The sequence below is a fragment of the Protopterus annectens genome, chromosome 3.part0 (genome assembly GCF_019279795.1).
Source record: "Protopterus annectens isolate FY-2018-M chromosome 3.part0, PAN1.0, whole genome shotgun sequence".
Classification (NCBI taxonomy): domain Eukaryota; kingdom Metazoa; phylum Chordata; order Ceratodontiformes; family Protopteridae; genus Protopterus; species Protopterus annectens.
In genome coordinates, this window is record NC_056731.1 from 490,141,534 (window position 1) to 490,285,712 (window position 144,179).

A 144,179-nucleotide genomic window follows, 5' to 3' on the forward strand; every position below is an offset into this window, starting at 1 on the left:
AGACTCATATGGTGCTTAGCTCCACTAAGAAACAAATACTGTCCTGTAACATAAAATCATACAACTGCACCTAAAGGTATAAAAAATGGGCACAGCTGCACTCATAAAAAATAAAATAAAATAAATCAAACCATTACAGTGGATCAAAAGCCAGCTACAGATATGTACCAATCACTGAGTGTACCTGGCCCGATAAATCATCTGTGCATGTCTAAAGTGTGTATGTGTGTGTGTGTGTGTGTGTGTGTGAGTACATGTGTGAAAAAACTGTACCACTCCAAACAGCGTCTGACTTGTAAATGGAAGGCACCACACCATGTACTATCAACATTGACCCTCAACCCACCATTAAATAATTGTAAAATAGAACAGTGTATCTAAAAACTGTACTGGACACTTCCTACAAAACATACTATCATCAAAGATATATGGGCTGGAGCCACATCTAAAGAGGACCTTGCAACCTGTTTTCCAAGACTTCCATTTATTTTAGACATTAAACAGATAAAAAGCTGCATTTGTCCAAAATAAGTTATAATGTTGTAATGCTTAGACTACAATAAACTAATCTTGTTTGTCATACTACAATACCAAAATATCCAACCTTGGTTTGTGATTTACTGTGGAGTTGACCGGTAAGAAGATTTATTTGAATTTATACTGTATTTGTTATCACTGTTTTTAACTGTTTGTAGGTAGGAAGGGATAGCTTGTTAACAATATTTACTTTGATTCATATTTTGTTTTACTTTTAATTTCACTGTTGTTTGTTAGAAAGGGAGAGGTTTTAGACAGACAAGCTCTAGCCACCTCAAGGGGCCTAGATACCTATAAATTCACATAGACTGCAAAGAGGAAAATCCTGAGCATATCTAAACAATCCTACTTTGGTTTGTGATTTACTATGGAGTTGACTGGTAAGAGAAGTTTTATTTGAATTTATATTGTATTTGTTCTTACAGTTTTTAACTGTTTGTAAATATGAAAGGATAGCTTGTTAACAAGATTTACTTTGATTCATAGTTTGTTGTTTTACCTTTAATTTCATTGTTGGTTGTTAGAAAGTGAGAGGTTTTAGGCAAGCAAGCTCTAGCCACCCCAAGGGGCCTAGACAGCTATAAACTCACTACACAGACTGCAAAGACTAAAATCCTGAGAATATCTAAACAATCCTACCTTGATTTGTAATTTACTGTGGAGTTGACTGGAAAGAGAGGTTTTATTTCAATTTACATTGCACATTTACATTGTTACATTGCACTCTTGTTAGAAAGGGAGCGGTTTTAGACAGGCAAGCTCTAGCAACCCCAAGTTGTCTAGACAGTGATAAATTCATACAGACTGCAAAGAGGAAGGTTCTGAGCATATCTAAACAATCCTACCTTGGTTTGTGACTTATGCTGGAGTTGACTGGTAAGAGAAGTTTTATTTGAATTTATACTGTATTTGTTATCACTGTTTTTAATTGTTTGTAGGTAGGAAGGGATAGCTTGCTAACATTTACTTTCATAGTATTTTGTTTTACCTTAGACAGGCAAGCTCTAACCACCCAAGGGGCCTAGACAGCTATAAAGTCACACAGACTGCAAAGAGGAAGATCCTGAGCATATCTCAACAATCCTAACTTGGTTTATGATTTACTGTAGAGTTGACTGGTAAGATAAGTTTTATTTGAATGTATACTATATTTGTTATCACTGTTTTTAACTGTTTGCAGGTAGGAAGGGATAGCTTAACAAGATTTACTTTGATTCATATTTTGTAGTTTTACCTGCAATTTCACTGTTGGCTGTTAGAAAGGGAAAGGTTTTAGACAGGCAAGCTCTAGCCTCCCCAAGGCACCTAGACAGCTAGAAATTCACACAGACAGCAAAGAGGAAAATCTTGAGCATATCTAAACAATCCTATCTGGGTTTGTGGTTTACTGTGGAGTTGACTGGTATTGGTAAGAGAAGTTTTATTTGAATTTATATTGTATTTGTTATCACTGTTTAACTGATTGTATGTAGAAAGGGATAGCTTATTAACAAGATTTACTCTTTCAAATTTTGTTGTTTTACCTTTAATTTCACAGTTGTTTGTTAGAAAGTGAGAGGTTTTAGACAGGCAAGCTCTAGCCACCCCAGGGGGCCTAGATAGCTATAAATTCACACAGACTGCAAAGAGGAAAATCCTGAGCATATCTAAATAATCCTACCTTTGTTTGTGAATTAATATGGAGTTGACTGCTAAGAGAAGTTTTATTTGAATTTATATTGTATTTATCATCACTGTTTTTTAACTGTTTGTAGGAAGGAAGGGATAGCTTGTTAACAATATTTACTTTGGTAGTATGTTGTTTTACCTTTAATTTTACTGTTGGTTGTTAGAAAGGGAGAGGTTTTAGACAGGCAAGCTCTAGTCACCCCAAGTGGCCTAGACAGGTATAAATTCACAGACTACAAAGAGGGAAATTCTGAGCATATCTACACAATCCTACCTTGGTTTCTGGTTTACTGTGGAGTTGACTGGTAAGAGAGGTTTTATTTGAATTTATAGTGTATTTGTTAGCACTGTTTGTAGGTAGAAAGGGATAGCCTATTAGCAGGATTACTTTGATTCATGTTGTCTTTGTTTTACCTTTAGTTTCATTGTTGGCTGTTAGAAAGGGACAGATTTTAGTGAGGCAGGCTGTAGCCACCCCAAGGGGCCTAGACAGCTATAAATTCACACAGACTGTAAGGAGGAATATCCTGAGTATATCTAAGCAATCCTACCTTAATTTGTGATTTACTGATATTTAGTGTTAAAAAGAAGTGTGACTGTGAGTGATCGTGAGCAGAAGCTACTGTGCACCATTGCAAGTGATGTAACATAATTACAACTTTTGTCTTGCTTGCAGAACTTGTACAGTCAGAACAACTTTACTTTATTTAGTTTATTATTTAGTTGTTTATTGCTGGTGTGATCTTTTTTCCTAGAAGTTAAGTTCTCTTTGAAGTCTGTGGTTACTGTTTGATTACTCTTTTCTTTTACAATATTTTATTTGTTTGAAGCTGAATATGGATTCCTTAAATGAGTATGCAATTAATGATTTACTAATGCACAAATGTCTTTTACTGTGTAATAAATGGTATGCATATTGAAAGGTAACAGCTGATAACATTGGTGATCTGTGTTCCTTCTGTCAAAAGGGTGATTTGTTTACCATTGTTAGAAGTAAATCTACACTTAATGATAATGATTGCACTTGTGCAATTGGCATAGACTGGAAAACTGTTTCATATATTAATGACTGGACTGGTGAAATAAATAATGTTAAGCCTAGAACACATTTAGGAAATGATGCAGCTATTGTCTGCAAAGATCATTCAACTCCTGTGAAACAAGACGATGTCCCTGACCACTTTGGAATTCTGGATGCAAGTATTCAGCAATCTGAGGATCCAGTTTGTTTAGAAGGAAACAAAAAAAGAAAGAAAGGAAGAAGTTCACAACAAATAACAAGGAAGAAAAAGAAACTGACTAATGACTGTAAAGGAAAGAGAATACGTAGTAAAATGGACACTGGTTTGTTATGTAACACACAGGTTACAGGGAATGATAACATTTTTCTATCAGGAAACCTCCAGTCCAAAGAAAAAGACATTTTTCCAACAGAGAAGGTAGAAAAAAGAGTAAAGGGGCAGGTTAAAAAGAAGAAATCAAAATTGAACGTAGGAGAATTGAACATTATTGTAAGAAAAAAAAACAAGAGAAAGACAGATGTTGACTATATGGCTCAAGCTGTGGATTTACAATACCAGCTGGATAAGAATTTAATATACAATTGAAAACAGTGAGATTAATAAGACTAATGGTGATAAAAAATCTATCCTTCATAACAACTGATAGAGCAGATAGTACTGTATTAGAAGCTCAGGATTCTTCAGAGCTGGCCAGCAAAGATATTCTTGTAATTGGAGATTCAGTCATTAGAGGAACTGACACTTATATTTGCAGAGATGATAATGAACATTGAGTAGTGTTATGCTTACCAGGAGCAAAAATGGATGATGTGAGACAAGCCTTGGAATGCCTTAATGTAAGGAAGTACGGATCTGTTTTTATTCATGTTAGTACGAATTATGTCATCCACAAGGATTCTCTGACTGTTAGTAGAGAACTGACAGCCCTCCTACATAGTATAGCTTTTACTGGTGTTAGGACATATTTTTCACAAATCACCTATAGAAAGGATAGTCAGGTCACTGTGAATGAAAAGATTTTTGGGTAAATACCTACATGGAAAAAATGCCCTGTTTTAAAAAAATGGAAATGTGTAGAGCATCCAAGCCTAGTTTTGAGCATACGTGTTCAAACAGGATGGTGTGCTTTTGTCAAGATCAAGGAAGAGGATTTCTGCAGCAGATATTTTGCAATATTTGACAAACACTAGGCAGGATATTTGCCAGGTCGAAAATTTAACAGTTCACAGATAGCATCATTTGATGAAATCTGATGGTTGTTAATGCTAGGAGCATTAATAAAGTTTTTTTTTTTTATTGGAGAATTTGTTATATTCCCACAAGACTGAAGTTGTTATTGTTTGTGAAACATGGTTATAAAACAAGGACTGAAAACCAGTCCTGTCAGGGTATAAATGTTTTTACTGTAACAGACATTCTAACAAAAGATCAGGTGGAGGTGTTATGATATGGAGTAAAGATAACTGAGATCTGTGATTATTACTTGTTCAATGATAACACCAATACTGTAGATTGTGTAACTGTGACAGTAAAGACAACCCTGGAACATATAACAATTGTTGGAGTGTACAGACCACCAAAGTCAAGTGCAGAGGAGTTCATACACGTCTTACATGAAACACAGGAGGGAAAAATAATATTAGCTGGGGACTTAAATTTACCAGAAACAGAATGGAATAATATTGATTAATAATGTTAGAAAATTTACAACATATACTCAGGAACAATTGCTTCAGATTGTAAAAAAAAAAACTACCAGACCAGGAGAACATACTAGACATTGTTTGTGTTCCTAAAGAAATTACTGTTACTTCAAGTCAAGTTTTACCACCATTGATGTGCAGTGATCATGGGGTTATAAAGGTTAATTTGTTGCTAGATAATTCTGCCAAACTTGAAATCTAAAGCAATGCACAGAAGGTTAATTACAGATTATATGGAAGCAAAAGAGTCACTATGCAAAACTAACTGGAGTGAGGTGTAAAGTGGAAAATCTGCAGATGGAATGTGGAAAGTTTTGAAAAAAATTGTTTGAGTGCAAAAAATCCAAAAATATTTTAACATCAGGATCTAGGCATACAACATCAGAGGGATATATTTCCATAAGAAAAAGATCTGATTAAGGAGAGAGACAAAAAATATAAGACATGGAAGAGAGGTCGAACTACACCTTTGAAAACTGAAATAAACAAGCTCGAAATTTTTGAAGAAAATTTATATAAAGATATTGAGCATAATAGGAAACATATTTATAGATACATACGATGTGGAAGGAGTAAAGACACACAAATTGATAAACTGTGAGCAGATTCTAAAATTTATTCTCAGACACAACAGATTATAGACATATTTTCAAAATCTTATGCAAAACAGTTTGGCTCCACAAAAGGGGTGTTAAGTTGCCCTAGTGACACCCAGGTAACCCTAGATACTGGAATCAAATTAGATTATGTTGAAAAACTGCACAAACTGGATACAAACAAAGCACAGGGAGGAGACGGAATTTGTAACAATGACCTGAGAACACTTCAGCAAGAACTTATGGTACCATTATATCTATTATTCACTAGGTTATATAAATATGGGGCGATTCCTCAAGATTGAAGACATGTATTCAAGGAAAGGAGAGTAGAACACACCCAGAGTCATACAGACCCCTAAGTCTACTTTCATGTTGTGGAAAAATAATGGAGAAGGTAATATTGGATAAGTTATTGTCGGAACTGGGTAAGTTGAGACCTGAAACCATATATCAGCATGTATATGTTGAAAAACGATCTATTAACACCTGTAACATGATGTTCTATAACAATATAATAGCTCTGAATGAAAACTTGTGCTGTGATGTAATTTATATAGATTTAACTTCAGCATTTGACAGGGTCATACACAAAACACTGATCAATAAATTAGTACAACTAGGTATTGATGTACTCTTGATAAGATGGATAACTGAATGGCTTACAAATAGGACATTGCAGGTATACAGCAACTGGACAGGTGAAATCCTTGGTTACAGTCAGGGTATCCCACAGGGCTCTGTCCTAGGCCCTAACTTGTTTCGATTGTATCTTTCAGACCTACCTTTTTCATCTGAGGTGTTCTACTGTCTATATGCAGACTACTTGAAATCGAGTAAACTGATTACATGTGTTACAGATAAGGCATGTCTATAAAATAACTTGACTAAATTGACCATTTGGGCACAGGAGAACAATATGCTGATTAATACATCAAAAATTAAGCATATGTGATTTGGGAGACATAAATTGAAAGGTGAATATTTAATACAGCACACAGTGATTGAAAATGTAGATTCATTTAAGGACCTGGGTATATGGGTAGATTCAGCTATGAGTTTTTCTAATCATACCAACCAATTGGTTAATAACAGTTATAGAACTATAAGTTGTATAAAACAATTTATAAAGTCTAGAAAATCAAAAATGATGAAGTCATTGTTAGTTACATTAGAGCCAAACTTGAGTATGGAATAACAACATGGAAACCCTATAAGAAAACAAGCATGATTAAATTGGAAAGAGTACAGTGGAAATATACCAAGGGCATCCATGGATGTGAACATTTAAGTTATTATGAAAGACTACAATTTTTGAACTTGTAAAGTGTTACTTACAGATATCTAAGAGGAGATCTTATTCAAGTATACAGGACATTTACAGAGAACTACCTCTTGGAATGTTTGGGGTTATGAAAAAGTAGATGTAAAAGAATCATCAGACAACCTATGTAGAAGTTTCTATAGGAATGAGAAGTGCACTAACTGGTTCTCTGACAGAGTTGCTGATGCATGGAACAGACTACCAAATTACATTAAAGCAAGTACTACTTTAGATATTTTTAAGAACGGCCTGGACACTTATTATGGGAACAAGTGTTTTGGTATATTGGCAAGCTAGAAGGCCATAAATGCCCATGCTTGAAATATTTGTATGTATGCATGTATGTAGAATATATCAATATATAGACTGTTCAACATGGCAATAACCTCAAGGTACACAGAACAACTTACTAACTACACTCTACTAAGTTGTCAGACAAAATACGATTACCTCCTCTTCAGATGTAATATTTTAACAGTTTGTTAAAAATCAAATGTGTAAGATAAAAATCATTAATACTTATTACTTATTTACCAGAGAAAGTTTGAAGCCCAATTATTTTAAAACACAGCATCACACTTCTCATTTAATGTACGATTCATACCTCTAAACACTTATGAAATGCTAGCATGTCTCTAACAGTGAAGTCCATAATATACAATTTAAATATAAATAGGAAGCAATGTTTAAACATGGACCGCATTTTATATATTTAATCATAAAATTAAAAAAATGCAAAAGTTGAGCATTTACATTAAAAAGCCACACACTACCTCCAACTGATTATGATTCCCCTGATCCATCAAGCATTAAAATAATTCCCAACATTACTTTTTTAAAAGATTTCACTGCTCCCACACTTTCGAAACTCAACAGATCCTGGGATCTTATTGTCAACAGTATGGGAGTCCCTTTTGTGACAGCTTAGAAGAAGATCCCAGGATAAGATACATAGACATCAAACAACTCGACTGGTGTCTTCACCACAAAGTCTGACAGAAACCAATCAGGCTATGCAACATACACATATTGTGGAAATCTTTTCATTGCCAGCCACCATCTGCACAACAGAGGACATAATAAGTGGGTTAATTTTTAATTTATAATGTAGAAATAAAAATGAAGGAAAGACAAAGCACCCACAGCAAAATAATATGTCAGAGGATATAACGTTAAGAACAGAAGGAATCGCCACAGGAAAAACTCCGTCTTCAGGTCAAAAACTTCTTTATTGGAAACAAGGAATGAGCGCTTTCACGTAGGTTGACTACGCTTCATCAGATACAGAGGATATATTGTGGGTGATATAAAGGTAGAGATTATTGACTTTGTCTGAAATGGCTGTACTTTGAGCTTTTATGTAGCAGAAGTACCTACTGAAAAAATATGAATTACTCAAATTTTTACATGCAATGGATAGGTTTTCTTTGCTTTCTTTTACACATGCACAGATGTGGATTGCACTGACCACATTTGGGCATGTGTAACGTTTTACCATAAAGTACACAATGCACTTAAACATCTAAGTGCACTGTGGAGCTGCAGGTGTGGGACACAGATCTTGTAAAGTTGAAGTGAAGCTGTAAGTGCCAACCAAGGAATCAACCAGGTAGTGTTACAGGTGTGAATGAGTTAAACAGGTGCTGTGTGTGGACAGGCAGCAGTAATCCATTCTGTTCATGACTGGTTCATTCAGTTATACAAGAATGTACTACCTAACAGAATGTGAAAAGTTCACAACACATTATTGATTTTGAATATCAAGAAGCATAAGTCTAACTACATCATTATACGTAGCATGGCAAAAAGTAACTGAAATACTGGAGAATAATGACTGCAGCAGATTATAATCAGGAAACAATTATATAGAAAGTCAATTATATCTCAACAATAGACACCCTTGTAAATACTTTATTTTGGTTTTAATGTTTGATATCTGTTTAGAGGTTTTAGCCTACCTTTTTAAATAATTTGTAAATACTTCATTGTCATAAATAACCTGCATTCATGTTTTCTTGTTTTTGGAAATGAATAAAAATATTAAAAAAAAAAGAAGCATAAGTCTAAAAAACATAAAAAATGCAAACAGTTTTTTAGGGGTAAGCTCCTTGCACACTCAGTGCAGTGGATTTGGCTGCACCACACACCCTAACTATATATTCCAACTCCAGAGCTGCACTGCAGTGAGGAAATGTTAAAAAGAAATTGTAGTGCACACTGGATGATTCCATCCAAATGTGAAATGGTGACCAATAAAATCAAGCAAAAGCCACCCAATGAAAGTAACTTTATCAGTGTAGGTATGCCTAAGGTAACATGCAACTCAAAGCATGCGTAAGGTAATCTACAGATACTGTTGAGAGGTCACAGCAGACAATGTACACAATTTATTACAAAATTAACTAGTATGCAGTTTGAGCAGTGATGGGCATTGAGCACAGCTTGTGTAGTGTAAGAATGTTCAGACACGTCTCATTTTAAAAACAGTTTGTGAATCAAGAAACGACTGCATTACACATGCAGTCAAGTAAGTCATCAAAGAGAAATAAGTTAGTATGCGTACAAGGCAAGCTGCAGTTGTACACAATTATAATGACATGAAAGTATGTATACCACAGACATTTTTCAGATAAGTGCACTGCCTATTTACCCGGGAGCAAGATGCACAGATTTGATATTAGATATTATAGGAAGTTATGAAGGAGATAAGGACCTGATAAAAAGAAGTGACATTTGTGGATGAGAAGAACAATATGATAGAAAACTGATTACTGGCTGGTAGAACATTATCTGTTGTAGCAGGTCTGCTTACTAAAAGATTTGCAGTGCAAAAATAGTTTCCTCTTGAATTCCAAGAAAATATTGCTATATCTAATGTCCTTGAGCAGGTTGTTCCAATGTCACCCTAATAACCAGAGAACAGTGCATCCCCACATTGATTATAATTCTATTTTACTTCATAAATGACTACTGATGGGCAAAGACTCTTAGCTGTGCACTACCACCAAAGGAACAAGTATTGTGGTGATAGTTTTGTCAGACAGAAAAACAGATAACAGAAGTAAAGTGGAAGTTTAGTTTTGTGTAGGCAACACCTACTACAGCTCTTTGAAGAAAATCATAATGATAGGTACTGCATGGGCCTAGAAGAGTGAATCTGGTACACTTGCCATGTACATTTTACAATTTGGTTACTAGTCAAGGAAGAGACAGAGAGGAAGACTTTGCCACTGAAGAGTTTAGAGAACAAGACTGGAGTGATGACTTTAATTCTAGACCTGGGTAACAGGAAGCATTGGGCATGGTACACATACACACTAATGATTAGCTAGACCTTTTATGGAAATATTAGAGTGTTATCCAAAATATGCCCTAAGGATTTGAAGCTGTCACTGTGCACATTCTATTTCCATTCCTCCAGAAACAGAACAGGGGAGGTCCAAAGAATGGGTGTTATAGTACTTACTGCAGAAAAGGAATGAGAAGGAGTGAGCTCGCTGAAATGGGTGCAACTGAATGGATGTCGAAGACTATTAGTATTAAGAAGAGCGGTAGATTAATACCACTGCAGTTGCAAGGCTCTTTGGTTTCAGGCTCAGAAAATAAGTTCCAGAAGAAAGGAACCGAAAGCACAGACTGAAACTTACCCAAACAAGGTTTTGTCAAAGAAATTTTAGTTGGACCTAAGCATAAAGTGTCCTGAGGGTATACAGTTGAGTACAGTAACACTCAACACACATACAAATAAGACATGAGTGGGGTTTTGCCTAATGAATCATAAGGAGAAAAATAGGAATCACATGGAAGTTCACTTACCTTGTTCTATAATATTTCTTCGGCTTCTTGAAGAAATAAGTTACTGGACTAGATCCTTCAATAATGGCAGTTAGCAAGAATTCATCTTATCTTGTAAAGGAGGATTTGTTGTGACAGAATTTAGTGAGATGCCTACAGAAAAAATTCCTTGGTCTTCAGACCCACAGTTGTGTGATATCTGGATCCTCTTCCATCTTATACTTAACGCAATAAAGAGAATCTCACCATTTTTGTGGCAGTGTTTCTTTTCATAATGAAGAGGTACATTGTTATTAAAAGCAATGTAGTGAATAGAGCTCTGAAACGATTCTCAGATATCCAGTAAAATATAAACTTCTGAATAGCTTCTCTAGAGTGAGACCCAATCATATCAATTGTAAACACCCCTTGTTATGACTGGATCTCATGCTAGGGACTAATACAGGACAGTGCCATCTGACAATTGTTTTTCCCTGTGGTCCATGCTTCCTGATTGTTCCTGGGTTTGTCTTACATTTCTTCTTTGTCTCTTATAAATGATTTGATTTTCAAGTTAAATCACTAAGGATTACAAGTCAATAAATAATGGCCTCCATTAGTACTTCACACTTCTTACTGTTCTGAAAACAGTTATTGATAGCAAAAAACATTATTTTATCAACTTCTTAAGTGAATACGAGCAATATTTAACAAATGTCTGCGATTTTAATCATTTATACCGCCATTATTTTTGGATTTTTCTAGAATTCTTTAGCAAATAGCTGAGAGGCATGCTGCTGTCCACTTGACAGCACTAAGTGCTTTACCAGTTTTCATAGCAGGTAAAACACTTTGCGCTTCTGCACTTTTTTTTTATAACCAGTAGTACATGGAGCAAATAAAGCTCAATGCATTACAAAGAGTTATGACTGGGTCACCAGTCCTAACCTTTTACTGTGTGTTCTCATCACAGATGCCTAGATTTACCTCTCAAGCTTTGCTCTCAAGTTAAATTTCTTGTACACGTTTTGAACACATAGTAAGCTTGTTATGATCAAAGACCTGAGTATAATCCTCTCTGATATTTTCCTGAAACCATATTTTCTAGTGGAAGGAAGTAAGAAATACATTGAATGCTGATAGCTACAGATCAGGGGCAATATTAGGACTCTTTATTTAAATAACATGATCTGCACAGTGTGGTGTGCTGCACAGTAATTAATGCATATTCTGCCAATAATATAAATGAACAATAGCATGGGTACATGTTTAAATGCAGGCATATAAAGTACAAGCCTACAAACAATATGAAATTTGTTTAGTTGTATCATGTTTATGGGGCAATGTCTAGTTTTGTTTACTGGGTTTATGTCAGCAACTGTGTTTCCTGCTTGATATGTGTCTTATATTTTTACATGCTTTACACTGTGGTTTGCTGAACTCTGTATATATATTACTTTCGATGCTTAAATTATTTTAAAGGCTTTTTCACATATGCATTTCCCAGCTGATCACTTTCTTCATGGTTGGTCTATGATTTTAATGCTGTAAACTGCACATTTTTGTGCGTAGGCAGGACTGCAAAACAATTACATTTTATAATGATGTCCTTTCTTAGATCACTGTTACAGTATTCTAAACTATTGGGTTACCTCACCAAATAGTCTAGACATCTGTCCAGGGTACCAGAGCCAAAACCTTGCAAAGAAGTCTTAGGTATGACCTAAGCCTGTGGGTATGTAAGGGTACGTAAGTGGATGTATGAGCGTAAATACTCGGACTAAATCATTGCCATTCCAAATGGAGGCCTTGCACCAATCAGTCTGTTCTATGCATTGTCATTGTTCCTATTGGTGTTCACTGGTGCAGATAAGTGCCATGTTGGGGGGGGCCTTCCTTGTTTTTCTCAATTGTATTATGGTTTGCTGTCATTAGATTAGCTGGGGGAGGGGTGCAATTGCAGTAGGCAGATTCCCTACAAGGATCTGCTCTACAAGTGTCTTTTTGGTTTAGGCACAGAATACTACAATAAAAATAGTATGGCCTGTCAGTCCTTTGCTCCCAAGACCTTATGAATGCAGCTTTCATCTCTCAACTCCTACATGGAGACCAGGTGCCTTAAGAGCCTTGCCCAAGTTAAGATGGTGGACCCTTCCACCCTTCATGTCCTGACTAGTTCAAAAGAAAATGTTTAAGAGACCAGGCCTAGGTGTGAAATAATGACTACCCAGATGAACTTGGGCATACCTGTTAAGGTATCAGAATCCACTGTATGATTGATACTTTCAAAAATGCCTGCTACCATGATCTCACCAGAGGCTGGTACGGCACCTGAGGTTTGCACGTCCAAAATAACTGAAGTTACCAACAGTGATGAAAAAGGAGAAGGAAGCAAGGGCATACAGCAGAACCTAATCAGAGATGAAATACCAGGGCCTCTTATTAGGTACATCAGGGGTCATAACCTCAGCATTTAGTAAGAGTGGACTTACATCCATGAAAAAAAAAAGACCAAAAACATTCCTTCACTTCAGACATCAATCTGAATGAGATGCGGACAGTAACTCAGGCCCTGCAGATCTTCACCCACTGCTGGAAACCAGGTCCCTTATGGGTGTTCATGGACAACACTGCAGTAATGTGGTATATAAACTAGCTGGGGGAAGGGCGGCACCAGATCCTAGCAACCATGCAGACTGGCTCTTTTGGCATAAGAGCAGTCCACAAAAGCAAACCTGTCTGTGCAAATGGTATACCTTCCCTCACAGGAAAATGTCCTAGCAGACCTTCTAAGCAGATCAAGGGAAGATTCCCACAAATGGATGCTAAATAGGGAGGTTTTCCTTGATATACTCCACAAATGGTGGGCCCCACAGACAGACCTGTTTGCCACCAGGATGATCTGTCCTCAGGTGTAGAAAATGGATTTAATGTCCTACTCTTTGGAAGGAACAATTCTTTCTGCCTTCCATCCTCTTCCTTTTCTTAGCAGTGTTTTACTAAAAATTCAAAAAGTCAACCCAATAATGCTAGTGGTGACTCACTTTTGGAGGACTATTCACGTGGGAACCCTTTTTTACACCAGACTAAGCATGTGAGGTTTAATAATCCTCCTGCCTCCACTATGAAAAGGAAGAGACCTAGGTCCATTCTACGTAAACATTACACTGATACTACCTCATCATTTGAGGACACATCATCTGGCACTGACAACGAATCCCTGGCAGCATCAGGGTCTCCTTCTCCTAAAAGAACACCTGGGGTTGTCCCTTTAGGATTAAACGTAGACGGGGGGGGGGGCGTAAACACAGAAAAGGTTCAAAATATTCAAGGGTTATTAGAAATGGCCCTGAAAAATTGAATGGTGAAACTAACAACAATGTGTTAAATTTGTCAAATTTTGATCTATCTTCTACACATATTTCTGTCCTAAATAAAGGCCTCAGTTTTATACCTGGTTTCATGATTTCTGAAGATGCACTTGCTCAAGATATAGTGAATTTTTGTAGACTATTGAATCTCAGATTATTTTTTGGTGATTCTGATTGTAACCTTGATCGTGGTAAATTCACATACCACAAATCCAGTTTCTCCCCACCCATGCATGCTACAGTTCATTTGTTTCAAAATAGCGTTCTCAAAGATCTACATTTCTTCAGTTCTGATGTTGCCTTTAAATACAACAACATTACATCTATTGAGAAACAGGCTATTTTTGAGTTACAGAACAATAAAAATATTGTTATTACCACAGCAGACAAGGGAGGTGCTGTTGTTGTACAAAACTGGACAGATTATGATAATGAGGCCCGTAGACAGCTTTTTGACACCAGATACTATTCCCATATGTCTGTCGATCCTACATCAAGACTTATTAAATGTATTAAATGCTTTCTTGTGGATGCTAAAAATCGGGCAATTATTACTAATGATACTTTGTATCAATTGTCCATTAATGATTCAAATGCCCAATACATCTATTTTTTACCTAAAATTCACAAGAATGCTATCCATCCTCCGGGCAGACCTATAGTATCTGGCAAAGGCTATGTCACTGAGCCATTATCTATGTTTTTGACTAAATATCTGAAACCTTTGTTACCATCTATTCGTTCTAGGTTACAAGATACAACCAATTTTCTACAAATAATATCAGATACACAACTTGAGGCTGATTGGCTTTTATGCACACTTGACGTGAGTGCGCTATACACGAACATACCACACCAGGCAGGATTAAAATCTTTGGCATATTGGTTGGACATCACAAAATTGTATAGTTCATCATTTAATTCTTTTTTGGTTGACATGGCTAGGTATGTCCTTACATGTAACGTATTCTATTATAAAGATCTGTGTTTCTGGCAAACTAAAGGAACAGCTATGGGGGCATCCTTTGCCCCTATATATGCTGACCTCTTCATGGCTTATGTCGAAACACAGATTATTTATGATGCCACTAGAAATATATATCTATCTGATATGGATATCTGGAGATGTTACTTAGATGATGTGTGGCTGGTTTGGAGAGGTACTGAATCTGGGCTTGCAGAATTTCTTTCGTATCTTAACAACAATGAATGGGGACTATCCTTTACGGAACATCATGATACTGATAATATAACATTTTTGGATGTCCTTGTACATAAGCTGCCTGATGGCACCTTGGAAACAGAAATGTATAGAAAGTTCCCACAATATAACTCCCTTCTACATGCTTCCAGCTACCATCCTCCACACATAACTAGGAACATTCCCAAATCTCAGTTTATAAGAGCCAAGCGTATTTGTTCGAAACAGTCCACATTTTGTCTCAACCAATGTGATCTAACAAACAGGTTTAAACAAAGGGGCTATAAAGTTGGCAATATAACAGCTGCCAAACATCAGGTGAATAACATGGAGAGATCCGATTTACTTCAATACAGGGATCGTATATGTACAGCATCACCAACATTAAGATTCACTACTACTTATGCTCGGAACACTAATTGTCTTTTAGACAGTGTCCGTAGAAATTGGAATATTTTACAATCTGATCATACAATTGCTAATGTTATTCCAGATAGATGTACCTTCTCATATAGAAATGGCAAAAATCTCAAATCTTATTTCAATCACTATAAATATAGTGATAATAAATATTCTGTATCCAAACAGACTACCATATCAGGGAAGACTATATTTGGATGCTTCCCATGTGGTCATTGTTCTAATTGTAAACATATCAGCACGTCCAAAGTTTTTTCCAGTAGAAATTGCTCCCAGGTATTTGACATAGGCTTTTTTGCTAACTGTAGTAATGATTGGGTTGTTTACCTGGCTACATGCAACTGTGGAGCATTCTATGTAGGGCAGACATCTTGTCCCATCAGATCACGTATTTCTGAACACATGAGTAATATTAAACATAAAAAACTGACAAATGCCTTATATAAACATCAGCTGATGCATCTGACTGCTGAATTTAGGTTTATTGTTATTGATGTAATATATGAAAATCGTATGAATAAAACTGGATGGCATAATATATTAAATAGTAAAGAGAAAAAGTGGATCATTAAGCTTGGGGGTCTATTTCCCCCTGGACTAAATGAATATTTATGAGTATTCAACCAATGGGTAATATTCTCATAGTATTTAAACAGCATGTATTTTGTGACTTGAATCTATACACTGAGGAAGGCTGTGTTGTTGTTCCAGCCGAAACCGGTTTGTTTTTTTGCTGTATGTTTTTTGTATGTATCTCGTTTTGTGAGCCTTGCAATTGCTCTCGCGCAGGGGGACCTTGTTTATTGTCACTTTTGGTCAAGGCATCATTGGTTCCCCCTTCTCTACCATCTAGCCAAGGGCTATCAACACACATTATTGTGGAATTGCTCATGCAACAGAAGAACTCATTGCTTCACCCCAGCCTATCATCCCACAACCTAACTTTATGGATGAGAGGATTCTGATGCCTTTTAGACACCAATTTTCTGAGGACATGCTTTAGGTTCTCCAGGAGGCAAAGAAACCTACTACCAGGAAGTTTTATGAAGCTAAATAGAAAAGATTTACTATCTGGTCACATTTTCATAACCCAGAACTATCAAGCACCCTAATGGTCCTCTTTTACTTGTGTGAGCTTCTGAAAACTAGTCTAGCATACTCCTTCATTAAGGCACACCTTTCAGCCATATCTGCTTGCCTACTTCTAGATCCCATTGTCTATCAATACTAGAGGTAAAATAGTTTCTTAAGACAGTACTCCTCCCAAACCCTCATAAGAAAGGTATTCCACCTACTTGGGACCTTAACTTTGTTCTGGAAAAACTTAACCTCCCTCCTTTTGAACCAGCAGCTTCTGCATCTCTCAAATTCTGCACTTGGAAAACCATTCTTCTGGTGCCCCCACTTCCAGGTGGTGAGTCTCTGCACTAGTGGCTCTTATGGTAGCCCCTCCCTTCCTTGTTTCTCATAAGGACAGTGTGCCTTTGAGGGCCAATCCATACTCCATGCCCAAATTGGTGAATGAGCTGTCTTTTAATCAGTCCATACATTTTCCAACTTTCTTTCCTACTCCATAAAACAAGGGTGAAAGGATCATACATTCCCCTGATGTGCATAGATAACTCAGACTGTACTTGGATAAGACTAAGGGCATCCGCAAGTGTGACCAGTTGTTTATCGTCTTTCAAGAGTCCAACTTAGGGGAGACAGTCTCTAATCAGACTATTACCAAATGGATTTTCTAAATCCATTACTTTTTGCTACACTCAGTATGATAAATCCTTGCCATCTTCAGCAACGACGCATTCTACTATAGCTGTGTCCTCTTCAGGAGCCTTTTACAAGGGGATAGACACTACATCCATTCTCTAACCAGCTACTTGGCCTTCTGTACATACCTTTACAAAACATTACAAAGTGGATGCCTCTTCACAAGATCAGTCCATTCTGGGCTACTGAGCAATTCTCCTATATCTCCATCCAGCGATCCTTCTATCTTCCTATGTTTTGGGAATCACCCAAAAGTTTGGAATATTGCAACAGAGATCTAAGAAAGGATATAGGACAGTTGTGTAAGAAATTACTATAGCAGTAGATGTCCTTCTGATCACCATTGCTGCATTCCTTTTAACCATACCTACCCCCTTTACTTAAACTTCCCTTTCCTTATAGACCAAGGGTGACCACTGTCCTTTTGCCTCTCCCCTCTTAGCTGACCATTTTATTTTGCTACTCAGGACACTTGAGGCTTACTGGCTTGGAGATAGTCTGAGCATTTACAATCATACGTCTTCTTATGTACTCTTATGGCTGTGGGATTAGGTCATACGTTGGATGTATTGCTTTGTGGAAGGTTTTGACTTCTGTACCCCAGCTAAACATCCAGGTTATTTGGCAAGATAACCCAACAGTTTGGAATACTGTAACAATGATCAGTAGGACACCTACTGTTATGGTAAGATTTTAATCAACTGTACTTTATTCCCAATGGATTTCTTTGGGTATCGTGTTAATTCTGTTTTAGCATTTTATATAGATTGTAAAATTTGAGTTTTATTCTAAACACATTTGCATACAGACACAAGCAGCAATGAACTCTTTCATGATTTATCATTTTTCTGGAAAGTCATTTTGAAAAATAAAGCAATCACTTGCTTACTAATAACTCTGTCTTGTACTGCAACTTAGAAATATCGCAGTACCTGCTTTTGTAGCAAAATGAGCTATGCCTTTTACTAGACTGTAGTGTGCATTGGAAATTGTACATTTAGTAGGAAAACATCTGCTGATGTGGTTACATGACTATGGTAGTAGGACAGGCCATGTCTCAGAAATGTAGTATTTATTTTGTTTATTTATTTATTTATTTATTTATTTCCATTTGTTGACTAGTCTGATTGTGCTGGGTAACCCATTTTCAGCAGAGTCCTTGGATGAAAAGCTCCACACATAACAATAAATTTTCAGATAAAAATGGTTACAGTCAAGCACTGAAATTATTATGCAACATTGGTTTAGAGGTACATAGGAGATTACTAGGCTGATGGCTGAAAAACCTTCACAAGACTAGCCAGTTTTACCCCAATTTTACATAATTTTCTATCCCTAGAGGAAAGATAACTAGGGTCAGCAAGAGGGGTTTTGACAATTTTTACAGACTGCCTTTGTCCACAAGGGACATGGGTGCCACCTAGGGAATGAATTTGAGATTTCCCATCCATTGGTCCAGATTGCACTTGAGGATTGTCAGGGAAGGGCTGTGCTTATTGTGAATAGCAAGCCATTCCAGAGGACAGACAATCTTTGGGACACATGTCCATTTCTCCAGCAAGATTTCTTTGTGTAAGAGATCAGGTTTAGATCCTTGGAAATGGTAATCTCCATGCAGTTAGTTCTATGAATATGCAACATTTCCATCAGGGCTGGGTCGGAGACTGCCTTGTAGGTCAGGCATAGATCACCCCTCAATAATTAGTAGGAAACTGAATACAGTGATAGGGCTTTTAATCGGTCCATGTATGACATGTATATTTTTGGTGAGAAACCTGTGAGGACAGTCCAACTGTCGCAGGTGCCTGGTGAGGTACATGCCAAAGGGTGCATTGTATCTGAATATTGGTCTGTTGAGAGCCAAGTACAGTAGTACTATGGCATCCTTAGCTCTGGATGCCATGCCCTTATAAGATGAGCCACATAAAAGAATTTCCTCACCATCGAAGACACATGGTGGTCATAGTTTAGATTATTATATATCCGAGTACCCAGATTTCTCACCACTGGGTCCACTCTTAGGTTGAGTGCTGTTAATGTTGTAATTTGCAGTGGTATTTTATTTCCCAAAGGGTATTATTGTGTATGTCTTCACATTTAGTTTGAGGCCGTGACTCTGACACAAATCATTACTCTGCATCGGCCCTTTCTGTAGAATATCAACATTATTTGTGGAGTCACTGATTGCCTCCGACTTGCAGCCATCTGCAAACTTGGTCAGTCAGAAGCCATCTACATTTGCCTTGACATCTGAGAATTATATCCCAAACAAGAGGGGGCCCAGCACTGAGCCCTGTGGTACTCCACTGGTGACTGGCCTCTTCCTGGATGTAGATTCCACCAATCTAATAGCATGTGTCCTATCAGTGAGCCACTTGGCTATCCATGTGGTGACATAGAGGATTATACCCAATTTTGAGAGTATCTATAATATCAGAGTGGGTTATTGTCTCATATGCCTTGGTCAGGTTTAGGTAGGTGGTATGCACAGTCTTACCCTCATCCATGTCTTGGTGTCCTTCTCAAAGTAGTCCACTAGACTGTGCAGGCAGGAGCTTTACCCTTGATGAAACCAATCTGGGTTGGGTCTAGAGTCTGGAAATGTCCTATGTCATTGTTAATCAGCTCCAAGAATATCCTTTCTAATGTCTTGCATATGAGTCCAGTCACACTTGTGGGTCTGTAGTTTCCTGGGTCCATGAATAGTCCCCCCACATCTGCAGGGGATGACTGTTAATTGTCCTCCACTCTACTGGGACAAAGCCTGTTTGGAAACTGTGGTTAAACAGAGATCTGAGTGGGTCCATTAGGTCATGTTTCAAGCTATTTAATAGGCACCCAGGGATTACATCAGGGCCCACTGATGCTATGTTTCTAGCTTTAAAGAGTGCAGTGATGACCAGCTATTTTGTGGTAACAGGCAAAGAAATGGTAGGGAGTATTTCATGGGGAGTGACCAGAGGTGATGAGGGGTCAAGTCTGAGCTGAATTTATCAGCCAGTAGGTTTGCTGTTTCTTCTGGCTGAGTATAGGTAGCACCGTCTACAGCCAACTCAACACATTGTTGAGTGTTTTCCTTAGGATTTCAAACATGACTAAAAAAATGCTTTGTGATTATCCTTTGTTTTGGGAGGCTATTTTAGTCTATTATATTTTATATTATTTAATTATATTAATTATATTTTAGTCTATTTTAGCTTTTGAGGACTTGATTAGTTCCTTGATTTGCCTGCTGAGACCAATGAAGATTTTTTTTTTCTCAGTGCTCGACCTTCCACTTGTTTCTAGACAGGAATTTCTCCCTTCTGTTGTATAATCTATTTATGCAAGGTGTCCACCAGGGTGACTTGTTTTTCAGGCTAGACCTGGATTAAGTTCCTATTTCTATGCAGGTTAAGTTAAGGGCATTCATGTATACTTCTGCATAGGCATTGGGTTTGGGGGGGTGCTTGAAAATTACTTATGCTATCACTTAATAGAAGGTAATTTGCCTTGGAAAATTCTTTTGGGTTTTAAATTTTGATTGGAATTCTACAATTACATTTATTTCAAAGGAGACCAACTTATGATCTGATCTTACCAATGAGCACATTACACTGGGGGGAGAGGTGCGACACTCTCCCATGTTTGTGAGTACTATGTCAAAGATATTTGAGCCTCTAGTGGAAGTGCAGACCAGCTGTTCCACAGCATTTGCATTGTCAAAGTCCAGGAATTTCTGAGCCTGCATGTTTCTGGCCAATTTACAGAGGGGTAGTTAAAACTGCCCATGAGTAGTGTGTTGGGCTGAATGGTAAATGATTCTAATAACTTTAGGTATGCAGAGTGGTTTTCATGGTTCATGGTTGGGGACCTATAATTAGCGATGGCATGGTGGGGGATTTTGCCTATGGTCAGCTGGATACGATATATCTCAAGGGAGTCACCCTGCTTGACTAATCTTTGGTGTGATTGTTTTTTATGTAAATGGAAATGCTTCCTCCTTTCATTTTTTCTTTAAAGAGGGTGGTCTGAATGTGTGATATCCACTGTAGCCTTCCACTGCTAGGCTGCATTCCGTAGTCTTGAACCATGTCTATGTAACTGCACAGAAGTCAACATTCTGCAGGGTGAGGATAGCTTCCAGGAAGTCCAGTTTCTTAAGATTCTTAGCACTGATCAGGTGTACCTTAAGCTTGGCATTAGAAAAAATTGTTACATTGGTAGGTCTGCTGGTTTGGCACTGCCTTAAAAAGGCACTATGGGGTGGCTAATGCTTTGGCCAGTATTTGAAATCCTAGCATCAACAGGTGCAGACCAACTCTGGCAAAGCAGACTGGTCTGTGGAAAATGCCGTCCCAGGCTGACAAATAATGGATCCCCTTGGAATGACACCAGTAGCTAAGCCAATTATTGAGGTCATTCATTTTCTAAGGTGAGGATAGAATACTGCTCAATGTGAGGCTCATACCCACCTGCAACACATATTCAGAGAAGTCCATCATGCATCTCTTCATATAGTCCAGGGAGGTACATCTCAAGTCATTGACACCCACATGCACTATGACTGAGTCATACTGGTACTTGTGGTTGAGTGACCTGAGTGCCTGCATGATCTAGCGAATCTTGGCCCCAACAGACAACTGATTGTAACCCTCTCTTTATCCAACCTGGTGAGTGGGGCATCCATGTGTCTCATGATGGAATCTCCTATGACCAAGATGTTTGAATGTGTTTCACCTTAAGGGCTTGCTTGTGAAGACACTGATGTGTATTTTTGCATGTAGTGGTTGGTGTTCACTTGGTTTTGTTTGCAAGTGGTTTCTTTGGGCAGTATATGGGAGACCTCTGAGGTTTTGTTAAGTTACTTGTGAGTACTTCTGCATATGGGTTTATTTGTCAAGCCCTTACTTACTCAAGGAAATGATGTGCATGTGCTGACTACCTGCTTGCCCTTTAATTTGTCAGTATGTGAGAGTTGTGTCTCAATTTTCATGGTGTTACTACATCTCTGACATACCGTTTGTTTGTTTCAAGATTAAGTGGTTGTCAGTGTACATGAGACAATTGTTAAATTGCATCACGATACCCATGTCTACCAGGCTGGTCACAGAGATTTCAGGAAAGTGCACATCTATGGTGCCAGTTTTTTTTTTTTTTTTTTTTACTATGGGTTTAACCAAGGAGAAGACTGGGTAGGTTTAACTGGACTGGGATGATAACACATGGACGAAGAATGGGTGCTATACTTGGTGTGAGCTGCAGCTATCCAACAAAGCGATGCTGCTCTGTGTGCTACTCAGATGCTCCAAACTAGTAGGGGGACTGCGGAAGGTTGCAGAGAGAGTTATTCTAAGGTAAATTTTAACTTGAAAGCATTTGCATCTATATAGGGCATTGCTAACTGCCACTGCATGTAAAGCAGTTCGGCACAAACATTGGCCTTATATACAATCAGAAAAAACAAGTTTTACAACAGTAAGCCCTGCAGATCATTCAGGAAAATACAAAATAAGATTTCAGCCAGCAGCTCCTAACTCAGACAGGTTTGCTACAGTTCACTTCTGCCACAAGAGTGCAGTCAGAAAACCCTCTTAATGTACAAATGTTGGTTTTAGAGCTCCCATGCAGGGAAACCACACAGTCTAGATAATACAGTCCTGTAAGGCTAGCAGACACAATGTAATTAAGTACTACATCAGCAGTGGAAACAGTTCACCTTTGAAACTCTACTAAAGTATGAGCAATATAACAACTAATACATGATGCTTATGAAATACAGTAAATATAATCAATAAAAGTGTAAAATGATACTTATTTTCATTCTTTTAGCAGCGAATGGGTTTAGATGCAGCAGATTCTCTAACTCTGCGGCAAAGTAGCCAAATGAGAATGTATGTGGGTGGATTCACTTTACATGCTCGAAATTCTGAAATACTGAATTTCAGAATCTCGAGCCCATAAAGTGGAAATCCTAAAAGATCGAAAACCCAGAAGCGTGAAATTCAAAATCACGACTTCTATACTACACACACACCACACACATACGCATACGCACACCTTCCTCCCCACACACAAACACAACCATATCCTACATATAACAAATGGGCGCAAGCACCCCTACGCACCCCCACTACTTAAATATACTAACTCCTAGGTCACACTACATACACAAACATACGAAATACCACCACAAAAGCTACATTCCTCTCACACACACATCACAGTAACAAAACACACCAACACACACTACAGCCGATACCCAAAACCCTTAAAACATAATCGTTTACCTGAATCCATGAACACTGCGCAACACCAGAACCGCTAATTTAACATCTCCAAAATGTGAGATTTTGAATTTCGTGCTTCTGGGTTTTCAATCTTTTAGGATTTATACTTTATGGGCTCAAGATTCTGAAATTCGATATTTCAGAATTTCGAGCATGTAAAGTGAATCCAGGTGGGTATATCTTGAAACAGTTACCAATATACTGTAGTCACATATACAAATTACACAGAATTAGTCATAGGTTCATAGGTAGGTACTAGGCTATTTGCCTTGGGGCCTATATAAGCCTAGCCAAAAAGGTACCCTGGCTTTCACCACCCAGGAAAATTATTCTCCTGCGCCCCTGTCGAGCAGAGCCACAGAGGTGAATTTCCTATTTCCCATCCAATCAACAAGATTTTTCTTGAAAAGTGCTAATGAGCAGCTTTGTTTGATATGGATAGGTAGTTTGTTTTAAGTGGAGTGCTTTAAGTGCAGCATGTCCAACAGCACTGTGTTTGACATAGCTTTGAATGTTAGGCACAGATTGCCTCTGAGCAGGTGATATGCGATGGAGTAAAGCTGGAGTTTTTTTGAGACGGTCTGTGTAGGACATCTGTTTCAGGCTGGTAATCCTCTTTGTGAGGTGTTTCTGTGGCCTTTCCAGTTGTTGTAGAAGTCTTGTAAGGTACATACCAAAAGGGGCGTTGTACTCTATAATGGGTCTAAAGAGTGACGAGTAGAGGGGAACAATGACCTCTTTTTCAACATCTTTACAAACCTGCTCTATACCTCCTGCCCACTTTCCTCTGTTATCCAATACACGGATGACTCTACAGTCATTACAATAGCTAACTCTCCCTCTGAACTCTCATCAGCTACACAAACATCCTTTAACTCAGTAGAAACATGGCTCTCAAACAACAAACTCATCCTCAACCCCAAGAAAACAAAGCTCCTACTTTTCCTTCCCAAAGCATCCAACCATATAAAGTCCTCATTTACTATCCTGTCACTTAATAACACTCCTATTATAGTTGAATCTAGCTCAAAACTACTGGGAATCACAATCGACGATCAACTAAAATTCGACCTCCACATGAACAACTGTATAAGGAATACTCACTTTAAATTAGGCCTTCTTTATAGAAATAAAACATTTCTCACCCAGGAAGCTAGAATAACCCTCACTCATTCCTACCTTCTTCCCTGCCTAACATATTGTTCACAAATCCTTACTAACCTAAACTCTCTCCTCACTAGACTTGAGATGACATACCATAAAGTAGCTAGATTTGCAACTCAACTTTCCTATAGATCTCACCACTGTCTCTCTCTAGGATATTTAAACTGGCTAGAGTTACCTCACCTGCTCCTTCTCTCCCAGCTTCAAACCATACATGCAATTCTCTACCAACCATCTTTCTGTCCAGCCTTACACACCATCATCTCTCACTATACTCCCACAAGAAGCCTCCGAAGCTCCTCCCAAGACCGCTTAAAAATCTATAAGCCAAAATCTAAAGCAGAGTATAACCTATACAGCTATTATACCTCTATCAAATGGAACAAACTTCCCTTCGAAATTCAAACACTCACAAATCCCAAACAGTTTAAACTAACTCTAAAAGAATATTTAAACAGGAAATGGATCTGCCAATGCTCAAATCCACCCTGAAAACCCTCTGTCTCTCGCCACTAATCAATAGCTTTTTCCCCTCTCTCTGTAACTTTTATTCCTTCCTGATTGTTTAATTGTAAAATTTAACATTCAACTCCTATGTTGCTCTTCTATTCTAACTACTACTTTAAAAAAGTGTTCTTTTATCTACCTGTTTTCTCCATTACATAATTCTATGCATTATACTAGTATTTATGACAAAATGTAATCTGTATATTCTCAAAAATTCTCCTGTAGCCTGCTAACTGATTTGCCTTATTCCATCTGTATAATACCTGTTAATAATGACAAACTGTTATATCCATTTACTGGACATTTTCTCCCCGGGTCTCTGCTGAAAAAGGGCTTCGGCTCAGTCAGACATTCCCAGTCAACAAATGTAAAATAAATAATAAATAAATAAATAAATAAAAATTTTCCTGGATAAGAAACCTTTTGTGATGAGGTGTGCCACACAAAAGGATTTCTTGACTACTGTGGCGATGTGATTATCAAAGTAGAGACTACTGTCCACCTGTGTCCCAAGGTCTCTTATCACACTTTCATTGTTAAGTAGACTACCACCTATGTTTTAGCTCATGGGTACAGAGTTTTTACCAAAGGGGATGACAATGCACTTTTTGGCACTGAGCTTGAGGCCATGGCTTTGAGACCAGGCATCTGTCTCCATGAGGCCCTTTAGTAGGATGTCCACATCGTTAGGAGTTTCAATTATGGCTCCTAGTTTGCAGTCATCTGCGAACTTTGTTAGCCAAAGACCTTCTGTGTTAGCCTGTACTTCAGAAAAGTAGATACCAAACAGGAGAGGACCTAGGACTAAACCCTGTGGTACTCCACTTGTCACTGGTCTGAAGTTGGATTTGGAGTCTGCTACATTCACAGTGTGGGTTCTGTCAGTGAGCCAGTTGGCAATCCATCTTGTGACATAGGGCTTTATACCTAGTTTAGTGAGTTTATCTATAATTCCAGAGTGGGGGATGGTGTCAAAAGCCTTGGTGAGATCTAGATAAGCTGTGTGAACCACCTTACCCTCATCTACGGCTTTGGTAACTGCTTCAAAGAAGTCTATCAGGTTTAGGAGACCATGATCTGCCTTTTACAAACCCAAACTGGGTGGGGTCCAGAGTTTGGAGATTGCCAATGTCTTTGTGCATAAGATCCATGATGATACATTCCATGGCCTTGCAGACCAGGCTCATTAGGCTAATGGGGTGGTAGTTCCTGGGGTCCGTGGTGGCTCCCCCTTTGTGGAGTGGGATAACCATTGCTGTGTGCCATTCAGTGGGCACAAAGCCTGAGGTAAGGTTATGATTGAACATGGTGCTTAGGTGGGGTGCCAGTTGATTCTGCAGTTCATGTAGAACGCAGCCTGGGATGTTGTCAGGTCCCGTGGATGTGGTAACTCTGGAATAATTTGTGGGACAGGTGAGATGGAAGAGGAATATAAACAGGAGAAGAGTATGTGATGGGAAGAGTCAGGAGTGTTTGATGGGCTATACAAACAGAAAGGTGGTTATGTGAAAAACAGACATTGTGGAAATATTATAGGTATGTTTACGAGGGCCCATACTGTAACATGGATTAAAAAAATAATACATTAGTTTTCTTTGATTTTTCACTTGTATGTTAGTTACTTTACTATAATAGCACGTCTTTGTAGTAGTTAAGTAGATTTTTATTTTTTCAGAAGAATTTTGGGTTAGTTCCTTTTGTAAGATCAAGGGGGAACTGAATTATTCAGTTTTGCTACATATACTGATTATAGGGAATCTCTGTGGTAGTTATTTGATTTTGTAGTGAGTATTTGGTATAGATTTTGAGATCAAAGCTGGGTGGGTGGGTTATATCTACAGATGAGATTGCTGGACAATTATTTGATGTATATAGAATATTATGTGTGGCTTTGAATTGTGAGAAATTTAGGGTATGCTGGAGCTATAACCAATAAATCTGCTGAAGTTCTACTCACTGATGTGTTTTATTTTGTAGGTTGGTAGCACATGTTGCAACTTTTGTTAGAACACCTATCAGATTTATGTAGGTATGTCTTTTGAATGTTGGATAGGATGCGGGATCCAGATATGATACATGGAAGTAAATGTGATTGTGTTGACTGCAATTGGTATGGTTTAATTTTGTATAGCATGTCAATTTTTTGTCAGTACATAGTTGATAAGTTGATTTATCTTTGTTTTTTTCTATGATTACCTATAAAGGTTTACTACAATGCAGAAACATTTATGCAGAATGTTTTCTGTATCACAACACGCCTTACTGATTCAGGAAATGCTCTCACTAGTGTTGTCTATTAGCAGTGGATGTAGCTTGGACAGCAGTCTCACTGGAAAAGATACATGCAGATATGGCAATCTTGGAGTGCGGGAAATGCAAATTGGCCATGTACTACCTCCCAAAAATGGCACTGGCATAATTTCAGAGAATCGCTCTACCTCATTCATTTCTTCACAAAGAGGAAAAAGTGTACATTATCAAAAAGTGGCATTCACCCATTCACTGCTCTAGGAATGGTCACAGCTCATACTGCAAATACAGGTGGGTATCAAAGAGCCACAGGGGTAAATGTATATGTGTATCTATGGATATGGTATGCATGCCTGCAGGGGTTTAAATGTGGAAGCATAGATATGTATATGTGTGTGTGTGGGGGGGGGGGGTGATCCTTAGTGGCAGGTAAGTACTGGAAGCTGTCTCTGTATGTCCATGGGTGTTGGTGTGGGCATATGGGTGTGGGATGAACTGTGTGTGCAGGTGTGTGAGTGATCATTCTTGTAAGTGTAAGTGACTGTATAGGATGTGTGTGTGTGTGTGTGTGTGTGTGTGTGTGTGTGTGTGTGTGTGTGTGTGTGTGTGTGTGTGTGTGTGTGTGTGTGTGTGTGTGTGTGTGTGTGTATGTTTGGGGGTACCTATGTTATGCTGATGCAGGGTAAATAGGGAGAACACTAGTGTTCATAGGCTGTCTTACTTCAGACATATGGTAATTAGCCGCTAATGAGATGTTTCTTTTTGTGGCTTTATCCTGTCTCTGAATTGAAGTTTCTTTGTCATGCTAACTGAGCAACCTTTCTTAATTAGTATGGGTGGATAGAATCTTTCTGAATCCCAGGGCTACTAGTTTTGGTTTGACTCACCTGTTCAATGATGGTTTTGTTAGTGGATGGCATGCTAAAATCTGGTATGGTTTTGTATATTGTGTCTGAAGCAAAGACCACTCTTTTTTTGTTTGTTATTTATTTATTTGGTATGTAATATTAGTTATGTACTTAATATTTGTTATGATTCAATTAGCCTTTCTTTTAGTTTGTTGAAAGCAAGTGATGTTTTTACTTGGTGTTAGGTGAGAATATCTGTTGAGCACATGAATGTTAAGTTGTCTGTGTAACGTATGACTGTTGCTTTTTCTACTACATTGTACATGTAGTTAATGAATATGTTGAATAAAAGAGGGAACTCATACAGCAGTGGGTGGGAAATGCGAATAAGTGTCCTTCCATGTTACGTCTGAGAGGTAACTCATGAAGCGTTTTATTGTTGTGATGCTCACGATAAATAAACAAGCCGAGTCAGAAGTATATCACTGGATACTGCCAAATGTTACTGACAAGTAAATAAAAAAAAATGCAATAAGTACATTTTGATTTTGCTGTATATTTGTTGTATTTAGAAAGGATGGAAACATTGTGGCCTTGTGGCCAGGACAGAAACCATGTTGTGTTGGTGATAGCAGTTTTTTCCTTTTCTTTGTTTTTTAAGCTGTCTAGGAGCTGTATATTGATACAGTTCTCAGGCATTATGGAGATGGGTGACAATATAGCTATGGGTCTAAAGCTACAGACAACGTGATCTGTTTATGGGTAAGAATTATATATGATTGTTTCCATATTGCTGGTAGATGTTTCTTACATACAGATCTATAGGGTAGGCTATAGTGTTGACTGCTATATTCATATATTCTGGTGATACTGAGTCACAGTCTATAGGTCATCATTTTTATGCTTTGTTTGTTTAATAGTCAGACTGCAGTCTACGTAAAATGTGTATTTAATTTGTAGCCCATGTTCTGTTACAGACTTCTGGTCACGGGGTTGGTTGTGTGTTTGCCTTGTTTTATTAGAATACTAATGGTATTCCAAAACTGTTTGGGGTTATTTATGCCAGAGGAATGTAATTTGTGAAAATATTCCTTCTCTTCTCTTTAATTTCTACATAATCTAAAGATTTGGAATGTTGCTGTAGTTTGTTTAGTTTGGTGGGTGTTTTCCTGGCTTCGTCTCTAATTGTTTTCAGATGCTTAGCTTCTGTAGTTTGCCAGATGCTATTGAGTTCAGGATGTCTAGGAAAGCCTGGTTGAAGTATCAGCAGGTACAAAGCAGCATGGACAGGGACAGTGCAAAAGGAGATTGTTACGCAGTATGGGATGTGAAGGATGAGAGAAATAAACATGGGTGCAGTGAATGTGTAGGTACTACCCAGTGTCCCCCACTGCTTCACTATCATCCGTACTAATGCTTGGGAACAGATCATGCAGGTACTTCTTGAAAGACATTTGTAACTGGCCAGCAAAGCAGATATCATAGTATGGGAATAGACTGGTGTATATGCATTGCTTATAAAGAATAAATTTAATTAATTTATGTATTTGTTTATTTTGGGCCAAGGTATGCGCTTAGCTCTATAAGTTGTACTCTAACCATCATGGCACAGCATACATGGATGGGCAGAGATATATGACTGACTCAATGACGTTGCATGGCAGAAAGCCAATCTATTTCTCTTACCTGTAGCTGTGCATGTTGCTATGTGAATTGTTCTAAAAGATCACATAACTGTCTGGATTGGTGCTGCACAGTAACATGTCTGAAAGTTCATGTTTTGGGGAGCTATTCTCATCAAACTACTTCACACAGCCACAAAATCAAGTATCACATTATGTAGTGTTGCTTATTTAGGTCATTATTTGTTATGGTGTTGTGTTCCTTTGGATTTGTTTACTCCACTATTTGTGTAAGAATGGAGTTTGTTGCAGCTGTCTTAATCTTCAGACAGCTGATGGTCCAGCTCTTGAGTGATTTTACTCTACACCCTTTCTTACACTGGGGGACTGCAGGCTGTGACCATACTGTTAGGTACATGCCAAAGCAGTCCAGGAGTAGGGCTGTGGAAAGTATGAGCAGGCATGAATGCTGTGTGACATACAGAGCGCCACTGCTGTAACCTCTGCAGCATTTCCAGGAACCACGGAGTTTACATCTCCACATTTAATTTATAATCCTTCTTTCTAGAAATGTAGTTTTTTTTACATTGCTATACACACAAAGTTTATAACTTGTAATGTGTTGTACAGAGCTCATACTATGCAAACAAGCATCTCCTCAGACAAACCAACTGAGTCCATATTGCTTGACTGAGATATTGAGAGTGACAGATTAGAAACAATTGGAAACTTAAATATATGGACAATGGGTAAGTATACTGACAGCTTTGCCAGATATCGTACAATAGTCAAGCTCTTTTATCTTACACGGCTTTGTACATCATGAAACTAAGAGATTGTTATACATTTCCTACCTGGGTGATGTGTTGATATCCTTGTTTTAAAATAAACATGAAAGGCAGTGGCTACCAAGGTAGTCCTGAGGGCATGGAGATGTCATCTGGATCACTTGGGAAGAATGAGCTGACTCAGTGGAAAACATTTTTTCTTTTTAAGAGAGCCACGTTTCTTACTATGAGTATTTATTATGGATGTGTGCAAACTTCTGGAGCAACAAGGTTCTACTAAATTGTATCTGAAATTACTCTTTTTGGTCCAAAGGCTTCTAGTTGATAGTACATGGAACATTTTTTGTGGAATAGTACATTAAAGTAACATATTCCAGGCATCATGTAATTGTATCATATAGACCAGCATCTCTGTGGCAGGATACAGCAAAGTCTTGGACACCTCATGTGAGTAGAACAGCTGAGCAGGCAATATAGTCATGGGATATTATAGCAATAACCCACGCCTGGGTGTGGGTAATGCTGGATTTATCCATGGTTGGTGTGGTTTGGTCACGAGGGCGAAGCCCGAGTGGCCAAACAAAGACAACCGTGGGTAAATCCAGCATTACCCACACCCAGAAGTGGGTTATTGCTATTATACAATGACATTATTTATGAAAAAAAAAACTACTTTTCTTAAATAATAACATTGTATAATGCCTCCTTGCTGCCCTTCCGCAGCTGTCTGGTATTCTGCGGCAGTTCTGATGTACTGCACATGCGTATACTTATGCAGTACATCAGAGTTGTGGGCAAAACCAATGGAGAAAGCAAGATCCCCGTTGCTTTTTACAACCTGTCTCGCTATGTTAAATGACTTTAACATAGCGGGACAGCTTTAAAAAAAGCAACGGAGAATCTCCATTGCCTTTTTTAAAGCTGTCTCGCTATGTTAAACCCATTTAACATAGTGAGACAGTTTTGAAAAAAGCAACGGAGAAAGCAAGATCTCCGTTGCTTTTTAAAGTGTCTCACTATGTTAAATGGGTTTAACATAGTGAGACAGCTTTAAAAAAGCAACGGAGATGCTCCATTGCTTTTTTTAAAGCTGTCTCGCTATGTTAAACTCATTTAATAGTGAGACAGGTTGTAAAAAGCAACGGAGATCTTGCGTTCTCCATTGCTGTAAAAAAAAAAAAAAAAAAAAGAGTTATACTAATGGAAAAAGTCCGGGCGACCGGACCTTTTTCCATTACTATAGCTCTGATTTACAATGTCCACACTGACTAATCAGAGTGCACGTTTTGGAATATTAATGGGAGGGTCATTGTATAATATCTCTCACTGTATGGCTAATTTGCATTTACAGATATAGAGGAAAAATATTGGGTCACAAACTAAAAACTGAGATGGAGTAGTGGCTAATGGATGTATCTCAATAAATTAAAGCATGGTGGCTGCAGGGTTTTTCCTACATTCCAACACTTAATTTTAAAATGAGATACACTTCATAAATTTTTAGCTTTAATAAGCATAACTTGAAAACTGTCAAAACACAAAACATAAACCAGTAACAAAGAAAAACATCAAACCCAAATCTGCTAGTTCCCTACAACAAAAATGCTGCCCACCTTGAAACCCATCCAAAGACATGCCAAACAAATGTTTGCTCCTCACATTCACGGTACAATAAAAAAAGCTTCAAACTTGTGGCTGCCACTAATGAATAATGATCAAAACCACATAAAGTATATGTTTTTTATAACAGTTTAATCTGAGTGCTTTAGTACCTAAAAAAAATACGATGGGACTTCATCAGAGATAAAAGCAATTTAAAACATCACTTCCTTTTATACTTAAAACCAGGAAGTAGTAAAAAAAAAAAAAAAAAATTGTCTCAAAGAAACGACACAATTCATGACATATTTGTCCAAATACAAACATATTCAAGGACTGTACTTCTTTGAATATAGAAAGAGAATATTTATTTAACCCTAAATCCAATACATTTTGAAAACTGAAACTTAAAACTTAAATAATTAATTGTAATATTTAACATTCACAACCAACAGATTTCAACTTTAACATTGGTCACATAGATATAGTGTCATTCAGCCATTTGGACCAGAAGCACAAAGTTTAATCTGCCAGTACAATTCTTTAGCCTGTAGTCTAATTTTCCATGAACCACCCCCTAACATTTTGTTTAACAACATCCAAAGCAAAAAAAACTACAACTATGCCCATCATGATGTTGCGTGTGTTTTTGTAGAGCATTTGCTTTGGTTTTGTTTTTTGATTGAATACAAATGTCCATAAATTCTTTGAATGCTCTGTTTTCCCTACATAATATTTTGAGCATACTTAACAAATAGCAACATATACCATGCTTTGAATCTATAGTTAACATACACCCCTACTTTGACTTGATCAAAACCTTTTAGGTGGACAACTGTCTCCTCATATATTAAGGAACAGTATGAGCATTTCTTTGGGGAAAATACAAAAAAATAATTGCCCACTGCACCCAAAGCCCTCCCCTACAACCACAACTTAACAACTTATATACGCCAACATTATGGTCACACCAAAGTGAGGAAAGGTTGATTGGTGCCACAGTCTACTAAACTTGAGAATAAAAAAAGATCTCCGTGATGTCAGGCTAGGCACAGCTGGTATGTACCAGAACACTTGGTCTTTTGTCATGGTGCTCTGCAAGGGGTTATGCTTCCTACAAACACTGACTGACTGCCATTTTAAGTAGTGTTTGTGCTCACTGCTGCTTAAATGATTGCCAGTACTGATTGCAGGGACTTAATGGCACCATAACTGCCGTCCTGATTGTGCTCCCTAACAGAGTGTACCTGGGTAGCTGCTGCCTTTGCCACACTTTTATTTATGAGAGGTGAACCATAGTTATCAATTGTTTTGACTAGTGATCAGGAATGTGTTGAGCAAGGTGGTTTATTTCCATCCAATGCTCAGTAATTGAGAAAGCTGCTTGTGTGAGCTTTAGAAGCTCAGGAGTAGATGAGGCAGAGCAGATAATGGTGGCACTTTTGCTATTTTGTGTTGAACAGTGACACCGATACATTGTAGTACTGTATACTGAAATCATATCTCCTATAATGTAAAACTGCATACTGGACTGAGCACATCTCTACCTGAAGCACAATTTTTTACCTCTTGAAAAAAATATGCAGTGACTACTGAAAAGTACACATACAAAGACTACTGAAATAAAACATATGTACACTAAAACATGTACAGTGACTGCTGAACCATTCATATACTAATTGCTTAAATGCTTATGCAAACCACTACATTTAGTGAGCCAAATTCAGCAAAACAATGCTTGACTGAACAGTTGGTCACTTATTAAGTCAGTCTTAATGTCACAAGTCCCTTCCATCTTTATACAACCTGACCAGGTCTGCCCCTCCATTCTTCCTTTCTGTGTTATTCCTAACAAGATGTTCCCCTTTTGACCAATTCTACCAACTCCATTTTAATTTAATGCTTTAATGTTTTGACTTTTGTTGTCCACCTGCATGTGCTGTAATTCCTCTGTTTATCAAGTGTCACTTTTGACCTCATGTATGCCCTATGTTTTGTGCCACTCACTATCCCCTCATTCCTACAGTCACACACTGACCTTAGCATCATGTTACCTTTCTGCTTCTTTCTTACATCCTTGTTCATTGTCCTGCTAAATGCATGCCTGACTCATTCCCATACCTTATTTATTCCTTCAATGCATCTCAGCATGATCCACTCATCTAAAGTCTGACACAACCCTGTTTATTTTTGCATTCTTCCCTTTCACCCAACTCTAAATCGTGAAATGGTCTAGTCACTTGTTGGACACTACTGCCTGCATCTAGCCACTCTTCACTCCCTCCACCCCTGTTAGTATCACAGACAGAATTCCATACTTTCTGGTACAGTCCAGCACCAGCTGGCTAAACATCTCATGACCCAAACCTCAATCAGTTTCTCTCTCCCTTGCTACCATACAGCTCGGAAATGTCCTGTCTGCTCCAGGTAGTAAATTCATATGTCATAAGAATATAATCCACCTTCCTCATACTCTACTGCTTTATCCACTCCTAAAATCTCACATCCATGTGTCTGGGTGTTTACACACTGCAGCAATCAATACAACACTCTTCCTCTGCCTTAAATGCTAGAGTGCTTATGCTGGTTCAGGTAATGTCCTGTCCATTACCACCTTGATGAGCTGCTGTTTCTCCTCTTTTGACTTTGCATTTGTTGTTTTATCTATATTGCTACTGTACCTCCACACCTCTTTTCTATGTCACTCCCATATAGCCCATGTACAAACACATCCACGTCTGTGATTCTACCAGTGTCCATCCTTACATTCTAAATCAGTTTGTAGTTCATCCATCTTCGTAATCAGGCTTCTTGTACTTTATAGTAATGCAACACAACCATGTTCCAAGCCATCCTTGTTTGTTACTCTACAACCTCTACTCTGTTGTTTGTATTTTACTTTCCACCATTTTAGACTTGTGTCTCTTCTCCTTCTGGTGTATCCCCTCCTATCTTAAATTAAAGGTTTGACTGAGCACCACTGTCTCTTCTGGGTTAAAGTGGAGACTGCTCCGTACATTGAACTGGTCCTTCTGCATGTCTCCCCACCCTTTTACCAATCCCAAACCTTTCTCCCTTGTCCAAGCCAAGTTCATTATCTCTAACAACACTCCCGAGAATGGTACCTCCAGCCCCTATTCTGATATTTCTCTGCCATCTCCCTGGTCCTGTTTGATATCACCTCTGCTGTATCTTGTGATGGGCTACTGGTGCCTACATGCATCACAACGTGCATCTTCTCCTCAGTTTTTCACCAAGGTGATCACTTTACTCACATTCTGTCCACATCTTATTAAGTCTAAGCCCTACAGCTATTTTTATTATAACTTGGTGTCTCCTATTTCTCTTGCTAAGACGCAATTCTGATGCTGGCCAACTGTCCATACACCAAAATATCCAACCAGGCTGTTCAGAGAGCAATAAAGGTAGTCCTTCAATACGAGCAGTAAAAAATCAGCCGGACCACATCCAAATATACAAAAGTAGATTTATTAACTCCAACACGTATCACGACAGCACAAAACAATAGTTACAACAGACTAAGCGCTTTCATCTCCCTACGGAGACTTCTTCAGAGACAATTAATTTAACAAATACTTCTCTTATATATACTTGTCCAATAGTGGGCTGGCATAAAAATTGATTAATTGATTAATTTAACCATTCTAAAAAGGACTTCCTACTAAAGGTATACACACCATAGATATATATAAATATAAAATATATAAATAAATAAATAAATAAAAATATAAATAGTATTAAATATTTATGTCAAAATTTTTTATATAAAAATGTAAACAATATAATTTTACCATAGTACAAGTGTGAATACATACACCCATTCCCCATTCTTTCACTTATTTTAAAACTTAATACATATATATACAAATATATCAGACATACACATATACATATATATATACATATATATATATACATATATACACACATACACATGTACAAACAAAATATATGTGCATAAAATATATATAAATGAATAAATAATACATGCAATATATATATATATATATATATATATATATATATATATATATATATATATATATATTGTTTAAATGTATTCCATTACATATGTTTTATATGTGTTTGTATAATACTAGGAAAACTTGGATATCACTTTTTTATCTCTTAATAGCTTTATTGGGGTCAGCAGCAAAAATTTTTAAAACCGGAGTAATTAAGTCATTAAGACCTTTTCCTCCACATGCGTCCAACCGCAATTGCCACATCATTTCCTTATATTCAAGTTTCGTTTCCCAATCTCCACCTCTATCCGGTTGTTTAACTTCTTCTAACACCCAAAATTTGAAATTTGCTTTTTTACAGTTCAACACATGTCTATATAAAGCATTGTTTTCATTTCGTTTGTTAATATCTCTAATATGTTCATATATTCTTGTCCTCAAGTGTCTCTCAGTTTTCCCAATGTAGTATTTCCAACATACCTTACAAAAAGCTAAATAAACCACTCCCTGGGTATAACAGCTACTATAGCCCCTAGCTTTCAAAGTTGTCCCTAAACTGGGTAATAATATTTCCTTTTGTTCTGCTATAAAGGAACACTGGGCACATCTTCCGCATTTAAATGTTCCATGTTTTCTACTTGTACCTTGAATAATATGTGTTTTCTGTTGTTCAAGGAAATTCTTAACATTTCTGTTCCTCCTATAACTATATTTTATCCTCTCCTGAAAGATGTTTGTTGTACCATACATTTCCTTAAACATCCCCCAAGTTTCATTTATGCATTTCCTTAGCCACCCCATTCCTTTATAAAAGGTCAACATAAGATATGGTGAACCATCCCATCTATTCATGTTTTTAATATTCTCTGACTTCTTCAAATTACAATAATCTGTTTTAGAAGTATTAGGTTCGTCTAATATACTGGAAGGGCTTCTACTACTCATGGTCAAAAGGGGAACATACATCTTTTCGTTTCTTCCTTTGAGTACATATTCCTTTATATCCCCAATTATTTCACCTGGGTATCCTCTTTCCTGAAACATCTTTTCCAAATGACCAATTTCTAAAATAAAATCACTGTCATTCGAAATCATCCTTGCCATTCTGATCATTTGCCCTTTAACAATGTTCCTTTTCAAAAATTGTGGGTGGTCGCTCTCATAATGTAGGTATGAATTAGAAAAATGCTCTTTTCTATAAATGTTGGATTTATAACACTTGTTCTTTTTGTATCCGGTATGTAAATTCCACTTGATCTTTTTCTATCTGGTATGTAAATTCCAAAAATGTAGTAGTGTGATTTATATACTCAATAAATTCTTCTATCTTATCTGTAGTTCCATCCCATACAACTAGTATATCATCCAAAAATCTGAAGTATTTTTTGATATACTTGCTGTATGGGGACGTGAAAACAAAATGTGATTCCCAGTATAACATAATAATATTGGCATATATCGGGGCACACGCTGACCCCATTGCAACACCTTCTTTCTGATGATAGTATTCTCCTTGAAAATATAAATAATTGTATTTTAGGACAAGCTCCATATTTTCTAAAATCAATCTATATTCGTCTCCTGTAAGGAAATCCATTTCTCCTAATATTTCTTCGAACCACCTTAACCCTTGCTCCTGAGGTATTACAGAAAGCAAGTCCCTAACATCGATGGTTGTAAATATATACTCATCATCATAGGAACATTTCCCCATTTTTTCCAAAAAGTCCCATGAATCCACCAAAATATGGTGAAATTTACTTTGAAAATGTTTTAGTTTTTGGTCCATGTATATGGCTAGGGGTTGAGTTTTTGAACCCTGAGAGGATACAATTGGTCGCATGGAAGGGTCTAAAATAGACTTGTGCACCTTGGGAATTCCAAAAATGATTGGTATTACTGGTTTAAGTACCTTAAAAAAATTATATAAGTCCCTATCTATCAGGCCCTGTAAAAGGTTGTCTTTTAAAATTAGGTCAATCTTTTTGTATGATATATTTATCTCATTCTTAGATACAATCCCATATTGGTTCTCCTTATCCAATATGTCCATCATTTTTCAGGTATAGTCCCATTTTTCCATAAGTACTACCCCCCCCCCCCGCCTTTGTCCGGTTTCATCACTCGGATTTTATCATTTTTACTAAATTCTTTTAGTATGTTGTATTCAATTGATGTTAAAGTATTCATCTTTTTTCTGTCATTGTGTCCTTTATTTTTATTTTTATCATATAAATAACGAATATTTTTCGTAACACATTTCTCAAAATTTTAAATTTCTTTTTTGAAGAGGTGGGTTGTACACACTTGATCTCTTAAGCTCTTTTTTGTATATATAATCCTGAGTGTTTTTATCTTTATAATTATGAATAAAATTTAATTTCCGTGTATATAATCTAATATCTAGTAAAATATTTTCTATAGGTGGAATTTTACTAGGTACAAATGTAAAACCTTTTATAAGTAAATTAAAATAGTCCTGGTTAATCTGAATGTTTGTATAATTAAAAATGTTAAAATTATTGAATGAATTTATAATAGTGGTCATTTCATCAGTATCACCCTGTTTCTCGATCACCTCTTCGTCCTCAAAAGGTAATGCATCAATACTAACTATCGTTGTAGTCTCCCTGTGTACTGGGTATTGTTCTCTGCTATCTGTGCATAAGTTGGTTGTAGGTTTCGGTTCCTTATTCTCTCCGACCTCCTGGGTTCGTCCACTTCTAAAGGGACCACCTCCCTATTAATATAACCATTCCCATTATTCCCAAAACCTTCATAGTTAGTGAAGCCAGAAGCTTCATATTCATTATACACTTGTTTTTCACCCCTGAATCTGTTATTCCTATAATACCCATTATTATTATACCTTTTTCTATTATAAGTTTTAGTTTCCCAACCACTGGAATCACTTTTCTTATCACAGTAATAAGCAGTGTTCATTTCATACTCTTTTAAATCTCTTTCAATTTTAGAAAGCTTTCTATTCATATTAACATTGGTATAATAATCTATGTCATGTAAAACTCTATAGTAAATACTCTTATATTCATCCACAGTAAATAAAACATTAGTGCTAATACACACATACAATCTATCAATTTCTTTTTTAGTATATTCCATATTTTCATTGTTCCATTTAATCATTTCTTTAAGAATAGCCAGCCCACACTCATTTAAAATGCCTGTAATAGTTTTAAAAAACGTATTGTCATACTTTGCATTATTTGGATATTTATTCAATCTAAGGCCTCTAGGCACAATTTTTTCTTTTAAACATTTCTCATACACCAAAATATCTTTCCTCTGTCCCCTCACCTATGCTTATTAACTTTGTTTCCTGGCCTGTGTCACTACCTGGTATATTTGTAACTGTTCCCCCTAACATCCACCAGTATCACACCTCCTTACTGATGGTGCTAAATTCCTCATTCCCTGTGCTATACCCATTCTTTTCTACATGAATAATATTGTCCCCCCAGTCTCCTAAATAAGAAAGGTAGTACAAATCTGGGCTATCGTCTCCAGAATTATGACTGCATGCAGGTATTCAAATCATAATTCACACTAACAGCCTGTGAAAAAGTATTTCAAAAATGGCATCAGGAACCTGAAGTGATATTGCTAAAAAAATAAAAGAATAAAATAGGTACAGCAGTTGAAGAAAACTCCCAAAGCCCATTTTGTCAGAGTTAACAAAATGAACTGCTTCAGAGATACTGCTTGATGTTCTTATTCATATGTCCTACCAAACAATCTCCATCTTCATCTCACATTTCTCAATTTACAGTTACGCCCAATCTACTGTACATGTATGCAGGCGAAGGAGAAATGTGAATAACATGGTTATTAATAATCATCATCGTGCATAACATGAGCAGGTCACCGATCGTAACCTACTTACTATGTGTTTGAGACATGGATGCCAAGAAATTCACCTCAAGAGGCAAGAAGACATAATTACAGGACTTTTAGTCACACCACGTCTTCTTGTACTAAAGGTCATTTCTTCTGCAGCTTGTTTATTCAGGCAGTTATTATTTAATAGGTCAGTTCTGCAAAATAGGCATTCTCAGTATGCTTTTTTCATTGTATTGTGAAAACTACACTTCAATGTGATAGCACTTCTTTGTAAAAATATGGGATCGCAGAATGCTGATTGGCTGTATTAGTGCAACACTACTGTGCATAGTGAATTCCTGCTGTATCTTCAAAATTGTTTTGCTGTGTAAACTGATGTATATAGATTTGATTTATGCATTATAACTCGCACATTATGTTTTTGTAGTGATAAATGTTTGTCTACTTGGCCTTAGTCACGACTGTAAAGGGCCCTCAAACAGGTTCACATACCCAGTTAACAAATAATAGACAGATCTATACATAGGTGGCTGGATGGCTAAGATTACACATGCATTTCTTTCCTTTCTGTCCTGCTGTGTTATTCCAAAATGCCAGGTTTATTGTCCTTTTGATTTCCTTCTCCATCACTCTCATCTGAGTGCCCTTCCTTGCTCACTTCTTCCCTGCTTGTCCAAATGCAGTTAGGTCCTGCATGACCACCTCTGTCCTCCCTGTCTACTTCATATTTTTCAGTATTACCTACACTTGCCCTTCCGCCTTGGTTTCTCACTACTTGTCCTTTCTTTGGGCACATCTCCCACCTTCTCCCTACATCTCATTCTGTGCTCTCATGTTCCTTTATTCCTCTTACAGTCTCTGCCCACGTACTGCTGTCTCCTGCCTTTCTCCTCCCTACCTTTTCAGATATTATCTATAGACCTTTTGTTGCCTCATTATCTTCAGACTCAGTCTGCTGGTGCTTCCTAATTAGCCATTTCACTACTATCTGTAGCTGTGATATTCTTCCTAAAGCTACCCTACTCCCTTTCAGTCCCAAAATTCTCTATTCTCCAAAAACTCTCTGAATGAAATGGCTGCCCTACATCCTGACCAGCCACTATATTTAATGTTTGCCTTTCTCATCAAGCTTGTAGTGCTCCTGTTATTTTATTTATATAAATATATATATATATTTAGTGCATTGCTTTGTACTTCACTTTCTACCTCAGATATTATTTTTGACTGCAAATGCATTATTGATGAAGAATGAGAAAATATGCAACAGTAGCTCGTTACTGTAAAGGAGTCAAATTCACTAGTGTAAACACATACCAGTAGTCATTTATTGTAAATGAATCAACTTTATATGTCTTTAAGAAAGAGACAAGCAATTCCTGCCCTGATTCCATTCATGTTTCAGGCACACACAAAAACTGAAATTTTCCATTAAACCTCACCTCATAGCAAAATTAAAAGAAATTAATAATTATATATTGAAATACATATGTGTAAAAGGAAATACACACACACCTGTACACATGAATGAACAGACACACACACCACCCACATCTTATATCCAGTCTATGACTATAATAATTTTACTTACTCTTTTAAATACATTTTTTCAAAAGTGTAAATAAAAAAGCTAAACTACTTGTTTTCAAAAAAATTATAACACACACAGTAGTAGGGTTAGACAGTATGCTTTATAGCCTTCCAGCTATTGTATATTGTTGGTAACTACATCTGCAGTCTGCAAATCAAACCCAGGTTGTAATCAGCCATTCTACAAGGTAACTAAATGTAAGCTGCATATAACTGCAAACAATAAAAAATCCATAGAGTGAAATGAAGACCATTGTTATTAATATGCAGTTGATCCATCCATCATCCCTTTTTCCCATTTTTGCACATGAGGTCAGGATATCACCTCAACAGTAATAATCATCTAGAGCCAAGGTTCACATGACTGAGTGGCTAGCTCTGCCACTGTTGTTCTTCCAACCACACACTCACATGCACACTTATACCTATGGCCAGTTTAGAGAGTCCAGTCCATCTACTGCATGTCTTTGGAATGTGGGAGGAAACTGGAGCACTCAGAGGAATCCCATACAAACACAGGGAGGACATGTAGACACCACATAGAAGGCACCTTAGCTGAGAATCAAACCAGAGAACGTCTTGCTATGAGGTGTAGTAGCTTTAATAAAAAAAATTAATAATTGGTATGAATAAAAGGAAGTTATGTACTCACCATAATGTTCCATGTGAGTTGTCCATCTCGCCTTCATTCTATACTGATGTTGTTGGAACCGATACTCTGTTCCGACTTGGCTGTTTACTAAAGCTTGAGGTCTCCAACTAGCTTGTGGCCTACTCTCTATCCCATGATGCTCTAGTGCTTCCCCCAGATCTTGTTTGCTGGTGTATTAATATACATACATAGGAATTAGTCCTCATTTTATAAGCCAAGAAGAGGGTCAAAGACCATTGGATGCTCAAATAGGAACCTCTTGATCCTCCAAAAACCATTAGTTGGGCATAGGAGAGTGGGACACAAGAATGAAGGCGCGATAGACAGCTCACATGGAATGTTATGGTGAGTACATAACTTTTCATGTGATGTTGTCCTGGCTTGCCTTCATTCTGTACTGATGGGACAGCATCCCTAGCACCATTTTTCCTGGGTGGCTCATGGGAGAACATTCTTCAGAACAGTGGACCCAAAGGAGGCCCTGTCCCTGGAGGCCAAATCCACTTTGTAATGAGTGATAAATGTATGAAGCCTTGGTCACGTTGCTGCCACACAAATGGTATCTATAGGTAATTTTGCACGAAATGCATAAGAGGTTGAAACAGCTCTAGTAGAATGAGCTCTTATTTTGCCTGGCAGCTGTTTGTTTACTGACTGATAACTGAAAGAGATGCAGTCTGACAACCATCTGGATAGAGTAGTTTTCAATACTGAAGCACCTTTTTTGCAGTCTGAAAAAGATACAAAGAGTTGGTCAGTCTTTCTGAATTCTTTTGTTCTGTGTAAACAGAAACGTAATTGTCTATGACCACCAAGTTGCTGTAACTTACTCTGGAACAAACTACCTATCTATATCAAACAAAGCTCCTCCTTAGCACTCTTCAAGAAAAATCTTGATGATTGGATGGGAGATAGGAAATTCACCCCGGGGATCACTTCTGTGGCTCTGCTTGACAGGGGCACAGGACAATAATTTTCTTGGGTGGCAAAAGCCAGGGTACCGTTTGGCTAGGCTTATATAGGCCCTAGGGCCAATAGCCTAGTACCTACCTATGAACCTATGAACATATATTCTGCCTTATTCCCATACTTAGGGACAAAAATGGCAGGTCTATAGACTGATGTAAGTTGGATTCTGAATATACTTTTGGTAAAAAAGAAGGGTTTGTGCTGAGTAAGACTCTGTCATTGTGGAACAGCATATATGGGGTTTGATAGATAATGATTGTAACTCTGAAACCCTCCTAACTGAAGTGATAGCCACTAGGAAAATAGTCTTCCAAGTTAAGAATTTTCAGTCACATGATGATGCAGGGGAAGAATTATACAGGATAAGATGAAATTTAGGTTCCATGGTGGAAGATAGTTCCGTGGTCTCAACAGGTTAGTAGCTCTCAGGAAAGCTTTAGAAAGTCTGTGGGACATGATATTTGGTCCTCCGGCCCCAAAATGAAAGTTTGAGATTGCTGCTAATTGAACTCAAATAGTAGCTGCAGCTGCTCCCTCATTAAAAAGCTTTGTTAAGAATTCCAGAATGGAAAATATTGGTGCTGAATAAGTGTCAATATGATTCTCTAAGGCCCAGACTAAAAATCTTTTCCATTTACTAAGATATAATCTTCTCGTAGACGTCTTGTGAGAAGAAATCAGGATATGCTGTACCACGGGTGAAAAGTTTTGTAGCCTGGCTATGTTTGGAATTGGAGCAGCCAAGCTGTCAACTTGAAGTTCTGAAGAGATGGATGGGGAGCTCCTGATGAATGGGTCAGAAGATCCAGCACTGGGTCCAGAATCCAAGGTTCCTCCTGAAGATGAGGCCGCAACAAGGGGGACCAAATTTGACGAGGCCAGTAAGGGGATATCCGTTTTAAGGTCCTTCCCAATGGGCTGGCTTTCTGAAGAACTTTGGGTATCAATGGAAAAGGAGGGAAAGCTTAGAGAAGATCCAGAGGCCAATCATGCACAAGTGCATCCCTTGGGGACTCCCCCAAAGGGGAGATCAGGGGAAAGTAGCTGCTGCATTTTGTGTTCATGCAGTTCTACCACCTTCCGTGGCTCCATTCCCAGTAGAGTGCCCTTCTTCCTCCATAACACAAACATCAAAAAGAACAGGAGGAACTATTGTCCAACAATAACCAAAACCAAAAAAGAAAAGGACAGTAGTAAGAAGCACTCCACCACTAGTGGCTGTAAAATTAAGCTCATAGATTTATTGCACTTTAATGCAAAAATAAAGAAACAGCACCAAATGAACTACCTAGATGTATCAATTAGCAAACAAGAACAAGGTTTCAAATCTTCTATCTTCAGAAAACCTACTTATTCCAACACATGTATTAGCTTTATGAGTGCTCACCCTTTCTTTCAGAAGAAAGGGATTATCAAAGGTCAATATGTGTGTGCAAGTCGTATGACATCAGCTGAAGTTGATTTTGGAATTGAATGTTCCCTCCTCAAGGGAATGTTTTTGGAACAGGGTTACCCAGAGGATTTAATTAATAAAATCCAACAAGAAGTATTGCAGGGTAGGAAGGATAAATACAAACCAGTCCTGGGGAGGGGTATTGATTTCTCTAATCAATGTGGAGTACTTGGTCAGACTGATGGAAGTTACAACAGATCTTTTATTACCAACTTTAGTGGTAATGCATACCATATTAGGGCTATTGTTGAAAATGAGAGTAAAACATTTTTTAATCTCACAGATTTACCCAACCTTAAAAATAAATCTATTAAGGTGGTTTTTAGAAAAGGCTATAATATTAAAAAAATTGCTGGAAAAGACCAATTATGAGTTCCACCCTTCGCACAAAAGAAAGGGGACATACAAGTGTGGAGCTTGCAAACAGTGCCCCTATATTATACAAAAGGACGAAGTTTTGATTAGCTCCAGACAAAAAGTCTTGGTTTCCCCTATTTACTTTAACTGCAATAGCTCCGGGGTGGTTTACCTAGTTATTTGCAGTGTATGTCAAAGTTTTCATGTGGGGAAAACTGAGAGACAACTTAAACGTTGGATATATGAGCATATGAACAGTATTAGTAATACAAACAGCTACAATGCTTTATTTAGACATCTTGCCCTATGTTCTGAGGCTAAGTTTGTTTTTTTTTTGTTATTTAAAAAGTACAAAAGGAATTGAGAGGGGACCATGAAGCTAAATTGGCTTATAGAGAAGCCTTTTGGCAAGTGGTACTTCAGGCCAATAAGGCCCCAGGCCTCAATGATAACATTTCTTTGACACCACTTTTAAAACTCAGGTTGGCAAAACTGTGAGTTGTTTGAAACATTTAGATTTATTTAGGAACATATAAAAAATGCACTCATGGTTTCACGATTTATAGTCTCTATATTTTGGTATTATATTGGACTAACTATTTATTTTTTATTAAACTATTTTGTTAAATTTATTTATGTACAAGAAAATATTAGTAAGGTTTTTAACATAGCATTTGAGTCTTGTTGTAGCATATGTAATTTATTTAATGTTTATACTAAATATTATGGGTCATTCCCCTTTTAAGTATTAGTACTTGTTTTTAATTAGTTTATTGGATTAATTACAAGTGTGTATATATATATATATATATATATATATATATATATATATATATATATGTGTGTATGTGTGTAATTGATTCAACATGGTGTTTATCTGATGAAGTCTGAGGAATACTTGGACGAAAATGCTGTTTCTTTATTTTGCGTTAAAGTGCAATAAATCTATGAGCTTAATTTTACAGCCACTAGTGGCGGAGTGCTTCTTACTACTGTCCTTTTCTTTTTTGGTTTTGGTTATTGTTGGACAATAGTTCCTCCTGTTCTTTTTGTTTTTTTATAGATTTGTTCAGTCTGCTGAGATCCAGTATGGGTCTCCAGTCCCCCACGTTTTCTTTGGAACTAAAAGAACCTTGAGTATATCTCGGTCTGCAGGGACCAGCCGGATGACTCTTTTTTCTAGCAAATTCTGAATTTCTATGGTTGCTTGTTTCCTGTGACTGGGTGGAATGTCTGGAAACCTTTTCATTCATAGGGTTGGCATAGAAAAGGGTACAGAGTAACCTCTGGATATGATCCTTTGTATCCATTTGTCTTTTATTAATTTTACCCAAGCATCTGGATACAAAGATAATTGACCCCCGGCTGCCTCCAGAGAGGAACAGACAGGCATCCTTTCAGGAGTGCTGAAAAGGTTTACCAAAGAAGGATTCCCTGTCACCCTGGATCTGTGGACCCCCTCTGCTGTGTGGTTGACATCTTCCATTATTGCTTCATCCTCTGCCCCAGGGGAAAGCTCAATACATGTGCCTGGAAAGACTCTGTGGGATTTCTGAAACCTCATTTTTCTTCCCTTTTGACCTTTAGGATAGGGTCTAGAAGGTGTAGAAAAATGAACTCCGATGGCAGAGTTTTTCCTTCCTGTTCACACCTGGTTAGTGTTTCTTTGCCTTTAGACCCGAACAAGGATGAGCCGTCAAAGGGGGTGTTAATAAAGGATGACTTGAAGGGTTCTGCGAAGTTACACAAGTGCATCCAGGAATGACTTCTAAGGGCAATTCCTGAACCCGCTGATCTACTCGCTCCATCGGCTGCATAAGAAATGAGCCTCATGAATGAGTTCACTACTGAATTAAGGGTGGAGAGCTGGGAGGACACCTTATCTGCTACTCCCCATAGCTAATGAACCCTGGAGAGTGTCTCCATGTTCCTACAGGAGATCTCTCTGTAACCTAGTGAAATGGGTAAGATAATTCAGGGACCTGAGTGTAAAGGTCACTGAAGAAAACATGTGCTTTCCATATCTGTCCATCGTACATGACTCTTTGTTCGGGGGATGGACAGACATGGACATTTATGACAACTCCTTTTTGGTGGACACCGCCACCACCATAGCATCTACCGGGACACCTTTTGTCAGGAATGTCTTATCTTCTGGGGCCATAATAAATGTATAGACCTCCTAGGGACAGGCTCCACTGTGTTTGGAAACTCCCACACCTTTTGACAAATTAATTCCATGAGTTCGTCGAAAGGCGGAGACACCCAAGTGATGGAAGGACGAGACCCAAAAGCTTTAGGTAGACAGACTCCTCCTCATCAGAAGTGTTAATGGGCTTCCAGCCACCTCTCTGCTTAAGGATCTCTAGGATGTCTGCAGAGGAGACATCCTCAGAGGGCGACCATGGGGACCCTTCTGAGTCATCAAGGTCCGTGTCAGATGTGACTGACTCCTCCGGGGAGTCCAAATGCTTTCTCTTACATAATCTCTTCTGAGGGACCTCTTCAGAAGGGCATTCTGGAGATGTTTCAGAAGAGATGGGTTCGTCCACTGGGACATCCTGAGCCTTGGGGTCACTATGTCTCTGTAGAATCGGTTGTGCCAAGACAGACACTGGTGCCTGTGGGGAAGGAATGGCTGGACCTGACAGTAAGGCTGCCTGAGGGGACAGTGCTCTCCTCATAGTCTCAAAAGCCCCCGTCCATGGGCCAAGTAATCCCTAGGTTCTGAGGAATCAGAAGGTCCTCCCAGCTCCATGGGGGTTGGCTCCAAGGCCAAGGTAGGAGCCAAACTCACGGGCGTCGAGGCCCCAAGAGGCAAGTTTGGAACCGACAAAAGGTCAGCCCGACTGTCCTCCCCAGACCTGACCTGAGAATGTCAGCTCCTGGAATCAACAGACAGCACCAAGGTAGTTGGAACCAAAGATCCTGGAGCAGGTCTCAGCCCCGAAGGTTCCACCACTATCAGCTCCACATATTCAAGCTCTGAAGCCACAACTCGGGTCAGAGGAGGAATAGATGTTAAAGGGTCAGGTCTAATCGGCTCTGAGACCATCTGAGTCAGTTCCAACAAAAGTCTGGCTAGCGCCAGTGTCCTCAAAAGTCTCTGCACCACACAATCCATATCATAGTCAGAAAGGCTTCTGGAGGATTGAGATGAGGGGACTAGAGATGCTGTAGACTGTAAGAAAGACTATCTAAAATTTGGAGATACTGGCTCCAGATCAGGGGACCGGCTCCTAACTTGTAACACTAATGGTTCTTATTCAGATGGAGCCGAGTTGGAAGGTCTGTCAGAATCAACAGGTTTTGACACTGTCAGAGACAGCTTCAGCAACTTTTTAGATGGTTCCGACCTTTTGGAAGAAGAAGAGGATGACCTTTTAGAGATCTTTTCTGATTTATGAGTCAGAGAAATGGACTTTTTCAGAGTGCTTTGACCCTGTTCTAAGACCTCTGAAAAGGAAGATTTTAATAGGCCCTTTAATATCAGTTTATTCTTCCTCTCTTGAAGAATTCTAGAGCTGAAGGAGTGGCATATTGACCACGACTCCTGTAAATGAACTGCCCCCAGGCAGTAAACACATTCAGAGTGTCCATTCGTTATAGACATCTTTTGCGTGCACTTAGGGCACTTTTTAAAAGTCAAGAGTTTTACTTCTTTAACTTGCTTAGACATGACACTAGAATCCAACAGTCACACAAGAAAGAAAAGACAGCCCTCTAACAAAAAATGAGCTCTGTAGCTCTCTAACTAAAGCAAGCTAGTTTAAAGGAAGTTTTTTAAAGCGAACACACACTTATATATATATATATATATATATATATATATATATATATATATATAAAACTATGCAAACACGCTTTAACTAAGCTAAATATTTTTCCAATGGGATAGGGGAATTTTAAAGGTCTTAATAAAACAGTGGCCAGAAAGGAAGTAACAACACACCAAATATAACAAGTATGACGCTCTCTAAATAAGCCCGAGAAAAAGACTTAACTATTTACTACTAAGGTAAATACATTTCAAACCAGATAGGGAATTTGAAGGCCTTAATAAAACAGCAGCCAGCAAAGAACTAACAACACATTAAATATAAACAAGTATGACATTCTCTAAATAAGAGCAAGCAAAGACTTAATTATCTACTACTAAGCTTAATACACTTTAAAACAGGATAGGGGATTTTAAAGGCCTTAATAAAACAGCAGCCAGAAAAAGAACTACCAACACACTAAATATAACAAGTATGATACTCCCTAAATAAATGCTACCAAAAGACTAAACTATCTCTAGTAAAACTAAAGTATTATTTATTTAGAATGAAGAAATATCAAAAAAGTTTGTTTTTCACGTAGCCAGAGCTAGATGAATCACCTGATCTGTTTCAGCGGCAAACGAGATCTGGGGGAGGCACTATAACATCATGGGATAGGGAGTAAGCCATGAGCTAGTTGGAGACCTCAAGCTATAGTAAACGGCCAAGCTGGAACCAAGGACTGGTGCTGACACCATCAGTACAGAATGAAGATGAGATGGGACAACTTCACATCATATATTTAATACATTATTCAGTCAAACCCAGATTTGATGAATATGCTTCAATCCAGAGCCACAAGCGGGAGACTTAAATGCTGTGGAATAAAATCCCGGTATATGTGAGGCAGAGCACCGCTGGCCTTGTTCAAGAGAAATCTTGACCAATGGATGGGAGGATATACCCCAGGGATTACCTCAGTGTCACTGCTCAACAGAGGCACAGCAAAATAATGGGTATAGTTCCCCATACTAAAGGGGCCACAAAACTATGGGCTAGGCTTGTAAATGCCCTCGGGCAGATAGCCTAGTATGAACCTAAATATCATGACACATCTATAATTAAGGAACAAAATGTGCTAAAGCCCACAGACCTAAATCTCCTCACAAATCTGTCTGCCTGACATCAGAATATGCTGCATAGCAAAGGTAGCTACAAGACAGATACAAAGAACACATTTAAATAATAAACCAGCCAACTAAATTATAAATCGGTCAAGAAGTTCTTAATAGGTAACTAACTCAAATGTCAACAAACCTGTTTAAAAAATCAAACAAACTTATCTCCAATGAAACTGTAGGATAAATACGTAGCTCAGAGCTTGCAATGTCTTCTCTTTTCAGTCATTCTTCTCCGTTTCCGTGTGGTTTACCTTCCTATTCATAGGCCTTCATTCTTGTCTTGCCTTACTACACATATATTGTTTCCTCTTAGTACTAGTGACCAAATGCATTGATTGTGTTTTTCTATGTTTAGTCATTGTCCAGATCTACCTAGATAGTTAGGTCAAGATAAGGACATATTAATCTTCTGCAGTGATGACTGGACTACCATCTATAAGCACAGAAATCGTGTAGCAGCAATGTTTCTGAGCATCATCTTAAAAACACTCATTCACTTTGTCAGCGCACTACCCATATGCATGTGACAGTTCTTCATTTTACTAATAATGATACGGTATACTATGCAAAATGCACTCAATATAAGTATCAAAACTAGATAAAAACATCTACTGAAAAGCTATTATACAGGACCTCAGAAACATTCACATTAACACTTGCGAGTAACTTGTATATGAGCATTCTTTGATAAACACAATAAGCAGTTTCTACTACACTCTCCCTAGATAGGTTCATAGGTTGGTACTGGGCTATCTACCCGAAGGCATATATTAGCCCAGCCACATTGTGCGGTATTCACCGCCCCTTTAGTAGTTCCCTGGACCCTTGTACTAGCAGCTAGTACCCTTGGCCCCTATCTAGTAGTGCTGTTGGTGTGATCCCCAGTGTGAACTTTCTGTTACCCATCCACTCATCAAGGTTCCTCTTAAAGAGTGATAGTGAGGGGCTCTGTCTTATGTAGATCGGGACCCTGTTCCATAGTAAGGGAAGTCTCTGCAAAGGGAATCTATCCCTCCAGCATGTTCTATTCATTGTTGTGTTGAGGTTTATATCCCTAGTGCGTGTAGCTCGAGTAGATTTGGTTTTGCTAAGATGGAGCATGTTCAACAATTCTGGGTTGGACATGGCTCTGTACGTTAGACAGAGATCACTTCTGAGAAAGCGATATGCAACAGAGAACAGTCTTAGCTTTTTCAATCGTGCTGCATAGGGCAACTGTTTAAGGCCAGTAATTCTCTTGGTTAGGTACCTCTGTGCTCTCTCCAGCTGCTGGAGATGTCTAGCCAGGTACATTCCAATTGGTGTATTGTACTCAATAATGGGTCTGATGAGGGAAGAGTAGAGGGGCACCATTACATCCTTAGATCTTGATGCGAACCCTTTCGTGATCAGATGGGTCACATAGAAGGATTTTCTAACCACTTTGGCAACATGGTTATCAAAGGAAAGCTGACTATCTACTTGGGTCCCTAGATCCCTTATTTCTTCTTCAGATTTCAGGGGATTACCTCCTATGTTGTAATTTGCGGGTACTCTGTTTTTTCCAAAGGGGATTACTATGCATTTTTTGCATTTAGCTTGAGCCCATGGCTTTGACACCATGCATCAGTCTCATTTAGGCCCTTCTGGAGGATCTCCATGTTGGCTGGAGACTCTATTATAGCACCCAGTTTGCAGTCGTCTGCAAACTTAGTCAGCCACAGCCCTGCCGTGCTTGCCTGTACTTCTGAGAAGTATATGCCAAACAGGAGGGGCCCCAGGACAGAGCCCTGAGGCACACCACTCATTACTGGTCTGGATTCTGACATAGATCCCACTACTCTTACTTTATGGGATCTGTCTGAGAGCCAGTTTGTGATCCATCTTGTGACGTAAGGGTTTATGCCCAGGCTGGTAAGCTTATCAATAATACCTGAATGGGGAATGGTGTCAAATGCTTTGGCAAGGTCAAGGTAAGCCATGTGTACCTCCTTTCCCTTATCTATAGCCTGAGTAACTGTCTCAAAGAAATCCACCAGGTTCAGGAGGCATGATCTGCCCTTGACGAAGCCGAGCTGTGTGGGGTCCAGCAACTGGAGGTTCCCAATCTTTCCATTTATGAGTTCCATAATGATTCGCTCCATAGCCTTACAGATCAGACTGGTCAGGCTTATTGGTCGGTAGTTCCCAGGGTCAGTTGTGGCCCCACCCTTGTGTAGCGGGACCACCACTGCCGTGCGCCATTCTATGGGCACATATCCTGTGGAGAGGCTGAGACTGAACAGGGTATTAAGATGCGAGGTTAGTTCCTTTTGGAGCTTGCGTATGACACAGCCTGGGACACCATCTGGTCCCATGGAGGCAGTGTTTTTAGCTTTAGATAGAGCCTTGTTAACCAACATATCAGTAATAGTTGGACTTACACAATCCCCTAGAATGGTAATAGGCCCTGTAGGTGGTGAGAGGGGGGGAGAAATTTGCACTGAACCTGTCAGCCAAGATGTTGGCAATGTCAGAAGGGTCAGTGTATTTTGTTCCATTTTGTACTAGCTCAGAACAGACCTGAGCTTTGCCATTTAGGTTTTTGACGTAGCCATAGAAGGCCTTATGGTTATCCTTGGCAACTTTCTTTTCAAAATTAGCTTTAGTTGAATTGATGAGGGCCCTCAATTTCTTACTAATGCTGATCAGGGATGATTTTTCTACTTGAGATTTGGCCTTTTTTTGTATAAGTCTCCTCCTTTTATTGTAAAGTTTGCTTATGGTCGGGGTCCACCAGACTGGTTTCTTCTTGCTTGAGGAAGGAGTCTTGGTTTTATATGGGATAGCATGGTCCATGCAATCCTGAAGATGCATATAGAGTGCCTTGGTGTAGGATTCCGCATCCTGGATATCATTATCCTTCTGCAAGGGAATAGTGAAGCTTTCCACTTCGGATGCAAGTAGTTTGAAGTTTGCTTTGGAAAGGTTTTTGACTATGGTTTCTTTGATTGGGGGAGGTGGAGGAGTGAGGATGTCCAGGGTTATCAGTTTGTGGTCGGATCTGACCAAGGAGGAGGTGATAACGGGTGTGGTATAATGGGCACCCATATTTGTGATGATTAAATCCAATATGTTGTCCACTCTAGTGGGGGAATATACTAGTTGTTCAAGGGCATTTGAATTTATAAATTCGATGAATCGCTGAGCATAGGAGTTGGAACATTGGTAGTTCACCCAGTCTATACCAGGGTAGTTGAAATCACCCAAGATTATGGTGTTGGGTAGGACCTTTATATTTTCCAATGTCTCAAGGAATGCAGAGTGAGCATCTTGGGACATGGTGGGTGATCTATAACTGGCTACGACTTGAAATGTTGATGACTGAGCATTATCTCTTTTTCTACTGTGCAGGTGATACTTATTTTTTCAGACAGTTTTTGACATACAAGTTTAAAAAATATGAATATCTGATTATTTCCAGCATACCTGTACTTTGTCCTCTAAGTAAATATAACTCCTAGTGGATGTGTCTTGTTGACATTTACAGGATTTTTATCAAAGATCCATCATTTTATTTATTTCTTAATCTGGTAAGCCTATTGGTCAAAAGTTACTCTTTCCAATGAATGTTCATGCCTGTTGCCAAATTAACAGACTAGCTCAATGAAAGAGATTGCACTTGAAAACTAAAGCAATCAAACCAAAACTACAGGAAGACTTTTGTTAATATCTCATAGCTTTAACCTTTTATTTTGCTGTATTGCTATGAAACCCAAAATGTTCACAACTTCATCTTTCCTGACTCCTAAAAGAATCTAAACTACTTTGAAATCACAACTGTGTCTGGTCTTAAAATTCATTATACCCGCATTCCCATTCTTGCTGGCTTTTCATAAATGAACAACCATAGTGGTGTATGAGGTGTACAAATTTTACTATCGAAAAATTTTACTAGGAAACCACTACTAATTGTTTCCCTTGCAGATTACATGCATATAAACACATTTTAATCATTTCAAATTGTAGGGTGAAAGGCTGGGATTCATATATATCAGTGCAGTGGGGTAACTTGAACTGCACTGATGTTTTGATTTATGCAAGCTGCACCTTTTGGGTTTCGTAATCATGCACATTCCCAATAGACAACATCATGTTACGAAGGAATGTAGAGGACTATAACTGCTTCACTGAGGTTTTCTTTTTGAGGTTGCACTGCTCAGCTGAGCACCCTATCTACCTTCCCTACACAGTAACGCAGCTGCAGACGACACATAGACACAGGGTCCCAAAACCCAACAGGATACACACACACACACACACACACACACACACACACACACACACACACACACACACACACACACACACACACTCACTCTCCAAATCATACCTACACACACACACACACACACACACACACACACACACACACACACACACACACTACACTCGCTACAAACACACACACACACACACACACACACACACACACACACACTACACACGCTACACACACAAACACACACACACACACACACACACACACACACACACACACACACACACACACACACACACACGCTACAAACACACAGCTCACATACCACTAGACACCTGCCTATGGCAGATACATTGACAGCTATTAAACTAGCTGTCTTACTGGGGAGGGACACAGTGATAATCACTATCCCTGATAATGCAGATCATTCTTCAGCTGTAGTCATGATGCAGTAGTAGTCATTTACTTGCATGCACAGACTGCTCACTTCACTGAATAAACGTAACTTGACAGGGTACACATATGTTTGACTGTAATCCTCTGCAATACTTTCTGACAAAAAATGTGTGCAGTTTGATGCATGCATAGTTGATTAAATCACAGACACATTTCCTACACCCCCACATATACACATAAACAAACAAACACTCCCATAAATACATTCAGTACAATTTACCAGGATTGATTATTTGTACAAGATATACAGGCCTCTCAGCTGTCCCTATTTTGGAGGCGCATTCTATTTTCTGGTCTAATTTACGGCTGCACAGGATGTCCCAGTTTCTGGAGGTATGTCCCTATTTTCAGGCTTGATTTACCCCTTCACATATTTTTCTGAATCACCCTCATCACGTGTCATTTGTGAAGCTGTCTAGTATATAGAAATCCACACCACATGACCAAACAATTTAAAGAAATAGGACACACATCTTACAACTCACTTTTTTCTGAAGCAGAAATAAATGACATTGTTTGGTAAAAGTTTGTGATACAGATCATTAAAGTTATGGATTTTACACTGTCTTCTTGATAATGTTTGTATATTCCATCATTTGTGTTACTGTCTGTTTTTTAACGTGTTTCTGGGTAGTATCCTGCAGTCCTACTGCAAGCAGGAAGACTTATGTACTATTTGATATTCACATTTTATGCCAATTAGATGTTGAGATCTTTAGCTGGATGTTTCTATTTCTCAGTGATCATTGTTCTAATTTTCAATGTCTGCAGGTTGACAGTTATGAGTACAGCTGTCCCACTTACCCTGGGCAGATTTTCCCCATTGAAGTGCATATGTGCACACTGCTACTGAGCAGCATATACTTACCCATTTCTGCACTAATTCGCACAGTGTGAAGTACAGGATCTCTATACCACACAAGTATCATATGTGTTCAGTGCACAGGGCTACTTATGAGCCTTATTAGCACAGGACCTGCCTCTCACTACTATATCTGCATGTTGCTCTGATACAAACTGCCTAGTGGTGCAGGGCTGTACTACTATGCAACTACTGCACTATGAAATGGGACAAGGCTGCCTAGTAAACAAGCTGTTCTGTGCAGTTTTTGCATACTGGACACCTTATCTAAGAATCCTGACCAAAATCTTCTCACAGTGATGTGTATTCTTTATAGCATTTCTTTTTAATTATTTTACATTTCTCTCCTTTGAAATAAGTAGGGTCCATGGAGTACTGGTGTAGTTTTATTGTTGCAAGCACACTAAGCATCTGTATCAGTTAGCTCAGCATTGATATTTAAAAATAAACACAACTTCCCATGGAGAAATGTGACATATTGTAAGACCACTTAATCAGACTTATTCTAATGAATCTGAAGTGTTGAGTTGAACTAAGCTCAATTCAGCACTTCCTTTACATTTCATGAACAAGCTGTATTACACACATGCTTTGCATAACTTCAGGTCTCTATGCCACTGCATGCTTTACATAACCTAACACAATCCAGTGGTATGCAAAGCAGGCTGCCACAGCATAGCTGCAGAGTAGTGGGCCAAATGCTGAGGAAGTCCCTGTAGGTAAGGTCGGCCTCCTCCATGCAGCACTAGTCATCAATGAGGGCATGCATATTACAGGCAATAAGGAAGAAGCTGATCACAAGTTGGCTCTGCAGAGTGTAACTAGCCACTATGAGTTTACGGCATGTAATTGATGCCAGTGCTCTGAGCCATTTCCTGATGTAGAAGAAAATCTGGTATAGCATGTCACAATATTCATAGCATAGCACATATCATGTTGTACAATACCAGTGGTTGAGTAACACTTTTACTGCAGGCTTGCAAAAATGACATACAGTACTTTACTCCATGCAACACCCTTTCCTGAGTCCTACTCATACTCTTCATAAATAACTACACAGTAGTGCAGGGAGTGCTGTGCTCGTGCTCCAATATTGGCAAAAAGACAGACTAGTTAACCACTGCAGTAACATGAGACCCTATGCAGTAGCATGAGACCCCATGCAGTAGCATGAGACCTATCTTAACTGTTAAGCACCCTCAAGCACAGTTAAGATCAGGTCTCGCACTACCCACTCACAAATGCCAGCAAACCACAGTGACAGAACTTAGAAAACAGATTTTTTTTCTTCTTCTTCCTGCTGTACCCTGGTCTATCCTAAAGTTCTCAAAAAATATTGTTCTGATGTGTGTTGCTGTCAGTTTGACCGTGCTATGAAAGCCAGCAAAACACTTGTTTTCCCTTCTTTTTACTGTAGCTAGTAGTACAAGGATTAGATGAAACTCCATGTACTACAAAGAACTATGATCGGGACTCTAATTGTAACATTGTATTAAGTGGTCTCGACATGGATGGCAGAATTCACTTCTTGAGCTTTGCTCTCGATATGAATCTTGGCATCTATTTCTCAAACACAGAATAAAGCAGTTATGATCAGTGGCCCACTCATATTCCTCTATGGTTTAGCTGTAGCATACAGCAAATGTACTAGCAAACTTTTAATTGCCTACCGATGGCACTGTAATGTTTCTACAGATTGGATGAGTGCATAATAAAAGGATCAAGTGGAATATATTACACTAGTTCTGTGAGGCCAGGCAATATCTGAAATAGTTTCCTTGACAATATCAAGTAGAGCATAATTATGTATTCCACTAAGCACATTCCTGGTAACCAGGTATGTTCCAAATCTCTGGCATGCGACCATTGTGTCAACATATGAAGGGGGAGTGACATCTAATACAGTTATAGACTTATTCCCACTGGAATCTTCCATAAGATTATGGAATGGCTACAATGGAGCTTGTCAAAAGAGTCACAAGTGACCTACTCATACACATGGAACAGTACAGATCTGTAAATAAGTCTTGCCCACTCATTTTTGTTACCTGTCAAAGAAGTGAGAGACATGCTGCTTATCTGAACCTTGCCAATACCATCAGCAGCATCCTTCATAAAAGTGTTCTAAATGAGCTAATACAGCTTAATGTCAGCAGTTATGTAATCAAACCAAATGGGTAGCCAGATGAATGAGAGAACACAATACACCAGATAAGGGTGTCACGTTATCAAATAATGCTAAGGTAAAGAGTGCCACCCCACAGTGACTGAGACGGGACCTTTCCTACCAAGTCTTTTCCTCCTAAAAATAAAAGTAATGAAAGGATGATGGTTAACAGGATACGCAGATGATTGCAAAGTAGATTACACTGCCACCTTAACAAATCATGCAAAAGATCAGCAAGTTGCTTAACAAAATATATCTGGTGTCCCCTTAGTGACCTTTTTCTTAACTCAGTAAAATAATCTGTGAATTCTGTAAGCTTCTCAAAAGTGATTGCTGCCTAACATAGAAAACAATATTTGAGACAGTTCTTTAAGAAAATCTATCTTTAACTCATTACATTCGAGTGACACCTTCAGGTGCTTTTGCAGTTACATCCTACAGACAACTCTAGACGTCACATTTTGCTTGTTCATATTTGCATTAATAATTCCAAAATCATGCTACATACAGACTATTGAAAGACTTCATCTTAAAGTTGCCACAATGGTAAACACAATTGTATTGATATTTATATTTTGTCTAGTGCAGGTAAATTGATATTAATTGGTCATATATTTATTTATACTGTCATAAATTTCATATTTTTCTAACTATTTCAACAACCAAGTAGCACAGATAAAACTGCTTAGCATCATATGACGGCTCTCAGCTGGATGAAGAAATGCTTCAAACAGGATATGCGTAACTTGAGTGGTTGCTGAGATATTGTAAGTTGTTTAAAAATATTATAAACTTAATTGTTACCGTGTTTACCATGATTTATGAATCTAAGGAGTGCTAACACTATAAAAAGAGTTGGTTCTGAAGAGTTTGCCATTTACACTTCTTTTAGTAATCACTATGGTTTCATAGATATGAACATTTGTCTGAAAAGAGGACATAATTTGATTCCATCAAAAATCTTAGGCTCCGCCCATTGGAAGCTACTGTGCAAGCCTTCCAGACCTCCACTTGAGAGAATGAGTTAAATGTACAGCGAGTATAAGTAAAACTAGGCCTGGAAGTCAGAAGTTAAAGGCAAATGTATATAATGGAAAAATGGGATAGCTGCATTATTCAAAGACTGCCAATAATATGGATTAAGTAACCACTAATAACGTTTTAGTTCTTTGTTAACTGTTCAGAAATAAAAATCTTCATATTTAGATGGAAAATAGACAATATCAACACGTATTAACAATAATCAATTTCATTTTTCTATAACTGAGCTAATTTTTAGTATCTTTTATATTCAGAAAAATCTGCATCCATTTCAAGAGCAACACTCTTACTATTTCTACCATCAGTTAGTCCCTCATATGTAGTGTTAAATATAACATCTCTAATGTCAGTTACTATTAACTTGAATATACTGTAGCACCCCGATTTATTATCTGTACTAAATTTAGTTAGCTATATTGACATACATGCAGATGTACAAGTTAATAAATCTACTTTAGTATAATTCTGATAAAAGTGCCTCTGTAACATGATACTTGATACATGATCATGATTTATCATGATTCATGATACATGAGCTTTATATTCCTTCATTTCTGAATGGAGGACATGAATCCACTAAACATCATCTGTGTAAGACATGTTTTTCATCAGCTAGGGCTGTTCGAAGTGGGATTGATGATAACTCATTATCCCTAGGGAACAGTGACCCTAACAGTGATTTTACTGAGCATGGGTATGCAGACCACAATCACCTATATGGATACTTTTCAATCTAGAAGCCTCCAAAATTATACCACGGCAATAAAAACGTGTAACTTCAATTTTGTCTACACATAATTTGATAGAGCCCTTGGAAATGAATTGTACATTAATGTATGAATTGGCTTGCTAACTTATTTAAAGTAAGTAGACTTGTTCCACGGGACACTTTCACAGATGGCCTACTTGTAATGCCAAATAAGAAAAACAACAACCATTAAAATGGTAAAAGGCATAGACTGCATGTCATCTACTATACTAATCAAACTAGAACTGAGAGTAACATAAATTTGGACTTAACTTGCAATAAAACAAAAAAAAAAAACAGAAGTCCACCGTTCAGTATATTTGTTTAATATAAAACCAACAACATAAAAACACAGAGCTTTCGAGTAAAACTCTTCTTCAATGTGTTAAACATAAGAACAGTACTTCTCTTTTATACAAAAGACAGCCAATTATTCCATACTTCCAATTAACATCAGTAATCAACTTAAAGTACCCAAACATTGTACATTAAAAATAAGCAATACAGAAAGATACAAATGCATATAAAACTATACATATCTAATTATATCACATCATGCTTATCTTTTAAAATAGGTTTAATACTGTTGCTGCTATTAAGTTAACTTGCAATAAGTCTTGTAGCCAGTATTCCTAATATAATAATCATCAAGCCTGAATTTAAATTGCCAGCAAGTGGTATACATCCTTACAGAAATCTTTAATATGTATAAATATTAATCTTCTTAGTAGAAGTTAAAAATAAGTCATCTGTAGACCAGAAATGCATTCTTACTACACCCTGAAGTGATTTAGCATCAGAATAAGACCTAGTTATATACTTCCAGGCAGCTGAGTAGTTCACACCACAACATTATACTGTATTTGCCGCAATGCAGTTTTTTAGTGTACAGTTTAAATAGAGCTGTAAACGTATCCAGAGTGACAAGGAAGTGCTAACAGCCATTAACTCCTGCACAACTGCCATCAGTATTAAAGTGTGATGAATGCAGCTATATGGGATTTGAGGCCAGTCACTGGTACCTCCTAATATACAAAAGCAGTTGGTCATAAAGGATACAGTAAATGTGTACTGCTACCTAGGGTAATGGCCAGCACCTGCCACACAAAAATAATCTCTACATTATAAAGCTACAGATTACAGTCATAAGCACCACCTTTCCAGGATTTCACCCACTTTAGACCGAGTCCAGTTTCTTCCAATGGAATCTTACCAACAGTAAGTAAAACTTGACCAGAATTATCTTGCATACATATTCATATGATATATTTTCTAGATAGGGTAGATAATAACCCTTCAGTCTCTCTGACCTCACTTCCCAAATTTATGGCAATGCTGCCACTAGTTTTTTTGTGGTGAATAAACAGAAATATGAGGTAGCAAAAAAAACTTTGGAGTTTGTTACTTGACGGTGTAAAGATTTTCACACACAGTTTGATATGATGAGGAAACTTACTCCCAAGAATGTTCAGTTAGCATTGTTACATTGCCTGCTTAATTCACAACAGTTTAAGTGACCCATCAAACCACTTGTCAAAATCTGTGGAAATTTTATTGAAAGTGCATATAGATTTTAATTTTACATCTTTTTGAATCTGTTAGAAAAATCAAAATTTTGTACAAGGTAATCGTGATTCTTGTACAAGGAATTAAGGGTGTAATATGGGGGAAAGATATGCATTTTTCATTTGTTGATGTGGTTAGTTTATAAACTAAGATAACAAAGTAAGCATAGATTAAACATCACTTGATATTTTCTACCTTGGGTCCCCTGTACTGGAGTCATTATAGAAATATTGGTCTTTTCCTTAAATTTTATTTTATTTGATGGAACGCTGTATCAGCAAATGAGGGTATGGTGATAAATGCCCTCTTTATCTCACCTATGCTAACTTGATATGATTATATGAAGAGAAATTTGTTATAATACAGCTTTTGTAATCATGTTAAGTTATATTTTGGAGATATATATAGAGGATTTGATTTTTTTCTGCTGAAGGAACACCTGTTATTGATCATTTTATAAGTGGATTAAGTTAAATCAGTTTGTATTATTACCTATTATGTTGATTTTTCATGGTTCATTACATGGACATAAATATAGAGGCTGTGGTGTTTAAAACACTACAGGCTGAGATATAAAGGAAATCTACATCAATAAGAGATTTGCTCTGTGGTAGCAGTTATCATAACATACATCTTTTGGTGTGTCTACTATATGGAGAACTGTTCAGAGATAAGAAGCACAATATTTATTATACTAATGTTATGATATCTTATTAGAAAGTAATGTCTACATTCTAAGAGGAGTTAAAATGTGAATACTGCCATGTTAGCAATTTGGAGAATGTCAAGAAAATTAAACATAAAGCTAAACATACCCAGATCTCTAGTGTTGGGTAATACACCCTAGATTACTCCAGTTCTACTACTGGGTGGGGGTGGATGAGAATGAGCAGTCAATGCTACCTGCTTTATCCTAGGGGGATGAATAGGTGGTTCCAGTCATCCAGTCTCTTCTATGTAGGTCAAGTTCTGCATGTGCTGAATAGGACTACAGACTGGGGATGTGAGCTTGCCCCACTAGGCTGCTGATGGTAGCCCTCAGCAGAATGTGTGTGAAAGCAGACACAAGTGGGCCCTCCACAGTTATGCGATGGTTCGTATTAACAACCTGTGATGGGGTTAGGACAGAAGTATGAAAAAGGCCTGATGCCTGTCATTATAATGGCTCTATGGTCATCTCTCTCATCTCCCAAGGACCGAATGGACCAGGGATGGCTTTTGCCTTGAGATGAAGAAATAGGCCTATAAATCACAAGGATATGATGGTCAGTTGGCAGTGGGGAGCCATATAAAATACAAAATAAGTCAAACTGACAATGATTGGTGACATGTTTATTTCATCATAACTGAATATAATCTTCTGTCTCTCTTCTGAAATTGTGCGACTGGTTAGAAAATGGTGGAGTTTATTATTAAATGATAAATTAAATTTATGAAGGCATAAATTGTTAAAGATACTGTTGCTATCATAGAACAAACATATTTGGGACTTTGTTCTACATAATAACCCCCTAACCCAGCTTGTAGTATAGATAACACACTACTCAAAATGAAAAAATGAGCTAAACAGCTAGACAGGTATTCATAAATTGACCCCTAATATGACTGATCTGGTTCTCTTTGAAAAGGGAAGAAAGGCCTAAAGATGGGACTGGCAAGACTGAAATGGCTCATCTGCCTTCTAACTCTGATGATCCTATGATGCTATAAATAGTACATTCTGACTTTCCTGCCATTGAAGGATCTTGTGTCATTATATTTAACACTGAAAGAGATTTCTTCAGATTTGTTCCTGCAGTCTGTAACTCTCTCCTAAATTAAATAAAAATGAACCCTTATTTTCATTCTAATCTTTTTACTACTTACAGAAAAATAGTTTAAAGTTCTACATTTTAGAAGATTTATTCTGTTTTATGCCCTAAGCCTGGTTAATGGCTGCAAATGGTCATTGGACTAGGCCACTTGACTAGTTGACAAGTCTGAAAACGAAAAAGCAAATAAATAGTCCAACACCTCTCATAAAAATGTTCTACTTACCTAGTTACCACTTGAGAAAATAAATAAGCATGCCAACACAATGTATAAAAAAATGCAAAAAAGAACAGATATTAGCAGAAAAGAATGTTAATAATGTTAAAGGGTTGGGAGGGTGGCCTAATGGTTAAAGTGTTTGCCTTACAAACACAAGGTGCAGGGTTTGAGTCTCACAAGGGATAATTGGCTAGGCTTGAAATGGCTCGCAAGGGCAGTTAGCTTAGTACTAACCTATGAACCTATAAATAGCCCCTATATCAAATTCCCTCCATTTTTCTGACCCATAGCACACCTCTAATGGTGTAAAGAATGAATAAAAAGGACTATTTATTTTCACCTGAAATCATTCCTTAGGTTTATAGCCAGCAAACATCTGTAATGGAGAAAACAATCCCTTAAATTTTCTCTTAAGTCTATAACAAGCAAATATATGAAATGACAAAAGGAAATGTCAGCAGTGTATAGAAGCCTAAGAACAGCAAGTTTTTGTTGCATCAAGTATCAATCAAACAAACTATCAGCTTTAATCAGAGTACTTTTTTCCTTAAGTACTACATCACCGAAAGGAAAGACAGTGAATAAAACAATTATAAATACAGACCAGTATTGTACCACAAAGTGCGATATTAAGTAAATCAGGTTTTAAAGCAAAAGTATCTCGAGATTCCTTAACTTATCCATGTTGATGAAATTATACCTAAATGTATCCGTGGTGATGCATTCAAACATAAACCTATCCACAGTGATGCACTCATACCTTTAGTTATCCACAGTAATTCACTCTTACCTAAACTTATCCACAATGATGCACTCATACCTTAATGTAGCCATAGTGATGCACGCATACCTTAACTTATCCATAGTGATGCACTCATACCAAAACCTATCCACAGTGATGTACTCAGACCTTACTTACAGTCCAACCCCTTTAAACAGCAATATATTTATAAAATATTCAGTGCAAGGTTTCACTTTGATGCAGCAAGTTGGATAGTAAGGTAAGGCTGTTATATAATATTCTTTTGAGAAGAAATAGCATTTTAATGCAAATTTTTCAAAGTGAACTGTTTTCTTGAAACTATTAAATATTTCCACTAGTGCAAAATATTTGAAATAGAGTCAGCAAAAACAGAAACAAATGCATTCTATGTGCAAAGGGTATTTTCTAACCACTGCCACAATAATTCACTCCTTATCAAACATTTTAAAACTTTTCCAGTTGGAAGGATTTGAGGACATACTGTAGTGAGGGCCAGAAGAAATGACTGACTTTTGTGCCTCTTAATCCATCATAAAACGGAGTTAGTTTTATCATTAAGATTGGCTGTTAAAGAGCTTATTCCCTCTATCATATTCCTTACACAGCAATTTTGCCTACAATTGTATTCTTTAATACCCATGTGTGGCAAAAATCAGGGGTAGCTAAGATTACAGCTAGCAATGGTAGAGTTCTCACCTGCCATGCAGGAGGCCCAGGTTCGCTTTCCGGCCAATGTACCATGCGAGCATTAGGTGCTAATCATGGAAACAGGGGTAGAAGTTGGCTAGACTTGTACGGGCCCTAGGGCCATTAGCCTAGTAACTTCCTATGATCCTATGAAAGTTAGATGTGATCTTATATGACATTTCCTTTAACACCCTGATACAGTCACACAAGAGCATCAAGTTTTCCTATAGTGACATACATGCATTTGTGCATTGGGCTTTATGAGAGAGGGTCTGACTTCATGCATCCATGTGCCTTGATTTCAGCAGTGTTGTCTGACTGCATGCATGTATATGGCTGTGCTTCAGTAAGTGGGGTCTGATAAGCTGTGTGGTTTATCAGTCTTCATTTAGGCACATCCAGAGAATATTGAAGAGGTGATAGGGTTTGTACCATTTCTCACAGGGAAGTAATCCAGATCTGTGTTACCAATAACTTGTCCTGTCCATTTGCTGTTGAGAATGTTGACCCTAACTAAGCCATGCTTGTCTTTTCACAGATAGGTGCTCTCCATCTATGATACCAGGCATGTATCAAGTCAACAGTTAAACATTATAAACAGAACTTGTGACCACATTTCTAGGATACTGGATTTCTAGTACCTTATAACCTCAATGTTTTTCATTTGGATATATGCTAGGTACCAGGAATTCAGGCTAAGAGAGGTACTGAACTGTCCCCTCAGCATACAGAAATAAAGGCCTGATTATATCACAGATGACCTGAGCTCAATCAGTGGCTTAGGTGACTGTAGGAACTGGCTGAGGAGGAGGGGAGAGAGCAGCCACTGCCAGCCTATGCAGCCTGGGAGACAGAGATTGCTCTGGGAGTACTAGGTATTCAACCAATGGAGTTCTGAGTCAGATGAACTCATGCTGCCACTCTGCATTAGCAATGACTAGCCTAAGGGAAACTAGCATGAAGAGGCATGCTTCCCCTGAGGAGGTAGTGATTGTGAGCCACTGAGGGGGAAGATGTTCCCATGCAGACAGAAGAGGACAGACCACCCCCCCCCCCATGACCAGTAAACTGGCCACTCCTGTCATCCAACTCTCACTGTGGCTGACAGGGGTTCCAAGGCATGAACAACTGGGCCATAGGGGTCTCATCATGTGCAGCAATACTCAGCTCCCACTCTGCTGGAATGAATGGATCAACTGGATGAAGCTAGAGAGGCAATCAGGCAAGGTCTGGGAGAAGCACAAAAACAACCAAAAATACTGAGAGAGAGATGTTCATCTCATGTGACAGTGAGCTGTGTGAAATGGCTGGAACTTTGGCTTGGCAGAACCAGTAATCCCAAAGATATAGTAAATTTGTCTCAGTAATGCCTAGTTGATGTTTCTGTGTGCTATGAATTCAGCTCCCACCTCCAGAAGAGGAAGGTTGGGATCAACAGTCTGAGGGAACTGTGTTCAAAACAGGTCTATATGACTACACCGAAAGATCAGAACAGCGAATGTATGTACATCGACACATTTACGTCGATGTACATACTGAGCGAAACACCTAAACAGCGAAAACCGGAACGCCGAACATGTTTCATCATAATGCACCACACAGGTAAGTAAAATCTAAACTAAAATATTACATTAATTAGCTTTTGCAGGGGGGCAAGCCCCCTTGCACTCCCCAAGTGGGGGACTTTGCCCCCCACACCCCTCTACTTAAATATACCAACTCTGAGACCACACTACAGTGGGGAAAAGGATACATTTCCTTATCCCCACCATCGTGCTGCTAGCTACGAAACACGTTCGGCATTCCAGTTTTCGCTGTTTAGGTGTTTCGCTCTGTATGTACATCGACGTAAATGTGTCTATGTACATACTTTTGCTGTTCTGATCTTTCTGTGTAGTCATACAGAACCATTCAAAACCTCAGCAGTTAAGGTAGCCACAAGGAGCTGTAGCAAGAAGTGGTTGGCATTTGTCATGGCAGTAAACCTTAGCAACAACTGGTGGACACCAGCAGTGAGGGAAGCTAACAGGTTAATGAAAGGCTTTTTCCATGCAATGTTAGCAGGAGAGCTCTGCAATATGACTGATAGACACATGCAAATAAGGAAGGTAACAGGTGCTATAAACATCAAAGCAAAGGCCTAGGTGTGGAAGGAATTTTGTGAGGTCATGATGAATAACAGGCTGTCTCAAAGAGGTTGCCAAACCATCCGGTGAGCTAGGCCAGTAATGATAGAGAAATACTGATCTTAATTGAAAGCATTTTTGTGATCTAGAAAGAGCACTTTGATGAACTCCTAAATCAAGTGGACAAGTGGACATGCTCTGTTCTGAGGTGACGGTGACAGATGCAGATAATGGAACTGGATTTACTGTGGTCAATAAGTTCACTTCAGCAATTAAATTTCTCCACTGTATCAAGGCTGCTGGAATGGAAGAAATCCATTCAGAAATCACAAATGCATTAAACATTGATTAGGTGTCATGGCTAATGCATTCTTTCAGAGCCACATGACAGATGGAACAGCCCCTCTGAACTGGCAAACTGAAGAAATGGTCCCCATTTTCAGAAAGGGGACAGGTGGTTGTGTGTGTTCCAGTTACAGAAGATTCACGTTCTTCAGCTTCCCTGGAAAAGAATATGTTGTGATGTTGAAAAGTAGAGCCCTTCCAATAGTTGAGATTCTGATTCAAAAAGAGCAATGTGGATTCCTAGACATAACACTGTGGATAGGATCTTTGCCCTCAGACAGATATTGAGGGAGACATGGGAGTTCATATGCATTTTAGGAGTAGCATCTTGGAATTAATTGAAATACATTCAAAGTTGGCATAGGACTCCATCAAGGGTGCATCTTTTCTCATCTATTTTTGACAGGATGCCAAGGGGTACAGCCAAGGTCTGGAGAGTATTCAGTCTGGGAATATAAGGGAGACAGATCTATTGTTTGCATGTGATATTGTTCCCTTAGACTTAAATGACTGAGATCTCCATGGTGAATTGGAGTGAATCACTGCTCAGATAAAAGTGGTTAGGATGAAAATAGGTACTTCCCAATCAGAAGTCATGGTTCTGTCCCAGAAAAGGTTGAATTGCTCATTCTGGTTGATAAGTAAACAGTTGTTCACAAGTTAGGTAGTGAGGATTGCGAAATTGATCAGCAGGTAGATTAGATGGTGGAAATACTGCAGATGTTATACCAAACCATGATGGCAAGAGATGAATCACAGGACAATACTCTCAGTTTAGAGGTTAAGTTCCTTCACAATGTGGCTGCATTCCTTTTCTGCAGTACAGTGAGGAGCTTGGAAATCCGGAAAGACTAGAGAATATGCTGATAAGAGACAGGTGAGGTGCTTTAGGACCATCATTAGAATCCTCTGGACATCTCCCTTTCTGAGACCCACACCAGACCCAATAATATGATCAGGAATGCATGGGGATCCCATAACATGAGCTAGAGACTATTGCTGGGAATAGGAAGAAAAGCTACTTGTTCACCTTGCTACTGCTATGCCAAACAAGCAGTTTAGAAAACGATGATGATGATGCCCTAACCTCCATATCAGTCTGCTGTTTCTCCTGTATTCTTGAAGTTTACATTTTTTTGAAACTTGAATTTTCATCATAAAATCTTTCTTGAAACCACTTATAGTAACAATACATAATTTCTCTCTTTGTGCTCATTGAACTGTGGCTTTATTCAGATGTGAAATGTTTGCCCTTAAGGACTAAGAATTCCATTTCAGATTGTATTGGTCAACAAAATCTGTATCAGGAGGAGTAACATTATTTGTTGTAAAATAGATAGTGATGGCATCTTAGCACCTAACAAAAAAACTGGGAAACTGTCATACAACAGGAGACAAAGAAAACCAACCAGTTAAATAAACACTTTTATTAGCAGGTATAACATCAAATAATAATAATAATAATAAGCTGTGCACTGTGAGTAGTTGAAAAACTAATTTCTAAACACGTAACACAGGCACAAAAATAAAAGGATTCAAACAGACCAGATTAACAGGCAAATGGTAATAAGCATATTTATAAAAAAAGGCACTACGCTGATTACTCAGCTCTTTTCTGAGTGGATACTAAAGTTTGAAGAAACGTATCTGTGATGGAAAACCAGAACGTATTCTAACAGCAAACGTGAAATGGCTATACTCACCTCTTAGAGCTTCTGAAGCTTTCCTCTCAGTATCAGAAGCCTTATTCTGCAGCCTCCAGTAGATGAGGAAGTAAGTCTGCTGCTAGTGTGTAGTCTTCAGGTTCTCCTCCTTTGTCCAACAATCATACAAACTGAAGTGGACAAATGTATACTCTGCTAGGCTCCTCCTGGAATGATGCGTCACATTTACTTCAGGTAAGTGGCGTTCTGTATTGAAGCTCCTGTATCTGCTGCAGAGAACACCTTCAGATGTCTACTGACATTTCAAAGTTAACTCGTCAATCATACAAAGTATGCAAACACTGCTTCTTTAAGAAAATAGTAAGGATATGTTGTAAGTCATATGACCAGCACTGGGTCTTCTTTTAGGAATAAAGACTTGAATGGAAAGCATCTAATAATGTGTGTCTGTATCTGGATCTGTAGTGCAGAAGGCTGGTACCCTGAATGAGACCTTGGCCACCTGGGTTCAATTAGCAGTATGGCACTGGGAAAGCCAGCCAGGGAGGGGGAGGAATGAAGGGGTATGGCCTGCTTACCTCCCTCTAGGGGTAGGATAGGGTGTGTGTGTGTGCACACTCATAGGCACACAGGGTGGACACTCTCCCTAGTGGAATCTGAAGAGACCACCACTCATTCTACTAGGGGTAGGGTCAGGGCTGCCTGGAGGCAACACTCCATATAGAAGTGAGAGACATCTTCCATGATCAACTCATTGCTTGTCCCTTTCCCAAGACCTCAGTGAGTGTAAACCTGCAAGGACTGTGGAGAAAAACATTAAAACTGTGTACCTCTCCTTATGGCTGCCTAGATAATGACCCCTCTTTGTCATTAGGAAATGAAACGGCTAACTAACAGAAAAGGTCTAATGGTCATAACCAAAAAATAATGTATGTCACTGTTATGGTTTGCCTTCTTACACAATCCTGAAATTAGTCCACTAACCCTGATTTTCTCTGCAGATCTGAGATAGTGTAAGACATATATTAGATGGAAACTTTTAAGCCTGAAGGTATGTAACTATTTTTTTCTTATGAAAACACGTAGGTTTAAGCATTTAAATAGGTTTTAATAAATAAATGGCTAGAAATACAATTTGGGACACAGGTGCTTCATTTTTTGCTTGGGTCTGATCTTGATGTACTGCTGCTAATGTTTTTCATCTGGGTATCCCTTGACTATAGGCCAGAAGCAGTGGCAGTTTATAATAGGAGCATTTTGGGGAATCACCCAGGGTCTGTGACTTCAAGGGGGTCCATTAGACTAGCATTCAAAGTAAGGGAGAATTTTCTCTCCACACTAATATACCTCACTCTATGTAGAAATATTTGCCCACCCTGATTAAACAGAAAACAAACACTTGTACAGCACATTGTCCAACTCCCAGTAACAAAAAAATTCAAAAACTCCTAAAACATAAAACATACCATCTGTACTTTTATTCTTTTGTTCAGCCATTTACAGTCTAAGTAAACTGAAATCCACATCTGCTGATGTTGTGTAGCTAAACTTCCTTGCCCGCATGTTAGGTTAGTCATTTGTATGTGTGAGTGAGTGAGAAGACAATGGGAAATGCTTAGTAAAGCAACAGGTTTTGCATTGACATCTCATACTGGCACACACAAAATCACAGAGTTAATATTTTTCATCAGAGTTGCAATAAAAAAGTAAGTATGAAACTGTAATATCTGTATTATTGACTGACTGTGCAATCTTGTAGCTGTAGTTGAATGCAACTTACTGTCTTTTTGTTTCATCATTTTTACGCAGTCCTAGATTATAGCAACTTTTCATCCCTCAACTTACCTCATGGTTTGGTTTCTGCTTCATTTAATCTTTGGCTTTATGGCAAATCATTGAAGACTTGCAGACACAAAATGGGTGAATGGGGACTGGCTGCCGATAAAAAACACAGTAAAATCATTACACAATGAAAAGTTATGCCCTTTCCTCAGATTAAAATCTGACCACGTTATTTTCTGGCTGTCATTTATATGGAAAAACTGAAACTGTCTCTGACTTTGCAGACTGTCCTTGACTTTACCTCATGTTTTGGTCTGTGCTTCATAAAATCTTTGGTCTTATGATTACGGAAATCATTAAATATTGCATCCACTAAATGTGTGTGGGGGGGGGGTGAGTAGGGGCTGACTGTGCATGTCATCAATTTACCTTCTTGGCACTTTCTTTTCCCATTTTAAAACCTGGCTTTAGGAAAACTCATTAAGGATTGCAGTCACTAAATGGGGTGGTATGGCTGAGGATGAAAACAACTTACTACCCTTTTGTTTGACCATTTTAAAGTGTAGACGGTAGCAGTTGCATTACTTTCTGACTACTGGTGTTTGTGTTAAAAAATGTCTTTAATTTAAGACTGTTCCTGACTTTGCCTCATGTTTTGGTCTGTGCTTCATAAAATCTTTGGTTTTATGGCACACAACTGAGGATTGCAGCTACTAAGTGGGGAAGAGGGGCACTGGCTGTGAATGAAAGCAATATGCCCTCATTTATTTTTTCGATTTAGAATCTGGCTTCACATGATTTTGTGTGAAATATGTTGGAATGTTTATCTTCTGACTGTATGAAAGAAAGCGAAAACTGTCCCTGATTTTACAGGATGTCTCTGATTTAGCCTTGTGTTTTTGGTTTCTGCCTCATAAAATTGGGTTTTTGAGTCAAATAATTGGGGAGCACAGTCACTAAATGTTTGGGGGGGGGGTTGGCTCTGGATGTAAACAACCTACTTTCTGGTTGTTTGTGCATTTTAAAATCTGGCTTTACATGACTAGTATGTATTTGTATGAAATACATTAGAATAAGTATTCACTAGCAAGTATGTGAAACAAGGTTGACACACTCCCTGATTTCACAGGATTGCACGGCTTTGTCTTGTGTTGTTGGTCTGTATTTCACAAAATAGTGTGGTTTTCTAGCAAATCATTGAGAAATACAGTTACACAATGATGATAAACATTTGACTTTTCAGACTTAAGAGCCTTCAGAAAATACTTGACAGTGCAAACACTGTTACTCTGGCAACTAATTATATAAGAACAATATTTTAAAGTTTCTCTGTAATTTGGGGGCTTTTTTCCCTCGTTATCTTTTCAGTTTGCTCTTAATTCTCTTACTAAGAGGTTGAGATATCATTTTATTGCAGTCAAATGAGTTTTACACAACAATGGTTGTACCAGTGCAGTGTGTGTGTGTGTGTGTGTGGGGGGGGGGGGGGGGTAATTTGGAATGAAGGTAATTTATCTTCTGGTCATTTGCTTAGTTAATAATCTAGCATTGCAGGACTAATGCGCATTTGTGTGAAATATCTTGCAAGTATTGTAACCACTGTTTACCTGAAACAAAGTTAAAATTAGTTAGCTTTCAAATGTCCCCAATTTTGCAGAATGCCCCTGATTTTTGTACATATGTCTGGTCTGTTCCTCATAAAATGTATGGATTCTGGCAAATCATTGAGGGCTATAATCACTAATGACAGAGATTTGAGTTTCCAACTTCATTTACTTCAGAAAATGCATGCCATTGCAAAAATGCTGTAACAATTTTCTAACTAAATAGGAGAAATCTGTCTTAGAATCTTGACATTTTCCTAAGTAGTTGAGAGAGAGTCACTTTTAACATGATCAGATGAGATATACACAGAAAAAAGACTATGACTGCTACATTGGGGTAGGGGCTGCCTGATGGTGAAAATGACTTACCTTCTTGTTTGTTCAAACAGTCTGGCTTTGCAGAACTGGTATACATTTGTGCAAAATAAGTTTAAATATTACAACTATGAGGCATCAGAAGTGTACACAGAGTCAACAATGGGGCTATAATTGCTAGGTACCAAGGCTGTCTGTAGATGAAAATGGCTGAATCTGGCTGTTATGGTCAGGTTAAGATAGTCATTAGTCTGCCTTTACAGGTCTGATGTATATTTTTGTAAAGAAAGTTGAAACAGTTTATTGTGCTCATATTTTTTTAGCCCAATCAGATGTTGGAGGTTTAGTCCATTGATTGCAATTGCATATGGACATTAGTGGAGTATAATGACAGCAGTTTGAACAGTCTTAAATCAGGAATGTGAATCCCAAAGAACATAAGTATTTATGCATGGATGCCCATGCTTAGATAAACACCCAGGGCCCAAGGTGCGTTTAATGTGCCACTAGAAAGAAATATGACTGAAAATGACCTGGTACAAGCAAGCCATGCATTTATCTGCCATTTGCCTTTTTTCACATTTTGAGTCAAACACTAAAAAATAGTTTGTTTAAAACACTAAAAAATAGTTTGTTTAACTCATTAGCACATAAGTGGTGTGGAATGGCACACCTCTAGCAGCCTACACACACCTTGTAATACCGAGCGTTTTCTGAAAAATAAATTTAATTTTGTTTATCTTATTTTTTTTTAAGTATTTTGTGAACAATAAAATATGTTTAAAACTATACAAATTACTATAATATCAGTAAGAAGTATTCTTTGCAGTGATAATAGTACATTCACACTTGTTTTATAAATACTATGTTATAATGCATACAAACCCCAAATTATACTTTTTGCTAAACTGTCATTTTGTCATATTGTGGATGCTGTATAACCTAGACATATATTGTTAGAACATTTTTGTTAACCAGTCATAAGTTTTCACATAACAAGAAATTCCTTTATTAGTGCATGCTTGTTGAGATATTTACAGAAATATGAAAACATATACTTAATTGTATGATTAGCAATATAAATAACACTGAATATTTTCCAAGATGCACAACTTACAGTGAAAATTTGAAAGACAGGTTTCTTCAACGTCTAAGGTTTCACTTAATGTCATACAACAGTTTGTAAGTCACTTGTTTTTGAAGTATTGTTCATGTGGAAATATTATTTTCATAATTACTAATAAATGACAAGCAATATATCAGGTATAGTGTGATATAAATGGACATTAACAATGAATTTTCCTGACTCCCACCATGGCATATCCCACTATACCCCTCAATAAAATGTAAGGCTCTTAGTTATGAAAATATTTATTTGTTTATTTAAATTTAATTATGTATTTGTCTTTGTTATCCAGGAAAAATCATACTGGGCAAAATACATTTTCAGCGGATGCCCAGAGAGAAAAACTCCACATTTAAGTTACACATGATGTACATTTATAATTACATTGTAAAAACATCTTTACGTGAGCTTATTTACATTATTTTAGTTATTTATTAAAATTACTATTTTCAAATATTTCTTACACGATCATAATATTTCAACACAAAAACAAGAGGGAAATTAAAATAAAATGGCTAATTACTAAATAGATAAATAACACCCAGTAACAATGAATGCATTTGTAGCATGATGGCTATGGGGAAAGATCAGACTGGGGTGTTTTTAGGTTTAGTAATTTACAGACAGACAAGTAAAATGTAACTTAAAGTCATGTGATATGAAAGGATAATTTATGCAAATGAGCAGGAAGATAAATGGACAGAGAAGAATTGTAGTTAGTAGGTGGGTGTAAGAGAAGGAGGAAAAGTAAAAGTTTAGGAAATAAGTGCCGTATGGAGGAGCGATAAGCTTGGGAAGCAAAGTGCTTTTAAGTGTTGAAGAAAAGTAATCTGAGCAAAGCTAGCCAGGTGAGCAGGAAGAAGAGAGCCATCTATGGCATAGGTGCTGTTTAAGCAAAGTTCTGAAACTATTTCTGTTGTGTGGGAATTTCATTCCAGAGTTTTGACACATAATGAGAGTAGAGAGAGTCTTCAGCAGTGTTGAATGTCTTGCTGATACACAGTAAACGTGTATTGCTAGTGCGAAGTTCTGTAGTGGGTGAATAGTACAGTATTTTGTAATGCTGGGCATTTGTTTGGAGAGTACAATAGGTTGTGGGCAATGATTAGTTGTGAGTATGTCAACTGGTCTGGTAGTTCAAGCCAGTTTAATTGTTTTAATGCAAGGCAGTGGTGTGTTTTGTAAGGCTGGTTGGTTGCAAATTTAGCTATTTTGTAGTAGCAGGATGCTAGTTTTATAAATAGTGTTGATATTTGTAAGAATAAGGAAAGCATATAACAGAGAAGGAAGGAAATATGTTGCTGCTAAGGTAATCTTTGCTTGATCTGTCAGGTAGTGTTTATCCCTTTAGAGGGAGCTGAGTTTTTGTTGAGTTTTCTTAATGGAATGAAATATGTGGTGATCAGATTTGAGGTTCTCCTTTATCATGACCCCCAAGTAGTTTAGTTTGGCTTATGGTTTCTATTTTTGTGTTATTACTTGAGGTAATGTGAAATGTGTGTTTCTGCTTAATGTCTTGCTTTGGAGTAAACAGCATACACTTGTTTTTTGTCATTAAGCAGCAAGGTATATTTTTTAGCCACATTTCAATGTCAGTAAAAGATTTTTGAGGGATTTCCTGTAATTTTTTACAGATGGGGCAGAGCGGATAAGAGTTGAATTGTCAGTGTATTAAAAAAGAGTGGAGAGTGTTGCAGTGGTATGAAGTTCATAAAATATTAAATAGAAGGGGGTCAACTCTTGATCCTTGGGGAACCCCAACAGAGATTGGTTGAAATGTTGAAAGGTTTTATTGCTATTTAGTTGACTGCTGATGATTGCATAAATAACTGTGAAACCAGGAGAAGGAGGAGTAAGACCTAGTGTTGCGAGTTCAGAGAGGAGCTTTTAGTGGGACACTGTGTCAAATGCTTTACAAAGGTAAAGGAAAAGTGAAGAAATAAGGTTTCCCTCATTTCTATATTGGTTTATTATGTTGGTGAAGTTGAGGAGAGCAGTAGTAGTATTGTGGTTGGGCCTGACACCATGCTGGGTGTTGGAGAGAATGTTGTGTTTTGTTATATGTTTCATAAGCTGATAGTGAATACATTTCTCAAGGATTTTAAAGAGGGTTGATAGTATAGCAATAGGTCTATAGTTTTAAACTGTGTTGAAGTGCCTCCTTTGTGAAGGGGTATTATCTCATTACAAGGGTCTCATTACAAGTAGACGAGGACAATCTGGAAAAAATCTAATATGCCACATTTTTTATATCTCAGAAGAGGAAGCCATTAAGGTTTTAACACATTTCCTTTTAAAGAAGTGGAGAGAGACAAAAAATGAAATTGTATGCATACTGGAAGTCAAAGAAGAAGGGTAACCTGGTCATTACCCCTACTCAGCTGAACAGTGAAATGCTGCTAAAACTGCAGGAGTCAAGTCAGTGTGACAAAGTCCACAGAATGAGCTTGAAACATAATGTATAGCCTAATACAGGTGATTAAGGACTGTGGTCTCCTGTGTAATGTTTAGGAATAGAGTCAAAAGTAGGAACTAATCCCACATAGGTTCTTTACTGACATGGCTGTAGCTGAAGGTTGAGCTTTTTTTAGTACAACCTCAACTTCCTATTATGTAGTGATTATTATTCTAAATATACTACAGCACAATCAATGATTACAGTACTGAAATCTGTATTTTCCAGATATGTTATATCTGAACAAGTAGGATCTGATAATGGCAATTATTTGCTAAAGAATAGATCTATGTGAAATGGACATTATATCAGGGGAAAGAGACAAAAGGACAGAAGAGAGGTGTCCACCAATTTCTCCAACCAAACCATCTGTAGAGAAGAAGCAACTGAAAGCCATATTTCACTCCAAATCTGTGGTGCATCCTCTTTCCTCCAGGAAGCAGTCCACTATCAAGGTGGCACCAACAGTGCCCACTCAGAATAGATTCTCTGTCCTTCAACCTTTACAGGACCAGATCAATGAGAGAAGTCAATTTGTGATTTGTTGATGTCAGATGGACACTTGGGCAGAGAAGCTAAGCAGGTAAGGGAGACTGTATCCACATGACTGAATGATACAGACCTTTTCACTTTTCCAGCTATTTTGACTTTTGCAGCTTCCACAAGATTGGTGGCTAATGAGGGGCAAGCCTTATGCATTCCAGCTCTAAACTGAGAAGGAGATACTTGTTCAAAGGAAGGGGTTATTAACAGAGGTTCCCCTTCATTTGGAAAATGTTGCTCTTATTGAAAACTTGACTTCATAAGGTATAGTAGCTTTTACCCTAACATGTTTTTTGCCACTCACTTGGAACATCCCACCCTTTTTAACTCTTGGATAATTAGTGCTGTTTTTTTTTCAGAACTGTAGGGATTACAGCAGCACCTGGGTAGCACAGGTTCTCTCAGGGAACCAGGGAGAGGTTCTTTTTCTATCTAGTCTTGCAGGGTCACTGCCTAGGATTAAGCACTTCTGACTTTATCAGGATACTTTAGTAATTCATGTGTTGATTTCAATTTATCTTTATGCTGTCTATTAGATATAGTAAATTGTTATGGCACACACTTCTACAAACACCTACCTCTTTAATGTTGCCACTGTCACACAGGGGCTATAGATAACCAACTGAAATGGAACAGCTCCATGTCCTTAGTGCTCAGTTATATCCTGGAATGTCAGGGGTCTATCTACATGGCACAAAGTAACATGTTTTACTCTTTTTAAACAGCATGCTCCACAGCTGGTCTTTCTGCAGGAAACTAAAGTAAAGGTCATATCTGTTAAGAAAATGTTTGAGAGATGGAAGGGGGTGGGAAGAAGCAGCAGTGCCATTTGGCAAAGTGGGGAGTCATTGAACTGGTCACTTCTGCCTGACATCTGGGATGTTAAAGGCAGGTGGTCAGTGCTTACGTTACGCTCAAATAATGGTCCCATCATAGTTGCTAACTTTTACAGCCCTCAGTACAGACTGTATTGAGTTGCTCCCTCAGATTTCCAAGGCAAACTGAAAATGTGCACAGAGGATGTATTGCATTGTTCATTGGCAGAGACTTCAATATTTCTTTCAATCCTCTTAAGACTCCTAGCAGGTAGGTCCAGGCCCCTACACTTAACTCAAGTGGTTTCCAATCTCACAACAGACTTTGCTCAAACAGATGCATGAAAGATAATACATCCAGGAGACCCTCATTATACTTGGCCTCTAGGTCAGGTTGCACCAGTAGACTTGACTACATCTTCATAAATACAAACCAGTATACAGTGGGTACTTTCAGGTGAGCACCATGCTACCTCCCTTTTGTATGACAATCTTGTCATATTAAAAAAGGCTGGGCCTGGATGAATCTATGCCATGCATGAATTGGAGGTTTGATCTTCTTTTATTAAAACCATGCATCTGGAGCGTTTCTCCATGGGCCTCCATTGAAAATTGGCTTGTTCCAAGTCGGACTTTCTAATAAATAAAGACAATAGGTTTACAGAGACATTTAGAAACCAACTTAGGGACTATGTGGAGGGAGCTAGCATCTTCAGGGTAAACCAGAACCAGCACTGGGAAAGTTTGAAACTGTATATTGGGCAGACTGCCCACCAGATATGCAGAGAGAGAGAGAGAGACAGAGAAAAGAAAGGTGTAACAAAATGGAAGGATTCGAACATGCACTGAAAATAAATGAAGACGGATATTTAGGTCAAACTGTGAGGAAAGAAACAGCACACATTAAAAATAAATGCAACTCCATTCAGTTAGTTGCAGAGACAGAGAGGTGGGAAAGATGGAAAACCCAGACATGGACAAAAGGCATAGCCTCCCTTTAGCTACTAGCACAAAGATTAAAGGAAAAGAAAAGGAAATGTCATATCTCAACTTTTAAAGATGTCATTGGCATATTCAAGGAATACAAGGCCTTATGTATGGCATGGTCTCAGTCCTGCAGGTAACAGAAGCCAGTATTCCTGAATAATATTTCCCTAACTCAAATTTCTTTTCGTGATCTGGAATTTTTGAATAATCCCATTACACAGGAACAGATGTTCACAGATCTTAAATTACCCCTGAGAGGAAAGCCTCTGGGGCATGATGGTATCCCTGGGGAATTCTATGCTACTTAGTCAGAAATTTTAGTTAAAGAATTACTAATATTGAAGCTTCCAGAATCCTTCCTTTTTCATCACACCTAGCCTCAATAATCTTCTAAGGCAAGTCAGATCAGGACCCACAATCTTTCTTAGGTGATTGATTAATATCCCTCCTGCAGGCTGAGCTGAAACTCTCTGCAAAGATTTTAGCCAATAGATTAGAAAGACAACTACCTTAATTGAGTCTTGTCTTGCAGAAAGGTTTTGCCAAAGGCAGACCAGGAGAAACAGATCTGATGCACCTGTGGATCAATATCACTCAGTTTAGGAAGGCCCAAAGTACCCCAATATCCTAGAATGGGACTTTTTATGGCAGGTCCTGATAACTTACAGACTTTGAGGGTCTTTCCTGTAAAGATGCAAGCTTCCTTATAATGGTGTCATGGCACAAGTCAACATGAATGGCATTACTTCTCCACTTTTCACCTTAACGAGAGGAGCACTCTTCCCCTTATTGTTTGTGTTTGCCATAGAAGCACAAGTCACATGCATACACCATCATGACTCTAATAAAGGCATTACAATTAATGCATCTACTTCCTATTCCTCCTGGTTTGCATATGATGGAGTGCATTAGGTTAATGACCCTAAGAAGAACGTATTTAAGATTTTGGAGACCTTGCATTGTTTTGGTTATAGTTCTGGCCTTACCCTGAGCTAACAAAAATGCTCCATTCTCCCTCTCAACCCAAGTGCAGCAGTGCAATGCTCATCACTAATGGACAATCCCATACATATATGGTAGTTTATCTTTCCACTAATACCTGGTCTACCTCAGACTTAAATCTCAGACCATTGTGTCAATCTACTGGACTAACCTTAGCTGACTGGAAAAAAAATACCTCCCGTTCCCAGATAAAATTGAGGCCATCAGATGTCCTACCTTTCCAAATATTTATTTACCTCAGACATATCGCCTTCCTGGATAAAATTCAAAACCTAGAGAAATTCCAGAAGGTCTACATATGTTTATCTTGGATAATAAATCACCTCACATATCATGAAGGAGGGTTATGGGTCCAGATAACAAGGGCCTGAAGGTTCCAAACAGAAGGAGATACATTAGGGCTGCTTAAATCACACAAACTTTGCAGGCTAGGCTACTATCTTTTCCCATTAGTATGTTCGTAGAACTGCAGATGATATCTCAAAAGAGGATCACATTGTCCAGGATGAAACAAAGTCTGTAACCCAGGGTAGAAGGTGGGGGGGGGGAGCAGGGGAACAATGCTGACCTTCAGGGACTGTTTGGGCAGTGTAAATGTCATACTCCTTGGATGGAGTTTGGGACAATGCTCTGTATCTGATTAAACATAAACCTATCCACTAGGAGAAATGGATTTATCAAGAGATTTTTTTAGCACTTCCTGTATGCATTACACCAGCCTGCGTTTCTAACTCTTCAAGCATTTAGGAACATAATTCAGACAGGAATTTCAGCTTTGGCAATACTTACAACTAAGGACTCCCCTCCACTATATGGCTGCTAAATCTCCAGCCCAGATCATGCCAGGACCTTTAATACTCACACTCCACAATTTTTTAGCACCAGAACCTAAAGGGCAAGAACCAAGGGAAGAGCCCTCTAGAGCTTAAATGAACTGTGGCTCTAAGAATTACAATCACAACTTTGCAGCAGGGTAATATATTAGCAACCTGGTAGAGCTTCTTGAGCATGACTATTTAGCCTTTATCCTCTGTATTATCTCACCTTCTTATGGCTTTAGGGTGACTGCCCTTTCTTTGCAGTGCTTCATTTTTCCCATACATCTGCACAGTAAGTATTTTCCATCTGAAATATTTTCTGAATGGTATACATAGTCTAGATTAACTTTTTTGCCTTTGTTAATTGACCATGTGTTGTATAGTTCATGCAGCTTTCTGGATGTATAGTTCTTTGCTGTGGCCACATTTGGTGTCATTGCTGTCATCTATATTGGCAGAGATGGTTCCACTGCATCTGGATGAGTCCACAATGGTTGTAGCTTCAGCCAGACAAAGGAAGTTCATCAAAGAAGGTTCGGATGAAAAAAAAAAGAAAGGGCCTGTGTGTGCACTCATGTGGGAGATTTGCCTTCCACCACACCCTTGCTATTTATTTACACTAACTCCAGGATTTACACCTCAGGCAAGATTGAAAATTTCCAAATTTTCGAATCCCTGCTAATGCACACTGCACTGACAGTGACTTGCAATTAAAAACAGTGGTTGATGAATTGCAACTCAGAGAGGTATATCTGACTAGCTTAAACCTTATCCATAGGTTCACAGTTATTAGGCTAACGACTGCCAGGGCCTTTATAGCCTTAGCCATGCAATCCAACCGAATTGTGTCTCTGTGTATCAAGTGTGTTTATTAGGAGGGGTTATATTTGTTAGGATGTTTATAGAGGTTATGTGAGAGGGGTATGTTAGCATGGGTGTTACACCTAAACTAACACCTGACCAATGGTATGGGAGCTGCTGGAAATGACATCTTCATGTCAGTTTTTATAGCATTACAAGGTAACAGACTGATGTTGCTGACAACTATTGCTTCAATGTATTTTGCATACAGATACAGAGCTGGATCCAGCACAAGGCAACCTAAGCAGCTGGCTGGGAGCCTGGTGCTGGCTTTTAAAAATGAAAAAAAAAAATGCTCCAGGTTCTGATTTGCTTCTTTAGGAAGAATAAGGAATCAGGAGAATGTACTGTATGGGATAAAACACACATAGAATTTGAGTAACAATACTAACGCGGACCTCAGATTTCATTCCTTCCAGTCTGCAGCAAATGCCGTCTGCGGCAGAAAGTGAGTGCTATGCAGTGTGTGTGTGTGTGTGTGTGTGTGTGTGTGTGTGTGTGTGTGTGTGTGTGTGTGTGTGTGTGTGTGTGTGTGTGTAAAATTCTCCAGTTAGGCCATAAACCTTAACTATTCGAAAGCAAGAGTCTTAACTGGGCAGTTATTCTGAAGAATTTCCTTTAATTTTTTTTTTTTAATAAATCACTGAGGATTACAGTCTGTCAATGTCAGTCATAGAATTTCACAGTTTTGGGGTTCATAGTTTGTGACAGTGGTGCAACAGGTGCATACTTGCCTTTGGTGCAGAATGCTGGGGATTCTGTTGGGGATGAGTGTGTTGTCCTTTGGATAAGACGTTAAGTCAAGGTCCCATCTTCCTGAGTTGGTGGCAGCTCAGGTGGATGTAAAAGATCCCACAGCACCTATCAGAAGAATAGGTGAAGTTCCTTGTGGCCCTGACTAACCTTTCCCTAGTAGTATAAATACTACCACTAGCCTAGTGAGACAAACCTGACTAACAAAGGATAAATAATAAAGAAATAGATGCTGATGCAAAGCCTACCACTCTGTTAACTTTTAGAGTAACCTGCTCTTGTATGTCTCCATCTCTGCTTTTGCCTCATATTTATGCCCTGTTCTTGAGCAAGTCAAATCCAAAAAGGCCAGCACCCAAATGAGAGGTAAATACAGACTTTTGTATTAAGCCCAAAAGGATATCCACAGACCGGGTTCGGCCATAAGCCTTTTTCAATGCATAATACTGAAATATATACTAAATCACATATATGTATAGAAAAAATACTGATCAGCAGGTTCATACCATCCAATCAATTGTTAGCTATTACAAATGTTCATTCAAACCAGGGGAAAAAAGACCCCGCAGTCTAACAATCCAAGCTTTTTCTTTTTTATTCAAAATGTTGTGCCAACCCGCTTTAAAATTTTTATTGAAGTTTTGCCTCTCCTGAAGGAAAAACTACATCTTGACCCCCAAAAGATTGCTAAGCTGCCCATCAACTTATAGGATGTCCCAGTGTTGTTGTACAAGATCCAAAAAATGAAAACTATTATGCCCATAACTAGTAGTCAGTGTAATGATATTATTTCTTTTACTTTTCTTATATTGATATTTCAATAAATCTGCTCAGTCTAAAGATTGTACCTCCCTACTGGCCTGAAGGATGTGAGAGTTATTGCAAACTCGTTCACCAAATCTACCTATTAATTCCTGCTGTTGAAATGAAAACTCCTCATTACTGGAAAAAATTCTGCGAACCCTCATGAATTGTGACTTTGGAATATTTTGAAAGATATGTTTCGGATGACAGCTAGAGGCATGAAGTAAAGTATTGGAGTTAAATGGTTTTCAAAAAACAGAAGTTTCCAATGTACGATCCTGTTGTCTTCTCAACAGGACATCCAAAAACAAAATACTTTCAATATAATGTTTGTAAATTGGATGTCCCACTTATTTTCGTTTAGATACTGTACAGATTCTTGTAAATATTCAACATCAGACTTCCAAACCATCCAGCAGTCATCCAGAAATCTCCGCCAAATTATCTGTTTCACCCAGAAACAGATTATGGCCAGCCATAAACAGGTTGGCATAAATTGGGGCAAATGATGCACCCACAGCCGTACCCTTAAGTTGTAAAAAACAATTGACATTAAAATGGAAAACATTCTTTGTTAGATCATGTTCCATTAGACAAAGGAGGAAGGTGTTGAAACCAGGACTATATAAGCGGATCTTCTCCAACCAGTATTCCAAAGCGGCCAAACCCGCCCAATGAGGAATACTTGTATACAAAGAAGTGACATCTAATATACACATGATCCACCCAGGTTCCAGTTGCGTATCAGACACAATATTAAGAAATTTAGTAGTGTCCTGGATGCAAGCCCTAACCCCTTTTAATAATGGCTGTAAATACAGTGTCAAAAATGATAATGATGGTTCTGTTAATGAACCATTACCAGATACAATGGGTGGCAAATCACCAAAGAAGAGAGTACTTTCAGGCAACTGAAAATTTGGGCTAGAACCCTTAATGATCCCCTGGAGTGCAAGCCTAGTACCTACTTCTGAACCACAGTACTTATGGAATGAAGGATGGAAGGAAGGAAGGAAACTGATTGTAGCTGATAAGAGCATCTTTAGATGGGATCCTTGTTTTGATGAAGGCTGACAGTGAGATTATTGCTTCACTGTGAATAAATTGGATAACATGAAGTCTGCGAGTTTAATGTTAATATTTTAAATATGAATACATGTTTAATATAGCTTGTTTTTGCAGGCACATAGGTGCTTGTTTAGCATGTAGCACACTATGAGCAGTTAAAGAGCTACTTTCTATAGTACAAGGTTTGATTCCCTCAGCCTTCTTTTGTCTTCTGTGTAACTCTGCCAATTTACTAAACCAGACAGTACTCCTGGGTTGCTCCTGAGAAGGGACTCTTGTCTCCAGTGTTATGCCCCAGGCTGTTGGGAAATAAGTTACACATATTCTTTGGAATTCCTCCGCCCTTCGCATAGACCCTTAGTACGTCACTATATGCAACACATGAATCCCAGTGCATCTCTTAAAGTTTAACGGGTTGCCAGATGTATTTTGATTAAACATGAGTTTCAAGGGAATATAAATGTACTTTTTCTCAGGCCTAAGACTGTTTTTGATGTGTGAGTGTTTTGCTGAGAAAAATAGCTGTCAAGTGTTCTTTCTATATAATTTGAAATAAAAGATTAAATAAAATCCAAATCTCTGTGGTAATTGCAAAAGTAAAGAAAAAAATAGTATGTACACTGACAGATTTGACCAGTGTTTATAGTAACTTGGGAGACACAGCCAAGTAATGGGATATTGGTATGGCTGGCAGGGGCCTAATTCATTATCATGTATAGGGCCCCATTTGCCCACAGTCTGGCTCTGCTGTACTCTGGAAGTGTATGCTGAAACAATACAGCATTATTAACCATTCAAGTAGGTCAGACCTATACTGAACAATGCCAGAAGTGAATAGCCATTCTTGATGACAGAATATACATAGAGAAGTCAAAAATGAGATACATGTGTAATACAAGTATGTAATCCCAGTTCCCCCACCCCCCAAAATAGTATAATAACAATAATAATATTTTGCATGACTTGTGGGTTGTTGGCCAAATGGTGCTACAGTGTTTATGTGTCTTGCTTTATTTATTGCACTACAGAATGAACAAATTGATTAGTAGGCCTGGACTGTGTAATATAGTCAGTCTTAACATGATGAATTTTAGTAGTTTTTTGCAATTACTTCTTTACAGTTTCTAGCAACTGCAAATGAGTTAAAATTTGTCAGGTGATATAATCTGTATTATTTGGGGTGATGATCAGAACTGTTTGATTTTCAGCATCCATTATGTAGTCATTGTTGCAAGTTACCATGGTACAGTCTTCTCTACAAAACTGTAAAGTGTTTCTGCATTTAGCTAAAGACTGTTACTTTGGCAGTTAGCATAGAAGACTAAAGTTCCAACTTGTTAATGATCTACTGCCTGTGGCAAGCGGGCAAGGTTTGAATCTTTCCACCTTTATTTACCTTCTGTATGATATTCGCAAGTCACTTAACCAGACAGTGATTTGGAGCAATTGGGAATTTGGCTTGGCTCCTTAATGAGCTCCAGGACTGAATGGCAAGTCACTATGAACCTGTTGTAGTTATTTGCCAGGCATTCCCTATAGCATAGCTGATCTAGTTCAGCAAATGTCATAGCAAGAACATCAGCACAACATTTTTTTTTTAATGTAACACACGCAATTTATTCTTATAGGGCAGTGGACACTGCATTGCTAGATGAAGCATTACTAATAATTGTCTTGAATAAGGAGTTATTTAGATGACTTTTACTTATGCAGAGATTGAGCATATTGATTAATATTGGCAGATTAAATGTTCTGAAATGGGCATTTTTTTTTTATTATAGGTCCATACATTGTGTTTCACTGCTTACTGAGAACATGTTCAAAACTACAAATGTAAAAAACATACTCTTAACAAATGTATTAAACATGGAATACAATTTAATATAATTAGAAAGGCAAATCAAAGGGCATACATTTATGCATAGTCCTAAAAATGTGTGGGTCCAAGGTAGATGTAATCTGCCAATTGCCAGATGCTTTTTCAATCAATCTGAGTTTCAACACATTTTCAATTAACGTGACTTTGTAAGGGCAGAGAATTTTATTATTGCTCATAATAAGTCTGTTATCAATGTGAGACTGTTCTGTTAAGCAAATGGCTATCAGTGTTTCTGGTATAAAATTTTAAATAAATTAAATCCAAATATCTGTAATTATTGTAAAAGTACAGAAGAAAATAGTGTGTACACTGACAGATTTTAACAGTGTTTATGGTAATTAGGGAGATATGGCCAAGTAATGGGACACTGGAATGGCTGCAGGGGTGGGGGCCTGATCCATTATCCTGTCTAGGGCCCCATTTGACCATGATCTGGCTCTATATTGATATACTCAGTATTTTAGGCTTCAGCTATATATGCTTTGGTCTTTCAGCAGTTAGTGTCTTGGCACTAGTGATTTAGCAGTTCTGTCTTCAGACTACTATGCATTGAATAAAAAGCCATTAGCTGATCTCTCTCTCTCATGTTATACTCAATGTGTGCTGTGTATACTAACTGTACCGTGTATAACAGTGTGGTTATCTGAAATTCCACTTGCCTTGTGGTCCAACTCAAATAATTCTACAGCAGGGCACAGCCCCAGTGAGAATAAAACACATGTTTCCTGAAGGTGGTATAAATACTGCTATATAATGTACAACAAAAAAACAGGCTTAAATAGTGGGAAGTATACTTGCTATGTTCAGTTCAAGTCAGTCACAGAAGGTAACCAAATATTCCACAAAGAGAAACGAAGCTGTAATCTATAAACCGTTTTACTTTGCGAATTCTTAATCCAATAAAAAAGAGTCAAAATCACCATAGAGTGTTCATTCGAACCTACTCATCCACTGGGCAATAGCTTGTAGAAAAAACAGGCAGCCAGCATGTAAAAATAAATCCAAGTGTCCAGTAGAAACCACGTTTATTAAAATAATTAAAACACAGGGCTAGCGCTTTCAACGAATCTTCATCAGGCCACTAACAAACAAACATACTAGCATCCCTTTTATAGCAAAATGCTAAAGTCAACTACTGATGTCACATCCTGTTTGGACATACTGAAGTCAACTCTGATGTCACATCCTGTTATACATAAAATATTTAAACCGACATCACTTTTGTAGTAAAACGCTACAAACAACTCTGATGCCACATCCTATTAAATATAAAATATTATAAAATATTTTAAAATGTTTTAAATTATTTAAAATATTTAACATATGTATGCAGACATTTTGTAAACAGTGTACAATAGAAATGTTCTGAAATAACATTTTACCCTACTTTAACTGCTGCTGCATATAACATTGAAAATGTTTTAAAATATTTTAAATATCTATGTAACCATCTCATAGACAATTTGCAGCAAATAAAGTGTTTCAAAATTACATACTATCTTAAATACTGCTGCTTATATGCATACTAGTAAAAAATGGCACGCATATTTAGTGTTTAATAATGAGCAGCCAGACAAAGGTGGGGGTGTGGTAATTTTTTACCAGGAGGCTTACAATGATGCTTTAAACAAGTTATTGACTGATGAAAACACGTATTCAACTGTTTCATATAATGAAGTCCAAATAGCATATAGAACCTTCTTTGATGAACTTCCTTTGTCTGGCTGAAGCTACAACCATTGGAAGAATATCTTATAGAAAACAGAATTGAAGACAAAACTTATAACTTTTTGAAGCAAAAACATTCATGTGTTCCACAATTTTTTGGAACACCTAAAATACATAAAAATCTTTTGAAGCCTCCTTTTCGCCCTATAGTTTCAGCTAGGAAGTCCAAAACCCACCCACTGGCTGTATATATTGATCAAAATCTCAAAGGAATTGTCAAGATACAGAAACACTTAGTCCAAGATTCATGGGACTTTTTGGGTAAAATTAACGACAATCTATGGTCTGAAACTTGTAAAATGGTTACCATAGATGTGAAAGACCTATTCACGTGTATACCCAGAGACCTGGGCTTCAATTATTTTGAGGATTGTGTTAATAAATATCTGGACCTGCCACTGGATAGTAAAAGACTAATATTAGAATTGACCGAAGTTGTTTTGGATAACAACTTCATTACATTCCAAGGGGAACATTACAAACAAGTGACAGGAGTGGCTATGGGGGCAGCTTGTGCCCCCATATATGCTAACCTAGTCCTCCTTTGATGGGAAGAACAGTTTATTTTTTCTAGTATATTTATGAAAAATATAAAAATCTACCTTAGGTTTTTAGACAATATTTTTCTTGTATGGGAGGATGACGAGAAGGGTAAATTTGATGAATTTATGAAATACATAAATGAAACTACTACCTTTTTGTCATTCACTCATGAAATACACAATCAGAGCATTAATTATTTGGACATTACCCTCAGTAAAACAGTTCAAGGCTTTAAGTCTAACATTTTTAGAAAAAACACCTGGTGTAATAGCTATTTACATTTTGATAGCCAACACCCCTTCCATCAGAAAAAAAGTATTATTAAGGGTCAGGCGGTAAGAATAGCGAGAATGACCTCTGAATTTAAAGACTTACAGTTTGAATTTGCTTTTCTGATGGAAAAATTCATAGAAAGGGACTATCCAAAAAGTTTAGTGGGAGAAATTTTGGAGGAAGTGTACCTGGGGTGGGGGTCCAAATACAAACCATTGTTAGGTCAAAAGTTTGTACCCAAGGAAAATATTACCTCTGACAAGAAAAATTTTTCTGGAGCTTGTCTAGTTGAATATAACGGATTTTCAGACTGTTTCAGTAAAATTTTAGAAAACAATTGGTCTATTTTTAAGACAAATAAGGAAATATATGAAACAGTAGGTAAAAAAACAATGTTTTCTTACAAGACGGGCACAAATTTTAAAAGACTATTTGAAATGGAAACAACGACTGTTGACAAGAAAAAAGGAACAACCAGATGTGGTTGTTGCAGACAGTGTGTATATATAAATCTAAAGGAGAATATAAATTTGAAAAATGGACTAAATAGTAAGGTTTTCTTTCACAAAGGTAATTGCCGCAGCAGAATGCTAGTCTATTTGGCCACTTGTAAAAAATGCCCCTCATTTTATGTAGGCAAAACCGAGAGAACACTTAGGGAGCGAATATATGAACATACTAACGACATTAGAGTAAAGAAAGACACCAGTGCCCTCTATAAACACTCCATAGTGTGTGACGGTTTTGCTGGGTTTTGCTTTGGTATTTTAGACTCTATTAAAGAAAATAACAGGGGAGGGGACATTAAGAATCTTTTGTTGCAAAGAGAGATAAAGTGGCAATTAAGACTGAGGTCCAACCATTCTCCTGGTCTTAATGAATACATCAATATAAAAGCTATTTTAATAGACAAAGCTGCTTTGGTATGATTGTATTATTACAAAGGTATTTTATTGTGAAGATTTGTTAATTTTACATAACATATATATACAAAACATAAAAAGTAAAAAATAAAAAATACTATTTTGATTAATATTTTTCTTATTATATACCCCCTACATACAACATACCCAATACACTCCAAATTCAAACTAAAGTTTCATCCCACCTTTTCACCACCCATTTGGTTGTGTGATTTAACTTGCCTAGGGGAAATGTTTCCCTGTCAAAATTTGTTAACCTTTTTAACCTTTTCAACTTTTTCATTTTTAGACCTTTGCCCTATAAACGAGTTTATGTGTGTTTTTTAACACATTCACTTTGTTCTAAAAGTTTTATGCACTTTCACACTATTATTATTGTACTGTATTTGGTTATAATATAGTTTTTATAGCATTACACACAAGAAAATTAATTCTTATGGAATATTTTATTGGTTTTCAACCTAGGTTGGCTTTATATGAAATAGGTAGTTAATGAAAAAAGTTTATGAAATTAATGAAAAGTACTGTATTATAAAATGCATATAAAATTTAACACATATTTTTTCATACACAATTTTTAATAATTTTTAACATTGCTTTTGATTATAAATTTTGCATTGTAATGTTTTTAATTTCTTAATTTGTTGTGCAGAATTTCCAAGATTTTAGGACGTGTTCAGGATGTTTTAGTATATATATACAGAAAAAATGTTTAATATACTAAAAGGGACTCGATGGAAAGGTTAATTTCACCACCTCCAGTCCCTTTTACCTTTAAAAGATAATGAATGTTTAATTGGTTTAATTATTGATTAATTACCAACACAGAACTGTATAAATAATCAAGGCACCAGAGGTTTATTATTCTGAAGAAGTCTGCTGTGGGCAGACGAAAGCGCTCATTTCATTTTTGGAACTTTGCATTTAAGGTATTTTGGTCTGTTCAGTACGGAACTCTTTCATTTCTATATTGATATACTCAGTATTTTAGGCTTCAGCTATATATGCTTTGGTCTTTCAGCAGTTAGTATCTTGGCACTAGTGATTTAGCAGTTCTGTCTTCAGACTACTATGCATTGAATAAAAAGCCATTAGCTGATCTCTCTCTCTCATGTTATACTCAATGTGTGCTGTGTATACTAACTGTACCGTGTATAACAGTGTGGTTATCTGAAATTCCACTTGCCTTGTGGTCCAAGTCAAATAATTCTACAGCAGGGCACAGCCCCAGTGAGAATAAAACACATGTTTCCTGAAGGTGGTATAAATACTGCTATATAATGTCAGATGTGAATCCTACACCCCTCTATGCCAGCCCCTCTGAGCACTGCAGTTCTAAAATGTGGGTGCAGTTTGATTACAGCATCCATATCTGGATTAGTAGCTGCATTTATATCTGTTACTTATATTATGTCAACCTACAACACCTCTACTTTTAGATGCTCAAGCTTCCTAGTAAATATTTGCTGGAATAAATGGTGGAAGATTAAGAGATAAAAGTGTGCATATCTTATTAAACATCTTCTCCATGAAAATATATGCTAGAAAGCACAGAACCATTTCTAAAGAAGACCAGGTGATCTGAATATAAATTAACTGTTTTACTGTTCTGATAAGTAATGAATACACTGCACGAACAGTAACAGTCCAACATCAAGCCTTCAAGAGCTCCTACTAGTACAGTACTTTTGCAGATGTCGGTTTGTGAACTGGACTGAAAAGGTTCTGTTATTGTCTTGTGATGACCGGCCATCAGGATGCAAAGTAGGTGGTTTGTTTATGATAAGTAAGTTATTTAAAGTGTCAAAGATCCTGTTTTTAGGTAAATAAAGACTGCACCTTTTAGTTTACCTTTGTTTGCCTGTTGGTGTAATATTGGAAGGATTTATTATGAGTGTCAGTGGTCTGACAGTAAAAGAACTGGACAGTTTCAGCAAATAAGGATTTGCTTGGCAGTTAGCACACAGGATTAAGGCTATGAGCTGTTAAAAAGCTACTTTCTGTGGCACAAGATTTGATTCCCAAAGTTTCCATTTGCCTGCTGTGACATTGAGCAAGTTACTTAACCAGTGCTTTGAAGCAATTGAGAAACCAGGCTAGGATCCTCAATGTTCTCCAGGACTGCATGCTTAGTAACCTTTGAAGGATGTTTGAATGCCCAGAACTCGATCTAAAAAAGCCAAGTGTAATGATCTAAAAGACTAGGACAGTGTAGGAAGAAAGAACATATAACAGAGCATACCTAGAATCAAAAAGCTAAATACTTTCTGTAGTAGCTAAGTGACATGACATATTATTCTGAGGAAGTTATTTTAATATTTCAGCTGTCTACAGGACTTCATTCCTGTAAATAATAAGTACAGAAGTGTTATATATCTTTTACTTTTTTTCCCTACACATGCCCCACCAGGTATTATATTGTGCCCTGGCAAAAAAATTAACCTTGAGGTGCCATTGCTCACTGGAAAGCAGGAGTGGAGGGCACACAGAATTGTGAATCAATGTACACATGAGAGATGTCTTGGACAGGCTCGTCTGCAATTTCTACAAGAGAGAGAGTACACTGGTGGGGCAATTTAGAAATGTTCCTTAGAGACCTTTCAGAAATGGTGGAATGTTACTTACTGCTAATTTCTAGCAACTTAATCACACGTACAGTAAAGAAAAGACATGTTTCTCAAAAAGGGGATTTACTGTTCACACTGTCTTGAATGTGTACTTGACTGCTCTTGTTTTATGTATCACTAGCCAGGAAAAGGTGTGAGATCTGCCCATTTACAAAATTACTACTACTGTAAAAATAAACTATAAGCTAGTCTTGAATAAACCCGAGTACAAAAAATGAAAGCTAGAAATGTATCATTATGGACTTCATTGATTCAAATCATTACAGAAAATTAAACATTCTGCTGCATCTTTGAATTTCTAGGAAAGTTGCAGTTTATTCTAAATGCATAATGTAGTATTCCCTTACCATGAACAGTCTTTTAAGAAAGAGTTAAAATTCTGCCCGAAATACATCATAACATACTTAGCTCTTTTGATCTGCATGTTTCTTTTTTTCTTTCCTTTGCAAACTAACAGAAATTAAACTATGCATAAATGTGCTACCTGAAAGCTTTTGAGGCTTTAACCACAGATTAATTCACACATGCAGGTGACAGTTAACTATACATTACTGAGAACTGCACATCACATTTTCCTAATGATTTGTTAAAATTTTCCGCTAGGTATTAGTGCTTGCTTTCAGCAAAGGGCTGCACAGTGGGCTAAGAGTACATAATATCAATCTTATTTTTACAAATCTTGAATCACTCTGCTGAAAGGTTCTAACTTTATTTAGAGGAAATAGAAGTCTCTTGTGTTACCTTGAAGTGAATGTTGTGAATTTATACACTTGTATCTTACTGTACTGAGGAATTCATTGTGGTATAATGTTCGCAGCCCATCTAAGTAAACTTGAGGATACTGGAATCATATTACTCTATGGTCAGACCACTTGTTAATTGCTCATAGCTCATATGCAAAATGCAGCTCTCATTTAGAAAGAATCGCACCGTGGTCATTAGCTCTAACTTAGATCAAATGACAGTGGCTATGTAAAATGGTTCAGGTATTTTTGAAGATACTTACTATGAGCTTGTCAGAATACAATTAGTGCAGACACTGTGAATCACCAGAACTTACCAAATTACTTTCATTTTATGAAGTTATTTTTCACTAGTCTTCCAGATTAAACATATACATGCACTGACAAAGTTAATAAAAAAATGTGAACATGTGACACGTAGTGAAGAAAGGACTAAACCTGAGAGTTCTACCTGGATGAGTATAAGGTGGCAGATGGCTCGGAGCAGTGCACCTTGTGATCATGTAAATGTTCAACTTGACTCTGGGTTATTCATACTTAAAATATAAGGACTAAAATCTTCACGGGGATGTTTGGCTAGGCTTCTAAAGATCCTTATGGATCAATAGCTTAGTAAGTACCTACGATGCTATATCAACCAGTAACCCCTCCCCCCCATAGTACTGGAATGATAATTATGACAAAGAGGAGGTCTCAGAAGTACCATGATCTTCATTTGTGTCTAACCGATCCCATAAAACTGAGGACTTTTTCATGGGATGCTTAGGGTGGTGTTTACAATAAGTAGAGGGGAATGTTCTTGGGACACTGCTGAAATCTTAGGCATGATAGTACATGTTCATATGTGTGGTGCTAGAGGAACAATGGAGGAAAAGGGGATATGGCTGAATAGACTCAGGAGATGCATATTTCTGAAAATCCCAATGCAGAGGTTACAATATAAAAGAAGACAACAGAATATATGGCCTGGATGACAGAAGTGATTCCTCTTAAACGAGGCCTAACTAATGTTGAAAATAAAGCAAATTTAATGACAAATCACTGAGTTGGCAGCTTGGAGCCTAAAGTAGATGGATGGATGCTGATACTTGTCATGGGAGGTAACCCCGGGATCAGCTGTAACAAATCCACAGTGAAAGAAGCTTTCAAGCTAAAGGAGCTAGTCTTTAGGGCTGTGTCTGTGCAAGGTTCTCCTAATTCAGCTGAGATGTGCTAGTAGGACAAGAAAGCACTAGCACCAGTGCCTGATGAAGTGAAAGGGTGGGCTTGACAGCAGTTTGTAGAGTTCATGGGAAAATGCTGTCACATGACTTCAGACAGGTTTACACAGGACAGTTAACATCTTAGGAGAAGGCATGACACTGGCTAGGCTCTGCCAAGTATGGGAGGGGAAGTGAAATTGTCAGGATGTGGAAGAAACATTTTTAGGCACTCTTTAACCAAGTGATCATGCTGTCTTGTCAGAAGGCAGTGCCTAACATCAAGTCATTCCATAGCTGAAACCAAAGTGGTGATCAGAGCCTTCTGCAGGAGGAAGACTGTGTGTTATCTGCTGGTGATGTAAAACTGCTGCCAGCAAAATGTTAAATTGTTTTCTGATAGTGTAGCTTTTCCTTATCTCTGAAAAGTGGTCTGTACTGTTAACACATATATTAAGGATTGTCTATGCCTGAGAGAAATTGATCTTTGAACGTATTTTCCATAATGCTTTTCAATGCCTCTGTTACTGTTGGTGCCTATAAAAAAATGCAATGTGAGTTTATTTTATATTACGTTTACACCCTTTTTTAATTTCTCCAAATCTTTTGGGTTTCTAATACCGTGATGGGAATGGAACCCATTCCTAAGTCAAAGTAAGATTGAAGTTCATGAAATTATATTTTTTTCAATCTTTGATGTCAGCCAAAAGTGCTCTTAGCAGCACTTGCAATGTACCCAGTAATGACTCCTCCTGCAATTCGTATGGAGTTACATGTATTGGTAGCATATCTAAATATGATTGTAAACTCTTTTTTATAAGACTTGTTGCTCTTACTACTATTGGAACTATCTGGGTATCTTTCTTCCACACTGATCTCTTTTCTGCCTATAAATCTTGATATTTTATGACTTTGTGTCTCTCTGTACACAGGACACTGTAATCACTGAGTGTGGTGATTTCAACGATCAATGCTAGTTTTGTCTTCTTTTCCTGGACCACTATATCTGGTTTTCTAGCATCTATCTTTCAAACTGCTGGTAATGGATGATCCCATTTGATTTAGACTTCATCATTTTCTATGATGCTTTGTGGCTCATATTTCCAGTGTTTTCAGCTACTTCAATATCATATTGTTTGCAAAATCCCCAGTACAACAGTCTCACCACATTATTATGCCTTTCAGTATGCAGTCCTTCTGCCATTAGTATGTCACAAACAGCAACGAGGAGCGCAACTGTTTCCAAGTCTGTTTTACAAAAACCTACATTTGCCTGTTTCTCACACATGTTGAATGGACTTTGTAAACCAATGTGTACATAGCCCAGTATCGTGGGCCACCAATATTAACCTTTCATCTTTTGGTTTAAATTTGCCTCTTCTTAACCATTCCTGCGTTCTTTCCTGATCAACATGAGGTTCTTCCAGAAGTTTTCTATACTTCCAACTATATTTATGCCTTTTCCACATTTCTTGCCCTCTCATCTGGTCCTTCACCTTATATTCTTTCTTTTGTTTTTTGGCACATTCATTTGCTGCCTGATTTTTATCTACTTGTGTTTTGATTTCCATTCCTGTTTGACACTGATATGCTTCTGCTGCCTAAGCAGGGAAGTCATCTTAGATTTATTTTCCCCATGTTTCACAATTTTCACTACGTTTGGTCTTTTGAGGTTAGCAGATATGTGTGGAGTCCTGTGATTGTAGATCTATACATGAAATCAATTTAAAGGAGGCCCATCCCTCCCTTCAGAAGGAGAATATATAATCTTGGTATGCATTGATGTTTATAAATCATTTGGTGAGCATGAAGCATCCTTCTTGTTTTCCTAGCTAATATATCCATTACATTTTGGGGCCAGTCAATCACTCTAAAACTGTAAGTTAGGACAGGAAGAGCAAATTGGTTTATAGCTTGGATTTTGTTCTCAGATGTCAAGGCTGTTTTCAGGAGTAATTTAAGTTTCCTAAAGTACTCCTGACTAAGTTTTATTCACATTTGTTCATGTTTTATTGTTGATTCTTCATCAATTCCCAAATATGTATACACTCCCTCTTGCTCAAGTTCTTTTATCACATTCTTGTCCCAAACTGATGTTTTCTTGGTACTGCAGTTTTCCTGCTTTAAAGCTTGCCTTTGCACATTTATCAAGACCAAATGACGTTCTTATATCATCTGAAAAAGTTTTGACAACTTGCAGTTGTGCTTTCAGTTCCTCATCTGATGAGCTGTACAGTTTAAAATCATCAACAAAGAGAAGATGAGAAGTCTTTGCACTTTGTTGTTTTCTAGGAGCCAAATTATAGCCATGACCTAAGCTGTTAAGTGGACACCTTAATGGATTAAGGGCAAGGCAGAATAGCAGCAGTGACAGTCACCTTGGAATATCTCCCTTTGGATTTTTATCCCTGGGATAATAAGTTGTCCTTTATCATTGCTTAATTGCAAAGTGGTCTGCCACTGTTTCATGGTCACTGTACTGTAGTTGATCAGTTTAGAGCGTATCTTACACATTTTAAGCATTCTTTTATCCATGAATGTGGGATACTATCAAATGTTATTTTGGAGTCAGTCCATGCCATACTTAAATTCTTCCCCTTTTTATAGTTCTCCACTATGACTTTATTTAACAACAAATGATCCTTTGTTCCGTATGACTTTCTTTTATTGCCCTTTTGTTCTATTGCCATAATTGAGTTTTCTTCTAAATGACTATAAACTCTGTTGGCATCAATTCCAGTGTGTAGTTTATGTTTACTGTATGGAATGGGGTATGGCTGGAAAGAGTCCTTAAGTCTAATCATCAACTTAAGAAATAAAAAACTGATAGATAGACATATAAAAGGTATTGCACAAGTCTGTGTGTAGCCAATGTGCTTAATTTAAGATCAGTACTTCTGGATGGGCAAACTGGGATGTGAATTTCATCTAAAGAAGAAGATTAAAATGTTTTTTTCTAGCAATAAGGAGGTCACAGTGGTTAGCCCTTCTAAGAAAGCCTATGACAGGGTGCTGCAAAGGAGATTTTAGCCAATAATTAAACCATGGATTCATAGGTTCATAGGTGTGTACTAGGCTAATGGCCCTGGAGCCTTTACAAGCCTAGCCCATAGGATTACCCTGGCATCGTGCCACCCGACCTTAGTTCCCAGTGCCTCTGTCAAATAGAGCCACTTGAGTGATCCCCAGGGTGAATTTTCTATTTCCTATCCACTCATCAAGATTTCTCTTGAAGAGGGCCAGTAAGGCGCTCTGCTTGACATGTATGGGAAGTCTATTCCACAGCATGGGCACTCTCTGGGTTATGAACCTGTCCCAACAGCTTGTTCTGTTGATTGTGGTAATGAGGTTGAGGTCTCTGGAGCGTGTAGTGTGGAGGGATTGGGATTTCTTTAGATGTAGCATTTCTAACAGAGCTGGGTTAGACATGGCTTTGTAAGTCAAGCAGAGATCCTCTTTATGTAGGCGATATGAGACAGAGAATAGTTGTAGTTTTTTGAGTCTGTCCATATAGGACAATTGTTTAAGGCCTAAGATCCTCTTTGTCAGGTATTTTTGTGGAGTTGTCTAGTGAGGTACATGCCAAATGGGGCATTGTTCTCGATGATTGGCCTAATGAGGGAAGAGTAGAGGGAGACAATGACCTCTTTCTTTCTGGATGCAAAACCCTAAGTAATGAGATGTGCCACATAGAAGGACTTTCTGACCACAGTGGCAATGTGGTGGTCAAAAGAGAGATTGCTGTCAATCAGATCTCTTATGACGCCTTCTGTGTTCAGTGGACTACCATTGATGTGGTAATTCATGGGAACCAGGTTTTTCCCAAAGAGGGTGATGACACATTTTCTGGCATTGAGCTTAAGGCCATGGTTCTGACACCAGTCATTGGTCTCAGTGAGGCCTTTCTGTAGGATGTCAGCATCACTTGGGGAGTTAATTATGGCTCCCAACTTGCAATCGTCTGTGAACTGTGTCAGCTAGAGTCCCTTCGTGTTGGCCTGAACTTCAGAGAAGTAGATATGAGAAACATGAAAAACAACTGAGTTTTCTCTTTAGGCTAAAGAACAGTGGATTCTTAAACTTTACACAGATGAGTGAGGAATGGTGCGAATTTGCTAACATATTTGTTATGAAGACTCTAAGATGGCTTGTCCCCTTGCAAAAATGATGGTTGTTATTTTCCTGATCCAAAGCTGATCCTCGGAGCATGCGGCAAAACCTGTCAATGTTTTTCCTGTCGACATTGTTTATTTATTTATTATTATTTATTAACATTTGTTTTCCGGTAAAGTCTGACTGGGAACAAAGCCAATTTTCAGTGGAGGCCCGGGCAGAAACACTCCAGATGCAGGTCCTTTGTCTTTCTGCACCCCTTGCTAATTTATGCACCAACTCCAAGATCAGAATATAGTGGAGAAAGGATAAAGTCCCTGACCCCCATTGTACCATGATCTTGCATTAAGTAATGTTGGGATTCTTCAATTAAATCTCTTCAACCAATTGTGCTTACTTCCATATGTTTGAGCAACTGTCTGCCTCCAATGTACATATGTGTGTGTGTGTGTGTGTGTGTGTGTGTGTGTGTGTGTGTGTGTGTGTGCGTGTATATATGTACACATATGTATGTATATATATATATATATATATATATATATATATATATATATATATATATATGGGTCTACCTTGACACAACCAAATTACGTTTCTCCAAAACATAATTAAGCGATCTCATTTTTGCGAAAATGCACTTTTGTATAAAGGCACCTAAGCGAACAGCAACAGAGGCTGTTGCTTAGATTGCAGCACATCGGGGATAAGGGAATATTGCCTTTTCCCCACTGTAGTGTGATCTCGGAGTGAGAATATATAAGTAGCCGGGGTGTGAGGGGCACAGCCGCCCACATGGGGGGTGCAGGGGGGCTTGACCCCTGCATAAGCATGGTTATTGTGTGTGTGTGTGTGTGTGTGTGTGTGTGTGTGTGTGTGTGTGTGTGTGTGTGTGTGTGTGTGTATACTTGTTTTTTTTTTTTTCAGGTTTGGTTCTTTTTCATGGTGGTGCATTTTCGAAAAAATGTACTTTCAGGAAAAAAGGGTCTCGAGATTATAGGATCATAGGAAGTTACTAGGCTATTAGCCCTGAGGCCCTTATAAGCCTAGCCAAGAGTTTAGCCCATGTATAGACAAATTAGCACCTGATGCCCCTGCCCAGCAGGGACACAGGTGGAATCCCAGGGATGTATTTTCTATTTCCCATCCAGTTATCCAGGTTGCACTTAAAAAGGGGTAAAGAGGTACTCTGCTTGTAGTGGAGAGAGATTCTATTCCACAGATGGGGAAGCCTCTGTGACACAAATCTGTCCCGCCAACAAGTTCTACTGATGTCACAGACCAGGTTGAGGCTGCGTGTGCGGGTTACTTGAGTGGAGCTTGACTTGCAGATATGCAGCAGTCTCATCAAGGCGAGGTCGAAGATCACCTTGTATGCCAGACAGAGGTCACCTTTGAGGAGTCTGTATAAAACAGAGTACAAGGATAGGGCTTTTAGCCTATCTGTGTATGGAAGATTCTTGAGGCCCTGGATTCTCCTGGTAAGGAACCTCTGTGGTCTCTCCAGCTGCTGCATGTGCTTTGCGAGGTACATGCTGAATGGGGCACTGTATTTAATAATGGGCCTTATAAGGGAAGAATACAGGGATGTTATGACCTCCTTGTCCCTGGATGAGATACACTTACTTATGAGGTGGGCAATGTAGAAAGCTTTTCGTACAATGGAAGCAACATGGTGGTCAAAAGTCAGGTTGCTGTTAATCTGGGTGCCCAAATTCCTCATGACTGACTGTGTGCTTAGGACATTGTTATTAATGTGATCATTGTGGGGACATCACTTTCCCCAAAGGGGATGATGATGCATTTTTTTGTGTTCAGCTTGAGGCCATGTTTCTGACACCAGTCATTTGTTTGGGTGAGACCCTGTTGGAGAATGTCCACGTTACTAGGGGAATTGAGGACAGCACCCAGCTTCAGTCATCTGCAAACATGGTCAGCCATAACCCACTGGTTCTGGCCTGCACTTCAGAAAAGTATATCCCAAAGAACAGAGGCCCCAAGATTGAACCCTGGGGTATGCCACTTGATACGGGTCTACTACTTGAAGTGGCTTCCCCTATTTGACCAGGTGGGTTCTATCAGTGAGACAGTTAGCTACCCATCTGGTAATACATACAGATTGATGCCTAGCTGAGAGAGTTTATCTATTATGCCTGAGTGGGGAATAGTGCTGAAGGCTTTGGCCAGGTCAAGATAGGCAGTGTGCACTGTCTTCCCTCATCCATGGCTTTGGTGACTGTCTCAAAAAAGTCAACCAAATTTAACAGATATGACCTCCCCTTGACAAAGCCAAACTATGTGGAATTGAGTGTCTGGAGGTTGCCAGTGTCCTTGTTAATGAGGTCCATGATAATCTGTTCCATGGCCTTGCACATCAGGCTAGTTAGGCTGATGGGTCTATAATTTCTCAGATCGGTGGATGTTCCACCTTTGTGTAAAGGGATGACAGTGGCTGTCCTCCACTCAGCTGGGACAAAGCCACTACTCAGGCTTTGTTGAATAGGGGGCATAATGGTGCTGCAAGTTCCCACCTGAGTTCATGTAGGGTGACGCCTGGGATGTTACAGGGTCCCATGGAGGCAGCATTTTTTGCCTTTGATAGAGCAGAGATGACCTTATCCCTAGATATAACAGGAAGGGGGCAGGTACTGGGAATGTCCTGACTTACTGATGGGGGACAGAGAGGTGAAACTTTAGCTGAATCTGTCAGCCAGCAAGTTTGCTATATATACGGCATTTGTATATGTGGTGTCCTTGACCACCAGTTCTGAAAAGATCTGGGTGCTACCTTTGAGATTAAGGATATATGTGAAGAAGGCCTTATGATGGCCAATTTGGACTGTTTGCTTTGGAGAATTTCACTAGTGCTCTTATTTGCTTGTTTAGGCTAAGGAGAGATTGCTTCCAATTGTGCACCTGCTCCTGCTTGGTCCAGGACAGCAATTTTTTTTTGTTATAGAGTTTATTTACTGCAGATGTCCACCAGACAGGTTTATTCTTCCTTGAGGAGGAGGATTTAGTCTTGTCAGATATTCCTGATTCCATGCATCTATATAAATGTTCGTATAGTAATTTGGTACAGTTTTGGATACTGGTGCCAGTTCCTAAAGAGGGGGAGGGGGTTGTGAAACTGTTTATACCATCACACAGGAGGCTGTAATCAGCTTTGGAGAAGTTTTTTTGTTTGACCCTAGCTAGAGGGGGGATCGGGGAAGATGGTGACTTCGAATGTGACTGCTTTATCATCGGATCATACAAGGGAGGATGATACTGCAGGGATGCTGCACTGATTACTCATGTTGGTTAATGCCAAGTCCAACATATTATCACCTCTTGTGGGTGTTTCGTAGAAACTTAATTTTGTTTATTGAAATGAGACCCATATATATATATATATATATATATATATGTATATGTATGTATATATATATATATATATATATATATATATATATATATATATATATATATATGTAAAGAAAATCTACTGTCAATCATTAGCGGACCGGAGTTCCGCTGTGGTGACCCCTAACTGGGAAAAGCCAAAAAAAAGAACAACCCTAATGATAATGGACATCAGCTGGGTATAACAGCCCTGTGTTTCTTATGCTTAGTCAAACACTCTGCTTATGCTATGCTGACAAGGTCATAAAAAGGCTGAAATATGCATATCCACATCTACTGGGGTTTGGCTTTATTGGCCTGAAATTGTCCATTAAAACAACGAAACAAGTCATGGGTATTCAGAATAACCAATTAGCTGAAACACCTGATATTCATAAGGGTTATTTGCATATATCCCATGTGCCTCTGATGCAAGAGGTTTGGGAGGTCACCCAGTGGAAGTTCTAACTTTTCTGGAGTTTTCATTTTGTTTTTACTGATTGGTTTTTCAGTGACCTTCTCACTTATTGCTTTAGTATATGCAGACATCCAAATAATTAACAAACTCATATGAACTTGTATAAGTAAACCTCAAGAATGTGGTGCTGCCCTCAATATATGTAAAAAAGTGTTTTAATTGTTATGCACTTCCTTTCCAAAAGAGGCACCTGTCGTCCAGGAACTTAGTACAGTATAACACATTGGCAAACAATTCCAATGTGAATAAATGGTTCTTCTCCAAATAATATAATACTAAATTGGCAAACAACAGGGCACTGTAGTGTGATCTCGGAGTTGGTATATTTAGTTAGGGGATGTGTGGGTGGTGAAGCTCCCCACTTGGAGGATTTACTTGTTTTGCTGTTTGTTTTGTCCTGGTGGTCAACTGGTTGTTTACCCTGGGTGAATTGCCATTGTTCTAGGAGTTCGATGAAGTGAAGATTCAATGAAACGGTGTCAATAAAATGAGATGAGATTAGATATATATAAACACATTTTCGAATGGTGAGTGATGAAACAAAAGAGAAAACATGCTTTTTTTATTTTTGCAGGAGGAGCAAGTCCTCCTGCACCCCTTTTATACACCAACTCCAAGATTAGAATACAGTGGAGAGAGGATAAAGTCCCTAAGCCCCACTGTACTACGATCTTGCACTAAGTAATGTTGGAATTCTTCAGTCAATTGTCTCTTCAACCAGTTGTGCTAGCTTCCATATGGTTGACCAACTGTCTGCCTCCTATATACATGCATATATATGGATATACACACACACTCACAAACAAGCAAGCAGACAAACAAAATGTCTTGTTTGTGGGCCTAGGCATTAGCCGTTAGCCGTTAGCATATGTTGAAGGTTGGTATTTCTGTCATATGCAGATAATTTTGTCTTTTTGACTTCTGGTTCTCACTTCTGACAAAAAAAATGAATGACTGTCATGAAGCTAGGGTAAAAATCAGCATGTCTAAACCAGTGAATGTGGTACTGTCATGGAAAAGTTTGGCCTGCTGTGTTCAGCTGTGAGGGGTCAGCTCCCCTTATCATCACTATTATCATTAACCGCCTTTTTCCCATTTCAGCTTCTTTTGATTTGGTGCCACTCTCCTACTTTCTTCAGCAGGCAGGCCTAAATGTCACAGGTCTTCTTTCATGTAAACAATCCATCACTTTGCTGGATGTCCTTGTTTCCTTCTGCCTTCTTCCTGTCTCTCCCAAATTATCTACACCAAATCATCTTCTGCTTTCCAACACGTGCCTGAACCACTGTAATCTGTTTTCTTTGACCTTCTCTGCAATTGGAGCTACTTTGGCCTCTGCTCTGATGTCCTCATTTCTTCATCTGTCCCACAGTGTATATCCTACCACCCATCTCAGGCACTTCATCTCCATCACCTCTAGCTTCCTCAACTGCTCTGCCTTTACTGCCTAGGTATCTGTGCCATACAGTAGTACTGGTCATACTACTGTTTTGTGCACCTTACTTTTCAGCTTCTTTAGCATTCTTCTAACATACACTAGCCATGACACTCTGTCCCATTTAGTTGCATCCCATCTGATTCTTGTTTGAAATCTTCATTCAGACTTCCCCTACCCTCAACCACCCCTCCAAGGTACCTGCAGCAGTCATTAGTGGAGGAGTTTAAGTATATCAAAGCCTGGTCTGTGATGACTCAGACAAAGTTCTCATGTTACTCTATGTTCCCATCTTCACCTGACTCATAAGTTATGGGTACTAACTGAGAGAAGGAAACATGGGTAAAAGGGGATGTAAACTAGATTTACTATCAGGGGCATTGGGTTCCATTCCAGCAAGGGGAGGGAACACTGACAATCAGGGTTAGTCCTGGAGTTGATTAATTACTACACTTGATTGAGAGGACCGTCTAAGATGTTTTGGACATCTTCAAAGGGATGCATACAGTATGGCTGTCTTGTTAAGTTGTTCTGGGTACAAGGCAGCTCTGTAGCAGACTTAGGGCACACACTAAAGATATTATATCTCTTGATTAGTTTAGGAATGCTTTGGTATCCCCCCAAAATGACCTGCAGCCTGTGACTAGGGAAAGACAAGTTTGTTTTACCTTGGTCCACTGTTATCATGATCCTCATTACCAAAAGTGACTGAACAAACGGGATAGTAATGCTAACACTAACATACTCCCAGATTCAGCAAGCCCTGCATGGTGTCCAGGAACAGTGCAGGAGCTCCAGGAGGCAATATGGCTGCCGTGCGATCCAGGAATAAGCTGCAGGGGCGTGCATGAGCACTCCTGCACTATTTCTGCATGGACGCAGCTCCTGCATGCAAATTACCCCATCTGCAGGTGAAAACCATGGAAATGAGGTGAATTTGCAATCCAGGAAGCTGTCAGCCGGCCATGCAGGACTAGTGTAGTGTGCAGAAATGTACTCGGCTAGTAACGTGGAGCCATGACAGCTCCAAATAAAGTGTGTATATTATGGGAAACCATGCCAATGGCCAAATATATGGCCATTGGCGTGGAAAACAGTTTCAAAAATAAAAAAATAACTTATTTTTTTTAGCCAATTTTGGCTGTTTAAGCATAGGGCAGCAGCGTGTAAACGGGATCGGGCCAGAAATATGAAAAATAACCTGAAATAAGCATTCTAACCAAAATCACTATATTGCCATTATACTCAATGGTAGGCAGAAGACAACATGTCCAGTGAATAGTGCTTGCTTAGGGGGAGGCTCAGTGTGGGACCTGTAACTATGCATTAGTAGGCAATCCTATGCAAATGAGGGGAATGATACTGAATCCCAGATTTCCCCTCAATGCTAGTCAGCACCCAACAGTGTAAGTGCAGGAATAGCATTGTTCAAGCCTAAGAGTTAGCTGACATCATGGGGGGGGGTGTCAGGCGTAATGTAAGCGGATTGGAGCCCTGTGGCTCGGGTTTGCCCTTAGCTTAGCAGAGCTATGCAAGGGGGTGTGTCTGAGGCTGCCTAGCACTCTTTACATTGCCTAAGCGGGTGTGTGCACCGCTCACCAGGTTTTAAAGGAAAAAAAAAAGTAAACCAGGAAATAGCAGCTCTGTGCACATCTGAGCACTGTGTTTGCTAGGCGTGCCCCTGGGCTTAAACAGGAAGGCAATGGGAAGGGAAGAAGAACTAGCATAGCTGGCAGGTGAAATGTATCAGAATCAGCCAATTACACAGGCAGCAGCCCAGCCCAGGACACTACTACAAACTATGCAAACACCATTCCCTCTGTTTTTTTCCCCACATACTCTACACCACTGGTGTATACACACAGGGAAATTTTAACAAACAAAAACAACAAAATGATAGGGGCTGCAGCAGCTATCATACATCAACATGTGGAAGAGTCTGAGTGTGGTGAAGATGAGAATGCTGTTGACCAATCTACAGTGAGGAGACGGAGAAGAGTGTACAGACCCAGGGTAATCTACCAGGGGCTAAATGAGCTGGAGATAGTGGAGCACTACAGGCTGGACAGGGACCTTCTACAGCAAATTGTTGAGCTGTGCAGGCCACGCCTGACACACAGAACTAACAAAGGGGAACCCATCCCAGTGGATACCAAGGTATGTGTAGGCCTAAGAATACTAGCCACAGGTACCTTTCCAAAGGCCAACTGGGGATATCATGGGGATCTTCACAGGCATCAGCATCCAGGGTACTCCACCAGTTCCTGGATGCTATGTCAGCACATGCCGGTGAGCACGTATATTTCCCCAACACCCGTGAGGCGTTGGCCAGAAATATGCATCTCTTCACCAAATAGCAGAATACCCTGAGGTAGTGGTTGCTATAGACTGCACGCACATACTCATCAAAGCACTACCTGGTGAGCAGGGTAGGGTCTACATCAACTGCAAGGGCTTCCCCTCCATCAACTGCCAGGTCATGTGCGATGCCCAGGGCATAATAATGAATGTGTGTACTGGCTGCCCTGGAAGCTATCATGACTCCCACATCTGACATCTGATGCAGCTGTACCAGAGATTTGCCAGTGGGGACATCCCTTACAGTCAACTAGTGGGGGATGCTGGTTACGCACTGGAGCCATGGCTGATGACACCGATCAGAAATGCACACACACCTGAACAAGAACTCTATAATGAGGCACACGCACAGACCAGAATTATAATAGAGCGTGTGTTCGGGATGCTCAAGTTATGGTTCTGGTGCTTAGGCACATCCAGTGGAGCCTTGCACTACTCACCAGCTACATGTACTCAAATTGTCATCGTATGTGCCATGCTACACAATAAGATCCTGTGGAAACAGCTGCAGCAGGAGCAGCACAGGGCAGGGCCACACAGCCCCCCACCATTGCCAAGGCCTGCACAGGCACAGAGTGACTCAGAGGAGGAACAACCTGAGCCTGCCCCAGTAGGCAGAAGGAGGCGTGCTAGTATGCCCTGGCCTTGGCAAAGAGGCAATGCATAGCACATACACTGACACAGTAGGGACCCAGGGAATGACACCTATCTCTGACTCACACATACAGTAAAAGGGATGCTAAACATGACACTACCTGTGCTCAACCATGTACAGGGAGTGTACTATGTGCACCCGACATAGGCAGCCCTCCAGCCCCATCCTCAATACTGGCACACCCACAAGGTAAGTCACTCTTCTTACCAATTGCCAAATGGACTAGTATGTGTTGTTACTTGTATCTATGGCATGGATGTGAGCATACAAGGGAATCAGGAGGCTGAATGGGATGCCAGCAGATAGTAGACACCTATAGTGGCAGCATGAGATCTGTAACAAATACTGGTGTCACCATAGTAGCCAGTACTACACATGGTGACAAAACCCACTGCAGGAAATATGCTGGGCCACATGTGTGTTCATATGACTCACACATGCCAGTCAGGAAGGCTTACATACCCAACAACAATCTCAGCCAGCAGGACAGGTGTAGAGAAACACAAACAAAGGCTGTGCTAAGGCCTCTGAATGATGGCTATGGGTAACCTCCCCCCCCAAGCCTACACAGACAGACTATATCAGGTCAGGCAGTGGGATGTTAGTTCTGAAGGGTAAGAAGTCAGAAACCGATATACAGGTCAATCAAACCTAAGACCTGTAGTACACTGATATGCCTCTAGTCAGCATGATAGGTTGGAATACAGAATGAAATGGAGTACCTGACATACCAGAACAGATATAGCAAATGTTTACAAGTGTCAGGTGTGTGTCCCCCCCAATCCCATGTAGAAATGTAGTAACAGTCTGGTATGCCCCCCAATCCGATGTAGACATGTAGTAACACTCAGGTGTGCCCGCCCCAATCCTATGTAGAAATATAGTAAGAGTCAGGTGTACCCCCATTCCTATGTAGACACATAGTAGCACACAGGTGTGCCCCCCAAACCTTGATGATTGGATGGTAGAAAGGAAATTCACCCCGGGGTCACTTGCCCTGCTAGACAAAGGTCCAGGGAAGTAAATAGTGTGGAAAGAAATTGCCAGGGAATTGTTATGGCTAGGCTTGTATAGGCCCTAGGGCCCATAGCCTAGTACCAACCTATGAACCTATGTAGAAATGTTGTAACAGTCAGGTGTGCCCACCCTATTCCTATGTAGACACGTAGTAACACACGTGTGCCCCCCCAATCCTATGTAGAAATGTAGTAACAGTCTGATGTGCCCCCCCAAATCCTATGTAGACATGTAGTAACACACAGGTTTGCTCCCCCCAATCCTATGTAGAAATGTAGTAACATGTATGTGTAGGTATAATACCAGTGGAGCACAGATGACCTGAGCTGGCCAAGGTAGCAGGATAGATTGTAGCATGTGTACAATATGCAGGTCTGCGTGTGTTAGGTTGGTGTGCATTTTATATTGTGTGAGAGTGGTCAGTATGTATGCATGATGAAGTTTGTCCTGATGGCCCTTGCCCAGTACTGCCGATGACAGGGCCAAGTCCTCACAATTGTAGTGCCAAACACAATGCTTACCAGTATAACACATTCTAGCAGTAAGCCATTGTAAATGTTTGGAAGTAATATGTGTCACCATCTGAAAGATGGACATGGCATGACTGCTGGGCCAGATATACAAGCAGTCCACAGGGGGAAGTACCCCAGACATACAGTGTATAATGTGTAATCGTTAAATGGACACCCTTGAAATTGTACATACAGGTTTGTAGTGCATTATCTGGGCTTGTAGTAGGGAATACCAATGTTATCTGGCCAAACACTCGCAGACCACAAAAGTCATAGGAATGATGTGTTGAGAAACAGCTGATGTCCCTGCACAAGCCAGCATAAGTGGAATGCCCCAAGCATATCTGTGAGTCAGATGCAAGTAGTGTCCATAGCACACATGCACCCAGCTCACCCAAACACCACCTACAGGTACCTCTCCGGTCTTATCCCTGCTGTTGGGAATGAGTACAATATGACCCCCACCTGAGTATGGCAATAGTGAAAGAATGGAGCATGCAGTGGTGTCCCATGCAGGTGTGTCCCTAGCTGTAAGCAGCACCCAGCCAGCATCCACACCACTGGATCAATACTGACAGAAAGTATTGGCATGAACACCTAGCACACCTACCCTCTCACCACAGGGCAATATACTGTATTGCAGTCTGGGACTGTTGGACTGACAGAATGCAATGGCCTGCTACAGCCCGCCTGCATCACTACCAAATGGCCTACGTCCTCTGTCAAAGGCCTGTGTCTTACCCGTACTGCCAATGTATGTTATGTCATGGACTCCCAAATAACAACATAACACAGTCCACAGAAACCATATGCAAAGCCATGTGGACAAACCACAGTAACATGTCCACCATGTCCTACTGCATGAACTGTGGACCAACACCAATATATTGCTGTGATGAGGTGATAACTATAGAGAAGGTATCAGAGAATGTTAGCATAATGTATGGAAGAGGATAGAATAATAGAGGGGGGGGGGTGGGAGCATGGGCAGCATGGAGTGTGCGAAGTCCGAAACACAGCCATGTGCACATACTATCCCTGGCAGCAAACACAAGAATGGGTGGCTACAAACCTGCTTGTAAACCAAAATAGGGGTATTGTCCTGACTTATGACCCCTGCAACTGGGTAACCCGTGTGAATCTGCACAGCTGTGAGGTATTGCCACAGCAAGATAAGGCCATACTGTCACGTCGATGGATGTACAAATATGGGATCCTCTGCCACCACTGTACCAAGGTGCTGAACCAGCTACACAGACCCAGCAGCAAGTGTCTGCAGCTCCCCCTCCAGAATGGCATGAGTTTGCAAGAATATGTAGGCATTTGACCACAATACTGGGCACAGCTGCATTCACCCTGTGTTCCCCAGGACATCACTGCGAGCAAATATGTCTACCTGACAGTACTTGATGACATAAAACGTCAGTGTATAAACAGTACATATGTCTGAATATCTCTGCTAACACCAGGACCATGTAGCAGAAGCAGCACAGACACAATTACCTACAGTAACCCACTATCCCTTATGGAATTTGACCCCATATTGTCAACTGATCTACAGATATCCTGCAGAAACAGTTTGCTAGCTGTAGGTATAGAACACAAAAGTCTGCACTGGAGTACAATCTACCTGGAATGGATTCACGCATTCAAAACAGAAGGTCATACTGGCCATGCTCCCACACTTAGAGAAATGAAGGCAATGTCAGACAACAAAATACTAAAATGTCATACTGGGCATGCTCACACACTTAAAGAAATGAAGCCCATGTCAGGCAACAATAGTGGACCATACATATCTGACAGTTGCAGATGTTAGTGCATACATTCCAGAGTATGCACCAATCATACTTTGCACACACATTGGATAGGAATACACACATATATCCAAGGACAACACACTATAATATGCCAAAAGTACACATACATAGATGTGTGGAAGAGAGTTACAGTGACAAAGAGCTTTCCATCATGGGGCCTGTCCCACCCAGCACACAGCCAAATGGCTACAACCACATGATGTGTAAATGTCACTCACTATAGACATTTGCGCCTGGAATCCCTCAGCATTATAGACTGTGGTGCTAGTGCTAACTGTGCAACATGACTGTACAAGGCAATAGTCATCTAGCAGTTGTATACATGTACCTGTGTGTGCCTGAGTGTGGTGTGTCTGCCTCAAGATGAATTGGTTATGGCCCATGCACACACACTGCCCTCCCCATTGCCCTACTATGTCAAGCCTGCTGATGTCAATCACTTTGAAATACACCTTTGGGGAAGGAGTAGCCCAGTAATCTCTGTGGCACATCCTATAACTGTGTAATGCTGTAGTGTGATAAACTAGTTAGGTAGGAATTCTAATCCCAGATGTGGCAACCATGTGTGTGTGTTAGTTTGTGTAAGGAGCAATGCTTTTGAGGCCCTTCACAGTCACTACAACCTCCAGTGCCCTACTTTGGCAAGCCTGCTGATGTCATTCACTTTGAAATACACCTTTGGGAAGGAGTAGCCCAGTAATCTCTGTGGTGCATCCTATAACTGCATAATGCTGTAGTGTGATAAACTAGTTAGGTAGGAGTTCTAATCCCAGACATGGAAACTGTGTGTGTGTGTGTAGAGATCAATGCTTTTTAGGCTAGTCACACTCACTACAATTTCAAATGCCCTACTTTGGCATGCCTGCTGATGTCATTCACCTTGAAATACACCTTTGGGAAAGGAGTAGCACAGTAATCTCTGTGGTGCATCCTATAGCAATGCTGTAGTATGATAAACTACTTAGGTAGGAGTTCTATTCCCAAACATGACAAGTGTGGATGTTTGTGTGTATGTTAGTTTGTCTGTGTAGGGAGCAGTGCTTTTGAGGCTATTCACAGTCACTACAGCCTCCAGTGCCCTTCTTTTACAAGCCTGCTGATGACATTCACTTTGAAATACACCTTTGGGAAAGGAGTAACCCAGTAATCTCTGTGGCGCGTTCTATAACTGTGCAATGCTGTAGTGTGATAAACTAGTTAGGTAGGAGTTCTATTCCCAGACATGGCAAGTGTGGCTGTTTGTGTGTATGTTAGTCTGTGTAAGGATCAATGCTTTTGAGGCCATTCACAGTCACTACAACTTCCAGTGCCCTACTTTGGCAAGCCTGCTGATGTAATTCACTTTGAAATACACCTTTGGAAAGGAGTAGCCCAGTAATCTCTGTGGTGCATCCTATAACTGTGTAATGCTGTAGTGTGATAAACTAGTTAGGTAGGAGTTCTAATCCCAGACGTGGAAACTGTGTGTGTATGTGTGTGTGTCTGTGTAGAGATCAATGCTTTTTAGGCTAGTCACACTCACTACAATTTCAAATGCCCTACTTTGGCATGCCTACTGATGTCATTCACCTTGAAATACACCTTTGCGGAAGTAGTAGCACAGTAATCTCCATGGTCATATAACAGCGTAGTGCTGTAGTGTGATATAGTACTTCAGCAGAGGTTCTATTCCCAGACATGGCAAGTGTGGATGTTTGTGTGTTTGTGTGTGTATTTGTCTGTGTAGGGAGCAATGCTTTTGAAGCCATTCACAGTCAATACAACCTCCATTGCCCTTCTTTGACAAGCCTGCTGATGTCATTCATTTTGAAAAATACTTTTGGGGCAGGAGTAGTCCAGTAATCTCCATGGTGGATCCTATAACAGCATAATCTGTAGTGTGATGTAGGAGTTCTATTCCCAGACATGGCAAGTGTCGATGTTTGTGTGTATGTTTGTTTGTCTGTGTAGGGAGCAATGCTTTTGAGGGCATTCACAGTCAATACAACCTCCATTGCCCTTCTTTAGCAAGCCTGCTGATGTCATTTCCTTTGAAATACACCTTTGGGGAAGGAGTAGTCCAGTAATCTCCGTGGTGCATCCTATAACAGCATAATGCTGCAGTGTGATATACTAGTTCGGTAGGTGTTCCAATCCCAGACATGGCAACTGTGAGACTTGGTGTGTGTGTGTGTGTGTGTGTGTGTGTGTGTGTGTGTGTGTGTGTGTGTGTGTGTGTGTGTGTGTGTGTGTGTGTGTGTGTGTGTGTCTGTGTTTATCATTCATATCCTCTGTGGAAGTGGCTGTGAGTGTGTAACAACTGGACTCACTGTGGAGCGGGTTTTGCAAATTTATTATATGGTGGGCCTATTATATGTTACAATGTCCATCTTACAAGGATAACAGATATCAAACAGCAGAGAGGCTGGGGTTGCCAATCCATACCCCTACATGTGATATCAAGGCCTGCTGAACAAATTAGGCAACCCTCGTATTACCCAGAGAATACTCTCAACCCATGTCTCATACACAAACACATTCACCTAGGCAACAACCAATTTGTTGGTAATACCCTGCATATTGCCCACAGATAGTAACCATGGTGTGATTGTAGTGGACTACAGAGGGCAAGGCACCCTGTCCCATCACTACAATAGGCACATAATTGCAGAGAGTACGCCTTCACTATGTTCCCCACTGGATGCCTGCAACAACTGTAGTGCCATCAAATGTGACCCACAAAGGACATACGATGCCTTAAACACATGCCCTGTATGGACAGATGCCACTGACACCAGGGAATACCTGTATCGTGCTATCAGTGTAGGTGCAGGATCAACCTGGTGTCCATTACCAGTTCCCGCCACATGAGGCCAGGACTGGCACATCTGATGATAACAATCTGTGTACACAACATGGGCCAGATACCCCAGGTACAGTTCCACATGTCACTGAACATGCATGTGGGACGTGTGCACATCCCAGACACCATCCATGTCATGGACTATAGAACACATACATGGCAAGCATCGCACAGCACTGGCCACACACAATAGTAACCCAGATGACTGGATGGTAAATACAATACCCACCTGTGTGGACCAATCCAGACACTAGACCCCTGAGCCACACTGCAGCCCATTGTCATGTGGCCTGATGCCAAGGTATACCCTTCACCTAGCCTTGTACAGTCTTCTGGCACAGTCAACCGCTACACACCTGTGAAGCAATACACCCATGCATGTCAGTACTGGCAGCCTGTGTCTGTGTGTGTGGAGTATAATGCTTTCGACCCCATTCACACTCACTACAACTGCCATTGGCCTACTGAAGCATGCCATCTGATGTCAGACACCTTCACATATACGTTGCCCATATATCATCCAGATAACACCAGTGGTGCATGTGATACCTGCGTATTACTGTATTGTGGCAAACCAGGTAGTTAGGAAGTCTATTCCTGACCCTGCCAACTGTGTTAATGTGTGTGAGTCCCTGAGAGAGTGTGGTTGTGTTGACGTTGACACCTGTTCACGTGGACAGTCATGTGCTACACCTACCTTATCGCTCCTATATCACTGTTGCAGATGTCACTCACCATCAGATATACCTTTGGACAGCTCCCCAACACCTAAGCTATGTGGCGCATGCAATAACTGCATAGACATGTGATAGCAATACATAGTCAGCCAGGGGTTTGAAACCCCGTACTGGCAAGTGTGTGACACAAACATGCTTAGGTTTTACTCTCCCACCCCCTCCCTGACTTACTTTGTCTCTGTCTGTCTCTCTCACTCCCTCTCTGGTGGATGTGGAGAAGTACACCTGCTTTGCTTAGGCAGCAGCTTGTGTTTTGTAAGTGATGCTCATGATCAGCTGATGGCCTCTGCACAAACTGCAGTTCCCCCCTAGCTGATTGCATGTGGAACAGCTGTGGTAACATTCCCATAGCCAATTGCATGGAAACACACTCCAATATCTAGGAACATCATGTGGGTATTGGGCCTTTTCATTCACTGTGAGCAGGACCTCAATTTGGTGTTTGGCAAACAGCATCAAAGATGGTATTGGGATTTACCTCTTACCTCTAACAACATACACTGTGGAGACAGGCCAACAAACAGGAGGGGATGCACCAGACATGACTACAAAATGTAAGTGCTGCTCTTCTGCATTTAGATTAATGTTGGTTTAACAGGGTGTGTGTGGATATGGCTGGTCTACATGGTTTAATACCTGTCATGACAGTGTTATGTGTTTGAGGAAATTCCCACCTGTAGGGTTATCTGCAGATTGGGCAGTGTGTGAAGTCTTATGTTTCTTGTGTTACTCACAGAACACCTAACTTAGAACTGCAGAAGCATAGTCTGAGGATTGCGGTCAGTACATGGTGACAGCCATGAGAGTTACTGACGTCATATCCCTCACAGGACATATGTCACAACAAACCCTGGTACGACAGTAAATGTATGAGGGTATCACAGCAACATGCCAATATTGGCCCAGTGTTTGTGGCTCCAGCCACAAGTCTGTCAACCTTTGTACATATGTCATGCAGTAAGAGGTGCATATGTTCTGTACTCCATTATTTATTGACATCATACCTGATAACAAGCCCATCAGATATCAGACTGCTAGACATGTTATATATAGTAGGGGTTATTTCTGAGGACATAACCTTGGCATTCTGCGGTTGTGTGTACATTACTGGGGTCTGTGTACTTATGGTGGTTGTCAACAGTATGTGCATTGCGCATACGTACCTTGGCCTTTGCACAGACTGTGGTAGATGCCATTGTTCTTGGTCCTGTTCTATCTGATGTTACATGTTGCTCCAGTGTATGGTACCCTATTGGCTTACATGTCTGTAGGGCCAAACACACTTGTCCCATACCATAGACTGGCATGGGACCACACTGTGTCATAACCCAGTTTATGTAGGGTTAGTGTGGGAGTGCCACATATGAGGCTGGTGTTTATCAGACAGTCCATATAATGTCATATTAAGCTTGGTTGTGGGTATGCACTTTCTCACAGGTGTCTGTTACTCGGTGCTGTGACATGCATGTAGAGACTCCTATATTTGCAGGTACTTGTGTATTCCCCCATACAAAATGTAGTCAAGTGTTGAGGCAGTCTGCCAGTAGTTTGCACAGTGCTTTGTTACATGCCTAGAAGCTTAGTGTAATTGCCCAGTGTGCTGTTATGTCCAGTTATTTGCAAGACATACTGCTGCCAGGCCACCATAACTGTTGTGTATTTCTGACAAAGCAGTGGGATTCTGTACAAATGTATGTCACTAAATACTGGGTAGTATGTGGCCATGTGACCTCTGCACCACCAGTTATTATGTGTCAGGACAGACTGGCGTGTGTGAATGCATAAACTGTGTGGGCATATGTAGTCCTGTATTCACATGATATACCCATGCACATAGCTGTTAACATCCACATTGTCAGGCGTGGTCCACATGTCTCGCATGAAGGGGATCTGTGTACACCTCTGGACTGACCATAGAGTGCCAGACTGTCCACATATATTGGTCATATCTCTGCTGTAGTCCACAGGATCATTACTGTGCTAGCAGTGGTACTGTACTATGATGTCCTTAGGATGTCTGTCAGTAACCAATGGCATACATGTCAAAAGCAGATGTGACCTCCCACACACAACATGTCTGTTAAGCCATCCCCTGTTACAGTAGCAACAGTCTACATATATACCTGCAATACATACATGACACCCCCTTGCACTAAGAGGTTGGGACTATTGGTGCTGAGGTAGGACTCCACTCCATGTTCTGGACAAAGGGTAAACATATATGTGTATATATATATATATATATATATATATATATATATATATATATATATATATATAGCCATATATCTATATAGATATATACACATATACATATCTACATACATATATGGATATGTATATATATATATATATATATACACACATATACAAACGCAAATATATACATATACACAGCTATATATGTCTACACATATACAGATATATAGATATATATGTACATATAGTTATGGAAATCTACATATATATAAGGCAGTTTTGACCAGCTTTAAGCGTGTTTGTGCAGGTTTGGGCAAAGCTAAGTGGTGATTATGTACAGTTAAATGTAAGGAAGCTTACACCATGTAGGCTTCACTTTCCAGTGCGCATATGTGCTCAGCTGTTATATTGCAGCAATGCTGACACCTGCGAAGCATGGCTCAGACCTGGTAAACAGTGCTAACATCCCAGTCTGATAACATAGCAGGGTAATTATCTGTAATAAGTGTATGTAATGCCATGTACAAAACATGCATCTATGTGCCATCATTACAGTAGAAAGGGTTATGAGTGCCATGTCTGGGACTCTCAAGTATGTAAGACCTGTACATCACTCTTATCCATGTGAATGTGTTACATACATGGGTAGTAACCCAGGTTACATGCCGTCACACTGGCATGTAGTGTATCATGGCATTACTACTGTTGACAGTGCTTTCCCAGGCAAGAGTAGATTGCTAAATGTAGTACTGACAATAAGCACCCCTGCAGGCATAGCTGGACTCTGAGGCCTCAGTGTCATGTTCCCGGTGTGTGAGCTGTGTCACAGTATATATCCCCTACTGGGTAATGATCTGAATTGTGGAAAGTAACTGTAGACTACTGTCTGTACAGCACATCAGTGAGGGCTTCCAACATGTAGTAATGGCGTACATATTGGTCTCAGACATCTATCTGTCGACACATTCATCATACTGCATAGCTACTTGCCAAGATGATGTCTGTCAGTCCCTGTACAGATGTTCAGATGGCAGGTATCCAGCTTGGATACGTACAGGCAACCTATGCTTGACTGACACTGACATGTCTGCCCAGCTGTGTTATAACTGGCACATATAGGAGACAACAACATGTATGCACCACATGCCATGGGTACCTCCACTACACTATCACAGTCAACAGAACATGCTTGGGTACAGGTCTCCATCACAGACACTAACCATGTGTTGCAATACATGTTGCATACATGTCAACTGGATCACCTCAGTGGCCATTTGCATGAGGCACCCAGAGGATTGGCTGATGCATGTCACTCTCACCTGAGGGTCACCACAGTGGTGTCTGTCAATAGATTGCCTGCTGGCACATGGCAGGTGGCATGATACCACTGCACACACATCCCCTACACTTCCCATCTCTCCATGGACAATAGCCAGGTACACACCTATAACCACCTGCAGCGATGCACCCCAGTACTGACAAATGTGTATGTGTGCATTACTGAGGATAGCAGTGTCTGTGTGTTAGTACACCTGTAGCTGGGAATACCATGAGGGCCTTCACACCCACCGCAACACCCATTGCCATAGTAAGATGTGGCTGCTGCTGTACCGGACATTATATGAACCCTGTTATGCTCCTCTCCCTAATGGCTACATGAGCCTTGCAATACCAGAACAACAGTGTTGTACAAATGGGTCAATAGGCATGAGATAACCATTAAGTTCTGGCAAGTGTGTGTATGTGTGCATGTCTGTATATCTGTAGGGTACAGCATTCCGAGGCCACATACTGCTATTACAATCAGTATTGCCACACAGTAGTATGAATAGTGTTGTTGCTGCCCACAGGTGAGGCATGACAATGCATCACCCTACTATGCCTGTGGCATGTGCATTAGATGCATATCCCTGTAGTACCACTGTTGGGATGGACAATGGGTTGTATCGCAGTCTTGGGCAATGTGTGATGGTGGGTATGTCAGAGTGTCATCATGGGTTCCAGTGTGTACAATATCCACTGTGGGGTGTGGGTGCAGTGTACACTGTCATTACACCATGGTACACCTGGTACATGTCCCATGTACCACTGTATGGTGACCAGTGTCACCATCAACCATACAGGTAACTGATACCACAATCCAGCCCAGTTATGCATGTGCTGTGTGCAGCCTACCTGTAAAACATTGGACACACTAACAAGTTAGTTAGCACCGATAGGCCCAGGTCTCTTGGATGTGTGTCTGCCTGGTATGTGTCTGTTAATGTGTATATGATGGCATGTCACACTATGTATTATCCATATACAACTATTACATCCCCCATTACCATACTGTACATGTCTGGGGATGTTCAGCATGTAACATGTAACCTGGAACACACCTCACCCTAAACGCTGTGTGGTGTGTGCAATGAAAGCCACACACTTCAGTAGCACTACATACCTAGGTATCAGGTTGCTGATTATACATGACCCAGTGGGTCACCTGTCCATGTGGCACAGGCAGTAACTGTTATACAAACCTGTGACATGTGTTCATGATATGTCGCAGCCATGGTGTGACCACAGTGCCATACCCCTTGTGGAATATGACTGCAGACCATCCTCCTGCTGACACATGTACACATACAACACAAATGGATAACATTATGGAGACCACAATCACTCAGTGTTTCTAATAGTTATAATGCATCATGGCTGAACAGCTACACAACCTGACATGTATGCATTAAACATTACTCCTGACAACATGTTACACAGTAGTACATTGGCACACTGTAGTACAGTCATCATGTGCATCAGAACTATATTAGCCTGTACCTGCATTAATGTTATGGATGACAGGGATGTGGCACAGATATCATCATATGCACAGGGTGTGTTGTTGGTTTGCCAGAGACCAAGGGTGGGCATATGTTTGACACCATGTGTGTAGGTGAGGGGTTAATTAGTTGAAATGGGTGTGGTGATGTGGTATGTGTAGGTATGGGGTTGCGCTAGGTGTGTTTGTATAGTGTGTGTGTATACATGCACAGTTCTGCCATGTGGCTTCCCTATACAGGTGTTTCTTGGATAGCTGCAGACCATACCTGGCAGGGTGTGCCGTGATCTGCCTCCAGCCATGGACATGCGGACTGTGCCTGCCAGGGGTTCCATGGGCATGTCCAGGTACAGGCCTTAATGTGTTACTCTCCCCTGATAATGACAGATGCCTGCTGGAACCAGGTCCCTCCTAGAACTGGCCAGGGCCATGTGCACGTGGCCTGCTGTGGTGTGGACAGCACCCCCTCTGCAGTGCTGGGGTTGGTACTGCCACTACGGGAGCGCCTTGGTATCCTAGCACATCCACGTTAACCGTCAGCTGTTGGTGTTGCTGGCCTACGTCCACACGGCCGTCGCCCCACTCCCACTACATATTCCAGCACGGACAAACCACAGTCGATGAGGCCCACCATCTCACCCAACCATCTATCCATGACCTCAATATAATCACAGAGGGCACCAGCAAGTTCATGGAAGTTGTCGCATACAGATGAGAGAGCAGCCCTCTGCAGCCTTAGGCCCTGTCTGGTGTACCGTTCCATACATGCCTGCACCCCCATGACAGTCTGAAACATGGGCCTGGTGGTACCAGTTGTGGCACTTCTGCCAGGGGCATGATGACTAGCGGCCTTACCATGAGCACCCTGGTACATCTGCCTATGTGGTGCCCTGACGGACATCTGGCTTTGCCTGCTGTGACCAGACACAATAGGCATAGATAACACACTCTCCTGTGCACTGCCACCAACCGCCAACTGTCCCTTTGCTATGGTCACTGGTGATGGGGTATGTATAGGCACTGTAACTGTGTGCGGGGATGGGGTGGCTTAGATGGGGATGTCAAACGATGGTATAGTTTTGGCCTCTGACAACCCCCGCCTGTGCCTCAACAGTCCTATCATCATCTTCGGTGTCTGTATGGGCACCAACATCAGATTGCATGCAGGATGGACCCTGACCCACCTTGCCACCTGTGGGGGAATACAAGAAATGCACTTTAAGACCTGCACAGCATTGCATAACAGTACACACATACACATAAACACACACACACACACACACACACACACACACACACACACACACACACACACTGAAATTCCACCATAATACCTACCTGTCCATGAGTTTACAGACAGTCCCACGTTTATTCACTTAAGTTCCCCATCCTGCATCACACTTGGTAACATACACTCATTAATACCACTCATTAATGTATCATTCCTCTAAATGCCTAGACAAGTGATCATAACACAAGACCTGTTACTCCATTACCTCCTTGACTTGAGTGGAGTAGGTTTTACATGGCCTCACTGCTGCCATCCATTGTTCACCCTGGGTATGTCCGGACATCGTAAGCATGGCTCCCATATGTTAGGGGCTACTATGTTCACTCCATAATGTCATGCACTGGAGTGTCATATGTAACTACTGCTCAGTACATGCCAGATCTGCTGCTCAATCAACTTATCATGTGGACAAGAGTAATATATGGATACACTTGCTGGTGTTGTCTAGTTATTCCCCAATGCATCTGTAGTGCTTGCATACATCTTTCTGCTGATTGCAATATTAAGGGTATACCTGGTGTCTAGTTTCCCCTCCCAATGCATGTTCCATGCTACAGACCTTATTATACTATCAGCTGTCCTGTGATTACATATCAGACAAGTATTCCTGGTGTCTCATGTGTCAGTCCATGTCCATGTACTGCACGATTCCAAATGGAAGTAGTGCCATATGAACAACTCCACAATCACACATGTGCATACATGGACACCCACACAAACACATACACATGCACACACACATCCTACATGCATCAACCCACCTCCACTCCACCAGATTGCACTTACAGACAAAATAATCCCCCCCACACACACACACACGCACCCACGCACACATGCACGCACGCACACACACACACACACACACACACACCTACCTACAGGTGAGGTTGCACAAAGATAGTACACACAGTCCTCCCATTACCCATCTGTCAACATGCATAACATATGGTACTCAACATCATGCAGTGCAGCTATAGTCAATCCATGCTAGCAACAGTATACATGTGTGTGATGCACTGGGCTGTGTTAGTAGGTGATGCCCTTTCCCCTGGAAAACATTGCCCCCATGTACACAGTATTGCTGTGCACCTGTTCTGCACCCTACCATGTACTGTGCATCAATCCTCACAGGTGTACAAACCATTGCTGAATGTGTATTACTGTGTCAGTTGTGTCTGCTCTAATGCTCACAGCCCCTATGTGTTTGAGTGACACATACCTGGGATGGTATGTGGACAGATGTCATTTGTGAATGCCTGATGTCTGGTTTACAGATCTCAACATCAGCGGTGCATGTATGAATAATACAATACTAATACACTGATAATCATCAAACCTTACCATGGCTATGGGGAGTGTACACACCCTTATTGATATGACGCAGTCTTCCTTGATATGCCATGGGACCACATATATTAACATTACATGAGCCTGATATGTGACGTATGTCCTGTACATTCACATGCAGTGTCTAACAAATATGTTAGGTGTGCAGATGCTGACCGTGATGCATACACTCCATGGGTGCATATGTGTGCACGCTCTTATCATGATGGTTTGTTGCACCTGTTATGTGGACTACAGCAGTCACTATTCCTGACAGGGGTATACTAGCATGGGCCATCTGCATTTGCCAGTATATGGTCAGTCTGCCCTACACATGTCCCCCAACTCTGCATGATTGCAAGGTCTACTCATGTGCGCATCCCTTGGAGTTCATACAATGCCGTCACTATTGATGTGGAGTTAGGGTTACGTCTGCCACAGTTCCTGAACCTGACTGTGCAGATACAGCCATTCTTAGCATCCTTAGGATTCCCACTGCAGTGCATTGGTGTGTCATGATGACACACCCTCTCCACCTTCAGCCTTTTTGCAGATGCTTGGTAACTATGGCCTACACATGTGTCAGTTTGCAGTGTCCCAAACACTGAACACCACGTGTAACAGCCTAGTCCCAGCTAATGACTAGCAAACATACAGATGTACACGGGCACTGGCACAGTTCAGATGGGAATGGTGGGCCTGAGGTAGGGTGAGGCATTGGTTGTGCTGCACCTGTATCTTACATAATACTGTCTGTAGGTTTCCAACATAGTCATGGTACACCAGTACACACTGCAACGCATGACTGTTGGGGACCTCTTCTGTTATGCATACACTACTGTAGAGAGGCCTGGCTGATGTTTCCTGTGTTACAACTGTCACATCTGTTTACCCTAACCCATAGGCCACACGCTTGCAGAGTCCAGGCAATTTCTGACATGGATACTGCACATTCCTGCTACCCCCTCAGTGTTATGGCATGTTAGTGGGCAGCCTGCATGACCAGTTTGCTACATGTGACAGCATTTGTCTTGGGTGGCCATCTGTTTATTTCCTTCATCATTCCTGTCCCATACATCCTTGCTACATACATGACAGACTGCAATGTTTGCCATGGCATATGCAATGGTGAGGTATGGCTACATGTGCAGCTCATGGGTACTACCTGTTGGGTATGGGGCCCACATCATGTCATGCAAGATGTGTGCAAGCCACATCTGCCTCTGCTGCAGGTAAGTGTGCACATTTGATGGCCAAATGTCTTGGACAGCTGACCACTACGTGGTGTGACATTGGGAATGTGTACTTACTGAACGGTGCATTTCCATGCAAAAGCATGCAGGCAGTATCTCAACAGCTGCCTCCACTATATTTTCTCTAGAGTGTGTGCACACATATGCTTCCAGTGTTTGTGAATGTATATATTCCCCATATTTGCCCTAACCTACAGTTCCGTATTACACACTCAGTATTCATACTGGGACCACACTGTAGGTTGTGGACCACAGTATTATGATATACCGTAGTGCAGATCTGTAACAGTTGCCATTGTAATGCTGGTATAGACACTGTTGTAGCACTGCATAAGGGTGATGTTTCACACATGTCCCTACTGTAGGCCATGTGTCCCACCATTATGTTCAACCCTGTGGACACATTTCGCAATGACAGAATGTTAGTTATCTTCCAGGTGTTTGACATACCCTTCAGATACTCCATCATGATCACCACTGTGATGCAATGCAGTTAACAGCAACAATACTTGAACATGTACAGCATTATGGGTAGGTGTGTTAGATGTGTGCATGGAATATACCATAGCCATTACATGACCGTTGTATTGGCAAGCATGAACATAAACCATACTCACCAGCTACAGGCTGCTGCCTTGGTGGTATACCACAGGGACCTACATAAGAGTGTGAGAGATGTGATGTCAGTGGCCACAGCTGTGGTACTGGGTGCAGCATTACAGTACATCAACAGTACATGTCCACAATACTACAGCTTATGCACATCTGTTGATTACTATGCAGCAAAGTCTATATATATGCCATCTCACATATGCATGATCTTCCTGTACAAATGCGGATGCATACACAACAGTAGTATACTGTTGTGCCCTGAGGCCTTACCTGCATGATCCTCAGCCGGAGTTTGGGTAGCACCCACCTCCACAATGGTCTCTGCCAGTTGTTGCGTGTGCGGGTGGGCAGGTGCCACGAGGCTGCCGAGGAGCTCAACACGTGTCGGGGGGATGGATGGCATGACCCCCTCTGTTGTGAGGTGATCCCCCCAGACTGCAGCAGCACGCTGATGGGCATTGCGAAGCAGGTCACTACAATGATGCCGGACCTGATCATAACTGCGGTTATGCATCATTGACCCTGTGGACTAGATCGTTCCACAGGACAGTCCAATCCTGCTGCTCATGGGCTGTCCTGCTAAAGAGAACCTGCTAGTGCTGTATCAGGTGGTTAAGAATGACCTAATATTCTGCTGCTGAATACACTGGTAACCGGCCGTGGGACATCTTGCCTGAAAGACATGAAGATGGAAACAGGTCTGTGCAACTTGTACAGCAAGGTTACTATAGTTCTTAATACAGATCTCTGCCCCCCCCCCCACCATATCAGCGGCAACAAACTGTTCACACAACTCAGTAGGTATGGCTACAGCTTACCTACCATTGGGACATATAGTGTATTGTATCACGCTTTGTGCTATGCTCTTGTAGCCATGTTCCCTGTAGGGACACTATCATTGCTGGCCTGTTACGGACTATTTCACCTGCATGCCATTGTCAGGGCAACTATAATTCCATATATGCATGTGATATGCTTGTTATGTGATTGCTGCACATCTGTCATTCTGTGTTATTGGGGATATCTATGCATGCTGTTGGACATGTTCCAGGTTTGTGTAGACTATTACTACCCACATATGTTCTATAACAGTGACACAATAGCATGTTTAGGGAATAGCTGCCAGCAGAACCACCTGTCCCACTTCATCTGGCTATGTTACCAGGCCACATCACATGTGGGACCCACCCAGGGGCCTCCTCATCTACTGCTCCAGCACTACCTTCAGGTGGAACCACCTCAGGGGATGGTGCCCCCTCCCCCAAGGGGCACACACAGACATGATCCTGTCACCCAAGGTCAGGTCCAGGGTCTGTTCCATAGGGGGCTCCTCAGAAACTTGTGGGATGTCCTACAGCACCTTGAAGCCCTCAGTACACAATCACAGGGTCCACATGCTCCTCCTGCTCAGCCTCCAGGCCAGGCACCTTCAGGGCCATGAAACTGCTGTTGTGACTAGCAATGGGTGGGGATCTTGTTCCCATTGTTTCCATATGAGGGCTCATAGGGCTTTCACATCGCAGACCACACACACCATCCAGGGTGTTTACCCACCACATGTGTCATATATCACCCCTGTAGGCTGTCCTTTATATCTACCAACCCAAACCACCTCCACAAATATATCTGCTATCCTTCCCCATATTCCCATTCCCTACTTCACAGACAAAAGCAATTTGGTCCCAACAAGGGGTTCACATGTGACATAACCATCCATGTTGCACACCCTTACAGCTGTATATATCTGTGTGCATTGCTATGTGTGATGTGGTAATATAGGGGACATGTATTTACATACATATGTGTGTGTGTTTGTATATATGCAAACATGCATATATATATATATATATATATATATATATATGTGTGTGTGTGTGTAGATATATTTTGTGTTGTATATATGTGTTTTATATATATATATATATATATATATATATATATATGTCTACATATGGGTGTTTGTATATATGTAGACATACATGTATATATATATCCGCAGTAAAAACCAAACGGTGCTGGCAAGAGTTACCTCCAACAACAATGAAATGAACAGTAAAAAACAAAGCAGGAGGTAGCAGCCACGGCTATGTAGAATAACAGCTTTATTAGTAAAAGAGGTGAGCACTTTTGTAGCACCAGCCACTTCATCATGCTTTGCCCCACCCCCCCAACTATATATACTAACTCCAGGATTGAACTACAGTGCAGAAAAGGGCATAAACCTTTTACTTTAATGTGTCAATATTATGAGTTTCAGTCAAATGAGTTTTCAGTCTTTTGAACTTTCAGTGTTTTGGTCTCAGTCAAATGAAATTTAGGTCATATGAAGTAGACCCATATGTATGTATGTATATACATATGTTCATAGGTAGGTATTAGGCTATCTGCCTGAAGGCATTTATAAGCCTAGCTGGAATGTGTTGGCTTTCACCACCCCCTTAGATTAGTTCATGTGCCTCTGTCCAGCAGAGCCATTGAAGTGATCCCTGGGGTAAACTTTCTGTTTCGCATACACTCGTAAAGGTTTCTCTTGAAGAGGGTTAGCAAGGAGCTCTGCCTAATGTAGATTAGAATCTTGTTCCAGAGCATGGGAAGTCTCTGAGACAGGAATCTATCCCTCCAACACGTCCTATTTATTGTTGTGGTGGGGTTTAGATCCCTGGAGCATGTGGCTCGAGGGGATATGGTTTTCTTTAGGTGGAGCATGTCCATCAGTTCTGGGTTGGACATGGCCTTGTATGTCAGGCAGAGATCACCTCTGAGTAGGCGGTATACAACCGAGTATAGCTGGAGTTTCTTCAGTCGAGCTGCATAGGGCATCTGCTTGAGGCCAGTGATCCTCTTGGTAAGGTACTTCTGTGGTCTTTCCAGTTGTTGCAGGTGTCTTGTAAGGTACATCCCAAATGGGGCATTGTACTCTATGATGGGTCTGATGAGTGATGCATGGAGGGGCTCAATGACATTTTTCGATCTGGATGCAAACCTTTTTGTGATTAGGTGGGCCACATAGAAGGATTTTCTAACCACTTTGGCAATGTGATTATCAAAGGAGAGGTTATTATCTACTTGGGTCCCCAGATCCCTTATTACGTCTTCTGTATTTAGGGGGCTACCACCTATGTGGTAGTTTGTGGGTACTTTGTTTTTTCCAAAGGGGATGACTATGCACTTTTTGGCATTTAGCTTGAGGCCATGGTTTTGACACCAGGTATCTGTTTCAGTGAGACCCTTTTGGAGGATGTCTGTGTCAGCCAGAGAGTCAATTATAGCCCCTAGTTTGCAGTCGTCTGCGAACTTGATCAGCCATAGTCCTCCAGTGCTTGCCTGTACTTCAGAGAAGTATATGCCGAACAGGAGGGGTCCTAGGACTGAGCCCTGTGGAACACTACTTGTAACCGGTTTAGAGTCAGACATAGCTCCCGCAACTCTTACCATGTGGGTTCTGTCCATGAGCCAGTTGGCAACCCATCTCATGACATAGGCGTTTATGTTCAGGCTGGTGAGCTTGTCTCTAATACCTGAGTGGGGAATGGTGTCGAAGGCCTTTGCAAGGTCTAGGTAGGCTGTGTGGACCACCTTTCCCTCATCTATAGCCTTGGTAACTGTCTCAAAGAAGTCCACCAGGTTTAGGAGGCATGATCTGCCCTTAACAAAGTCGAACTGGGTAGGGTCCAGTGTTTGGAGGTTTCCAATGTCTCTGTTAATGAGATCCATGATGATGCACTCCATAGCTTTGCAGACCAAGCTAGTCAGGTTTATAGGGCAATAGTTCCTGGGGTCCATTGTGGCTCCACTTTTGTGGAGTGGAATAACCGTTGCTGTGCGCCACTCTGTGGGCACATAGGCTGTGTAGAGGCTGAGTTTAAACAGTGTGTTTAGGTGAGGGGTTAGTTCATCTTTGGGCTCATGTAGGACACAGCCTGGGACACCGTCCGGTCCCATTGATGCTGTGTTTTTGGCTTTGGAGAGGGCTGTTTTAACCTGAGTGTCTGTGATTTCAGGGGCACTAAATTCTTCAGGTATAGTTATAGGCCTTTTTGGGGCTGAGAGGGGGGTGAAGTTTGCACTGAAACTGTCTGCCAGGATGTTGGCTATATCAATTGGTTCAGTGTATTTTGTGCCATTCTGCACTAACTCCGAGCAGATCTGAGAATTGCCACTTAGATTCTTGATATAGCTAAAGAATACCTTGTGGTTATCTTTGGAGTCCATGGCAATTTTTCTTCTGAAGCTAGCCTTGGATGATTTTATGAGGGAACGTAGTTTCTTGCTGATGCTGATCAGGGATGTCTTCCCTTCTTGGGATTTTACTCTTTTCTGTACTAGTTTCCCCCTTCCATTGTATAGCTTGTTTATGGCAGGGGTCCACCAAACTGGTTTCCTTTTCTTGGAGGAGTGAGTCTTGGTTTTGTTTGGGATAGCACGATCCATGGATTCTTGTAGGTGCCCGTAGAGTGCATTAGTAAAGGATTTTGCAGCTTGGACAGCATTATCCTTTAGCATGGGGGCTTTGAAACTTCCCACCTTGGTCTTAAGTAATGGAAAGTTTGCTTTTGAAAAGTTTTTCATGTTGGTTTCTTTGACCAGGGGTGGTGGCGGAATGTGGATATCCAGAGTGATTAGTTTATGGTCAGAGCTAACCAGTGAGGGGTTGACCTCCAGTGTGGAATCCCATGTTGGTCATGACCAGGTCCAATATATTGTCACCTCTGCTGGGGGTGTTGACCAGTTGATCCAGGGCATTTGAGTTTATACATTTTAGGAAATGTTGGGCAAGGGAGTTTGTACTTGAGTAGTTCTCCCAGTTAATGTTTAGGTAATTGAAATCACCCAATATCAGGGTGTTTGGTAGGACCTTTATGTTTCCCAGTGTTTCCAGGAATGTGGAATGGGGGTCCTGGGACATGGTGGGTGATCTGTAGCAAGCTATAATTTGAATAGCAGTTTTGCCCATTGTTAGTTGCACATGGATGATCTCTGAAGCATCGTGCTGTGCCACTAACCTGGAGGTATGGGTATCCTTGATGAATATGGATACTCCCCCACCTTTTATATTTTCGACTGGGTTTTGTGGCTGAAATGTATGGTATGAGTAGTAGCCTGGTAGTGCTGGGGTGCTCTCTGGAGCCTTAAACCAGGTTTCTGTTGCTGCACATATATCGATTTTCTCCATACTGAGGAGTGCCTCGAGTGCATGCATTTTGAGGTTTAGACTTCTGGCATTGAGTAGCATTACCCTCAGTTTTTTGTTACTTGTGCTATTTACGGTGGTGGGTTTGTCTTTTCAGCCTTGCCTAAAAAAAGGTACTATGGGGGTGGCAAGAGCCTTGACCAGTATTCGAAAGCCGAAGGGTGACAGGTGCAAGCTGTCTCTAGTGAAGCAGCATGGCTTATTGAGCATGTCATCCCAGGCTGACAGACACTGGATCCCCTTTGAATGACACCAGAAGCTTAGCCAATTGTTGAAATTGATAATTTTTTCTCTACACTGTGGTACCATTCTTGGGCAGGATGCTACTCAGGGTCAGGGTCATACCAGCCTGGGCTACGTGATCAGAGAGCTCCTCCATGTCTCTTTTCATGTAGTCCAGGGAGGTACGGCTCAGGTCATTCACACCAACATGGACAATGACAGAGTCATATTTGTACTTGTTTTGGAGTGACCTGAGTGCTTGTGTTATGTGGCGGATCCTGGCACCTGACAGGCAACTAACAGTAACCTTCTCCTTGTTCAGCCTAGTGAGTGGGACGTCAGTGTGCCTGACTATAGAGTCACCTATTACTAGCGTGTTGAGTGTGTTATTTTGCCTTAAGGGCTGTAATTGTGTAGCACGCTGTTTTTTTAAAGTATGTGTTTCATGGTTTGTGTTGGGGGGGTGGAGTTTGCTTGGGTGTCTGCTTTGGAGGTCTCTGTTGCTTCTGCAGATTTTTATTTAGAGCCTCCAAGTATGTTTTCTTGTATTTATGTGTGTTTTTTGCTGGTGCTGGTTTCATAGGTCTATGTGAGACTGGTGCTGTGATGCAAGTAATTCCCTTCTCCTCTTGACTGCCTGGTCCAGTCTTGGGTTGAGAGAGCTTAGCCTCCAATTTGGTTGTATAATTGCATCTCTCGCATGTATTAGTGCTTGGTGGAAGGAGGAGAGGGTTGTCTGTGTACATGAGGCAATTGTAACATTGCCTCAAAATGCCCAGATTCACCAGTTGGACTGAACAGTATACCTGAAACTGCCCTTTGGACATGCCTGGATAGGTACAGTGAACTGTTTTACTGATTGGCTGGTAAGGTCGAATAGAAAGCCTTATCTTTCTCTACAGTATTGGGGGGGGGGTGTCTAGTGCTAAGGTTTATTAGTGATTGCTATGAGTTTTGAGCAAGTGCCGGTATGAGAAGTGAATGGTTTGAGTGCTTAAGTTGAAAGTTTGTCTAGTTCCAAGGGAAAAATTGAAGAGTAGATGTTGTGGAGCCAGGAATGGTTATACCCTAGCTAATTGGCGCTGCCCAGCGTGCAAGTCCGTGCAAATGCGGGTTTTATACCAGGGAAATGAAAGAGATAGAAATTAGCCCAAAATGGCCAATAAACTACTAGTTTCTGGGCTGAAACCACTCTTCCAGGGACAGACAGGCTGCTGAAAGCTTCCTCTCTCACAGCGAATAGAGAAACTTCCTTCTATCCAGGTAAGGTATGGGCAAATACAGAAACTTGTAACACAGCCCTAAATTCAGCACTAACCTAAAAACTGGACTATACTAGCTTAGAAAGGCGGGAAAACAAGTATATATATATATATATTTTTTTTTCAGAAAATAAAGCAGATACAATCAAAAAAACACTTTAAATGAACAGAAATGGCTATCACACAAGTGTGTAGCCTGAAACAGTTAAACAGGTAATTTAAACACAAAAACGACTTTAAGGTGCAGGCAGTAAAATAAGTACAATATGTAGTTGAAACAAGCTTTTTAAATCACAGAAACTCTAGAAAATCAGCGTTTTAGGTGGAATTAGCTAAAGGCAGCAAGAAAATGCAGAAAAATGATACATAATCACTCCAAAGTCTCTCTTTTGTCTCTCTGCTGCTGTAGAACTCTGCAGGGCACCAGGCAGAAACTTGCTGAGCTGTATACTAGCACAAAAATCTTGCAAATGCGGGTTTTATAGCAGGAAAATGAAAGAGATAGAAATTAGCCAAAAATGGCCAATAAACTACTAATTTCGGGGCTGAAACCATTCCTCCAGGCACAGATAGGCTGCTCAAACCTCCCTCTCTCACAGTGAACAGAGAAACTTCATTCTATCCAAGTTAGGTATGGGCAAACACAAAAAACTGTAACACAGCCCTGAATTCAACACTAACCTGAAAACTGGACTATACTAGCTTAGAAAGGCGGGAAAACAAGTATATTTTTTTTGTTTTTTTGTTTTTTTCAGAAAATAAAGCAGATACAATTAAAAAAATACTTTAAATGCACAGAAATGGCTATCACACTTGAGTGCGTAGCCTACAACAGTTAAACAGGTAACTTAAACACAAAAATGATTGTTAAAGTGCAGGCAGTAAAATAAGTACAATATGTAGCTGAAACAAGCTTTTTAAATCACAGAAACTCTAGAAAATCAGCATTTTACACGGAATTAGCTAAAGGCAGCAAGAAAATGCAGAAAAATGATACTTAATCACTCCAAAGGCTCTCTTTTGTCTCTCTCTCTCTCTCTCTCTCGCTATATATATATATATATATATATATATATATATATATATATATATATATACATATATATATATATATATATATATATATGTATCTGCATATATATGTGTGTGTGTATGTATCTTAGGAATGTTTATTGCTTCCACATTGTACATTCCCTATGGTAGCCAGACTGTACTGCATGATATGATATTGATACCAGCCTGACATCATACAGGTGGGATGGATTATTGTTAACATCTTATGCCCATGTTGTGTCGGGTCCTGGTTATGGGACTTGCAGCAGTTGGTAATGTATTGCAGGGCAGACCTGTTTGGCTTGGGGGGGGTAACATCAATACGTACAAGACGTATGAAGCTTGAACCCCCTCACCCCCATTAATGGTGCCTGTGGTCATAAATGTATTTGTTGTTCTCTTTTATATCATTATATATATATATATATATATATATATATATATATATATATATATATATATATATGGGTTCTCTACATAAAACCCATAATCCCGACACCCATAATCCCGAGACCAGATAACCGAAAGACGATAAGACCGGAAGACCAGAAGCATGAAATTTAAAATCCTGAACACTACACTAAATATCCACCACACACATACATACACCTACACTACATACAAGCCCCCCTGCACCCCCCGTGTAGGGGGCCGCGCTCCCGACTTAAATATTCTAACGCCAAGGTCGCACTACAGAAACAAATACAAAAAACACCACAACACATCTACATCTCCCTCGCACAAACACACATCACATCACAACACACACTTACATGCACACTAAAGCCCCTAACCAACACACTCAAATATAGATACTTACCTGACCTTCCACCAATCCATTCACAAACCACAACACCAGAAGCACTACTTCAACATTTCCGAACTTTGGAATTTCGAAATTCACGCTTCTGGTCTTTCGGTGTTTAGGGATTTCAGCTATATGGTCTCGAGATTTTGAAATTCGATATTTCAAAATGTCAAGATTATGTAGTGAACCCATATATATATATATATATATATATATATATATATATATATATATATATATATATATATATATATATATATATATATATATATATATATATATATATATATTTATATGGTTCCCCTTCAGAAGATCGAATTACTGAAAACTCGAAATTCATAAGCTCGAAGCCAGAATCTCGAGTTTTCAGTAGCTCGAAATTCTGCAAGGGAAAAAATGAACTGGAAAATATTTTTCCAAGGTTTTTGCAGGGGGGCAAGCCCCCTGCACCCTCTACACCCCCCTTCTTAAATATACCAACTCCGAGATCGCACTTCAGCGAAGAAAAGGGAATTCTCCCATTCTGCACTATATGCATAAGCGCACAATGGGAGAATGTCCACTCCTCTGTTAAAGTCCGGTCACACAACTCGCATATTACACCAGGACCAATGCAGGGGGACCTAGCTCCCTGCATACACGTAAGTATATTTCTTTTTTTTACTTTTACATCTTCCCTTTACAATTTCGAGTTATTGAAAACTCTAGATTCTGGGCTCCAGCTTATGAATTTTGAGCTTTCAGTAATTCAATCTTGTAAAGGGGAACTATATATATATATATATATATATATATATATATATATATATATAGATATATATATATATATATATATATATTATATATATATATATATATATATATATATATATATATATATATATATATATATATATATATATATTTAGATAACATTTTTGCTGACTGTAATGGAACTTTGATTTTATTGACTGAGGAGCTTTTCTCCCTGGGTCTCTGCTGAAAATGAGCCAAAAGCTCAGTCAGACTAACATGGTTAACAAATGTAAAATAAATAAATACATAAATAAATACATCTACATATTTAAATACATTTTCTGTACTGTTGAATGACTGTCCTGAATGATATGTTTGTAAAAACATCAGGGTTATGTATATCTGACATGGCTTAGTGGTAAATCAAAAGGGCGGGATTTTTTAGTATTTAAGTGTCATGGATTCTGTATTGTTTGTTCTGAGGAAATCTAGTTATCTAGATGAAAGCGCTAAACCAAGTTTTGTCTCCGTAGCAATTGTCAGTAATAAAAGAAACGTTCAGTGGTTTATCCGGTATTCCTGGTATTTCTTCTAGCCTTGTTGGGTTTGAACTGTTGGAGTGTATTAGTGGTAAATCACTTTGGTTATGGTGTGAAGGGTCCTGGGTTCGTGCTTGCAGAGGCTGTCTATTTTGTTGCTGGGCAGAACAAGGGCCTTTGGATACAGCATGATTAAGGCACTTTTAAGCAGCTGTAAGCAGGTTTGCACAGATGTAAGCACTGCTAACTTCCGGTTACATTTTCTTATACTGATAGCTTCTCAATTGCTTAACCTGTGCAGTGCTTACCCCACTTACTGCTGCTTAAAAGTGCTTACTCCCGCTTACCCCCGTGCTAATTTCTTTAAAAGAAATGAAAAAGGGTTGATAGGAAAGTGGTGAAAAAGGGGCACAAAGAGGGAAAGACAGTAGGGAAAACAGCTAGGGATGTGCAGAAAGGGTGTAAGGAAGGTCCATAGCTGCCCATTTCTTCTACAGCAACAGCTGTGCATATACACTGAATTTGGAGATAGATTTGGACACTTATACCCCTGAGAGAGGAGTGAGGACAACAATAATATGTTCTTAAGCCAATTAGACCAGATTACATGTGTCCAGTGAACACGTGTGTGAAGTGGACAGCTATGTATGGGGCAAGATTTTTTTGGGGGAACAGATTGCCCTTTTTTTTTCTTTTTTTTTCAGGTGAGAGTGGGATGTTGGGGAGGGATAGTAGGTATATTTGGGGAGGTAGGTTAACAGACAAGACAAACAAGATGCATACAGAGGCAGCATATGACACATGTGGGGGGTAAACACCTTGATGGGGAGGGGTGTTTGGAAATCGGAAGCCCATGAGCCCCCTAGTGGAAACAGTGGGACTGAGGTCCCCACCCATGGGCAGTCACCACTGCACCTTCACAGCCCCAAAGGTGGCTGTGCTGGGGGATGAGTAGAAGGGTCAGGCTGACCCTCTAGTTATGACACACAGCTCTAGTTATGACACACAGCCCTCAAGCTGGGGTAGCAGATCTCCGAACTCCCTGCAGAGCTCACTACAAACCACGACCTGGACCTGGCAACAGATAACAGGTTCCTGTCTGCGCCCGCTCCCAGGGGGTGAGCCCCATCCCCTGAGGAGGTTCCACCTGAAGGTGGTGCAGGACCAATAGATGAGGAGGTCCCAGGTTGGGCTCCAGATGTGTTGGTGCCTGGTGCCATGGCCAGCTGAGGTGGGACAGCTGGGTCCACTGGGACCAGCCTTCCCAAATGTGCTATGGTGTTTAAATTTTATCAACATATGTGGGTTAGTAATAGTCAACATATTCTAGGATTAGGTATAACAGTATGTATAGATATTCCCATTAACCCAAACACCAGATATGGAACAGTTGCACAGCAAACAGAACACATGCATATATGGAACCACAGTGGTCATTACAACAGCATGCAGGTACATTGATGGCAGCATGCCACCAATGTGGGAGTATTTCAACATGGCACATGCATAGAAACACATTTAAATAATTATCAAACAATAGGATATATGTCCCAACAGTAGAGTTAATTCAGCACATACCGACTGAGTTGTGTATTTAGTTTATTGTTGCAGATATGGTGGGGTGGGGAGAAATATGTCAGTTAACAACTACTATATTCCTGTAGTTTGCATTACTTTCCTAGTCAGTGCTGTGATCTGTACCTTGTAGGTATTAGTACACTACCCTATTGCCTTAGTTTGGACAGTGGTATGGCTGTTGACAACTATATACATGAACTGAGTTTTACCTGCAGTATACACCTCTTAACTGCTATACCTGTGGAGGTATTGTTTGTTAACACTACCTGTTTCTACACATGCTCCCAGATTCCAGGTTGATGTTATGCACATACCTGTCCATCTCTTATTGCACACACTCTGGGCATGTCTTTACCACATGCAGGTGAACCGGGACATAGTTCGACTATTGCCCTCTTAAACCTTTGGTGACTAATACAATGACAGGTTTGTTTTATTTGACATTTTCCAAATATGTACAGGTCTGACAGTCAGTTATATGACATGAAATGCTGTCTACATATCAGTAATTAGCACACTGATATGGCAGGGGGACAGGGTAACAGCCGGCAGATATGGGCTAATTAACTGGACATTCTGGACATTTCTGTACACTTGTGGGGTATGATTCTGCATACAGCTTACTATCACTCCCAGGATTCGGACCATGGCTGTGTCTGCTAAAAATAAAACACTGTTCATCACAGTTGAGTGTGCTATATAGACATTGCTGTGTATCTCTTGTCTGATTTCTGTCTATAATTCTCCTGTGGTTTTACATTCTGACCTTGTAATTACAACACTCTTATACAGGATTTCCTATATAGTTGTAATATGTAGTACAGTGTGGGTGACATTAATGAGTAATACCTTATTATTCAGAGCAACTGCAACACTAACAATGCCATACAATACCAGAGTAAACAGTACCAGTACAGGATATCAGTCTTTTAGCACAGTGTTGGTATCTGACAGACCCATGGAAGCAATGTTTGTTAGCACTGCCTGAATGTTGCCACACAAATTACCAGTTTCCACATTACTATTATGCACATACCTTTCACTCTGTTATTGTACACACTCTGGTAACAGCTTGACAACATGGGGCTGGAGATGGGACACACTTGGTTAATTACTCTCATAACATTTTGGGGAGTCACTAGAGTGCCAGGTTTGTTCTTATAGATGTCTGACAATCAGTTGTATGTCTTGTTTGCTGACTAAATGTCAGGGATTATCCCACTGATTTGCCAGGGGGACAGGGTGACAGGCAGCAGATATGGGCCGATTTACTGGACATATCTGTACAGTTGTGGGGCATGATTCTGCATACAGCCTACTTCCACTCCCAGGATTTGAACCATGGCTGTGTGTGCAAAAGATACAACAGTTCACATCGCAGTTGAGTGTGCTATTTGGATTTTGTTGTCTGTCTTTTCACTGTTTTCTGTCTAAGTCTCTCTCAGTTGTACTATATGACCTCTTGGGATTACAACAGTCATATACAGACACTCCTACACATTTTATTTATGTAGCACAGTGTGGGTAACAGTGCATAATACAACAGTACTATTAAGTGACTGCAACTCTACACTACCATATGATACCAGAGTGAACACTTGCAGTCCAGCAGTTAGACCTTTATTGTCAGGCTATTATGCTTTTATTTACATACAACCTATACAAGACTCTTCCTGCCCTAGTCTCTGGTGTATGCAGTATATGCCTTAAACAATACAGGTTTTATACAGACAATTAACTTACTACTATGTTTAGATTTATTTCCTATGACAGTACATGCAAGAGTATTACTAACCTGCCTCGTGTCGCAACTGCTGCAGTCTACAGGCATGGGCTTCCTGGTTCGCAGCCCGCTCACCTGCCACTGTGAAAGACATAAGAGGAATATTTAGCCATACCTATCCATAATATACATGAGCTGGCAATTATTAAACAGGTAGTGGACTGATACTTACACATGGCTGGGACATCCCCTGTCCTCCTAGCCTCTTGGCTCCACTGATCCAAGAGATCCCTCTTCTTCCACGTCAGGTTGGCATAGTGATGCCTGACCTGCTCACCAGTTCAGGGTATGCCAGTGGCACTGGTGAGGTCACGGGTGAGATTGTCCCAGGCTTCTGCCTTGTATTGGGAACCCTGGTACTGGCCCTGCAGCAGTCTCTGGTCATGGTCTTTCACAAGGAGTCCTGCCATGACTCTGGACTCCTGGATGCCCCAGCACTGCACCCGAAAGTGCACACCCTCTCCCATTCCAGACATAGTGCCTACAGGGGGAAGCTACAACCAGTTATGAGATGTAGTCCCACCTGTTGGGTTTAAATAGGGCCAGTTTCCTGCACTTTGCCGTAATTGGATGATTTTGAAATTTCTAAGCTATGGACAAACCTGCTTACCTAAGGTTGGCATTGCTTAAAGGGGTATACCAATGGGCAGACTGAGTTAGCTGGCCTACACATTGCTTACACCTACTAAGCTGGGCTGTGCAATGCTTAGCATTGCTTAATATTTAATTTGCATTATATTTGCATGTTGGCATTGATTTATTATTCATTAAATTATATATGTGTTTGGTATCCATGATTCATGTGTACATAGACTGTATGGGGCCTTGTGTTTATTAGGGGATTTCAACACTTTATTACAATGACACCTCACATCGGGGCTTAATGCAGTACTCCAGTTCACATATTTATGTTATGTAGTAAGTTATACAATATAAAACTGCATATAGATTCCTTTCGCATGTTCAGTTTGTATTTCCTATAGTGAGGATCTGTTTAGTGATACCTCAATCTTATGTACTGCTGTGATGGCTTAGTGGTTAACTACTGTGACTATAGTGTACAGAGTCCTGGGTTCAAGACCTGAAAAGGCTGTTTATTTTGTTTCTGGCCAGAACAGTGGCTGATGCATACAGAGTGATTAAGGTACTTTTAAGCAATTGTAAGTGGGTTTGTGCAAAGGTGGGCAATGCTAACCTCTGGTTAAATATGCTTACAGAGAGCTTCAATATTGCTTAACCTGTCTGTGCATTGCTTACCCCCATGCAAACGGGCTTAAACTCACTTACTACTGCTTAACTATGCTTACTCCCACTTACTACTGCTTAAATATACTTACTCTTGCTTACTACAGCGTACTCCCACTTACCAATGCACTCATTTAGACAGTAATGTCTAATGGTTCTTCGAAAGGTGGTGGATTTGGAAACTATATGGATTTATCATTCATTACACATTTTACCTTCCATTTGTATCCCTGATTCATGTGTACATATACTGTATGGGGCACTTGTGATTATCTGTGGACTTTACAACATTATGACAATGACACCTCACATCTGCATTTAATGCAGTACTCTAGTTCACAAATATATGATATGTAGTAGGTTATGCAACAAAATAAATTGATCATAAAGTGATCTGACATGGAAAATGGATTGTACTGTTGTGGGACTCAAACTGGGAATGACTGCTTATAAGGCGAATGCTCTGCCCACTACACTATTGCTGTACTGCTTCATTTGCATATATCTTGTTTTTTATTCTCTTGTGCCATTTAAGCTGCATTAACCGTAGCTAAGCAATGGGCAAACCCATGCACCTACGGTTAAATTTAATCTGTTGTATATAAAAAAAAAAAAAAACACTTCTTTATATTTGTTTTAACTACTGCTCTTGTAAACTTGGGGGAAATGTTGCTGGGGGTATGAAAACACCTATGAGCAGTCTCGCTCATTCTTATTCATACACTGCTGCTCTTTATTGCAGGGGCGTGTATATTCTGAGAGCTCTGCTCTCAGACACGCCCCCTGCACTCCTACAAGCTCTGTGTCCGTTTAGGAGCTCAGGCAGTGCACCTTCATTGATATGCATGGCACGCTGCCGTCCTGCTCCTAAACGGCCGCTTCCATGCAGGACTAAGCTAGTCCTGCATGTAAGGATAGTGAATCCGGGGGCTAGTCTTTCAGGCACATCATGGCAAAAACTGTAAAAGTACAACTTTTTCAATGTATACTTTCTGTCTCATCAAGTTCAAATAATGTGTGTATACAAGATATAATGTGCACACTTTTTTGTATAAACTGAGGCAACATTTATGGTACATTACTAACTTTAGACATCAACAATAAAAACAGAACCCAATTCATAAGACCAAATGCAATAAGATCCATTTTACTATACAAACAAAAAAGATCCAGAATCTTAAAAAATGAAAAACAATAACACATTTTTGAAGAGGGCAACTCTTTCTGCTTCTGTCTTTTGGGAAAAGCACTCTTCACACCCTGTACTCTTGTATCCTCACTTCCAGGTTACACAGTTCTGCATTAATGTAGTAATTTTTTCATTGCAATATGATGTATTTCCCCTTTCCCTGAGGTTGTGCAGCCTCAGAGGGAGGACATAAAACAGATGTGTTCCACAGCTTTCCACAAGATAGCATGGGGGCTTGCCCCTCTGCAGAAACACACAGCCATCTGGTTTGTATTAAATATACACATAGAATTAGTATTTTATATTGTGGCACTGTATAGTTAATATCCTTATATTTAGAATTCTTTTTGCTTTACTGTGTATAGGGAATACCGATATAATATTTAATTTTTTAATTTGTTCAAAAATCATGTTTTTACCAGGTACTGAAACTTCAGGATATTTTGTCTTTATATATTCTTTGTTATAATGGAGAAAATTCCTGAGCTTTATCTAAATGGACAATAATTTAAAAAAAGTACCTTAGTCTTATATGGTTAATGAGAAAGGTCTGAATGGGGAAGGGTCAAACGACTTATGCCTTCTAGGACACTTTTTCTTCCCTCGACAAAGTACTTGAATTTTAATTTCATACAATGACGATAAAATTATTATTTTTTGTATAATAGATTTTTTTAAAAGAAGATATTTAACCTAAAATAAAAATAGGAAAAGACTGAGTGGAACCTATATGCCCAAAGCACATGAAACCAAGGAAAGAAAGTGTTTCCAAATGTAATGAGCATAAGGACAGACCCATACTACACAATAAAAGTTCACCTATGAGTGTATACTTCCAGAAAGTATGATGGTGGCATTTCACTGGTTTTAGCCAGAAAAAGGAAGTAAATGTCACATGCAAATCATTATTTTAGTTGTTCATGAGTTAATGAATAAAATTAAGGATCCAAAATTTGCCACTCAAAACTGCTGTGAACCAAGAGAGAGAGAGATGTGTAGAGACAAACTTTTTCAAGTTGTTAGCAATATAACTGTGAAATGCAGAACATTTATTATCAGATATCTTCATATAAAGTTAGTGGGTCTCTTATTGTATAGCATGGAAATAAATTCAGCAAATAATTAAGATCTAACCTCCTTTTTTATAATAGCTTTTACAAGTGGACAGATATTTACAGGCAACCATTTTCGAGGGAGGAACATGTATCATAAGATGATGTTCTGCTGGAGACTATAGATCCAAAAATAAAAAAATATGTTAAGATGAGGTCAAACAGGAAGATTTAGAAAAGATAAAGCCCTGGTTATGGGCTTGTTCCCCTTTACAGATTTGAGACTCCATACAAAGGAAGGTGGCAATGTTTTAGTTTATGAATAAATGTTCAACTCTTCTCTAGGGATTGTCTATCACAGAAGTGAGGATATAGTTTATAATACTGAGGTAGAAACTATGAGGTGCTACATGAGAAAACTAGGTTTGTTGTGTCATTCTTGCTGTACCAAAGAAGCACACAAATCAATAATGTTCCTAAGAGAGACAAAAAGATTTATGAAAGGTTAAACTGAAATCCAAATTGAGGGCATTCCTGACCCTTATCTAGAGCTATTTACAAGCATAAAACCTGGAATATGCATAGAACTACAATTTTTGAGTGAAAATGAATCATGGGATAAGAACAAGATGCGCCACTAAATGCATAACTTTTAATGCTTACATTTGACCTGACAAACATATCAGCAATTTGACCTAAGAATTAAACAAAAAGTCAAATTGACATAATAGTTATTTAAAAATTGTAGAAATCATCACAGCTATGGATCTGACTAAACTATAATTAAGTCTTTAAATGAAGAGGAGGCAATAAAAAAGTTTAAATTAACAGCACATGGTTTTCTTGTATGGCTGATTTTAATACTGCTGATTTTTTCAAAGAATAGCATAGTTGTAATACTCACTTGATTTCTAAAATAATCATAAGTCCTTCTCTAGACTATTCAGCTCAGGTAATCAACTATCAGTAAAGAATAAAACTATGTTTTCATTCACTGCTGACCACATTATGCTGAATTAGTTTAGCGCAGAAAGTAACTGTAAGAATATTAGTAGTTTCTATTACATGACGACTGCTGGCTGCTCTGTTGATTAAAATGCAAATTAAATATTGATATATTTATTCATAAGCTTATTCCTTGAGGTGTCTGGTTGAAGCAGTGCCTCTTCCCATTGCTGATGACAGGTCTTTGGCATCATGCACAACATGAGCTTAAAACGATGAGGGAGACTGTTCAAGGAGGCGAGTTCTATGCAAGGAACATGCTCCATCTTATCACAGGGAATATTGCTGGGATTAATGCTGAGTGGGAAAGTTACATCATAATGATCATACTTTTAAATTAAGATATTGTTGTATATGAAAGAATAGTGAAGTGGAACTGAATATATTTACTAATTTAAGCAAGCGTATAAACTTTCTATAATTCACCCTAATTATTGATCCAAACTCCATCGTGTTCTTAGATTTGAGGCTAAAGAAAGAATTAGATATGGGGCACCATTACTGGTATACAAAATTACAGCTAATATTTTGTTCTTATATTTTAAAAGCTGGCATCTTACATTTACAAATACTAAAATTCTGCAAAGCCAGATTGTGTGTACATCAAGATTAGCAGTGGACAATGAAAAGTCTCATTGTGAAATTGAACAATTGCCCAACAAATAAAATAGAAGGTAATGTAAGAGTGAGGTGTCCAAAAATTAGGTGTAGACTATAAAATAGTCTACTACTAAATATCCTACATATATTAGTCAAGCTGAAGATACAGTAGATGCAAAGGACAACACCAGTTGCATTGATAGACATATGCCCACGTTAAATCATAGCGTGCACAAAGGGATCTTAAAAATATTGCTTGAAAAAAACATTTTAAGCAGTCAGGAGGAAGTGGCAAATGTGAAGAGAGGCTCTAGTTTTTGTTAATAAAATGAATGTAAATTTGTACAAACTTTTGATTGAAGTACCTAATTTCATAATGTCCAGGAATGTTGAATCTAACAAAAATCCTGAAACTCGTAGTGGCATATGTACAGAATATTTAGTCATACTATGAGTAGAAATTCTGCGCCCTATGGGCATTACAGTTGCAACAAGATGGTTTATGTAGCTAAATGTATTGTGTGTCATTCTTATGTAGGGTGGAGACTACACAATTTAGCAACATGAACACGAGTATGTGTGTGTATAAACACACACACACACACACACACACATAAACACACACACACACACACACACACACACACACACACACACACACACACACACACACACACACACACACACACACACACACACACAAGTAACAAGTAAGTTAAACAATAAAACATTTTTAGTGGATGTGATTAATAAAATGTTTTTACATATTGGAAAGGATGGTGCTTAGACAAACAGGATGTAATATTGAAATAATGCTTCATTCTTGAAGTCAGTAAAAATCTGACCTTAAAGATGCAATGCATTTTCAATGTAAAATAAAAATCAAAGCTTTAAAGTACTAACTGCTTTATTCTTTCATTTGAATGAATTTTGTGTGCTAAGTTTTAATGCATTTGAAATTCTGCATGAATTCAAAGATTCACTGTAATTTAAATATTTATGTCTCACTGTTTTTGATTGTACTGGTATCACGAGAATTATGCTTTGTTTCCTGTAATGGGATTTTTAGACTTTTTAGCCAGTTTGATGAAATTCCAAGGACTGATAGGAAAGAAAGTTTTTTTTTAATGTTTTGCATTGTATTTAATAAATTAACATTTGGTTTCCATGGATTGGAGTGTTGTAAACGTTTAATGTGGTATTTTTCATTACATGCACACTACTCCACTGCCTATCAATAATAATATAGGTTTGGAAACTAGTTTACCTATCCTGGCAGCTGAGGTAGAGGAAAGGAGGAGAGCTCTTCCATTGATACAGCGCCTCATTCACTAAAAACAGGATAGCAGGATAGCAGGATGACAGACTGCAGTGGGGCAAAAGTACAGTGTCATAGAGGATATGACTCTACCAGCGGCAAACCGAGAGATGCTGAGCTCCATGACAGAGAGGTCTTGATCAATGAGGGGTTTAGCCAGGCTTACAATTCTGGATGTGGTCCTTACCAGTGCAGAACTTGTCATAGATGTTCAGGTTAAGGTACATTTAGTCATCAATGAGCACACCATTGTATAGTTTACTGTAGGAGAAGGATAAAAATACAAAGTCAAAGACTGATGTAAAATTTTGAAGAGTGGATTTTGCTGTGCTGCTACAGCTTTTTGGAATGAGTTAGAAGATCCTGAGCAAACTGATGAAGAAAGAAAACTATAGATATAGGTCAAGGATGTACTCAGAGCTACGGTCAAGGGTATATTAAAGCGGCAAAAAGAGAAGGTCTGTCTTGTTATAGAGGAATGTTAGGCTATTCATTATGGCAGAGGGGAGAATGAGACTGGAAAAAGAGATGCAGGAGGCACACTACAATGAGGTTAGCAAAAAAGGAAAGAAACATGGTATGGGCTGCAAAGGTCAAAGTTGAAAGGCAGGACACAGAAGGTATTTAGAAGGGAATTAAGAGTTTTTTGGTAGTAAGAAAGAAAGAAAAAAAGGAAAGGGAGACAGAACTGTACAGGCAAGCTAAGATGACATGAGGCATTGCAGAAGTCTGGGAAAAAAACAGAAATATGAAATGAATGCTTTGCATCAGTCCTCACAAAGGAAAGTGAAGGAATTGTGTCATGCTGGGAAGAAGATAAGGTAGAAATCTGAGAACTACTGGCAGCTACCATTGGGCTCACAGGTATTCATTCCATGGTTATTGCTTTTTCTTCAAGGCAAACTTTCCTACAAACTTTTCAGCCAGCTTAGGATTGATAAATGTTTATTTATTTATCTATATTTGTTAACTCGGGTATGTCACTGATCCACACTAACCTTTTTCAGACCCGGCCCAGGAGCACTGTGTGGTTACTCAGAGTTACGTCAGACAAACAGAAATGGAAGGAATCAAGCCCTGTACTTTTGGTAAGAAGCAATCCATTGATAGTGTGGAACCTTAGTCCTCTGTGCCAACTACCAATATTATATTTCCAAATATTTATTACTTAAATGAGTCCATGGCTTAATATCTTTGACCTGGAAACACAAAGTGCTTCCATTATTGCCTGTCAAAAACAGTATAAGAAAGTTAATATAGCCTTATGATCTGCCTCTCACTATGAAGATTTGTTACTTGCCAAAGGTCATATGACAAAGGAATACTGTATATGACTATATGATGTTATGTAGTGTAAAGCACACTACTATTAGCTATAACATCGCTGTTATGTAACTAGTGTTATACCACCTATCGGCACAGATGAACACCTTCAAAATATGGTGCGTCCCATAGAGATTCTTCTCATGCATATGCAGTCATACAGCTCTATGCATATACATAGAAATAATGGTAGCTTTTGTTATTAGGACTATTTCTATTTTCCATAAATGCAGCAGCACATTTTGTACTCAGACCTGTGTTCATTGAGACATACATTTTACCACATGCTTTTCTGCATATTATGCAACTCTGTAAAATAATTCAAAGTAATTTTTAGAGAGTATTGTCATGATACAAGCTTGTGCTGCAGATTGGCTAAGTCCTTCTTTTCTGCACCTCTCACCTATATACCCCAGGAGATACTCACATAAAATGTACTTATTTATGTTTTGTCTGAGTGTGCATTATCCACTTACAGCATTTTTTGTTGACAAAGATTAAGAATGCAGATGACAGAAGGCATATAGTACTGCAACAAAAAGCATAATGCATGAGGAAATACCCTTTTTAAAAATGATAACAGCATTATTCCCATCATTGAAATACTGGCATACAAACATGATAAAGTGCAGGCAGTTATTG